Source organism: Bos grunniens, chromosome 5, assembly GCF_055505025.1.
Source record: "Bos grunniens cultivar Pamir isolate PY7600 chromosome 5, Bosgru_T2T1.0, whole genome shotgun sequence".
Classification (NCBI taxonomy): Eukaryota; Metazoa; Chordata; class Mammalia; order Artiodactyla; family Bovidae; genus Bos; species Bos grunniens.
The window spans coordinates 46,128,423-46,267,207 of record NC_141169.1 but is presented as its reverse complement, the minus strand read 5'-3'; the positions used below and the strand labels follow the sequence as shown (position 1 = coordinate 46,267,207).

General features: G+C 40.3%; 1 protein-coding gene and 1 long non-coding RNA gene across 4 annotated transcripts; one reads left to right on the top strand and one right to left on the bottom strand.

Moving 5' to 3' along the window:
* Positions 1 to 35,635: 35,635 nt before the first annotated feature.
* Positions 35,636 to 64,316, bottom strand: SAXO6 (stabilizer of axonemal microtubules 6). 3 transcript variants are annotated; one of them, XM_086400093.1, is made up of 15 exons: positions 63,903 to 64,316; positions 62,742 to 62,856; positions 59,428 to 59,798; positions 58,233 to 58,367; positions 54,283 to 54,450; positions 52,907 to 53,010; positions 52,708 to 52,807; positions 47,720 to 47,749; positions 47,209 to 47,384; positions 45,887 to 46,195; positions 44,970 to 45,082; positions 44,763 to 44,872; positions 39,656 to 39,908; positions 37,705 to 37,764; positions 35,636 to 36,474 (listed from the first exon to the last, which is right to left on the bottom strand). In XM_086400093.1, the coding sequence occupies exons 1-15, from the start codon at positions 63,918 to 63,920 to the stop codon at positions 36,362 to 36,364; spliced, it is 2,175 nt and encodes a 724-aa protein (XP_086256219.1). In that variant the 5' UTR covers positions 63,921 to 64,316; the 3' UTR covers positions 35,636 to 36,361. The 3 variants fall into 3 exon arrangements, with proteins under 3 accessions (XP_086256219.1, XP_086256220.1, XP_086256221.1); XM_086400094.1 differs by lacking the exon at positions 47,720 to 47,749; XM_086400095.1 differs by lacking the exons at positions 47,720 to 47,749; positions 52,907 to 53,010; positions 54,283 to 54,450; ... (2 more) ...; positions 62,742 to 62,856; positions 63,903 to 64,316 and adding an exon at positions 48,753 to 48,808 and having other exon boundaries at positions 52,708 to 52,799.
* Positions 63,935 to 90,903, top strand: LOC147371870 (uncharacterized). Its single transcript, XR_015163809.1, has 3 exons — positions 63,935 to 64,405; positions 71,705 to 71,773; positions 90,810 to 90,903. It is a non-coding gene; the product is annotated as an uncharacterized LOC147371870 (long non-coding RNA).
* Positions 90,904 to 138,785: the final 47,882 nt, after the last annotated feature.

Genomic DNA, 138,785 nt, shown 5'->3' with positions numbered 1-138,785 from the left:
GTCTCTTTTCAAACATACTCTCTCCAAGCATGATAATTCCTACTTCTTTATCTTCAGAACTCAGTGTAATAATGACAGCTGAATATCTGCCATGTGCCTAGTACTGTCTTGGGCTTTGGGGGATGCAAAATGACTAAGACATGGCCCTGACCTCAAGAAGCCTATTAACACAATTGATTTTATAACATTTTTAATTCAAGTGCTATGTCCCAGGCACTGGACGGACACTAGGGGTGCACAAATGAATAAGGTGAATTTATTGCTTTCAGAGCACTCAGAGTATAATGCAGATGGTGATTACTCAAAGAGAAAAATAATATTCTATGTAGTATTAACCTACAAGTTAACGTTAAAGGAATAAAACATGTTATAATGGAATTATAATCATTCCAGTAGAGGTGTCTGATTAGAAACTGATACTGGAAACTCATTCAAGACTGCAAGATGTTGAATCTGAGTAAAACGGTTAATATTATTAATTTTGCAATCAGTTTAAAGAATGGAAGAGGGTTTCCTAAGGAGGGGAAATGAGAGGGAAAACAAACCCTGGAGATGGGGCTGATAGAACTGAAATGACCAGTTAGATTAGAATGGAATGGTTTGAGAAATGGTGGCAAAGGTGAGGTGGGGGTATGTAGAGTAACAGCAGCTTTGAATACCAGCCAGAACAGTCTGAACCTGAGACAGTGGGCAATAGAGAGGCATTACGGATCCCTGGGTGGGAAGATCTCCTAAAGGAAGGCACAGCAACCCACTCCAGTATTCTCGCCTGGCGAATCCCACGGACTGAGGAGCCTGACAGGCTACAGTCCATGGCATCTCAAAGAGTTGTACATGATTGAAGTGACTTAGCATGTACAGACAGTTGTGCATGGAAGGGACTTGTATAAAGCAATAACCTAAAAAGATAGCCTGAGAGTTATCGGAGCATGAATCCAAGAGGCAGAAACTGGCATCAAGGAGACGAGCTAGGAGACTGTGACAGCAACAGCTGGGGTACTGGTGCCATAAGAAACCGTGAAGACAGGGACTCCCTGGCAGACCAGTGGTTAGGACTGCAGGGGGTGTGGGTTCTACCCCTGGTCAGGGAACTAAGATCCCACATATCCTGTGGCATACCCCAAAAATATATAAATAAAATTGTTAAATGTTAAATAAATAAAATTTAAAAACTTTTCAAAAACACAAAATAAGCAAACAATGAAGAGAATGGTCAGAATCCAAATATACTTGAGAGTTAATGCTAGTTTGAGTTTGTGACAAAAAAAACTATTTAATATTTTCAGACAATTCGGTATAAAGAAAAAAAATGTCAGCTACTTAAAGTGTTTTAGGAACGAGTGATCTGTGAGGCATAGTCCCATAGAGTGCTGGTGATCAGCCTGAATGGTCTGCCTAACAGCTGGCATATCCAGAGTGTAGAGGTGCCATATGTCGGGGGAGGGGGGCCCTGAGAAGCTGCAGCCACTTAGGAGAAAGAGATCAGTGAAATAGGAAACGGTGACTCTGAGGGAAACTTAGGCCAAATTTAGAAGCTTTGGAAGGAATCATTAGACTGCTGCCATTGATTGTATCTCAGCAGCCCAAAGGCTTCTAACCAACTTTCTCCTTTTAGTTGTTCCATGAGCCCAACAGATTCCATTCTATTCTCAGGGATTACTCCTCCTCTACTCCAGCTGAAATGACTGGGGTAGGGGGGCAGAAATGGATGGGGTGATGGGATGGGTAACTAATTGGAATAGAGATGAAACATGGCTTCCCCTGTGGAATGGAGTGCAGTCGGGGGAAAGGATAAGAATGGCATGCTGGGGGCACAGAGCTTATATGTTTTGGAGAGAGGGGTAAAAGGGAATTGTTGGCTCCTGGATTTTGTCCTCATAGAATTGACCTTCTCACCTAAGACAGAGATCTGCTAAGTGAAAACTACTAGAAAACAAACATTCTAGTTGCTTTGACAGCTTGTCAACCGAGCCCGGGAAGGAGCGTGAACTGAGTAAGACCAAAACACTTCTACTCAGACACTCAGACATCTGGAGGCAACTGAGTAATGAAACCAGACATCTTCAGCTTCAGTGTAGACTGTCCTCATCTCCACACATTCTCAACAGAGGGAAGCCTGGAGGAGAGTTGTTTATGCTGAATTTGACCCCAAGGCAGGACTTTATCCAAAAGCATCAAGGTTGGGACAAGAGACGTTCTTGCTTGAGGAAGATCTTTGACATGACCTTTTAAACTCTCTTTCATACAAACACCCCTCGCAGTTCACTGTTGGGCTCTTCTCCCCATACCCAATCCTCCAGCCCCACCCAAAAGCTCTCTTTTGGGGCTCCCTAAGAATTGAATTAAAATCCTTTAACCTGGCTTCATCTTGGTCTCTGAATCTGATTTTTTCAGCTAACCACTTAGACATTTTCAGGCTGTTCTCAGCCAACCATGAAAATATGCCCCTGTTGGGCTTTCAGAAACTCTGCCAGATCCTGAGACTGAGAAAAAAAGAAAGGACATTTGATGATGTCAGTATAGTTTCTGTTGGAAGGAAAAGAGGCGGTTTATCTGTGGACAGCATGACTGAGTCACACGTTCTAGTCTTTCTTTCCTTTTCCTCATTAATAACGGGGTCAATTGTTTGCATTTCTCAAAAACTACTATCTTCAGTTAGAATTGATTTGAAGCAAAAGTGTGGAATAAAACAAGGGTGCTTTGGGACCTTCAACTCTTCCTTTCCACATCATTTCATTCACCATCTCTCTAGCTCCAACTTCTTCCCCAGACTCTTTTATATCACACTAAGTCATAAATCATAAAACTAGTATCAACCATAATTTTCAGCTGCTGCCTATGTTTTATCTCATTTGCTTTTCATAATAACCTCTCAAATTATGTTATTCCAAATTCTGCAGAGAAGAAATACGAGGATCAGAAAGCGAAATAACTTTCTCCGAGTCACACAGCTACACAATGACAACTTTGGGGCTAATGAAGGGTTTTTTCCCTCCTCATGCTATCTCAGAGTGAGGTGTCAAGCTAAATGCATCTCCAATGATAGGATTTCAGGTATTAGTGATCCAGGCAAAGCAAAGATTTGGTTAGCAAAGAAAGTTTCCTGGAATCCATGAATCTATACCACTTTCTTTTCCACTAAGTCACACGGTACCTTGTGTTCATTCCTATCATGGCACATGTGAATTTGAATGTAAACTGCCTGACTATTTCTCTATCTCCCCAACTACATGGTTGATTCCACCAGAGCAGGGAGCATGGACAGGTCAGTTTTTATTTGCTTCTCCCTGTAATTCCATTAAATACTGTGGTCTGTCTGAGTCCGTCTGTCTGTCTCTCTCTCACATACATGCACATATTCTCCAACACTTTATAGGGATGGCCTGGAGTAAAATGAAAAGAACAAGAAGTGAGGTGATGGCTATTCTACATAACATCCAACAAATGACGTGATTACTCAAACTGAACCAAGAGAGTATTTTTAATAGGAGGTCTCCCTCTACATTAGGTGCAGAGATTGAGAGAGAATGATAAGGAAATAAGAGTGCGATGGATATAGAAAGGAGATAAGGAACAAACCACCCCCTTCCTTATTTTGTGAAGGATAAAGTCTGCACCTATGTGATCCCAGCCTCGCTGTGGTTCATTCTCTGAGCTAAGATCAGACCTGGAATTTCACTCAAAGAAGTCTTCTCAAAAAGGATGCTGTCTTCATGTATCACAAAAGTTATCCAGTTCTTACCACCATGTGCAGACACATATGCCCCCAGAGTGACCCAACTCCAAAGACTGCCCGGGTTCACAGCTTTCCCACTCTCTGCACAGTTATCAGGCCATCCTGAGGGCACTCTAGATGAAAAACTGAAGCTGTGAGTAGTTGTTCGTCAAATCCATTTCACCTGCCTTTACTATTCAAGCTCATTTTAAGACTTGCATGTCCTCCAAGTGTCTTGTAGCCTAAACAATATTTGCCCAAGTGGTTTTCCAGGAACGTGGAATCAGCTGTGTCTAGTCGGAACTGAACTGGTTGAGACTAGTTAGGACCACGAGCTCTCCAACTGGACATGCGTGAGGATCAACTCATGATCATTTGACCTTAGAGAGGCCAAAAACTCCACCCTCAGATGGTGCTAAGCACCTCTACATTTAAGCCTGGAGCTTAATTACACCTGCCCAGAACTACAACCACTGCACCTTTTTTCAATCACCTTTCCCCAGGCTTCCCATGCCTCAGACCGCTCTGCAGCTTCATTCCTCATCCCATAAATACCCTGAGCCCCTCGCTTTCAGGGAGGGGGATCTGATACTTGTTCTCCCATCTCCTCTCTTGACTGCCTTGGGAATAAACCCTGCTTTTGCTCCAAACCCTGGCACCTCAGGATTTTGTCTTGCTGCGCTCAGGCAAACAAACCTGGCTGGGTAACAAACCCACAAAGGCAGCCACAGCTCACCTTCTTCACTAGACCTGTTCTCTTCCACCTTATGTTGAACCCAGACTGTGCAGGGTGCCCAGCGTTTCAGCCGTGGAGGCACAGCCTCAGCAGAAACATGCCGTGCCCTGGACCTTACCTCCTGTCCCAAACCTTATCAAAAATTGTTTCCACTACCCATTGTAGCAGCAGGTAATTATTTGAAACAATTTGTTGTTACTGTTGTTGTTGTTGTTTTTTAGTCACTAAGTTGTGTCTGAGTCTTCTTGACTCTGTGGACTGTAGCCCACCGGATTCCTCTGTCCATGGGATCTCCCAAGCAAGAATATTGGAGTGGATTGCCATTTCCCTCACCAGGGGATCTTCCCAAACCATAGATCGAACCTGCCTCTCCTGCATGGACAGGCGAATTCTTTACTACTGAACCACAAGGGAAGCAACTGAGACAGTAATGGCTAACTAATCTAAGCACTAATAGCTAAGAAATTCTAACTGCCAATAAGCATTTTTGCATAAGTCTTTAACATTTTAGCTCAAAGGAATGACTGGTGGGAAGCTGATACAAAAAGACCGGCTTGTAGAGGAAAGAGTTTGGATACGTGTCTCTGGGGCAACTTTCTTTGCCTCTTATGAATGTGTTGATCTAGGCCTTATCCTGACCCTCTGACTTTCTTAAAACATTAAAATTTCTGTGACTTCTTTGGAAATATTTGTGGTTGGCTGCATTCACTGTAGTTGAGATAGAGTAGAGGATTTTTCTTATATTCTCACATAAGATCCCAGAATGTACGACTGCATTATTTGGCACCAGATTGACTTGGGGGACTTTATAGCATGCACACTACTTTATAGTACCCATACTACTATGGGTCACTCTGGTGGCTCAGATGGTTAAGAATCTCCCTGCAAGGTGGGAGACCTGGGTTCGATCCCTGGATTGGAAAGATCCCCTGGAGAAGGGAATGGCTGCCCGCTCTAGTATTCTGGCCTAGAGAACTCCATGGACTGTATAGTCCATGGGGTCGCAAAGAGTCAGACACAACTGAGCAACTTTCACACACTACTGGGTAGCCAGGATGTCCAGAAAATCTCTTCCAGAGACCCTTCTGAGAACCTGTTCTAATATCATGTTTGCCTATGGGATTCCCCTGCATCACCCTGGTGGTTTAGTATTCTCGACAATGACATACACGATGAAGGGGATTGAAGGAAAGAACTGGAAGCCAGCATCACTTAACCTCAAGAGCCACAAATGCTTCCTTCTTTCATTTTTTCACACCCACAACCAAAACTCTACCTTGATCGTTTGAGATAATCCACTTTCCTAGATGTCTATATTTGTCACACGAAGTTGCTAGGTGCTGGCAAAAGCATCATTCATCATAACGATTTAAATTAATTGAATTAATTTGAAATAAATTAAAAGTTCTGACATTCGGATAGAGGTTCTGTCCTGAAATCCTGATATGGGCACCTAAAACCTTTCCATGAATTTACTACAAGTCACTTCTTTCCACGAGTCAGTCTCTCACAAGAGCATTTATTGAATGACTTCCGTGTGCCTGACGCTGGTCTAGTCCTCATTACGCAGGAGGAAAGAAAGATAAGGAACAACTCCCCATCTTATATTTGAGTCAATGAGACAAACAGAAAGAAGTAGCAAATTGGAAACATTAAAATAACAGATGGTGCTGACATTAAATATAATAGAAATTTAGAGCAAGGTGAGTGTTGGGCTGTACCCTGTAGGTCTACAAGCCCTGTGCTTGACCAGCCTCAAGACCAAAGAAAGAGCCCTGAGTCATCGACGGACATAGATGGTTGAATGGACGGGAATCTTACTTGTCTGAAGCAAGGTCCTGGAGCAACACCCCACCATGTTATGAAGGCTTCGCTATGGGGAGCAAGCCAGTTATAGGGGTAGGTTGCCAGTTATAGAATGATGTCAGGTTGACACACTGGTTACCAGGGAAACCAGGAGAAGAGCAGACCTTTCACTGCCCCTTTGATAAGCTATCATAGTGGAACCTTTCTGATCTAAAGTTTAGAACAATCATAAACTGATGCCGGGGGAAAGTACATAGGCATTTACTGATTCAGCTCTATGATTAAGACAGAAATGTAGTCAGGTAAGTAGGGTGTAAGTGAAGTGGCACTGATTGAGCAGGGGGTGTGCAAAGAGCAAGAGAACACCCATCTTAAATGGCAGGATCATAGTGAGAAACATGTACAAATTTCTTGTTAAAAATCTCTCCTGTTATAAATCTTGCTATCTTCCTTTTTCTATTTCTATTAGAGAAGAGAAAGGAATTTGACCTTCAGGACCCCAAGTGAAGCTAAAGAGTTATCCTTGACCATTCACAGTCTTCTGCTCTGAGACATACACAAAGGAATCCAAATGCAGGGTAACATGACTTTGGAATATCAACCTTTTAGACTAGCAGAGACTCAGCCCAAAACACAGGCACCCCTTTGGATGTCATGCCCCAAACACTGAGAGAATAAGGCAGAATCATTTGAAATTAGGGAATCCCATTTTAGCAGAAGTGGAAGCATCACAAGCACTGTACACTGCTTTGAATTGTCATCAACAGATAATTAATAGAAAGTTGAAATCTCTTGACTAGGGTGTGGGGGAGGTAGTAAGAATGCATGCATTTGTCAAAATTCATAGAACAGTGCTTTGAAAAAGGATGCAATTTACTAAATGTAAATTATATCTCAATAAACCTGATAAAAGAAGAGAAAGAAGGAAGGAGGGAAGGAACAGAGGGAGGGAGGCAGAAAAGAAGAATTTGGCTAATGTTTGACTCTTGTACTCTAAAATCTAATTGGGATTGAAAAATTAAAATGGGGCTTACCCAAAGAAGGTATTAATGCCCAGTTTTAAGGCAACAGTTTTCTCCTGAATAAAACTTCTTGATAATAGAATAGAATGAACTGTCTCGTAAAAGAACAAATTCTTATCACTAGACTGTGACCCATACTATATAGAACTTACTCTGCTAGGTGGTTTGCATGGCCCATTTGTGACCCTTACCAATCTTGGAGGATTTTCCAAGAGAGGCATTTTATAGATGAGGAAACAGAGACTCAGAGGACTGATGTGATGGCTGTTTGGTGATGGAGCAGAATCTCTTCATGAGTTGGGTAGATATGCATTGATTCCAAAGAAGTGTCCATTGCTCTGTTGGACATGTTTATCACTGTCATGGATCTGGCCCTATCTTTACAGGGTACAATATACCTAATGAACAACAATCATCTTAAAAGGCCATCATCTTACGTGTGTCAAGCACTTACAGTGTATCAAGTATGTTGGGGTGGGGGTGAGGGGATGAGGGACACAGGAAGCACAAGGCAGGTGTACTTACCCCCAGACTAGGGAAATATGAAGAAGTGGCATCTAAGCTAAGATCTGATGGCTAAACGAGGTCTCAATGGGAGTGGGGTGGCCTGGGGTGCCAGGGAGGGGGTGAGGGCTTAGTTTTGCGTGAAGGAAATAACATGTGGGAAGACCAGGAGTTAAAAAGGAAAATAGTACATTCAAATAACTGAAGTAAGTTCCGTATGACTTCAGTGCTATAGAAAGATTAACAAGAAATCTTCCCCAGATATGCACATGACTCACTCTGTCACCTCCTTCAGGGTTTCTTTCTCTCTCCCCATCTTTAGGATCAATTTTTCATTCCCAGGGATTTTCCATATACCTTCCAACCCCATGCTTAGGTTCCCCATTATCAACATCCCACACCGGAATGGCTCATTTGTTACCACTGATGAACCTCCACTGACGCACTGAAAATGAAAGTCACTCAGTCACGTTCGACTCTTTGTGACCCCATGGACTGTACAGTCCCTGGAATTCTCCAGGCCAGAACACTGGAGTAGGTAGCCATTCCCTTCTCCAGGGGATCTTCCCAACCCAGGGATCAAACCCAGGTCTCCTGCATTGCAGGTAGATTCTTTACTGTTTGGGCCATCAGGGAAACCCCCATTGACACATTATTATCACCCCAAATCCCTCAGATGTTTGCTATAAAACTCCTTCTCATAGAAGCCCCCCCCAGTCCACCCTGGCAACTGCAGACACCACCTACCATATAAATTCACTATTTTCTTTGTTTATTAGCCACCTCTTGCTATGCAACAAGGGCTACCCTGGTAGTTCAGATGGTAAAGAATCCACCTGCAATGCGGGAGACCTGGGTTAGATGTAACAAATTGTCCCCAAACTTGGAAGCTTAAAGCAACAAACATATGTTATCTCATATCATTTCTAAAATTCTGGCTCTAAAACTCATGAGGATTTTGTCATCGAGATGACCAGGGCTGCAGTCATCTGAAGGTTCTTTTCCATGACTCCTGTTGAGAGTCCTTGAGTTAAAGAATCTGACACATCATGGATGTCACAGAGGGATTCTTATATCAGTTGCTGAATTTGAACCCCAGTCCTCTAATGAACTTTCTGACTCAGAGTGTGGTCCGTATCACCATGGCACAAGCCTCATCAGCTCCACTGCTGGAGGCACGGTCCAGAGTTCCACTTTCTGATGATGTAGTCTTACAATTTGGAAATTATTTGCTGTAAACAACTGACAAATTTTAGCTGTGGGGGAAATTATGATTCACTGACTCATGAAAGTCTCAGACTTTTCATCATATCATTGAAGAACAAATGTCCCAGGACTTCTCCGATGGTCCAGTGGTTGGAAATCGGCCTGCCAATGCATGGGACACAGGCTGAATCCCTGGTCCAGGAAAGTTCCACCGGGCAAGGAAGCCCATGTGCCACAACCACTGAGACTGCGCTCTAGAGCCTGTGCTCTGCAGCAAGAGAAGTCACCACAATGGGCAGCCTGTGCAGCGCAGCTAGAGAGCAGCCCCTACTTGCTACAAGCAGAGAAAGCCCCCACACAGTAACAAAGACCCACTGCAGCCCCAAAATAAATATTTTTTTAAAAACTTAAAAAAAATAATAACATGTTCCAAAATACGTAAACAAAAGAGACATATTAGGCCGAGCTATGATCTCAGGATGATATCCCATTCCGTTTTTAAAAATTGGGAACAACTGCTTAGAGAAGAGACTAAGCAAAAAAACATTTCCCCCAGCATCGTGCGAAATCAGAATAATGGCAGCAACAACAATGATGAGCCAAAACTTTAAATGATGTTTTAGGCAGCACTTCCATTCTGAGGATGAAGAAAAGCAAAACAGCCCCCAGAATAAAGCTATGAATAAAAATATTCCTAGGATTTTCTGCACATTTTTGCATAGCAAAAACAGAAATCTGTAATCTGAAAAATGAAGCTCTCTTGTGATCCTGCCCCCCAGAAAAATCCTCTTTAACAGCCTGGTGCATAGTCCTCCATATTTTTGCTCTAAGTATGCTAACTCAATCATTTTACAAAAGTGAGGTCATGGCACACACAGTTTTGTATTTTTATTTTTGTGTTTCATTTTTTAAGGTTCTGCTTAAGTCAATATATATTTTTCTTAAAAAGTCCTGCTTAAACCTGTTTATAACCATGTCTAAAAAATTATACCACAGGAAAGAATATTTTCTTTCCTTGGTGGCTATAGATTATCATCCAACAAATGGGGTATTTGAGTCCCTCAGCTCTGTGGCAATCTTCATCAGGAGGAAAGACGGGTATGTCAATATGATACAACTATTCTAGCTGTAAGCCCATCATTTTTCCACAAAAATAATCAATGACATAGAAACATTGCATTGTGCAAACATTATGCAAAAGGTAATCTGTTGCCTACTTTAAAGCTGGAATTTTCTTCAGTGCTGGAAATGGTTGTTGTTGCTGAAACTCAAGGAATGAGAGGAAGCAGAGCCAAGCTGAGACGTGTTTCTGAAGGCATAAGAAAGGTAGAATGTTAAAAGATTCCAGAAACGTGGGATGAGGGGGTTGACTTTCTTTTCCCCCCAAAAATGGCACTCTCTGATGTCAGGGGAACTATTTACTCACATGAAGGAGTGAACTTTCAATTTTAAAGGATACGATGAATTGGTCAATTAAATATATACCAAGTTATCATACACTTCCAAATTGAAAGTTCACTCCTTCACTCAGCAAACAGCTGTACCTTACTTCCTCCACGCTGGCATCTGGGCTATGTTCTGAGGATGATACACAGTTCTTTTCTTCAATGGGTTTAAAGTGTACAAAGTCAGAGGCAGAGTTTTCTGAACATAGAGAAAACACTCCAAACTAGAAATCCTCTGAGCTGACTTGTGAAGGGAAATACAACTTACGCAGCCCAAGAGGCATGTGCAAAATCACCTTTGAGTAACTGTGTGCAAATATGTGAGGATGAAAGGCTTTCGTGAAAGGGAGAACTAGAGAGAAATGAGGCTGGAGAGAAACGCAAGGGATATTAAAAGATCCTAATTCTTGCAAGTGTGTACTTTATCCTGAAGGCAACTGTACCTGAGCAGGACCCTGTGGGGCCCTCCTGGGACAGACCTTCCCCCCACCCACCCACTGATGTCCCCTACCCCCTCTTGTTTGTAGAAAACTTTTAGCTTCCTAGGCCTTCTCCAAGTTTCAAAGAATAAATTTAATCAGAGAAGTGAGAAAATGTAGGAAAAAAGGGAGAACAGTCAAGCCAGACAAAATAATGATAGTTTAACCATTAAACAAAGTCAAGGACCTTTAGTTCTTTTTTTAAAAATTAATTTATTTTAATTTAATATTGTGATGGTTTTTTGCCATATATTGACATGAATCAGCCACGGGTGCACATATGTTCTCCCATCCTGAGCACCCCCTTCCACCTCCCTCCCCACCCCATCCCTCTGGGTTGTCTCAGAGCACTGGCTTTGAGTGCCCTGCTTCATGCATTGAACTTGCACTGGTCATCAATTTTATATATGATAATGTACATGTTTCAATGCTATTCTCTCAAATCATCCCACCCTCTCCTTCTCCCACAGAGCCCAAAAGTCTATTCTTTACATCCATATCTCTTTTGCTACCTTGCATATAGGATCATTGTTACCATCTTCCTAAATTCCATATATATGCATTAATATACAGTATTTGTGTTTCTCTTTCTGACTTACTTCACTCTGTATAATAGGCTCCATACACATCATTAGAACTGACTCAAAGGACTATAGGTAATATTCTGAGCCACATCTTTTGAGGTGTTTTGCAAATATTGAAACTCCCACCAGTGGAAGGAGTTACCTGTATGCTGCTCATAGGCACGTAGAGCCCAGACTGGCTGGAACCAGAAGACTGATGAAGCTGACTCCCGATTACCTCACCATCAACCAATCAGAAGGATGCCCACAAGCTAATAATTCACACTACAACCCTTTCCTTCACCCTGCCTTTAGAAACATTTTCCTGAAAGTCACTGGAGAGTTCAAGCCTTTCGAGCAGTAGCCATTCACATTCCTCGTTGGGCACCCTGTAGTAAATGCTGCACTTTCCTTCACCAAACCCGGTGTCACAGATGGGTTTTACTGCGCTCAGGTGAATGGACCCAAGTTAGGCTTAGTAATGCATTGTCAAGGTACAGACAGCTTACAGTGCCAGAAACCAATGAGCTCCTACTTGTTCTTTAGAAACAGCATTCTGATGAGACTGAAAAGAATAGTATTGGCAAGATTGGAGATAGAGAAGCGAGTTAGGAGGTTGATGCAGAAATGGGAAGATAGTGGGATACAGTGGCTGATTTGGGTGGAGAGAAAAGTGATGGGTGCAAAACACATGAATAAGACAGATCTAAGACAACTAGAATTTACAGATGGATGGCACATTAAGACAGAGGGAGAAGAAAAAAGTTGACTACTCTGAGTTTTCTACCCTGAATAGCAAACAAATGGGGTCTCATTCACGGGGCAGCTAAAAGAAGAGCAGCTTGGAGAGAGAAAAATGATTAGTCAGTTTGGTTTGGACCACATTAGTACAGAGGTCCAAGTAAGCTACTGGATAGAAGGATAAGGATCTGAGCAGAAATACCCGATCAGCTTATTAGATTATTATTTACTAGAAACTCATCATCTTATTGATAGTTACTGAAGTCATGGGCAGGGATGAACTCACCCAGAGAAAGGATGTAGAGTATGAAGAGTTTCCATAGAGAAGTAAAGACATTTAATCAGTAAATGTGCTAAAGTGATGCTGAAATTGCGATTTCTGCGGAGTACAGTGAGAACAGAAAGGGTGTGGTCAACTCTACTTGGAAAGCTTAAACTGAGTGTGGTAAGTCAAGTAATCTCTCACACATGGACAAGGAAAGAAAGATCACAGCAAGCAGAGGGCATAACTAAAGAATGGCATGAAAATGTGGAGCAGCACAAGGTGTTTGGGAAACCATGGATAGTTTGGAATTGCTAGAGGGTAGGATGCACAGAGGGGTAAGAAAAATTTGTCAAGAAAAGAAACTAATAGAAGTAAAACAGGCTAAGTCCTAGAGGGTCTTGTTCTAGTGCTCAGGAGTCAGGATATCATCACCTGTGGAACTTGGTTTCCTCTGATGGCAAATGGGTATAACTGTACACTGTGAGAAGTATGTATAATGTGCATCAGGTCTCTAGCACACTGCCTGGGACACAGAAGCAGGAAGTAAATGCTAGCTTTGCTTTGATAGAACTCTCACTCTGGCTGTAGTCTGGGAGATAGATTGAAGTCATGAGAATAGGGGTACAATACTGAAAACAGGCAGGAGAATCGAGAAACCAGTGAAACATTGTAGGTAAGCAACAAGAGCCTAGCTCAAAGGGGGAGCAAAGTGAAGGAGGATGAGCTGAGAGATATCAGATGTAGAATCAACCACCTGGGGGCTGGAGATGGGGGTATGGGATCAGAGAAGTCAAGAAGCACAGGCTCATCTCCCTGGGTGGCACTGTTTTTGAAACTGGGGACCATTTTGGGGAGAAACGGCAACGAGGTAGTGAGTACAGTTCAGGATTCTGAACTGGGGAAGCCTGTGGAGTACAGTTAAACAGTTGGATATACAGGTATAGAGTTTAGGAGAAGGTTTAGAGTCTTTTCTAGAAGAGAAAGGGATTGTTTTGGAGCATCTATAAAATGAGAGGAGCAGTGGGGTCCAAAGAAGTCCTAAATAATGCCAATGTTTAAGGAATGATAGAGAAAGAGGAGCTGGATTTAAAAATACAATTAACTCTCACTATTCAAGGTAGTTAAACTCTTTCTCCCCCAAGTTTATTGAGATGTAATTGATATAAGATATGCAAGTTTAAGGTATACACATGATCATTTGATACACACATGTATATACTGTGAAATGATTACTAAAATCAGGTTAATTGACACTTTTATCACTTTACACAATGACTATTTTTTTGTGTGTGGTGATAAGACTTAAGATCTACTCTCTTAACAACTTCCAAGTATATAACACAGTATTATTAACTATAGTCACCATGCTGTAATTAGATCTTCAAAATTTATTCATCTTATAACTGGAAGCTTGTCCCCTTGGACCAAATTTCCCACACGCCCCACTCACACCCCAGCCCCTAGCAACCACCATTCTCCTCTCGGTTTCTAGGAGTTCACTTTTTTTTTTAGATTAGATACAAGTGAGACCCATATGATATTTCCTTTTCTCTTATTTCACTTAGCATAATGCCCTCAGGTCCATTCATGTGGTCACAAAAGGCAGGATTTCATCCTTTTTGTGGCGGAATAATATCCAATGGCGTGTATTTCTATGCATGTGTAACACATGTGCTTTTGTGTTTATCTGTTGAGAAATACTTAGGTTGTTTCCATGTCTTGACTGTTGTAGATAATGCTGCGGCGAACACAGGGGTACAGATAACTTTTCAAGAGAGTGATTTCATTTCCTTCAGATATACCCAGAAGTGAGATTGCTGGATGATGTGGTAGTTCCATTTTTAATCTTTTGAGGAACCCCCATGCTTTTTCCGTAATGGTTGGTGGTTATGGTCCATAAAGTCTCCATGAACACTGAATTGGCAAATACGGAGCAATGCTCTCAGGGAAAATACAGGGTTAGGTTCCTGCAAGTCTCTGGTCACAGCATTTTTATCAACATATCAATTATAACCATTTTTTAAACATGTGTTTCTGTTTAAAAACACCTTTTTTCATATATATATATATATAGTTGATTCATTAGCATTGAACTTGGAACCAATAACACTATAGCTCATGCTTGAATGAAACTTATCTAACTCACATATTTCACATCACATGTATTTTCTCTGTAAGGCACATCACATCAACCTTTATCTGTAAGGTCTGTAACGTGTCTTGCACTTAGGATCCCTAGACAGGACTTTAGCACTATGCTGGGTGAGTAAGGGGCGTGTGGCGGGGCAGGCATTTTAAACTGCAAAGTTGTTAGTGTGAAGCATAAAAATTTAAAAAAAAAAAGTGATACTAAATAGGAAAAGGAAACAAGTATACAGTACGAGAGCTTAAACAAGAAAGCAGAGCATCCCCTTGTTCTACAGTGGCTGAGAAGAAGCAAGGGGGGCAACTCATATTTTTCACTGTTATGCACACGTTTGCAAATGACTTCAAAAGCACCATGGATTTTGGTTTAGGGGTTACAAATAACTTTTAAAGTATGTGAATTCACAGGTATGGAATCTTCGAATTATGAGGATTGACTATATATTCAGAAGAAGAAGTAGTTATTTTCAAAAGAAAGTGTGCTGTGGAAGACTGCTGATAAAAGAAGAAAATTATAACGGTGCTACCTTCCACATAGAGCTCAGGTAAAATGAAGTCTGAATAAAAATCTGTTGGATGTTGTGAACATAAGGTAATTGCTGGTGTTTGTTAGAGTTCTTTCTTGGGAGTAGTTGAAGCAAGAACATGATTGCCAAGGGTTGGAGAATAATTGGAGGGTGAAGAAATGGAGAGAGTGGAGATAAAATTGTTTGAGGAAGCTTGGGTGTGTTCTTCAGAGGCGGGGGGCGGTGGGGGGGGGGGTGGCGACATTCAACACTGAAATGGAAGCTTCTGAAGGTAGGGATTTTCTTGTGTTCATGGATGCTTCCTCAGCACCCGGGACAGAGTCTCAGGCATGGATAGGTGCTCATTGCATCTCTGATCCCAAGAGGGCTGGTCTGATAGAGCTGAGATCACATGCCCACCCCCCTAACTTTACAAAGAGGAAAACTGAGACCAAAGAGGCCTAATAATTTTTCAGTAGTCCCCCAGCAAGCTAGTGGGAGAACTATGTCTAGAAACCCAAGACTCCTCACTCTTCAGTGTACTTTTTTCCCACAGCATGCAGCCCCAGATAAGAGAAGGAGTGGGGTGAGTATTCTGTATCATCACCACAACAGAGATTTAAGCAAATGAAGAGGCTGGGAGGACTTCATAGGTGAAGAAAGCAAACTGCGAAACAGTGTGCATAACATGACTCTACTGTTTTAGATTAATAAAACAAAAACAATCTAGCCAGCATACCTTTGAAAAAAATTGGTTTCCTCTATAAAGTGGCATTACAAAGGACCTTCACTTCTCACAGTATGTATTTCTGCAGTGTTTGGATATTTCTAAGAGTACATATTACTTTAGTTAAGAGAAAACTAAAACAAAAAAAAGTTTAATGCCTGTAGAGAAAAGTCCACCACTGTTAACAACGGCTAAATGTTGTCTAAGTAGATGAGTGGATCTTTAGTCAAAACACAGAGCAAGTTTTGGGAAGATACCAACCACAGCCTGGAACAACCATTGAAGTTTTCTTTAAACACCAGAGGGATCTAGGAGAATGAGAGATGACAAAAGTATTATTGCAAAGTGGGAGAAAGAGAAGGTATGGGGAGAAATACGGAGGCATCCCCACGATGGGGTGTGGTGAAGTCACCCTGAAACAAACCACAGATAATCTAGGGATTGATAACATGGGCATCTACTGAGAAAATGACTCAGAAGTTGGCAGCATTCAGAGCAGAGGGCTTCCTGCCCACTCCCACTCCCACCTCCTCAGCCAGCTCACATTCATCCACGCACGCACAACTCTGCCAGGCTCCTGCTTGAGCACAGTTCGTAAGTTACTAAACCGCTCAGAGCTAACTTCATCAAGCTATTGGAGGATCCAATGCAGTGATGCATGCAAAGAGAAAAGCGCAGCAGCAAACCCATAATAAGCTATTTTCACAGCGGCTGAATGAGAAGCAATCTTCATATTGCGTATTACCTTGGGGAAACTCACAGGATTTGTTTTATGTTACAGGTACACTTTCTCTTAAGAAAATTCTGTTCTACAGCATTGTCTGGAAGTGGGAAGTGCTGGGTGTACACAGGTCCTACATAAAGATGGTGCTGGAGACTCCCATATGGTGGTTCTGCTTTATTTTTTTTTTTTTTAAGAACATAGTGGACAAGAAATGGTTTAGGAGTCTTATTTGTTGAAGTTCAAGGGGGCATTCCCTTTTCTTTTCCAGGCTCTAAAGTAACAGGATATTTTTGAAAGTCAATGAGCAAAAGATTTAGAACTCTGAGAGACATGCCTCAAGCATAATACTTTCAACCTAGATTCTGTCTGGTAGTAATTAGATATTTCCTGTATTAGTTTCTCAGAACTCCTCCAATGAAGTTCCATAGTTGGAATTGTTTCAAACATCTGAATAGAACAAGAGACCACTCCACTCTTACCCCTAACCCCCTCACACTTCTCATGCCCCTCTGCAAATTAGGAGCATCATCCATTATCTAGCTCATACATAACTGCCCACTGCTGCTTCCCTTGCTAGGAGGCTAGTGATGGAAGCAACTTTGGTGCTAAGGTATGCTGCTGCTAAGTTGCTTCAGTCGTGTCCGACTCTGTGCGACCCCATAGACGGCAGCCCACCAGGCTCCCCCGTCCCTGGGATTCTCCAGGCAAGAACACTGGAGTGGGTTGCCATTTCCTTCTCCAATGCATGAAAGTGAAAAGTGAAAGTGAAGTTGCTCAGTCGTGTCCAACTCTTAGTGACCCCATGGACTGCAGCCTACCAGGCTCCTCCGTCCATGGGATTTTCCAGGCAAGAGTACTGGAGTGGGTTGCCATTTCCTTCTCCAATGCATGAAAGTGAAAAGTGAAAGTGAAGTTGCTCAGTCGTGTCCGACTCTTCGCGACCCCATGGACTGCAGCCTACCAGGCTCCTCTGACCATGGGATTTTCCAGGCAAGAGTACTGGAGTGGGGTGCCACTGCCTTCGACCTGTAAAAAGGTGAGACTTTCAGACTCAATATAATTAACAGGGGTGACTTTCTCATTTGAAGCACTAAGAGAAGGTCTTTCTCTCACCCCCTAAAAGAAATATTATAAATTAATATTCATATTAATTAATATAATAGAAATATTATAAATTAATAAAATGTTGTATATAAGCATAATGGAATACTATTAAGCCATAAAAAAGAAAAATGCCATTTGAAACAACGTGGATGGATCTAAAGATTATCATACTAAGTGAAAAATATCAGAAAGAAAAAGACAAATATCATATGATACCACTTATCAGTGGAATCTAAAATATGATGCAAATGAATTTATTTATAAAACAGAAACAGATTCACAGACAGAGAAAAAAACTTACTGTTATCAAAGGGGATGGGAGAGATAAATTAGGAGTTTGGGATTAGCCTATACACACTGATATATATAAAACAGGCGAACAAGGACCTACTATATAGCACAGGGAACTATACTCAATAATTTGTAATAATTTATGGTAATAATATACCAAGAGCAAAGTCAAAAGATAAGTGAAACAGGGAAAGATACTTGTAACTCATTTCAGGCAATGTAATCCCTCACTCCCTTTTCAAAGAAAAGGAATATAAATGTCTTTAAACATATGAAAAGATTCTCAATTTCAGTCATAAAAATACAACTGTAAATCAAAACTGTAGTAGGAAATTATTTCTTGCTTTTCAGATTGGCAAAAATCCAAGAGTGTGACAACACATTCTACTGTCAGGGCAGAGGAGAGAGAGGCTCTTATCTAATGCTGGTGGGAGAATCCTTTGAAGGATAATTTGACAATAACCATCAAAAGGGCATTTACCCATCAACCTAGTGATCCTACTTCTGGAAATTTATTCTACAGACACAGATGTGTAAGAGAAAAGGTCATTCATGCAGGTTTATTCTTGCAAGGTTGTTTATAATTACAAGATTTCAAACAATCTGAATATCCATTAAGTTTACCTTAATGCCCAGTTCAGTTCAGTTCAGTCACTCAGTCATGTCCAACTCTTTGCGACCCCATGAATCGCAGCACACCAGGCCTCCCTGTCCATCACCAATTCCCAGAGTTCACTCAGACTTACATCCATCGAGTCAGTGATGCCATCCAGCCATCTCATCCTCTGTCGTCCCCTTCTCCTCCTGCCCCCAATCCCTCCCAGCATCAGAGTCTTTTCCAATGAGTCATCTCTTCACATGAGGTGCCCAAAGTACTGGAGTTTCAGCTTCAGCATCATTCCCTCCAAAGAAATCCCAGGGCTGATCTACTACTGCAGGCAGGAATCCCTTAGAAGACATGGAGTAGCCATCATGGTCAACAAAAGAGTCCAAAATGCAGTACTTGGATGCAGTCTCAAAAATGACAGAATGATCTCTGTTCATTTCCAAGGCAAACCATTCAATATCACAGTAATCCAAGTCTATGCCCCAACCAGTAATGCTGAAGAAGCTGAAGTTGAACAGTGTACAACTTCTATGAAGACCTACAAGACCTTTTAGAACTAACACCCCACCCCCCCAAAAAAAAGATGTCCTTAATGCCCTACACGCAAATTAATGGGGACTGGTTAAATAAACTATGGTATAGCCACACAGTAGAATACTGTGCTGTGCTTAGTTACTCAGTCGTGTCCAACTCTTTGTGACCCTATGGACTGTAGCCCACCAGGCTCCTCTGTCCATGGATTTCTCCAGGCAACAATACTGGAATGGGTAGCCATTCCCTTCTCCAAGGGATCTCTCTGACCTAGGGATCGAACCCAGGTCTCCCATACTGCAGGCTGATTATTCACCGTCTAAGCCACCAGGGAAGCTACACAGATGTAAATAGTAAAAAGTGAATGACTTCTACGTGTTAATATGGAAAGATCATCAATTCTGATATTGTTACATAAAAATAAATGTGTTTCGTTCCTGCTTCCTTGTACAGAGCTCCTAAAACCCTTATAATTTCCTGGGTAGTGAGGGTGACAGGAACACCTTTTGTTATATTATTTGTTTTTTTCTGTCCCAGGTTCTTAACACAAGGGCTTTTAAGATCCTTGAGATCTCAGACTGACACGTTATTTTTATAAGCTGATGAAATGCCTCTTGGCTTCCCTGGTGGCTCAGTGGCAAAGAATCCACCAGCCAATGCAGGAGGGTTCTACCTCGAGTTCTACCTCAGGTTCAAACCTTTAAGATGGACTGGTTGGATCTCCTTATAGTCTGAGGGACTCTTAAGAGTCTTCTCCAACACCGCAATTCAAAATCAATTCTCCAGCACTCAGCTTTCTTTCTAGTCCAACTCTCACATCCATACATGACTACTGAAAAAACCATTTGACTACACTTGTTGGCAAGGTGAAGTCTCTGCTTTTTAATAGGCTCTCTAGGTTGGTCATAACTTTCCTTCTAAGGAGTGTCTTTTAATTTCATGGCTCCAGTCACCATCTGCAGTGATTTTGGAGACCCCCAAAATAAAGTCAGCCACTGTTTCCACTGTTTCCCCATCTATTTGGCATGAAGTGGTGGGACCAGATGCCATGATCTTAGTTTTCTGAATGTTGAGGTTTAAGCCAACTTTTTCACTCTCCTCTTTCACTTTCATCAAGAGGCTCTTTAGTTCTTTGCCTTCTGCCAGAAGGGTGGTATCGTCTGCATATCTGAGGTTATTGATATTTCTCCCAGCAATCTTGATTCCAGCTTGTGCTTCATCCAGCCCAGAGTTTCTCATAGTGTACTCTGCATAAATAAGCAGGGTGACAATATACAGCCTTGACATACTCCTATCCCTATTTGGAGCCAGTCTGTTGTTGCATGTCCAGTTCTGACTGTTGCTTTCTGACCTGCATTCAGATTTCTCAAGAGTCAGGTCAGGTGGTCTGGTATACCCATCTCTTTAAGAATTTTCCACAGTTTATTGTGATCCACACAATCAATGGCTTTGGCATAGTCAATAAAGCATAAATATATGCTTTTCTGGAACTCTCTTTTTTTTCTATGATCCAGCAGATGTTGGCAATTTGATCTCTGGTTCCTCTGCCTTTTCTAAAACCAGCTTGAACATCTGGAAGTTCACGGTTCATGTATTGCTAAAGCCTGGCTTGGAGAATTTTGAGCATTACTTTACTAGCATGTGAGATGAGTGCAATTGTGCAGTAATTGGAGCATTTTTTGGCATTGCCTTTCTTTGGGATTGGAATGAAAACGTACATTTTCCAATCCTGTGGCCACTGCTGAGTTTTCCAAATTTGCTGGCACATTGAGTGCAGCATTTTCACAGCATCATCTTTCAGGATTTGAAATAGCTCAACTGGAATTCCATCACGTCCACTAGCTTTGTTTGTAGTGATACTTCCCTAACCCTAACCTCCTTTCCCTCATGTAACCACCTTTTTTGTGTGTGATGAGGACATTTAAGATCTATTCTCTTAATAGCTTTCAAATCTCCTTTCTCCATTTTCCCCATGCCTCAGACCACCCTGCTGCTTTTACTCCTCATCTTATAAATACCCCTAGCTCCTCACCTCGAGGGTGTTGAGTGGAGGGCTTGTTCTCCTGTCTTCTCTCAACTCTCTCTTTGCTGCAGACCTCAGTTTCTTAGCAATTTTTTACTTGCCATGCTTCAGGACAAGACAAACCTGATTTGTTATCTCCTGCTGTACATTATATTGTGCAGATCTTATTCATCTTATAGCTAGAAGTGTGGCCCCTTCAATCAACATCTCCCCATTTCTCCTACTCCCCCCTGCCCTTGGTAACCACCACTCTACTTTCTATTCCTATAATTTCAGCTTTTTAAAATTCCACATACAATTCAGATCATATGGCATGTATTTTTCTGATTTCACTTAAAATGGATGGACTTTGAGGGCATTATGCTATCACAAAAGGCAAAATTTTCTTTTCATGGCTAAATAAGATTCAATCAACAATGGAATCAAACTGGAATCAAGATTGCCAGGGGAAATATGAATCACCTCAGATATGCAGATGACACTACCCTCATGGCAGAAAGTGAAGAAGAACTAAAGAGCCTCTTGACGAAAGTGAAAGAGGAGAGTGGAAAAGCTGGCTTAAAACTCAGCATTCAGAAAACTAAGATCATGGCATCTGGTCCCATCACTTCATGGGAAATAGATGGGGAAACAATGGAAACAGTGACAGACTTTATTTCTGGGGACTCCAAAATCACTGCAGATGGTGACTGAAGCCATGAAATTAAAAGACACTTGTTCCTTGGAAGAAAAGCTATGACCAACCTAGACAGCATATGAAAAAGCAGAGACTTCACTTTGCCAACAAAGGTCTGTGTAGTCAAAGCTATGGTTTTTCCAGTAGTCATGTATGAATATGAGAGTTGAACTATAAAGAAAGCTGAGCACCAAAGAACTGATGCTTTTAAACTGTGGTGTTAGAGAAGACTCTTAAGAGTCCCTCAGACTGCAAGGAGATCATACCGGTCAATCCTAAAGGAAATCAGTCCTGAATATTCATTGGAAGGACCTATGCTGAAGCTAAAACTCCAATACTTTGACCACCTAATGAGAAGAACTGACTCATTGGAAAAGTCCCTGACGCGGGGAAAGATTGAAGGCGGGGAGAGAAGGGGTTGACAGAGGATGAGATGGTTGGATGGTATCACCGATTCAATGGACATGAGTTTGAGTAAGCTCCGATGGTGATGGACAGGGAAGCCTGGCATGCCGCAGTCCATGAGGTCGCAAAGAGTCAGACACAACTGAGCGACTGAACTGAACCGAATATTCCACTGTGTCTATATACCACATTTTCTTTATGCATTATTCCTCCATGGACACTTAGCTTGCTTGCCTGTCTTGGCTATTGTGAGTGATGTCACTATGTACATGGGAATGCAGATACCTCTTCAAGACAGTGCTTTTGTTTCAATCAGATAAATACCCAGAAGTAGCATTACTAGGTTTTTTCCAGAATTTTGACAGCAATACCATAGACATGAATACCGCTTCTACAAGACTCTTAGGCAAGCAAAGCTTTTTATTAAAAGAGGTTGTGCACGAGGGAGAAGGAAGGAAAATGCCAGCTCCCTGAGTGGGAAGGGGTGAGTCACTTTTCTAACAAAAGGTAGAGTTTGTCTCAAGACCACTGATTTCCAGAAATCAAACATCTTTGATCAGCAGCAGGTGGCTATCAGAAACAAGTAGTACTTTTGTGAAGAAAAAGGAATGCATGAAAATTCTATTCAGGAATGCACCAGAACAGATAAGGTTAAAATAACTGAGCTTGTTGTCTTGTGGTAACTAGATACACTTGTTAGTGAAATAAAGTTAATCTTTTATTCCTGCGGGCTTTTTTGTTTCCCCCTCTGGGACTCAGGCCCCCAGGGCCTGTTTTAGCTTGTGAGACCTGTTTTGTCCAAGGCTGTTCCACAGCCCTTTTCCAAGAGGGCTGTACTCTTGTCTTCTGGTCTAAGACTGCTGCATCGTCCTCTGTGTGTGTGCTCAGCTGTGTCTGATTCTGCAATTCTCTACTGCTGAGCCACCAGGAAAGTCCTGCAGGCCATATGGTAGTTCTATTTTTAACTTTTTGAGGAACCTCCTTGCTTTTTTTCCATAACAACTGCACCAATTTGCATTCCCACCAACAGAGCAGGGGGATTCCCTGTTCTCCACGCCCTTGCCAACACTTGATAAGTGCTCTTTGACAGGTGTAAGCAGTTTGGTTCCGCTGCTGCTGCTAAGTCACTTCAGTTGTGTCCGACTCTGTGTGACCCCATAGATGGAAGCCCACCAGGCTCCCCCGTCCCTGGGATTCTCCAGGCAAGAACACTGGAGTGGGTTGCCATTTCCTTCTCCAATAGTTTGGCTCTAGCTGCTGTATAATCCTCTTGGTTGCATTCTCTCATTCCCTTGTTCACAGTAACAGTAATATCTGTACCCTAGAGGAGACACAGTAAATGCTGTACTTGGTGACTAAGAACTGAGCCACTGCCCAGAGAAATCACTGCCTTGGCACCTTGGTGCAGGGGCATTTATCTGTTACCCGCTGAGACATCTCAAGTTCTAAGAGCCTGGTGCTTATCTTGGAATCTCGTTTAGAGAAATCCAGCCTACTTAATTCCAATGGTATTTTTATGACAATTTTGCAATTTTTCAAAGGGGAATCAAATTTAGTAAGACCTTTATTGGAATCAATGCACTTGACTGGCCTACTTTTGAAAGCAGTTTGGCAATGATGCCTTTCCAAAAAAAAATAAGCATTTGCAATCAATGTGCATACAAGGATGTTTAACAAGTCCTTAATGAGACTGAAGTATCAGAAGAGGGGGAGGCTGCTTTGATCTGGAGAGGCAGAACAGAAAAAGCAATGGAGTTGAAAGAGTAACTTCGTGGTTTCACACTGAAGCCCAGAACTGGATCAACCTCACTTTAAATTCCTCCTCTACCCCTGACTAGTTCTGAGGACCTCAGAAATCTACTGCAGTCGGTTAACTCTCAGCTTGAGGGAAGGCTGTAGGTACCCTTTCCATTGCTCCATGGCAGTGGAGAGGAACATATAGGTTTTAGAGTTAAGAGCTGGGTTCAGATTCCAATTTAACCTCCATTTTCTTAAAGGCAGATGGGAGCTAAAGTCATAAGATCATTCTGAATATTTAATTAAATAATATAAACAAAGAACAAGTCACATAAAACCCATTGATTATGTTGCAGAGAAGCCAATTCTGACTCCATGTTAGAAACTGTTTCTTTGACTAGAACAATTGCTTTGTTGCTATGCTGCTGCTGCTGCGTCGCTTCAGTCGTGTCCGACTCTGTGCAACCCCATAGACGGCAGCCCGCCAGGCTCCCTTGTCCCTGGGATTCTCCAGGCAAGAACACTGGAGTGGGTTGCCATTTCCTTCTCCAATGCATGAAAGTGAAAAGTGAAAGTGAAGTCGCTCAGTCGTGTCCGACTCTTAGCGACCCCATGGACTGTAGCCTACCAGGCTCCTCCATCCATGGGATTTTCCAAGCAAGAGTACTGGGGGTGCCATTGCCTTCTCCAATACATAATAACCTGCCTCAGAGGACCCAGACCCTCTGTTTTTGTTCAGTGGCTCAGTCATGTCCGACTCTTTGCGACCCCATGGACTGCAGCATGCCAGGCTTTCCTGTTCTTCACCATCTCCTGGAGCTTACTCAAACCCATGTCCACTGAGTCAGTGATGTCATCCAACTATCTTATCCTCTGTCATCCCCTTCTCCTCCTGCCTTCAATCTTTCCCAACATCAGGGTCTTTTCTAATGATCCGTTTGTTCGTATCAGGGGGCCAAGGTATTGGAGATTGAGCTTCAGCATCCTCTACCTGATTGTAAACGAAAGTGCTTTTGTTCCACTCATAGAGAGATAATCTGACCCTGCCTACCTGTGAATAACTACAACAAAAACAGATAAACACACCTCTTTCAAAGGCTGGCCGTTCCCAGAGAGGTTTTGCAAGACTGAAGACCCTTTCCCTTTCCTTCCCCACTGCCTCTCCCTCTCTGTGCTGCCTTTAGACATTAGTTCCTCATTGCTCTCTGACTCTATAAAAGAATCTGGCATCCAGACCTTGCAAGATGGTTCCTCTGAGACATTAGTCTGCCGTCTTCTCAGTCAACCAGCTTTCCAAATAAAGTGATATTTCTTGCCTCAACACCTTGTCTCTCAGATTCACTGGCCTGTCATGTGGCAAGCAGAGCAAGCTTGAGTTGGTCACAAATTTGGCTTAGCCAGCCAGGAGCCTTGCTGCTTGTGACTAGCCGGCCCCAGTCAGAGAATATTGGAGCAAGGCCCTAGCAGCTGCTGGGACCATTTGTCCTGAGGATCTTTCCTTCAAGATTCCCTGAAGCAGCACCGACTGTCCCCAGCACTTGGCAATTGAGACAAGGAACTGACAAACTTTGAGTCAATGGATTTTTTTTTAATGTATTTATTTCTTTTTATTGAAGGATAATTACAGAATTTTGTTGCTTTCTGTCAAACTTCAGTGTGAATCAGCCATAGGTATACATATATCCCCTCCCTTTTGAACCTCCCTCCCATCTTCCTCCTGAGTCAACGGATTTGATAAGGATAGGATAAGTCTAGCCAGTTCAGCCAGTTCGTTTGTTTGTTTTTGTGTCACCTTTTCTGTTATGGGTTGATGGGCTTGATTTTGGAGAGTAAGTTGCTCCAGTGTATACACCAGGAATATATTTCCCCCTTAATTTGGGCTTTTCCTTTACAAAACAAGCCAATTTGGTTGGGGTACCCTGCTGGAGAGAGGAAGTGTTGTTGGACTCTACCTTGAGCTGGTTCACTGGGGAATTGGTTACTGTGGGGCAAGCCTACCCTAGTTGGAATCAGTTTTTTTGTTTTGTAGGGTAAATTTATTTACTGATTTGAGAATCAGTTCATTTATGCATCTATGCTGGAATTTATGTCATTTGTGTTAGAATTTGCCTATTTCTTTTATGTTTTGGTGTTATCAAACTTATAAAATGGGAAATATTTCATCTATCATAAAGGAAAGCTCTTTGGGGCATATATTAGATATGTTAAGATAAGAAGAGCAATGGCCCCTGAATGGCTCACAATTAAATAAGCTGGCAGTTAGAATCACTTTGCAAAGGAGAGGAACACTCTGATAATGAAGAAGCCTGGTGACTCCCTTGAACTTGAGGCATCTGATTCTAAATTTTCCTGCAAGAGCCCTGGGTAACTTTGATAGTGGGAAGCTTCAGCTCCAGTTTGGGAAGCTTCCCATAGAAGAAAAACTCCAACCTTTTGGAGAAAGGCTGCAGGTTAATGGGACTAGGAAGTCACGTTAATGTGACTTACACGATGGCTAGGTTTTGGTTTATTCTGGTTACTTTGGTAACAGGCAGACATCTGGTACTCTTTCCTCTAAGGCTGCCTCTATGTTTTCTTGCTTCTTTCTTCTCTGTGAACAGGCAAGAGGTTGTGGAAGCAACTGAGGAACTCTGACCAGGGTTGCTCTCTGGTCGCTCCACGTCAACACCGTGTCTCTTGGATCCATTGGCCTCTCATGCGGTGAGCACCTGAGTTTGGACTTGGTGACAAATTCTGTCATTCCCCTTCTAGTAATGGCTAGCGTTTGCTGTCTGTTTGCTGTGTACACAGTGCTATGTAGGAATCCTCTGTGGATCTGAAACAGAGCAGGACCCTCTGTGGTCCCGATCCGCCCCACCATGTTCTCAGCCTGCCTTTTGTCTGCGGAAAACTTTAGGCAAAGAGTAAGTTTAATCCGAGAAGTGGGAAAATGTAGAAACAAAGGAAAAGAATCAAAGGAGACAGAATAATAATCATATAGTCGTTAAGCATAGCCAAGGACCTTTAGTTCCTTCTCAAGGGCCATAGATAATATCCTGAGCCATACTCTGTGAGCCGTCTTGCTGCTGCTGCTGCTAAGCCGTTTCAGTCATGTCCGACTCTGTGTGACCCCATAGACGGCAGCCCACCAAGCTCCCCTGTCCCTGGGATTTTCCAGGCAAGAGTACTGGAGTGGGGTGCCATTGCCTTCTCCAGTGAGCCGTCTTACAGATATTGAAAACCCAGGTAAAGTTAACAACATGATAACCAGACTATAGCCATGACATAAGCTGCCACAATTCTGAGAACTGGCCTCAAGAAATGAAAACAAACTGACTTTGGAACTGAAGATGAACTGTACCTAAAACAATCAAGATGTTGCTGATCAGACCACCGGTGACCGATTTTAAAGACAACCGTCAGAGCTGACTGTGCTGCTTTTGCATATAGCTCTGTCCCTCTGTCTATAAAAGCTCTTACCCTCTGCTCGTCAGCTGGGAAACTTGGCCTTTGGACAGACATCTGCCCTCTCCCTCGGTTGCCAACATCCAAAATAAAGCAACCTTTCCTTTCGGCCAACATACTGTCTTTAAAGTCTTCTGAGCAGCGAGCAGCCAGACCCCGGTTTTGGTAACAGACCTACTCAATTAATCTTTTACTTTTAATGACTACATATTGAAATTAAGTCAAATAATCTTATATAAAAAACTGAAAATGTGTGTAACCAGTGGTTTCTTTTGTTAACAAAGCCTTCAAATCTAAAACAAAAATAAAACTTTTGGCAAACAAGCGAACAGAAGAACACAGCGTTGCAGCAAACACAGGCGCTCCTGTGTACCTGCCTCTCCATCTCTTTGCTGTACACCGGCTGCCTTCCAACTGCAGCACCTGCTCTCCTTGGCCTGAGGGCTTTCTTGTCTATGCAGGAGTCACAAGAATGTTGATGCTACTGATGCTTATTCACTTTCTCTCCATCCTGCATCCTTAAGTCAGTGACTGATGGGAGCTCCCTCAACCCTCAGTGCTCAGATATGAGCTCCCAGAGTTTTCCCAGCTGTGCCAAGCTCCAGTTATCTAGCCCGGTAACTGGTTTAGCAATACATTCATTTACTGGATGTTTCTCTGAATCTCCAGGGTAGGTGCATTGCTGTAGTGGCAGGCTTCAATGTGAACAGCACCCTATCTCTTCTCTTAAACTTCTCTTTCTAGTTCCATTTGGGTGGGTGGTAGAAAAGAGTCAGAGAAGAGACAGTATTCAGGGTTGAGACAAAAAAGAGGCCCATAAGTGTACTGTGCCTCTTAGGACTGACCCTCATTGGTCCTTAGGCCACTGCTCTAACTTCCGGTCTCACTTGCTAATTAGAAATGTTTTAAATGCTAAATTGAAATAACTTTCATTCCACCCAACTTCCCTCATTTCCAATAAAATTGAGCAATTTTATGAAATAAAATAGAAAATAGTTAACATTTTTGAATTCTAACTATGTGGCAGCATTAGTGCTTCAGGTGCATGGAATTCTTTAATTCTCACAATAACCATTAAAAACTACTTATGCTTCTTACCCTACTTAATATACTCATTGACTGGAGCTCAGAAGATAGGTCACTTGTCAGGATCACACAACAAACAAGAGGCAGAACCAATATTTAAACATCCTTTTATCTGGCCCAAGAGCATAGGTCTGCTTAAAATGAATATTCAAGGGTGTTTGTTTTTTTCCAGCTTCATTGTATTCTTAATATTGTTAAAGAAAATCTATTGTAGGAAGACTTATGGAGATTGTACCATTCACCCAGAGGAAAATATGGTAATATACTCTAACACATCTGACCTTGAATCCTTGTCAAGTCTCGATTTGAGATGGCCTCAGAGGCCAAAGGAAATGTGAGTTCTAGAGAAACTGGCATCTTGGAGCCCAGGAAAACCAGAAGGCAGAGACAGGGCAAATGTTCTTTAAAGCAGCTTGATTTGGTAGAGAAAAAGCGTGCAAGACTTGTTTATATTTCTTACTTATTTAGTGCCCATCAAGGAACAGTAGTGTTCTAGTATCATCAGTAACACACATGCAAACATCCACGCACACACACACAACCATGTAGACCTGAACTTGTTATTAGTGACTAGGAAACAGAGTTTAACAAAGGGAACGTGATGCAGAAAAAAGGAAGACTAGCTGGCTGGCTTGGAGAAGGCAACGGCACCCCACTCCAGCGCTCTTGCTTGGAAAATCCAAGCAAGAGCTTGGATTTGTGCTAAGAGTCGGATACGACTGAAGCGACTTAGCAGCAGCAGCAGCAGCAGCTGGCTGGCTACAATGCCTTTCAAAGAGAAGGCAATGGAAATTAGTTGTTTCAGAAAATTTGAAAATCCATAAATCATGAGTGGAAAGTGATTTTTCTCCAACTATGGAATTAAGAAAAAAACTAAATGAATAGCAAATTATTTTGTAATTTGCAACAGTGACTTATTTAATCCTAAAGAGACACCAGGATTAATATTGTGCATGGCAGAAAATTTCTGTGGAATTTTTGCATGCTGTTTAATGAATAAATAAATGAACATAATCACTAAACTTATAGGGATTGTCAGATTTTTAGGAGCTTCTCTAATCAAAAGTGTTCTGCTTCTAAGTTGTTTTTTTTAACATATTATTTAAGTAATTAAAGAACTGTACATGTTGCTATATTAATCTTTACTAATTTTTTAACTATTCAAACTATAAACACAAATCCAAATTTAAAAAATTACAAAATTTTTTCTTGGTCCCCACAGCTTCATTCTGAATGATGAAAAAAACTGATATGTTCTTAAGGCCTTGACCTGTGATGCTTTTAAAGTCTTGGCAGCTACAATTCACTGTAATTAAGTGATCAAGCTGCAGTGTTTAATGCTGGGTTATACTCTCCAATTAGTACAGTACTTTGGATGTTTCATCTTTGCAAAATTACAAGTTAAAATTATTACTGGTTCTTTACGGAACAAAAGTGTGAGCACCGTCATACAAACCTATTTTCAATTTTCTTTGTTTTTTTCCAGAACCTTAGATGTTTTGACCTGAATACAGTAATTTTTAACGGGAACCTTAACTGCTAAGGTACTCACTATGGGCAAAATTTTCCTGGATGATATGTTCAGCCTCTGACTGCAATTGAATTTATGAGTGTGGTGCTTCTACATTTTCCCATAGTGTGTGGCATTTAGGTTAGTTTATATTTCCTTCTAAAAGTTAACAAAACTGAGTTTTTAGTTAATTCATCTCTTAAAAAAAAAGCTTGTAGCAAATGTAGAAAATCCTTATTGACTGTGCGTTCATTCAGGGACCAAGTTCACCTATCTTTCCTTTCATCAGTAATTATCATGAGTCCTCTATCTCTGCATTGTCTGACTCATACCTGATAACATCTCCAATTCATGGTTCCTCTAATACAGTTTGCATGTATCAGGTAATTGATTCCACCTTCTAGAATCGCTGAGTCACAACACTAGAGTCACAGTCTTCTTTGCTTTACCACATAACGGAAACAGACAAATCATTTCAGCACCCCTGCCCCAAACTGCCGCTGTGTGAGCTGAATGTAGGTCATGGCAGACAGTGCTGCTATAGGAGATGCCACGAAGTCAGAATACATTGTCTCCGGTTTTAAATTTAAATTCAGCTTCTCCCTTTGCATTGTTTTATATCTATATATATTATGTATATTAAGTATATATATAATACATATATATACATATTGCTGTGCAGGCTTTTCTCTAGTTGAGGCTAGCAGGGGCTGCTCTCTAATTGTCTTGTGCAGGCCTCTCACTGTGGTGGCTTCTCTTGTTGCTGAGCACAGGCTCTGGAGTGTTTGGGCTTCAGTAGCTACTGCGGATGGGCTCAGTCGTTGTGCCTCTCAGGCTCCATCGCACAGGCTCAATAGTTGTGGAGCATGGGCTTCAGTTGCTCTGAGACATGTGGGATCCTCCCCGATTAGGGGTCAAACCCGTGTCTCCTGCATTGGCAAGTGGATTCCTTACCACTGAGCCACCAGAGACGCCCCCATTCTCCCATTGTTTTAATAAAAATTGCCTTCAAAATAACAGAAGTAACATTTTCAATTGAATTGTAACTGAACCCAGGTTTGGCTGCTCGGTGCTCATAAACCAGTAATTCGAGAGGCAAGTGTAGTAGAAAGGAAAGTCACTTTAAACAGAAAAGCCAGCAGTCTGGGGAGAAGGTAGACTCATGTCCTGAGACCAACTCCAAAGATTCTGCTCAGCCATGACAGTTTTTAAAGGAAAAAATGGTAGATGGGGGGTGGGGAGAGAATCTCAGGGAATCACTGAGGCAGGAGGTTGAGTTCTGCCTCCTTCTTTGTTGAGTACAGACTGGCTGACTCTATCTTCAGATGTCTTGCCTGGATGATCTGCCTGCAGAATAGCTTAGGGGGCTGCTGTGGGTACACTCTATTGTCCTAATCATTAACTGCTTGGTTCTGTACTTGGGGGAGAGGGGCTTTTGCTTGGTTGCAGAATGACATTTGGGCAACATACATAAAATATCCTTACAGACTTTAAGTCATTTAATTGTTAAGTCTTATAGGTGAGAAGCAGACTCAAAGGAGTTTAACCAGCTTGTTCAAGGTTGAGTTAGGACTCCACTGTAACCCCAAAACCAGTGGTTCCCAAACTACCTGAATATCAAAATCACCCAAGGAAGACATATACAGATTCCCAGGCCCCATCTCTGGGTAGTCTTATGGGTGGATCATGGATAGTGTCCCTTTACATTCTAGTATCTGCGATTTGTGGCTTATTTTTATTTTCTAGGTAGACTTCAGCCAAGAAAGGAAACTAAACCACTTTATTTTTATAAGCCAAGGAAGATGTGAAAGGTTTAGTAAATCTTATAGCAGCTTATCTTGAGCTGCTCTTTTCTCCTTCCTGAAGTAGATTGTTTTCTCTATCAGGCAAATTATATGAAAAACAAAACAAAACAAAACAAAACAACACAGAGATTTGTGTAGTGGCTGCCATGGTAAGTTTATAAACTGCCTTTGGGGGTAATGGGGAGGAAACCCTAGCCCACCATTTTCAAATGGTCAATTTCAAGCTACTGATGGTTTAACAACCTGCTCACGAAAGTTCTGAATATTTAGCAATTGACCCAAAAGTCAGCTTCACTATACTACTTGGTGTAAAATATATAGTCAGAAACTGAAAATTTTCCCAAGATTATCGAAATTGTCCATTATGTGGCTCGAATTGGTTGTGTGGTTCGAATTCCCCAAACATCATTATGTCTGTTAGCTTCCTGCTCTGACTTCCAGAGGGACCCAGGTGACCCCACGCCTCTCTCAATTGCCAAGAACACACTTCAATATGGTCCTGAGGAGTAATGGGTAAGGAGCATTTAGTGGAAGAGAAGCAGATTCCATTTTTATATATAGTCATTTTTAAAAAGAATTCTTATTTAGTTAATTTAGAACTGTGCCGGGTCTTCGTTGTTTGTGTGGGCTTTCTCTAGTTGCCGTGAGAAGGGCCCACTTTTGGTTGAGGTGCTCAGGCTTCTCATTGCGATGGCTTCTCTTGTTGTGGAGCACAGGCTCTGGGCACTCAGGTTTCCGTAGTTACAGCTCGTGGGCTCAGTAGTTGTGGAGCTTAGGTGCTTCCCAGCATGTGGACCAGGTCCACATCCCTGGACTAGGGATGGAAACTGTGACCCCTGCATTGACAGGCAGATTCTTATCTACTGCACCACCAGGGAATGGATGCCAGGTTTAGGATGACTACTCTTTCTTCTTACCTGTATCATAGCAGGTGTAGTATAGCAGGAGAGCTGTCCTCTGTTTGAGAGAGGCTGCTACCCTTAGCAGGACTTGTAGGATCAGGTGGAAATGAAATATGAAACAGAGTTTAAGACAGTTTGAATCTGGAAGGAACAAAAAAGGCTGGAGCTTTCTATGCCTCCATTCACCATAGGAGAAAGATGCATAAGGTCAACTCAGATTACAGGATCACCATTAGTGAAGATACCACTGGCTTGCTTTTAATTCGATTGGCTAGACTGCAGGCTCTTTTCTCAGGCAGGGCACAACCCTAGCTCATCCAATGACAGGGACTGTTCTGCCTGTGGTAGCCTTTGCACCACTGACTCATTTTGAAAGAGCGATGATGGCAGCGATGACAAAGACTGTGCCCTGAGCACGCCATCATGACTAATGCCACCACATGTAAAGGTCCTAAAACATATTCCAAAACCAAACATAAATGATTCTGGGATCATTCACCATTTTAGAGTATTTGTTCCCTTGGTAAACTTCTAGAAGTTGTGATAAATATTTTGGGGGTGTCTGCAACTGCAACAGAGGTACATAATCCATCCTGAGCTCCCTGAGTAACCAGCTGCAACACTACTTATATGAGAACAAGTTTGTTTTGAATGTTAACTCGCTTTTATTCTGATTGATTCTACCAGTACAATAACTTGTTTCCCATATACTTTTTTATCTGACTAGAAAGAAAAGTGTTTATCTTCTAAGATGATGAAGTAAAAAAAAAAAAAAAATTAACTTCCAAATGAATCAACCAGGGAAAACTGAATCACAGTAGGACTCACAATTTTAGTATAAACACTCCAGAGTAGGCAGTGTGGATAGATCGAATAAGAAGACCTAGATCGAACCCACCAGCTATCAGGTTTTAGTCCAGCCACTTAAGTGGGTTTTCCCATCTGTAAAATGATAATATATATACTTAAATCTCGAGGTAATACATTCCAAGTACTAAGCAAGTTTTGTTGTTGTTATTTATTCACTAAGTCATGTCCAACTTTTTGTGACCCCATGGACTGTAGCTCACCGGGCTCCTCTGTTCATGGGATTTCTCAGGCAAGAATACTGGAGTGGATTGCCATCTCCTCCTCCACGGGATCTTCTCAACCCAGGGATCAAACCCAGGTCTCCTGCTTGGCAGGCAGATTCTTTACCACTGAGCCACCTGGGAAGCCCCACTAAGCGTGTTTATCATGTTTTACCCTTAATCCTCAAAAATCATCCTTGAGGAGTTCTTAACTTGGGAGTTCAGACTCCCACAAGATTGAGATGAGATTCAACATGAATATCCATTCCCATACATATATACAAAATTTGAATTATATGTATGTGCACTTTTGTCTGAGCTCTCAACCAGGGACATATGAGCATCTCAGCATCTGGGGTGAAGATAGGGACAAAGAACAGAGGCAATTGGTGTGCTACTTCCGTTGTGATCCTGATGTTTGTTCCCCTGTCTAGTTTGAGATACCAATTTCAACAAAAAAACCAAATCACCAATTTATAATAGGGTGTACCATATACTTGAAGTTAAAGATAAAAAAAAATTGAATTACCTAGGATTTTCCAGAGAAATGAAAAATCTTATTTCTATACAAAGATTTGCACAGTAGACTTGATTCATTATAGTCCCAAGCTGCAAATAACCCAAAAGTCCACCATAAGTGAGTGGATTAAAAGGGAACATAGAAAAATAAATAAATAAAAAGGAACATAGGTGCCCAACACATAGATGACCCAAAAACATGCTGAATGAAAGTCAGATAAAAAAGATGGTTCCATGTATATAAAATTATTATAAACTGACAGAAAGCAGATTAGTGATCTCCTTTGAGGACTGGGGTGGGAGGGATGGATTGAACTGCAAAGCGAAATGGGGAAACTTTTGATGATGGAAATGCAGTGTGTCTTGGTTGTGGTGTTGGTTTCGCAGATGTATACATTCTTTCCAAACTCAATGAGCTGTAAAATTTTTATATACTTTTGTAAAGATTGTTTTATGTGGATCATTTTTAAAGTCTGTTTTGAATTTTTTACAGTATCATTTATGTTTTTGGTTTTTTGGCCACAAGGCATGTAGGAGCTCAGCTCCCCAACCAAGGATCGAACCTGCACCTCCCGCATTGGTAGACAAAGTCTTAACCACTGGACCACCACGGAAGTCCCTGAACTGTAAAATTTTTAATAACTGCAGTTTATTATACATAATTGTGCATGAGTCTTTTTGAATTCTGATTTTCTCAGGGTATATGCCCAGTAGTGAGATTGCTGGGGCTTAGTAACTTTTTAAATCAACAGTTTTAAAAGGTCTGTGGAATGTAAGCAAATAGTTTGTATGCCTACAGTTCTTTATAATCTCATGATAACATAAGACCTTTAAGGCCCTTACTGTGAACCAGTGATTTGCAAAACCACTCTTGACCAAATTAAGCACTTTAGAACACAGACTATACATTTGTTTTCTAACCAGCAGGCATCAATATTCTGTGTATTATCTTCAGTAACTTCTGTCTATTGTAAATATTTATGTAAATATTTTATGCATTATATTTTATGAAATCCGTATTTTTTAGAAAATTAAGCAAATGATAAACAAGCAAGATAAAGAGTAAGACCACAGAACACGTCCTAAGAGTTAAAGAAGTATAATCAAAAAGTTTATGTCAAATTTTAAAAAAATGAGTCTGCCTTGGAAATTCTATGTTTTTTCCTATATTTGTGCAAAAACATTGTGGACTCAGTTTTGCTGCATTTGGATAAATGCAAAACAAGTATGAAGTGCTTAAGCTGTTGTGAGTAAAATGTTTTTAAAAGATAATCATCTGTTCCATGTAATAACTCTCTAGAGAAGCCAAACCCTTGAAACACTTGAAACAAACAGAACTGAAACAGTTGATCGTTTTATTTCAAAATATCTACAAAGTTTTAATTTTCCATTATACAAATTTTTCAAAATTCAGACATTATTCAAATGTAAGCCAAAGTCCTTATACAAACAGAATACACACAAAGATAAAAAATATATTCTCTCAGCAAACTCTGTTACATAAATAAGAAAAGTATATACAAAAGCTAGTATTTTCAATATGAAGTACAATTATTTTAACACTGCAACCACAAACAGAAGGTACTAAAATAAACACCACAGCAAAAGGTAAAGGAACAACAAATTCATTTTATGACATCTACAATTGTAAAGATACATAAAGCCACTCTTCAGGTAATCTATATTCACATTTAGATTTTAACTTTTACTTTACTTTATTCATATTTATGAATATTCTCTGGATAGGGGAAATTCACAATTCTACCAGCTAGCCTTGACACATTATACAAATTAGAACATGTGAAGAACTACATAATCTATGTCTTTATACTTTGGGAACAGATGCAAAAAGAATCCTTCAAAAGTTAAAATTTCATGAACCTGTGTTAAAAATTTTCCAGTAGACTGAATTGAGTATTGCAAAAAAAAAAAAAACCAATTCTTTTTAAGTGGGAAATGTTAGCAAAAAATCCAAATACTTGAAGTCTTAACATAGTAAAGCAATAATGAAAAAAGTATGCCAATGGTTCCCCCAGATAAAAGCAACTCAACTAGGTGTCTGCCTAGTTATGTTTTGCCCCAGAAATTCTCCTTCCTTTTTTGAGCTCGTGCCAGAGTTTGAAAAGCCTGAAGACTAGAAGCTGCAGAGCGAGCAGAAATTTCAGATAATCTGTCCTCATCTGCAATGAAAGAATTATATTCAGTGCAAAAAATCTCTTATAAAAATACTATGTTTCAAAACATCAAAAGAAAATTAAAAGCATCAAGCTCTGTAATGTCAATACTGACTATCAGAAACACATAATCTATTAAAATATAAGATTAGTATTTTTAGGATCATTCACAGTAATTTTCCAAGTTTATCATATTTAGAAATCAAACATTTCAATATTAAATGAGCATTCTGTTTTTTTTCTGAACTCCCGCTATGTCATTAACACAAACACATGGACTGTGATTTTGGTATTACTTGGAAACAATTCATCATCATACTATCTTGTCCTACTTTAAAAAGCACAGCTGTTTGAGCAAAAGAAACCCTCACATTTTAAAAACGAAATGTCATACCTTCACATGGTACCCACATCACATTTCTAAAGTAATTTCACTTAATATAGAAATGATGTGACTTTAATATGCTACCCTTCATTATTACTGAAATTTCTCATTCTGAGTAAGCAAATCAATTATCAAGTTATTTGTAAACACTGTTTTTCCATTAAAAAGAAAACAAGATAGGATTCAGTGTCCAGATATTGGCATTTCAAAACATAACAACTTGATTTCTAGCTCACTGAATTCTGAAAGGAGTGTCAAACTTGCTAAGAGGAAAGAACCATCAATGTGTGTGAAGCCATAATACATAAAGTATTCAAATTTACTTTCAAATTCAAAACTTATAAACAGTAATTTTATACTTCTTAGGTTGCATTAAAATAGTAATTTCAATTGTTCAACATCAAGAATTCAAAATTCCTCCTGCCACCAATATCAGTAACCAAATTTTTCAGAATAAAAACTACACAAGAGAAAAACACTCATTTTCCCTAATCATGTATTTTTTGAGAATATACAGACATTTGAAGAAAATGATGGATGTAATGCTAAGCCGATTCCTGAGCCACCAGTCAACCAGGGTGGAAAACAGAGTACTGATGGTGGGTGTGATGCATCTCTTGCCATCCATTTGCTTTAAAACAGATTCTTCAAGGCTTAGTGCCTAGTTTACTCATGTATAAAATGGGGATAGTTTACCCCCTTCACAGAGTTTTAAGGATCTAATGAAAAGACATCTATGGAAGTACTCTGTAAACTATAAAGTGCTAACTGAATGTCAAATCATTATACTATTATAAACTACTATCTAATAAAATATACTGTTATCTTGTGTTATTTGACTACTGAAATACCTTCATCATTAAAGGCTTCATGCTGATGTAACTGGAAATTGTTCATCCTTGATTTTCCCACTTTAAAAAAAAACAAAAGCCATAAGAAATTATCCTTCAAAGCCACCCAACAATGTATCTTACAGTCAACTTGAAGAGAAGGTAGACTGTCAAAAAGTTTAATTTTATACCTTTAATAGAAATTCCTGCCAAAGGGTCATTCATTAATTTATAATATGCTTAGCAAATATGTAAACAAACAGGGGATAACCTCCTGGGATTCTTCTCAATGACAATACTAATCTAACTTGAAGGAAATATAATAAGCTTCTCTTTAAAGATTATAGTTGGACTATACACATGTACAAAAGCAATATAAACCTAGGAAAAAGAAAATGGGAAACAAGAAAACAGAAACAAAAGTTTGAAAAGTGGAAAGCAAATGGAAGGCAGTGAGTGTGTGGTTATCATAGCCAATGGAGCTGAATCCTAAGGCAGCAGAGAAGGGAAACCAAGAAGCAATCAATTTGCTCCCCTGATGGCTGGGTGGTTGGGAGTACTGAGTACCACTGAAAGTTGAAGGGAAGGGAAAACTGAATCAGGAATCTAATTGTCTTTCTACAAAATAGTCTACCAGATCCATCTTTAATTTTGCACAGCAGGGTAACAGCGCATCTTCCAAAAGAGGAATTGAGGTCTTATTGCTAAAGAAGGTTTATCACAGCTACTTTATGACTGAAAGACACCAGATTCAATTAGGGGAAAGGAGAAACCATATTCCAAATAGGGGCATTATATATATGTATCATTTATCTCCTCAATCAGGTAAAACATGCTATCCATGAAATAATAAGAGAATGCTTATATAAAAGGAGTATGCAATGTTTTTAAAAAAAACTTAGAAATTTAAAATGTAGCAACATATTTTAAAACTCAAGTAGAAGATAAAAAATAGTAACCCTTTCAAATTAAAACAAAAAGACAGAGATGGAAAATATGACAGCTAAGATAAGAAAATAGCATCTTCAACATGTCCAACATCTGAAAAATAACAGTGCCAGAAGGGAGCAAGAGAGACTGCAGGGGAAGAAATTACTGACTAAATAATTTAAGAAAATTTCCCAGAACTGAGGAACATGACTTTTCAGATTGAAGAGCTTTACTGAGTACTAGCAAAATGAATGAAAAGGGACCCACCATAAAATTTCAGAGCACTAGGAATAAAGAGAAGATGCTAAGAGCTGTCAGGGAAAAAAAAAGTCATCCACAAAAATCAAAAATAAAAAGTGCATCAGATTTCTCAACAATAATAATGGACATAAAAAAAGAGCAAAGCAATAGCTAATAAAACCAAAGGAAAATATTTTATGACTTGATTCTATATCCAGGTAACATTTGGTAATGTCTGAAGACATCTTTGGTTGTCATACCTGGGGAAGAGGTGCTCTGGCATCTAATGGGTTGCCTATACATTTTTGGAAAAGAACGTCAGAGACATCTCACACTTAGACCAAAGTGAACTTGGGTATAGCACAACTTAGTGTGTCAAAGATGAGGGTTTTTTCTGTTTAAAGAGATCTACTATGTTGCTGCTACTGCTGCTAAGTCGCTTCAGTCGTGTCCAACTCTGTGTGACCCCATAGATGGAAGCCCACCAGGCTCCCCCATCCTTGGGATTCTCCAGGCAAGAACACTGGAGTGGGTTGCCATTTCCTTCTCCAATGCATGAAAGTGAAAAGTGAAAGTGAAAAGCTCAATCATGTCTGACTCCTAGCGACCCCATGGACTGCAGCCCACCAGCTCCTCCATCCATGGGATTTTCCAGGCAAGAGTACTGGAGTGGGGTGCCATTGCCTTCTCCGGATCTACTATGTTAACTAAAACTAAATAAAATGGTATACTTACAGCCTTTGTATCTATCAATATAGCACTTTCCTTTTAATAGACAGAAAATTAAAACCTAAATAATTACCATTATGCTGGAATTCTGGATCTCTCAGGGAGCCCTGAATTCGACGAGAAGGATGCCAGTAGGATGTGGCGCAGGGTGGAGAAGCAGATTTCCCAGGTGTGTTAGGTGGGTATTCTGGCATTTTTGAAACGGGAAGAGTTGTCTCAACAAATTTGGGGATATTGGGTTCAGAATCTTCCCTCAAAGGCAAGGGATCAACTGTTTTAATACCAGCAGCTGGAGAAGTCAGGAGGGATATAGCACGACTTTCTTTCTAAACGACAAAAAAAAAAAGCATATATGTGGGTACACATATATAAATAAAACAAACATTTAAATACACAAATAACCATAAATGAAATAGGGAAAAATATGGGGAAAATTTATGAAACCTTCATGTGGGGAAGATTTTATAGGACTAACAACCAATATAATGATATTTAGCTAAATAAAAACAATATGTAAATACTTTAAAAAAGAAAAAGAAAAATGACAAACTTGGGGAAAATACACAACTTACTGGATTGACAATGAATCACCATTGTTACATAAATATTTCTTTAAAAGTAGCAAGATAAACCTAATTTAAAGGTAAAATAAGGACATATATCAACAATTCATATACAAACTACAAAGAGCAAACACATTCTACACCTCACTCATCAAATAATTTCAAAATACAAGTATTAATATAAGTACTAATTTTTTACTTAACAAATTATAAAAATAAATTTTAAGAAACAAACTATAATACCCTGAGTTGACAAAGATGTAGTAAAACTGGCACTCTCATCAGTGCTACCGGTAGCACAACCTCACAGGGGAGCTGGTAAATCACAGCAAAAGCCTTAATACTGTGGTTCTCTGACCCCAAAATTAATACTTAAGGAATATTTACATAAAAAGAGGTAACAACAATAAGAACAAAAATGTAGGTAAAGGACGGATGATTTCTTTACAGCATTTTTCAAAACAGGAAAATTAAGATATAACAATAGGCATCTAGTTTTAAAAAATGTTACAGCAATAAGCATGTAGCCTTTAAAAAAACCACAGTATAACTACAGATATCATATTCACAATTAAAAATCAAATTATAAATTAATGACATGGAAGTACATTTATAATACACTGCTAGGTGAGGGAAAATATATTATGAAAACTTATCTACAGCATAATAAACAAATACACTACAATGGCTGTTTCTACAGTAGGTATGACTTTAACTTTTTTGGTTTGGTCAGTATCTTCTGTTTTTCCACAATGATTATGTATCATGAGGGTCAAAATCCCTGTATAACTTCACTTTTAGAATAATGTAAACCACTAAAATCAAATATAGCTCCAAATTTTCCTGATTACTCCTTATAATTGTTGCCTTTAGTTATTAACTTCGAGTTTATCAATGCGATGTTCAAAACACTACTTTCTGATCTTAAGCATCATTTTCTACAATTAGAAAGCTTGGCTTATTGCTTCAAAGGGGAGATAGCCTGAGGTCTCACCAAAAAAACACAAATTTTTAAAAATCAAGATCTATTAATAAGATAAAAAACACAAATCTTCCACTTGCTTCCCTTTTTAATCATGAAGATGTCTTATGAAAACTGATTTTTTTTCTTTTTGTACATATTTATAGAGAATTTGGAATTTCTGTCAAATTGGTTTTATTATTGTTAAAACCTGAATTAAATCCATAGAATACTTGTAGTACATGGGGTCTCCAGGTTTAATTTAACTGACTTCATGATCTGTTCTTGAACCTAAAAACCTCCTTACTGGCCTCACTGCTTCTACTCTCCCCCAGTATAACGTGCTCTCCACTAAGTAGCCAGTAATTTTATTTATCAAGTGTATCAGACATTTATATTTAACAGCTTGAAATCCTCCAAGAGCTTCCCACTGACATTAGAATAACATCCGCACTCCTTACCCAGCCTCCCTTCCCACCTTCATTCCCCACCTCTCCTCTGCCTCCTTCCTCCAGGCTCCACAGGCCTTCTCACGCTATGAACCTGTCACTGTTGTACACATGCCCCTGCTGTCCTTTCTATCTAGAAAACAATCTCTGGCCCACGTCTCCGCACTGGGCACCTCCCTCATTAGCCAGGTCTTGTTAAAATGTCACCTCCTCAGAGGTGCCTGTTCTGATGACTTAAAAACAGTCTCACCCACCCCTTGGAGGTTGTCTGCAGTTTTATTTAATTCACAGCACTCACTACTATCTGAAATTCTTTAAAAAAAAAATCATTTGTCTATTCTGCCAATGAAAATATAAGTTTCATGACAGCAGAGATTTTATCTTGATTATCAATGAATCTCCAGATCCTAACAGTGCTTGGCACATTGTAAGAGCACAGTAAATTGTGGACTGAATGAATGAAAATGAAACTCCTGATATTCCCCTCCAAAGATGGCTGTGGTGCAGAGTTCTCTTACTCAGTGCATAGCACTCTCCATCAATCCTGCTGGGTAAGTCAGAAACCTAGGAGTCATTATCCAACCCAGAACCAGGCCTTGATGTTGTTCCCCTCACACAATTCTTTAATTTCACTCATGTCTGTGCCCACCTTCCTAGTCCAAGCTATCATAGCTCCTACCTGGACTATTGCAATGGGCCTTCAGAGGTATCCATAGTCTCTTCTTGCCTTCCATGGCAGCCAGAACTTGCAAAACATGAATCAATCACAACATTCCCATATTTAAAATATTTCAATGGCTTTCTACTTTACTTGAGGTGAAAGAAATTCTTACTATTGCTCTCTTTTCCAACCTCATCTTGCATCTGCTTCCTGCCACACACAGGACTGGCTTTTGTTTCTTAAAACCCTATGTCCTTTCTCTCCACAGATCCTGGCATATGCTATGCTTCTCCCCACTCTTTTTACCTAGTTAGCTCTTCTTCCTCTGTATCTCAACTCAATTATGACTTCTTCAAAGAAGCATCCTTGACTTTCAAGAAGCTTCCTGATCTCCATTACTGGGTCAATTTCTTCCAGAATAGCAGTATATACTTCTTTGAAACAATTACTAGTTTTAATTTTACTTTTTGGGGGGTGTAGGTTCAGTAAAATCAGGTACCATGTCTGAAAGTGAAAGTCACTCAGTCATGTCGACTCTTTGCAACCCCATGAACTATAGTCCATAAAATTCTCCAGGCCAGAACACTGGAGTGGGTAGCCTTTTCCTTCTCCAGGGGATCTTCCCACCCCAGAGATCGAACCCAGGTCTCCTGCATTGCAGGCAGATTCCTTAGCAGCTGAGCCACCAGCGAAGCCCAAGAATACTGGAGTGGGTAGCCTATCCCTAGCGGATCTTCCCAACCCAGGAATCGAACCTGGGTCTCCTGCATTGCAGGTGGATTCTTTACCAGCTGAGCTACATGGAAAGTCCAATGCACCATGTCTACTTTCGCTTATTAGCACAAGCACAGAATCTAGCATGTAAGTAAATGGATAAGAAACATCTGCTGAATAAAGTGAGCTAACAAACACTTGGGTTTTTAATATTATTTACAAAATGTACAGATGGTACTTGACAAACCAATACCACGAAAATTCTACTCTCAAGTCTTACGAGACAGTGCTGTTTAAGAGTTAAAAATGTGGGCTCTGAGAAGAGACTGCCTGGGGACAAATTCTGCTTCACTGTTTGGCAGCTGTATCACCTCAGTTTCACCTCAATGGGAGTATTAACAATATTTACTTCACAGATTCATTATGAAGACTGAACAAATTAATACATGTAGAGTACTTAGCACAGAGCCTAGAACATAGTAAGTGTTCAGTAAATGCTAGCTATTATGATCATCTGCACGTAAGTTTCCCAAATTGCTGCTGCCCCATATTCAAGGTTATGTCATTAAAAGTTACCAGCAAAAAATATTTCTGGATATTATGATAGTAATTCTTGTTAACTCCTATGGTAAAAAAGATAGAATGATATTAAACAATGGCAACTGAATGACAGGGATAATTTATTGCTAACTGAATATACTGCTAATTCAATTGCTAAATGAATTATCGATATCAATTTATTGATAATTTAATGACTTATGGATTTAATGTTATGATAGTAGCTTTTTTAAGGGAAAAAAGGGGGGGAAATCATTGTGTATAGCAGGTTTAATGACTCCTCTACCTACCAGCAACCAAAGCGTAAACAATGGGGGAAAAAAAACAAATCTAGCTCCTGGTATGGCTACCTAATATTATGATTCAAATGATTGTCACCTCTTTCCTGGATACTGTAATTGACTAGTTTCAATTACATGCTCTTGCACCTCTATTGTCCATTCCCAATACAGTAGCCAGAGTGACGCTTGGAAAAACCTACGTCAAATCATATCATTCCTCTGCTCCTCCAAAGACTTTGCATTTTATTCAGAATAAAATGCAAAGTGTTTGCTATGACCGCTAAGGCCCTACACAATTTAATCCCTCATTACGCCTCTGACCTCACTGCCCATTCTACTCTCTCTCTTGCTCTCATCTCCAGCCATGCTGACTCCCTGCCTGTTCATCAAGGAATCAGGCACCTTCTCAACTGGAGGACTTTGCACCTGCTGCTCTTTTTGTAAAATGCCTTCCTAGATATGCATATAGGTCAGTCCCTTACCTGCTTCAGATTCTGCTCAAATGCCACCCTCTCAGTGAGAACTTCCCTGGCCAAGTCCCACTCACTTCCCCTGCTTTATTCTTCTCCTTAGCCCCTATCACTATCTAAAATACTGTGTATTTTACCTAATTATCCTGTTTACTGTCTCCCTCCTCCTCTAGAATGTGAATTCAGTGAAGGTCAGGATTTCTACCTTCATCTTTCACTGCTACATCTCCAGTTAAATCAGTGCCTGGACAAAACTGTCAGAGTAGATGCACAATCAACAGTATAGTTTTTCTTCTCTCTCTCTCTGTTGTCACTACTGACAATATTTGAAAGTATGCAGTCAAAATACAATGGCACTACCCTCAAGAACAATTCAATGCCTTTGCCTTCTCAAAGTAAGTTAATAACCTCCACATATGACGAACAGAATTTTCTAAAATCTGAACCTCTCATGTATTTATTGCATGTGACTAAAATAATCACTTCCTAAAGAGATGTTTTTCTCCAAAGTGTAAATATTTACCTTCCTAAAGTCATTCTTCAAAGTTTCTAAGCCATCCTGAGAGGATATTCTTTTCCTCTGTTCTATGACTGGAGGCTTCACTTTAGATGGAGACACTAAAACAGCACCACCTGGAAAAATACAGAAGATGCCACTGTTTCAATTTAAACTAAATTATCACGTAGAGGAAGCAGGTGAAGTAAGAACTGTACAGTGTCCGCCTATTACCAACAGCTGGAGTGGTAAGATCATGATGAGTCCTCTGGATTCCACCCAGTTCTCTCAGCTTTGGAGTAGGAAGCCTGCCTCCTTTCCCTGAAGACATAGAAGACGACTCCGACCTACAAATTAAGACAATTATGAAGCATGTCCTCTAGAAAATATTAAAAAAAAAATACTGTGCCATCATTATGCAATTAAAGCATAAACCTGTAAGAGAAGGCCATTTTGCTTCTGAAAAAATAAGAAACAAATCCACATGCAGTTAAGAGAAACTGACTACTGGAAAAGAAGGGAGATCACTGCAAGTAAGCAACATACTGGAGAATTCTTCCCCTGAGTCAGAGCCTAGCTTCCATTAGCTGCAAAAGTCGTGAATGAATAATAAGGGGGTTGGACTATGGACAAAAAACACCATAACCAATGGTAGAGAACCATTCCCCAAAACAACTGGCATATAAATCAAGAGAAATTAGCTATTCGCAGAAATCATTTATTTTAACATCACAAAAATTCTTTCTTTTTCCGTATAACCATCTGATAGTAAAGAATATTAGTTATTTTTCCTTAAGTCATAAAGGAAGTCATTCTTTCAGAGATATCTAGTTAATCATATCTTGAAAATCATAATTAGTAGGATATAAATAAAAAGAATACTAACTACTTCCTCCCCAAGTAATTCAGTGTTCAAGTGTTCAATTCCCAATTAGTGCAGTGGGACTAATGATTTTGAGTGACTCAAATCCCTGAGTGAATCAAATTATATAAACCATGTAGAAATGTCTATTTCATGACATTAAAATAAAATCTGCTTTTTATTAGTCATGAAACCAAAAATGTAAACCACTATCATTAGTGACAAAATGAAATACTTATTATCTGTGAACAATAATGCGTCTAAATACTGATTAATTTTAAACACTTACTCTTCTTTGATCTTGTCTGCTTTAGACTTTTCCTGTACTTCCAGCTTCTCCAGCTCTTCCACGTTAACCTGCTTGTCCCCCTCCTCCTTCTCCTCCTCCTCCTTCTCCTCCTCCCCGCTTGGTTGTTTCTGTACGTCTTCAGTGGTGTCCTCAGCATCCCACGCCAGACGCCTTCTAACAGGTATGGGAGCATTTGACACACCCAATTTCTCTGTGGTAGTTTTCTGGGGCTGTTCTTCCAAAACAGTTCTTTTTTCTTCTAGCTGTGTAGAAGGACATTTCTGCAAAGTCTTATGGCTTGTAGGATCTCTGTGTAACAAAATAAGTTTTATTTTAAATTTAGTAGTTTTGAGGTTTCTAGTTGATACTCATTAAGTCCGTCATTTCCTTCCATGGTTCACAACTATGTTTCCCACTGATATTGCTTTGCCCAGATATTGAAGGAAAAAATCAAACTAAGAGTTCATTTTATAGAAGTTACAATATTCCAAAATAAATTTATGTCCTTTTACTCCTACCATCACACATATATGCCTGTACTCCTGCTGACAAAACTCCTATGTATCTTTCAACTGATAAATGCATACATAAACTAGGACCCCCGAGATGGTTTAACTTGTTCAGTTACTCAATTAGGGTTTGTGCACAAACTCGTGTGTACTTATACACCAAATAAGCTAATTCAAATTTTGTATTTTAGATTAGGTTAATCTTTTTGAGTCACCGTTAAAGAACAAATTTTGTGGACTTTTAAAATCAGATGTCACATAGTTAGAATTTACAGTTCAATTTGGTATGTATGATCATACTAATACTCTATGAAAACAGAAAACTATTTTATTTGATGCAAATCAATGTGCTATTCCTGTTAATAGTTTGTGTTCACTTTAAAACCTAAAATAGAAGTGTTTCACAGAATCAGGGCCAGAATTCCATATTAATCACAAAAATCCATTAATGAATGATAATGGATATGTACTAATAGCTAATATTCTCTAAGTTTTAATTATTGTTGTCTTTTTGTTTTACTTTTAAAGTTTTATGTCTACTGCTAGTCATCCCCATTTTACTCTTAATTGCTAACAAGGAATATGATAAAATCTAAACTTCCAGATTTAAATTACGCATTATTTTTACACAGGTGTGTAAAGCAAGTATGTATAGCTTTACTTTTCACAAAAAATAAACTAAAAGTAGTTAGTGGCTGATATATTTCCATTTGACTATACAAAATTTGAGTCTTCATATCATGTTCCTATGTAATTCTATGATCCACATTACTCTAAAACATACTTTTCCACTGTCCACTAAGAACATCTCACCCAGCAAGATCTAGTGCTCTGAGGTTGCTGCTAATGGTTCCTTCTGAGCTCGTGGTTGAGGAGACATCCCAACAGCGGTTGTTTTCAGACAGAATCTGATTTAGATGGTCCCGAGAAAAATGGGTTCCCTGAACTCGTTTCCTATAAAACTCAGCCTTCTCTCGGAGTTCTTTAACCTATGCAGGAGAATTGAGATACCATGTATTATTTTAAACGCTCCTTGCAAATACCACCAAGTAGCATATCCAAGACACTGCACAAATACAGCCAGAAACCAAGGAGAAAGAAAGGCAAAAATAGCCACATACATTCATAAGGCTATGTGCATTTTTAAGCAGAAATTAAAATAGTCAAGCTTAAGCACAATGCAATTATTTTATTTCAGGCCAGCAGGCAGGGAGAAATTTTGCAGCAGCTAAGAAAAACACTGACACCTACTTCTTTCTTCAACTGAAATTACACAAGTACTCTATGCATTATTACAATTTTTAAAAACATGAAAGCAACCAACCTCCGCATACCACATGGCATTTAGAGAAGCCTAGGGGAGGAATACAGAAACATACTTAATGACAGGTTAATGCCATAATTGAATATTAATGGGAATCAGTGAAATATCTTATTATTCTTCCTTCTAAATATATACCAAAACTTGTCAATCAATATTTTTTATATATTTTTAACATTTAATTTGGTAACCAAGATACCTTAACATTGCCTTGAAAACCAATGACATTCTTGCATGAGTGGAATGCTGTCCACCACAAGGTAACCTAATGACTATTTCCCCACCTCTGGAATAGTACTGACATGCCAGAAAGCCCTAGCCTCAGTCATTACTTCTTGGCTTACATACAGCTGCTACTACCACAGAAGCACCACTGAGACAGTCTCATGACTTCCCCCTCCAAATTCCTCAACATTCCCTTGTAATCAGCCAAACCAGTATTAAATACATAATTTAAAAGACTATCACAATAATAGATGTAATAAATTTGACAAAGTAACAGGATACTCCCCCAAAATATTCTGATGAACTATATATGAGGTGACTCACATATTAATTCCCTCATATGCAAATAATATATTTTCACATGAAAAGGAGTCTCTTATACTCACTGAAACTCTTTCATTTTATACATTATACTGCCACCTTCTGACTTTCTTAAATACAATTCCACAATGTAAAAAAACTAAGTTGCAGCTTAAAATTATTTTCAATAATCTATTTGATTTATTCTCAAAAAACTGTGTAATTTCTTCCTAACATAAAGACAGAGTATTAGCCTGAAAAGGCTATCTGGATGCTGTCTGCTAAAGCTGCTCTTCTCTCACTTGAAGACAAAAAAGCATATAATGAAATTAGCACTGTGAAAGCAACTGGAGAAACATATCCTCAGCTCCTTAAGGATACTACTGATGCAGAGGGAGGCAAGCGCTACGTCTAATGAATCAGCCAAAGCAAAGGACAGCACCTGCCAGGGCAAAAAAAAAAAAAACCCCACGAAATCCCAATAGAATCCTATTGCTCTAATGAACCAAACCTGAAACATTCCCAAAGGATAATTCAAAACATTGTTTTCTTCAAATGTTTTCTTCACTGTCAAAAAAAATTGAGCCAGATTCATTTACCATTTTTTTTTAACTTACAGAAAATTACTAGTTAACGTTTTTTTCATTTAACAGGTAGAATTGAGACACATGGATTGAGTCTGAACTCATAATCAGGGTATTCTGAATGCACAGGAACCTTGTAATAAAGTGCCTTGATAGAATCCAGATTTTATTTCTAATAAGTCCCTGCATGCTTCAAATGTATCATGGTCACCCTGATTTATCATCACCTGCATGATAAAATCTTCACGTCTTAGGATCACTTCCTCCTCTGCACTCTCAAAGCTCTTCATGAATACCCTCATTAGTACTTATTTCATTTTTCTGGAATTATTGCTTGTGTCATTCTCCCCTACGAACCTACAAATCCCTTGAGGTAAGGGATAATGTAGCCTTTCAACATTGATTCCACAACCTGTTCCTGAGTGTGGACTAAGTGCTAGGCCTGAGCTACACAGCTGGTAGCAAACAAAGCTAAGCAAGAAAGGGCCTGCACTCAGTGAACTCACAATCTGGTAGAGGAGGCAGACTTCCTCCTATATGATAAGTCATTATCATAACACTGGTATGATCTATGCCATAATAAACAAATGAGATATACACTGAAGGAAGGTTTCAAAGGGGGTCCTACCAGTCCTGAGTTGAGTGAGGGTCGAGCAAGAAGGAGCCACGGAGAAGGCTGCGTTCTGTCCATGGGGGAGGACATCACTGATTGATGAATGAGAGGATGGACAAACATCCCCTCCATGTACACAATGACCCAGTTTTATTTGACACTGATTCTTTTTTAAAAAGGGAATGGAGATACAGAAATTCTGTAAAAACTTTATTCAGCTTTGTCTGTTACTGACATTTAAAACTCAGTGCTTTAAATTGACTTTATCAGCAATCTTTGTTAATAATCTTCATGCTAATGTTGCAATATTTTGCAAATACATAATTTTAAACTTCTGCAATCCTAAACTAATATGAAAAAATAGGAGGCTGATATTTTCAAAGTAAGGTGTTTGTTCCGCTAGAAAGTGTAAAAAAATCAGTGGCTTGAACTCAGTGTTAAAAACAATCCTCACAGTCAAAAACCAGAGTCACTAAAAAAGATATGAATAAGCCATGCCAAACAATTAAAGCAATACATACACCCCTTCCCAGGTCAAGTAATACAATCAGATTACATGACATAAATGCTATAAATGTCTTCCTTTCTGAATTTCTCTTTGTAAATTAAGAACACAACTAAATTTGTTTAAAATTTAAATGTAAAAATTCAAACTCAGAAAATTGGGGAATAAAATACTTCTTTTTTCCAAAATTCATCCCCTGAAAATGAAGAGTCATCTTATACCTAAAAGTGCTTAAAAGTCTGTCAAATTATAGAACGTCTCTCAAAAGTGGCACTTCATCTTGAAACAAAGTCCAATTTCTGGAAGCACATCAGAAAAAAATGATGTCAACCAATGTAGTTGGGATGATAAGAAGACTACCTAAAAATCAAGGGAAAAAGGGATTTAACACAGATCCAGCAGTTAATCTGAGGATGGGACTTAATGGCAATTGTTGGTTATTATTAAAAAAACAACCCTTGAAGTGAGCATTTTAAAGAGGAATAGTGCCACTGGTTATAGTTTGGAGGCAACAAACAATTACTGGACCAAAAAGTCAACTACCTTAATGTTGTGTGAATATGAACTTGGGACTTGGTTTAAAATACCTAGTGACTAGACTATTTATAGATTCAAAAAGTACAGTATCTCAAAGAAGAAAGAGGGAAATGAAGATGACACATGGACTAGAAAACTGTAACATGACTTCAATTGAGTTAATACTCAAATAATAAAGTTACCAATGTCCAAGTGCATTTGAAGAGTGTGAATAATATTCCATGAAATGTTAGGAGTAGGATAATGTGGGTATACCTAATTGTTGGTACACAAAAAGCAGCCACATAAAGTATCTTCCAGGGAAAAAAATGTATATAAGATTTAAGTAAAATATTTAATGTCTATGACCTGGTCAACTAAAACTGTTATCACCATCAGTGATCACTAATCTCATAACTAAAAATTCTTATTCTTTTCTAACCCCAATTTGCTTTTTGAATGATTTTGACCATGAAGTTAAGGCAAATTATTCCACTAATTTAAACACTTTAAACCACCAGTAGTAGTTAATAAAACAAACACCCCAGAAAAGTCACATTACCATAGGAATCTTAAAGAGAGAAATCTTAAATAGGAAATCTTAAAGAAAGATCTTAATTTAACAACAAAAACAAAAATGTCCTCTTCCATGAGGGCAAGAATAAGGATTGTTACCTTATCATAACTTCAGATGTAACAATCCTCGGAGTCCATTAAATGTTTAGATCTAAATCTTAACTACGTTAAAGCCTTTGACTATGTGGATCACAACAAACTGTGGAAAATTCTTAAAGAAATGGGAATACCAGACACCCTTACCTGCCTCCTGAGAAATCTGTATGCAAGTCAAGAAGCAACAGTTACAACCAGACATGGAACAACAGACTGGTTCCATATTGGGAAAGGAGTACGTCAAGGCTGTATATTGTCACCCTGCTCATTAACTTATATGCAGAGTACATCATGAGAAATGCTGGACTGGATGAAGCACAAGCTGGAATCAAGACTACCAGGAGAAATATTAATAACCTCTGATATGCAGATGACACCATTCTTATGGCAGAAAGCGAAGAACTACAGAGCCTCTTGATGAAAGTGAAAGAGGAGACTGAAAAAGCTGGCTTAAAGCTCAACATTCAGAAAACTAAGATCATGGCATCTGGTCCCATCACTTCATGGGAAATAGATGGGGAAACAGTGGAAACAGTGACAGGCTCCAAAATCATTGCAGATGGTGACTGCAGCCATGAAATTAAAAGATGCTTGCTCCTTGGAAGAAAAGTTATGACCAACCTAGACAGCACATTAATAAGCAGAGACGTTACTTTGCCAACAAAGGTCCATCTAGTCAAAGCTGTGGCTTTTCCAGTAGTCATGTATGGATGTGAGAGTTGGACCATAAAGAAATCTGAGCACAAAAGAATTGATGCTTTTGAACTGTGGTGTTGGAGAAGACTCTTGAGAGTTCCTCAGACCACAAGGAGATCCAACCAGTCAATCCTAAAGGAAATCAGTCCTGAATATTCACTGGAAGGACTGAATGTCAAGCTGAAACTGCAATACTTTGGCTATCTAATGTGAAGAACTGACTTACTGGAAAAGACCCTGATGCTGAGGAAGATTGAAGGCAGGAGGTGTAGCCAACAACAGAGGATGAGATGGTTGGATGGTATCACCGATTTAATGGACATGAGTTTGAATAAGCTCCGGGAGTTGGTGATGGACAGGGAAGCCTGGCGTGCTGCAGTCCATAGGGTTGCAAAGAGCTGGACACTACTGAGCTACGGACACTACTGAACTGACTGAAACCCTAACTACCAACTCATCTTAATTTTAAAAAGTCTCAGGCCAAGAGATAATCTTTCCAAAACAATTGAGCTAACAGTGGTGCAGTCAGACAAACCAATCTTGAAAAATTAATCAGTCTTCACTTGAGAGTGGAGGTCTGCAGATTATAAAATAATCAAGTCTATAATGCTACAATTCTATAAACTGACTTCATTAACATAAACAGTTGATTTGAAAAACATTTTTAACTTTAAAGACCTTGTAATTAATCTCTGAGGAGCTAGTTGGTATTTAAAAAAAAAAAGTAAATACACTGATAAATAATATCCAACTGATACTTCTGGTGCTATCACCGCATCATATATCTTCAAATTGTAGTCTCTACTACTAGGTAAAACTATTGAAATTTAACTGAAGTAGTATCAGAGAAAATGTGGGTTTACTGAGCTTATATACTCACCTGATTTGGTATGTTTTCCTTCACACGTGTCCAAGCCCCAGCTTTATATAAATACTGGGCTGGGCTTAGAAATTTTGCTCTATATTCTGAATTCACCTTCCTAACAGAAATGAAATGAGAGTAAATATTTTAATGAAATGAGAGTAAATATTATGCTGATCAGCTAAATACTATGATATTTTTCTTACAAAATACATACCCAAGCCTTTGATGTCTCCAAGGAGTAAGTTTCTTTTTAGGCTGGTTTGAGTCTTTTGATTCCATCTCTGCTTCTGATTTTAAAGGATCATCTGTTTTATTACACTAAAATGAAAATAATTTGAACTTTTCATGCTCCATTTATGTTATACATTAATGTGACAATACAGATGTCATAAAGTATACTTGGATACTGAATTATAATTGCTTTTAAAACTAAGATTTTACTACTAAGATAATGCAGAAATCACAAGTCAACAAGCAAGTTCTGAAACTAGTATATCTGGTTAGTTTCTTTAAGTATATAGCTCAGGATATGGTTTCATTTTCTAACAGTAAAAATTTTACATACTTGGCTAGGAAAAATGTTTTAATCACATCAAGTTTACTTATTTAGATGTTCAACTACCTTTTGAACATTGGTCTTACATTTCCCCTTGATATTCTAAATCTACACTTGTTACAATAATTAAATGGAAGGTCCCAAAAAGTAAGTTAGCACATTGCTTTAGTGAGTAACTTAACAATTCTTTTTCTCTTTAAGAATATCGTAAGTCCAAATAAAAAAGTATTATACATTATTATACACATACATTATATATAATATATAGGTATGATTTTTATAATACATATATAACTATAATATGTTTATTATATATATATAAATCATTTTACTTTTAGTCATATAGTTTTCACTCTTAGAATCCATAAAATAGGTATGACATTCCAGGAGATTCAAAAATAGGACCTATCCCTGATCTACCTATAATTTACAATAGTTTTAACCTGATGATGCAATTCAAACAGCTGTAAATTTTTTACAGAAGTAGGTGTTTGTACGTACTGAGTTAAGTCGTGTGAATTATACTGGCTATAATTTGGTATACTAAAGCTCTAGTTTAAAATAACATGTGTGTATGTGTATTTCTGTCTTAATTTCCATTATTTAGTTTAAAGTATGTGTTTCTATCACCACTGTAACCCCTGAAGTTCACAATACTGTAAGGCCAATCATTTGATATTAGGCATAGCAGACTTACATGCTATATTATTAAGCATTCGTTGCACTGTATTATACTTAATTATTTACATCTCTGTCTACCCCAGGCAATAAGAGCTCATGGCCCAAGAGCTGCTTAAGGCTTAGTGTGGTTATAATTGTATTCTCAGTACCTACCAGTGCCTGGCTTCTACCAAGGGCTCAATGAACACTTGACATTAAGTGAACAAACAAATTAATGAACTAGCTAAAAACAAAAATCTCAAATGGAAACTTATAAAGTTGCAAATGGTGGTAAGTAAAAGAAAATGTGATATTGTAAAGTAACTAGCCTCCAACTAAAATAAATAAATTAAAAAAAAAGAATTGACAAATACCTTCTTTTCAGGAGATATTGTTTCAAAATTTCCGTTTTCCTTCAAATGACTTCTTAATTTTGGTTCTTTTACTGGGGATAAGCCCTTAAAATTTCTTTTGTATTCAGTTTCATGGATGAATGAGTTACCTTTGAATTGTGGAATAAATTTGCTTTTATTGTGGAAAACCTTAAAACAAAAATTACTTTAGTTTAGTTTTCTTTGTTAAATATGTAGAACTTAGAACTTCAATTGCTTAAAGCATTCCACATATAAAGTTGAATCATCAGGATACAAAAAAGGGAAAATTATATACGACTATAATTTGATTTCACATGGCTAATTAATAGCCATTGCAACAAAAGCAAAAATAGGCAAATGGGATTGTGTCAAACTTAAAAAAAAACTTCTCTACAGAAAACAATCAACAGAGTGAAGAGACAAACTACTGAGTACAAGAAAATACCTGCATACATCTTTTAAGGGGTCAATTTCTAAAATATTTAAAGAAATCAAGGAACTCAACTCAATAGCAAAAAACAACCTGATTAAAAAACGGGCAAAGAGGCATAAAAACAGACACATAGACCAATGGAACAGAATGAGTCCAGAAACAAGCCCATGCATATATGGTCCATTAATTTATGACAAGGCAGTGAAGAGTCAAGAATGTAAAATGGGGAAAGGGTTTCATCAATAAATGCTGCTAAGAAAACTGGATAGCCACATGTAAAAGAATGAATCTAGACCACTATCTTATGCCATATATAAAAATTAAATCAAAATGGATTACAGATTTGAATGTAAGCCCTGAAACCATAAAACTCCTAAAAGAAAACATAGGCTAAGCTCCTTGACATGAATCTTAATGATTTTTTGGATTTGACACCAAAAACAAAGGCAACAAAAGCAATCATAAACAACTGGGACTACATCAAACTAAAACATTTCACACAAGAAGGGAAAACATCAACAAAATTAAAACATAACCTATGGAATGGATGGCATCACCAACTCGATGGACAAGAGTTTGGGTGAACTCCAGGAGTTGGTGATGGACAGGGAGACCTGGCATGCTGCAATTCATGGGGTCGCAAAGAGTTGGACACAACTGAGTGACTGAACTGAACTGAACTGATAGAATGGGAAATTTTGCAAATCATATGTGATAAAGAGTTAATATTCAAAGTAGAACTCATAAAACTGAATAGAAAAAAAACAAGCTGATTAAAAATAAGCAAAAGAACTTTTTTCCAAAGAAGACATAAATGGTCAACAGGTACACGAAGGCATCACTAATCATCAAGGAGTAAATCAACATCAATGAGACTTTACCTCACATATGTTAGAACGGGCATTAACAAAATACAAAAGATAACAAATATTGGTGAGGATGTAGAGAAAAGGGAACCCCTGTCCACTATTTGTGGGAATGTAAATTCATATGGAAAGCAGTAATGAGGGGTCCTCAAAAAATTTAAAATATAATTATCATATGATCCAGCAACCCTATTCCAGGTATATATCCAAGCGATATGAAATCAGTATCTCTAGATAATCTACACTGCCATGCTCATTATAGTATTCACAATAGCCAAGATACAGAATCAATCTAAGTGTCCATGGACAGATGCATGGATAAAGAAAATGGAATATTATTTGGCATTTAAAAAGCAAATCCTTTCATTTGCTACAACATGGATGAACCTGGAGAACATGTTAAGTGAAATAAGCCAGGCACAGAAAGACAAAAATACTACATGGTTTGATCCCACTTATATGTGGAATCTAAAAGAATTCATAGAATAGTGGTTGCCAGGGACTGGGAGATGGGGTAAATGGAGATATGTTGGTCAAACGGTACAAAGTTTCATCTGTGCAGGATAAATAAGTTACGGAGAGCTGAAGTATAGCATGACTACAGTTAAAATACTGTGCATAAAAATTACATTAATTTTTCTCAATTATACCTCAATAAAACTGGAAGGAAAATCCAAAGGTCAACTTTTGATGCTCATTACTATGTTCTGAGTAATAGTTATTACAATCAAAATAATACTTAAGTCAAGAGAAATAATAAATCATATCTTTTCTCCCCAAAGTTCCCTACCACTCTGTTAGTTTGGCAATAGGATAAGTAAAATGGGAAAATTTTAATCACATGAAAATACACATTAGCTTTACAAGGCAACTTTGTCAGCAGTTTTTTCCTCCTTGACAGCAACTTTTTTATTCCTGCAACAATAAAATATTCTTAATATTTTCAATATCTGACATGCATTTGTTCATTTTTTCTTCCTTTGCTTACTTACTTTTAGCCTGAAGCAAGGAAAAAAATCAGGTAATTATCATGTTTCTATTTATAAATGTTTCCTTTTATCCTTATTATTCCATGATATGGTTTCCATTTTATGGTATATTGCCACTGATTACAAAGAAAGTAACGGAAAAGATATGGAGTTCAAATAAGGTGTTTAATTGCTTCATAATGCTGAATAATACACCTACACTTCAAAACCAAACAGTATATCTTTTTAAGTACAGTATAATCTCAAGAACTTTTCTGTCATAAATTGTTCTTACTCCTTTATATATAAGACATCCTTTCAGAAAACAAGTGTCTGATAAAACAGAAATGAATAGCTCCTTTAGGAATTTCCCCATCAACAAGCATGGAAAAAATTTCTATCACACAACTCTCCAATCCACAGACCTGAAACTGATTATACGTTTTAACTAACAGAGCATTTCTTTACAAAAAATTATCTGAAGTCTTCACTAATGAAAGCAATAAAGCTAACAGTAAAGGTATTTGCTAGTGACTTATACTTCTTGATACTATAAAAAGAACATTTCTACACGATGCTTTTCACTGAAATATGTAAAAGTTGTCAATAGGGCTTTGATTTGAATTACCTCTAGCTTATATTCCATAAAAAGTAAACAATCACAATTTTCAGGCTGTATTTTGTGGTACATTTTCTATCTAAGAACACTTGTGAGCCAGCAAAAGAAGTATTGATTCTATTCACTAGGTTTATAAAGGAAATGTATTGCTTTAGGTTATTTCTTGTGTTCCTAAAATGTTATATATATTTCAGGTTTTTCAAAACTGAATAACAAGTAAGCCTAAATCTGCTACAATTTATAACAGTGGAAATATTATCTTAGTATAAGATGACATGTTATTGTCTTTCTGAATCTAATTATCCTCTCAGTTTCTGGGGATGTACAAAGTACACAGGTGAGTGAGAAAGAAAAAACTAAGCTGCCATGAACCTTTGGGGATATTCTGAATGGAAGTATTTCCTACTTAAACCTAGGAATATGGTTAAGAACATAAATGAGAGTTAAGAGCTAAGAACTTTCTAGAGAATTATAGTAGTAAAAAAAAAGTATATTTTAGTAATGGTAGCCCAATACTAAAACTGTGTGAGAATACAATGAAACTTAATATCACTTCTAGTTACCATTTTAGCTTTTGAATTTTATAAACATAAATTGACAATTCCTATCACTGTTCATTTGATATAAAGACAAAATTATACATCTTGTATCACCTCAACCTATTTTTTACTTATTAAATATCCAAAGCAGTTGTGCCTTTCTTAGACAGAAAACATGCAATATATTAGTCAATGAAACACAACAGTTCAGAATAAAACCAATTTAATAATTTTTTAATAAGTAAAAAAAATTCACAGCATGCAAAAACTTACCAGTCCTCAAGTTTTCATTACCCTGTCTCATATTTAGTATATGTGATGGATCTGGCAACAATGATCATCAGTAGCCTAGGACAGTATAATATTACTGCTATAAATCAGAAGTAATAGGATGATTTTAGCAAAACTCTCATTTTCACTTTTCTAGAACCTACCTCCAGATCTACTATCTAATTTCTTTCTATGTAAACTGCAACACTAGATTAGATAATGGCACTCAAAAATGTATTGTATCCATTAAACTACCTGATTGGCTGCAAAAGCTGGAGCAGGTTGTTTAGGGGTCTTCCAAACAAACTGCCTTTGATATTCAGAATTCCTCAAGACATTATGTGAAGGAACAACCGTCAATCCAGCTTTCTTCTGCAGAAGTCTATTCAACTGTTGGGGGAGAAAAAAAAAACAGAACATTGAAAGTTATTAAAAATTTCTATTCAAACTTATTTTTTAACTGTGATTTTAAAAAAACATCCAATATAAAAATCTACACTAACAAATTTAAGTGTATAGTATAGTATTGTTAACCACATGTACATTGTTATAGAGCAAACTTCCAATCGATAATGTTCCTTTTAAATTGTGACTCTTTAAAATTCCTTTCTTAATACTGTCAAGGAATTATTGTGCATCCCAGCAAAAGGTAACATTTCTCAGTTCCTTCCTACCAATTATGCATAAATGGATCTACTAGTAAGAAACAACAGCACATCACCTCATCCACACCTTGCTTTTTGGGACACCTCTTCCTCTGCCCATCAGACTTACATGTTACCTCCCTTGATTCCCTTGTGTCCCCTGGTTTTCCAACACTTCTAAATGCCTCTCCGTGGCTCCAGTCAGTGGTGGACATGAAATGGGAGGAAGCAGTAGAGTGGAGAAAACTGTGGAAGGCAGTGAGGTGTCTGCACAGGGCCCCGCAGCCTCTGCTTATGTGCTTGCAGGGGCCTTCCACAGGCCAGCTGTGACATAAGAGAGCAAACTGCAAGATCTTTTGAGATCCAGCCAGACCCCTCCTTTCTTTTGCATTTTGCCAACTGAGGCTCTGTTTTTTTTCCTCTGGTATACAATAAGAAATTGAAAAGGGCCTAAGTATAAGTCAGCTCACCATCCCTGCCAGAAGTAATAGCCTACTCCCCTTCTCTGTCTCAACTTGATCTCTCCCTTAGGACTCAGGTGCTGATATATGATAAATGAAATCCAGAGGCAGACTGTCTTCCCAATGAAGGGATATCTGAAAATAACCAGTACAAAATGGCAACTGTTAAGAATAGAACTAATTCATAATAACTAAAGTCAACTATCACCTTATAGTCTATTCTACAGACTTTGAACAAGGAAACAGCAGAAAAAAATTAAGCACAAAATGTAATATTACTGAAATGATGATAAAATTTATAGAGAATTCTATGCTTCTGAAAAGAAATACAGTGAATACACATACCCTATCATCTACATTTTCTGAAAGAGGCTTGGTAGAATGTTTCAGCTCCACATTTTCATTAGCTGGTACGTCGTTTGCTTTTATATCCTCCTTATTTTCTACAATATCTGAAGCCCCCTCACTTCTAGAGTCTGCAGAGTGAGATCTGGTTCTCTTGGGACCCCTGGAGGCTTCTACTGCAAGAAGTCTTTCTTGGTTAACATCTGTTTGTTCTGCCTCCTGTGATTCTGGTGTTCTAGGAGCTTCAGTTTCTGGTGATAGGACCACATCATTCTCTGAGGTAGCTGCATTCCACTCAAGAGATTTTGAAATCTGTGGGTCATGATGAGGGACTCTTCTTTTCGAAATAAAACTTGGCTCTCTTGTGATTCCTACAAAATATAATATGCAAAATTAGCAGAAACCAAAGCATAAAGCCACAAAGACAACTCTGAATCACATGTATGAGAGAAGAAATGGAATTTAAAATTCACTTGAGATACACAATATCCTTCCAGTTACAGGATTAAAAAAAAAGTACAGTTTTCCAATGTAAAATCTCTAATTTTGCTTTAAAGAAATAGTAAAAGTTTGACCATAAATTTAAATTGGGGTCATGATGTTCAAGTTATCCTAACACAAGTCACTAGAATTGCAACGTGATGGACCTGGCAAGCCAGGCGGAATGTGTTGCCTCCGTTTCTAATTACTCTCCTGTGCTACTTAGCAGAACAATGGGCCCTGGTACTGTCAAAATTTGGAACTTTTCACAAAGCTTCTCTTATGCAGTGCAGACCAAGATGAGAAGGGATGAGATGTCATTATGCTGGATCTTGGCTCTATATCTGCCTTGAGTTCCTGAGAAGTTAAAGAGAATGAACCCTTTGAACCAGAGCTAAGATACTATTTCTCTATATTTCTCTCTGGAAAGCAAATGCCCAAAAAACTTAACCTTCTACCCAGGTAAGAGGAGCTCTGCAGAATGACAGCCACTGAGATACTGCCCTAGTTTGGAGCTATTCTTTAAATAGAAGATGGTGTAGGATGGAGAAGAAAGATTAAGACTAGAAGAGAAGGGAAGGTGAAGAGACAATCTGGCATTAGCTAAAATCAGAGCTCTTTGGCTTCTATCATGGATGTTTTGGCCATTGGACCCAAAGTCTCCACTGGTGCAAGTCTCCCCTAGACCACGGTCTTCACACTGGATGCATATATGTCTGGAGGCATATAAAGACATCCGGGTGTGGGGTGCAGAAACGGCAGCTTGAGGGAATCACTTTCCAGATCCTCACTTCCATATGTGCCACTTCCTGACACTGATCTGCCTAAGGGCTTCATCTGCCATCTGTAGTTTCCTTTCTCACCGCTCCTTTCATAATCACCCTTTGCCCACTTTACAAAAGAAAGACACGCCTCTCAACCACCCTATGGAACTAAAAAAAAAAAAATTGTCATAGGTGGGGAGGACAAACAAAGGAACAATTCAAGAAAGCACAACTCCTGACACGGAATATTTGACAGCAAAGCAAAGAAGGCAGAGATTAGAAATAACAAAGGAACAGTACCTTATTTTATCTAGCTCCATGCCTTTTCCATCTACCTATCTTAAACTAAAATTCAAGTGTAAGAGAGTCATTATGTGAAATGCATATATGCATATTAATGTACTTATGTGAACCAAAAAATAAAGTTAGACTTTCTTCTCATGGAAAATAATTCAAATTTTATCTGATTAGTTTTCCAATGAGGACTGACTTTACCAATTAAATGATGAACATTTACCATAAACTGAGCTAAACTAGCAGCTCCAAAGTTAACAAAATACATGTAAAACGTGTATGATATTTGTGTATACACAATAAGCCAGAAAGATATCCTTTGATTGTACTGTTCATTACACTTTTTATTAAAAAAATTAAATATTAACTTTAAAATGTGAAGAGAAAGAGACTAAATTCTTTTAGCAGGTATGAAACCAAAAATACTTGAAGACCACTGCCCTAGACGTCCCTCTTTAACAGAGCAGGGCTGGTGGAAGAAGAGCAAAATGAAAAGGGAAGCTTCTCAAGTGGTCCACCCTTGTCTCTCAGCACACACTAGCAGGAAAAAGACACAGAGAATGTCTAGCCAGTTTCAGGTAACACTGCTGCTGTTCCTTGCTAGCTTTCCACCTCCTTTTTGAACAACCTGGAGTTCCCACTCTGCCCCTCCCCCTAGACATTCCTTTCTCATTAAGGTATCATACTGCAAAGTGGCTCTTTTCCCATAGTCTCATTTCATCATTACCCTTTCAAATGTAGCTGATCTAAGCTAAAATGTTATGTGGTTAACCAATTGGCCAGCGTCATAATATCCCTTAAGGCCCTCGATGGGCTTAGCTAGCTACATTTCAGAGATTTATGTTGGGATATTTAATCTAATAGAGTCGCAAATTTGTGGAATTCTGGTCATCTGGAGAGGTCTCTGAGAACAGAGCTCTGTCTTCACCACCGTGTTCCTGCCCAGGACCTAAGATAGGGCCTTGGCACATTTTAAAGCTTATTAAAACTCTCTTTTTTAAAAAATGAATGCATAAACCTGGGTTTGAATCCACATTTGATGGACAAATTGGGCCTGTTTCACCAAGGTGTTTCTTAAAGCACCACCCTGCCTAAGATGCAGGGACACTAGGGCTTTGAAGCCAGGCTCTGGGCAAAGGAGCCTGACAATTCAGAGGAATATTAAAAGAACCACCCACTCTAGTCTACTCTTCCCTTTGTTCTCCAAACCTAATCCTGGAAATATGCTCTTCTTACTAGTTTCCAGACTTGGCACCCCACTCTTTAAGTCTTTTACTGGCTTCAAACATCTAAGATTGGAGGAAATTATATCCTACACATCTGCACTCTCACAGGGGTCACAGGAGGAGCTCCTAGCACAATCTGTGTAGAAGTACCTAGCCCTTAACAGGAACATCTCATTCATCACTCCCAACAATCCTGGGCAAGGGGCTTCCCAAGTCCCACTTGGGGAAACAGGCCCAATTTGTCCAAAGTCACACATCAAATGTGGATTCAAACCCAGGTTTATGCATTCAATTTTTAAAAAAGAGAGTTCTAATAAGCTTTACAATGTGCCAAGGCCCTATGTTAGGTACTGGGCAGGAACACGGTGGTGAAGACAGAGCTCTGATCTAAGAGATCTTATATGCTACTGAGGGAGAATTAAGCAAGCAGGTTGAATCAAGTCAGTCTCTCTCTCTCTCTCCTTCCTTCACACTCTGGGAAACCACATATTTTTAATCATTTTGCCCAAGGTTTATTCAAGTTATAATGACAACTAATTGTTCAACTCACCTAATTGATCTGATCTAAGTCCAGCCCATGGGTGTCTTCTCCCCATTGATGAATTACAGGACTCTGACAAATAAGACTTTTTCCACAGAAAATTTCTCTGATACTCACTCAATCCCTGTAATGCAAAGTACAATTTAAGTTCAATGTAATTAATGAAAGTTGTTTTAAAGTATGTATCAGTAAAAATCATTTCTGAACCTCTAAAAAGTGGAAATACTTAAGACTAATTAAACACAGAAGAGCTCCTTAATAATAGCTCCTAATATTTACGCAACCCTGTGCTAAGCAGTTCAGTGTTATAACCTTAATCCCCACAACCACTTAAGGCAGATGCTACTAGGAATCTGAGGCTCAGAGTGGCTACCCTTTTGCTGGATGTTGGAATCAAAAGCTTGAGCTTTGGTCTGAAAATCGGTGGCAATTTAAATCCTCATCACTATAATTATCCTAACTAATGAAGTTCTCACTGAGTACACAATATTATATTGCAATATTATGCCTAGTTCCTTGTGAAGTTTTGTAAAGTCAACCAAGAAAAGAAAAATTCCCCTCCCATTCTGAATACAAACCCTCAAGATAAAAGAAGACTGCAGGGCTTGTGGAGCACTGTGGTCAACTGTTATGTTGCAGGGTGCTTGACCTTGACAGCTACCAATTACCTGGAACTATTAACAAACCTTAAAGAAATGCATGATTATGAATAATGTGTTTCATATAACCTGTCTTTAATCTTGTCAGGGTCCCATTTCTCAAGCCTTTAAAAGACATAAAACACTCTGAAGTTTTAAAGGGAAAGGGTGTTAAGTGCTAAGCTGTGATGTGGTCCACAGGTGCCCCAATCTGAAGCCGCCACAGTTCCCATTAGAAAGCGCCCACTATGTACACGCCTCTGAGCACCTCTCCCCCCGTCCCGCCCCAAATAAATCCATCTCAAACCATCTAACTCTTCCACTCGACAACTCAGAACTGAGTGTGAGCTGAGAGGGGGCTAGGTAAGAGGAGATGAGCATCCTCCGGGATAGTGACAGGTAGGCTCGGGAGCTGACAGCTTCTACGGGGCCGAGGGGCGCGGCCCAGAAAGCCAGTGAGGCTCCGGCACGCCGCACCCGCCCCGCCTTAACTCCCCCCATCAGGCTTCGGGCCCGGGGACCCTGTCCTCACCTTGAAGCGCACCGGCATGTCGGCCTGAGCTGGAGCCCCCGCCACCCCGACAGTTAACGGGACAAAAAGCTCCGAGGGGGCGGGGCGACAACAGTACGTTCCCTAGCAAAAGCTTCGGCCCAGCGTCCTCGACTACGCGCCGGCGCACTCCGCGATTCCCTCCTTGAGCCCAGACGCTCTGCCTTTCCCCGCCCATTCTGAAGACTAAGAACCAATTGAGACTCGAAAATCCCATGCCGTCATTAAGATTCGACCAATTAGTGTCGGAAAGGAAAACGCCCGCCTCCCGAGCCAAATCCCGCGGGCTGGTAGAAGTGGCGGGCGGAAGGCAGGCCAATGAGGCTCCCGGCCCCGGAGTGGGCGGGGCCCCGCGGGAGCTTCGTCCTGAGGAGATCTTGATGGCGTCTGGTTTGTGAGCCCCTATGCAACAATGGTCTAACTGCTGGGATTCGTTGAGTCACCGACCTCGCTGGGCCCTGATTCTTGACGTCATAAACAGCACGGTGTGTTTTTAATTCCAACGTGTATGACAGAACCGAATGTTTCTTTTTATGAAGTGAAAATATTCAGGTCTGTTCTTTGGAATATCAGTTCCTGCCATGGACAACCATTCTACACTGTTTACTATCACATCAAAAGGAAGAGGCCAGAAAATAAATATAGCTTGCTGCTGCTGCTACTGCTAGCTGCTAACTCGCGTCAGACTTGTCCGACTCGGTGCGACCCCATAGACAGCAGCCCTACAGGCTCCTCTGCGCTTAGGCAGGCCAAAGCCCATTTTTTTATTGCGTCTCGAAAGGCAAACTGCTGACTTCCAGGGATGTTCTTGCCTCTCACAGCCCCTTCCCCTAGAAGATGTACATATAGCTCCTAGATTAGGATGTGTTTATTAATGGTGGTTGTGAGTCTCAACTCTCAGAGCCTCAGCTTTGTTTCTCCTCTCATCCTTTTAAAAAATGAAATTTCGTTTGATTTTTATGAATTATTGCTATCATCATCAATAGAATCTCAAAGATTCTACCTTTGAGAGAATGCCATGCTGACCCTAACAACGGAAAAGAACTAAATTGTCCAGATAGTTCTCTAATATGCTTAGGGAGAGTGAACATATATTTAGTCAGTAATAGTACAATGTATCGGGAGAAGGCAATGGCACCCCACTCCAGTACTCTTGCCTGGAAAATCCCATGGGTGGAGGAGCCTGGTAGGCTGCAGTCCATGGGGTTGCTACGAGTCAGACACAACTGAGCGACTTCACTTTCATTTTTCACTTTCATGCATTGGAGAAGGAAATGGCAACCCACTCCAATGTTCTTGCCTGGAGAATCCCAGGGTCGGGGGAGCCTGGTGGGCTGCTGTCTATGGGGTCGCACAGAGTTGGACACGACTGAAGCGACTTAGCAGCAGTACAATGTATCATGTGCTAAATTGCCAAATAAGTGGTATTAACAACATAGGAATTGGAGGAAGGAGTCATCCCTAAAAGTGATGGATAGAAAACAGTTCAGGAAGAAAGATTCAGACTCTGCCTTAAAGATTAGAAGAACTAAAATGAGTAAAGAAAATGGAACAGTTAAAGGGTAGATGTCTGGATGGAATGCTGCCAGGCTTCTTCCAGGAACAACAAATGCAGTCTCATTTTACTTTCGTCACTTGTTAACTGAAGAAAAGGATACCCTCTTGTAAACTTTCAAATATTAATATTAATCCTTGATGCCCTCCTTTAAGCATTTTCTGCAGAGGCTTGTCTTCTGAATCCTAATTGATATCTCTATTCTTCTTCATCATCTGAGATACTTAAATATTCATTTGAAGGAGCCACCTGATATCTGAAACAAAGAGAATATTAAATTAGTCCCTGTACAGCCATGCATCCAAGGGGCCCTTGATAAATGTTAATTGGTGATGACAGCATCTCTGTCGTGTAAATTAAGAATGGCACAAACAAGATGCAATGAAACATAAAATCCTCTGCAGGAAGGCAGACCAGATCTTATAGGATAGGAAAGATACAGCTCTGATTGTACACAAAGCTCTGTTACTACTTAATGCTAAGGTGAAATAAGTATGTATGTAGAATGTAGCCTATCTGCCAAACAAGGACAATAACTAATCTGGCTCTGCTGAGCAGAAAACAAATGACAAGAAAACCAAACAGCAGACGGTAAAAAAAAATTACTTCATCACAACCTGAGTTTGCTGAGATGTGTTATTAAGGACCCAGGGAAGAAGAATGTTTTACTCTGTTATTTTTAAGAAAATCCTACTTCACTTTGGGGTTTCCCTGGTAGTTCAGCTGGTAAAGAATCCACCTGCAATGCAGGAGACCCTGGTTTGATTCATGGGTCAGAAAGATCCCCTGGAGAAGGGAAGAGTCGCTAAGCGACTAAGCACAGCACACACAGCACAGCTACTTCAGTTTATGAGCCAAAGATATAGACGTGAAAAAAAGGACAACCTTAGTAAATGAGAGTTTTGTAACCAGTTTTTTGTTTTACCAGCTTTTAACACTTCACTGCTGCAGGCAGCAGACCCAGTTCCCTACAAAGTTCCACCCATATGTTCTGGGGAGTCCCTAGGAAGTGTCTCACATGTGCTTACAGCTACCACATGTAATTTGCCCAGCAGCACTGTCACTTCTTACAATAGTCACACATCTCTAGGTGTCACTCTTCTTGTAGACACTAACATTTACTGGGGACTGAGTCACTACTGGGCAGACAGCTTGGAGTTTCCTTGGCCTGCTCAGCCCTGCTGTCAATCTGTGGCAAAGCACCTCCCTACACTTTGTGTTACCCCTCTTATTGAAGGAATACCAAAGTGTCTTACAGAATTCTTCCACTTATGTTTTAGCCTTCCTCCTCTCCAAAGGGCTCAAAGTTAAGTCCATAATTCAAATCTAGGCCAGAAAGTAATTATTTTAACGGATGGGTAGCATTCAGTAAGATAAGGGTGTCACAGCTGGCTCCCTCTTCCCTTTCTTGATTTCTCTGTTTCTCCTGCAGATAGATTCTGTTTTTGCATATGAGCAACTAAACCAATCAGATCAGATCAGTCGCTGAGTCATGTCCGACTCCTTGCGACCCCATGAATCGCAGCACTCGAGGCCTCCCTGTCCATCACCAACTCCCAGAGTTCACTCAGACTCACGTCCATCGAGGCAGTGATGCCATCCAGCCATCTCATCCTCTGTCATCCCCTTCTCCTCCTGCCCCCAATCCCTCCCAGCATCAAAATCTTTTCCAATGAGTCAACTCTTCGCATGAGGTGGCCAAAGTACTGGAGTTTCAGCTTTAGCATCATTCCTTCCAAAGAAATCCCAGGGCTGATCTCCTTCAGAATGGACTGGTTGGATCTCCTTGCAGTCCAAGGGACTCTCAAGAGTCTTCTCCAACACCACAGTTCAAAAGCATCAATTCTTCGGCACTCAGCCTTCTTCACAGTCCAACTCTCACATCCATACATGACCACAGGAAAAACCATAGCCTTGACTAGACGAACCCTTGTTGGCAAAGTAATGTCTCTGCTTTTGAATATGCTATCTAGGTTGGTCATAACTTTCCTTCCAAGGAGTAAGCGTCTTTTAATTTCATGGCTGCAGTCACCATCTGTAGTGATTTTGGAGCCCAGAAAAATAAAGTCTGACACTGTTTCCACTGTTTCCCCATCTGTTTCCCATGAAGTGATGGGACCAGATGCCATGATCTTCGTTTTCTGAATGTTGAGCTTTAAGCCAACTTTTTCACTCTCCACTTTCACTTTCATCAAGAGGCTTTTGAGTTCCTCTTCACTTTCTGCCATAAGGGTGGTGTCATCTGCATATCTGAGGTGATTGATATTTCTCCGGGCAATCTTGATTCCAGTTTGTGTTTCTTCCAGTCCAGCGTTTCTCATGATGTACTCTGCATATAAGTTAAATAAACAGGGTGACAACATACAGCCTTGACGAACTCCTTTTCCTATTTGGAACCAGTCTGTTGTTCCATGTCCAGTTCTAACTGTTGCTTCCTGACCTGCATACAAATTTCTCAAGAGGCAGATCAGGTGGTCTGGTATTCCCATCTCTTTCAGAATTTTTCACAGTTTATTGTGATCCACACAGTCAAAGGCTTTGGCATAGTCAAGAAAACAGAAATAGATGTTTTTCTGGAACTCTCTTGCTTTTTCCATGATCCAGCGGATATTGGCGATTTGATATCTGGTTCCTCTGCCTTTTCTAAAACCAGCTTGAACATCAGGAATTTAAAAGGCAACTTGGTGATGCTTTTCACCCAGCAATTCCACTTTTATAAATTATCTTACAGATATACTTACCCATATGTGAAAAACCAATTCATTTAATGTTGTTTACTGCATTGTTTATAGTAACAAAAGTTGGAAGCAACTTATATGTCCATCTGCAGGGTACTAGTTACATACATTATGGGTCCTCCAGGGCCAGAGCAGGAACTGGTCATGTAACAGGTCTGCACAGCAGTTCAGGCTGCTGTGTTCCTTCTGGCTTTCTGACTCAGCAGATGTCAAGTAGATATTATGTGTATCTGTCAGGGTCTGGTAGGGAAAATAGAAACTACCAGGAGCATTTCAACAGAGAAAATATAAGCTATGGGTTATTGGAAAACTTAAAAAATCTAAAAAGAGAATGAGAGCATGGTAATTCCAGGAAGTGCCTCACATCCTGAAGCTGGAAGAACAGAGGGAAAATTTTGAGGTTACTGGAGCATAGGGTTTTCCTGGTGGCTCAGACAGTAAAGAATCTGCCGGGAATGTGGGAGAAATGGGTTGGATCCCTGGGTCAGGAAGATCCCCTGGAGAAGGGAATGGTAACCCACTCCAGAATTCTTGCCTGGAGAATCCCATAAACAGAGGAGTCTGGTGAGCTACAGTCCATGGGGTCACAAAATCAGACGTGACTGAACGACTTACACACACACACACACACACACACACAATGGGGCACAGCTCCAGGTTGGCTGGAGAAATTTCATGGGAGTTGGTCAGACTGCTGAAAAACAGTCATTGCCTAGCTGGTGCTGGTGCCTCTGAGGGGACAAAATGAGGCTGCCAAAAAAAAGAGGGAAGGAAACAAAGAGACTGTACCAACTGCCACCACAGAGGTAAAGGTCATTGTTAAGGAGCCGCAGAGAGGAAAAGGTAGCAAAAGAGAATTTTCCTATTTCTCTAGTGTCCTCTCTTAGCAGACCTAACAGGGAACTAGCAGAATCCAAAGGGTCTATAGGTTCCAAAGGGTGAGACTAGAATTGAGACAAAAGTTATTAACTTACACACTCCCATACAACTCTTAAAAAGAAATAAGCATTGTTTTGAGCTGACTTGGAATGATTCTCCCTCATCCCCTCACCAAAAAAAGGCAAGTTGTAGAAGAGTGTGTGTGGTATACCTGTTAACTGGGATAAAAGAAGGACAAAAAAAGAAAGATGGTATCATTCATAAACACTTTTTTCTTCACAAATCTAACTCCATTAGTAGCAGCTATGAAGATGAATGTTTTATTCATAGTTTTCAATATACGGAAGTTTTATGGTAGTGATAGATATCGTTAGGGCTATCCTTCTACTTAAAATGACTCTTTCCATTGAGCCTTTCTAGAGTCACTTTGATTTATATCTATCCCAATACGGCTCTTGATTCTTTTGGAGACAAAAACATATCAAAATCGTTTAAAGCAATTATTTGTACTTGAAGTGTAAATATGCTACTCATTTTACTAAGAACAGGAAGTCAATCATCTTCACAAAGCTAGCAACATCCCATCATTTTCTTGGTAACAATTGAAACATTAGAGAATTTGTATTTGCCTCTAACTATTATTTTCATTTAACCAACAAATGTATTATCTACAAGCAAAACGAAAGACAAAACAAAAAACAGAAGTTGAAGAAAAATGATACAAAGATGAGTAAGACACAGTAGGACAGACATGTATACAAAGACCACAGGAAATGATAGAGAAGGAAGCTAGGAAGGGGCTAATGTGAGCACCCTGGTATTCTGAAGATGCTTTATAAATCTAGAGCCAGAAACTTTTATCTAAGACTGGGAACTAAAGAGCAGACAGGCTAAGGAAGCTGCTTTTATAAGTGGTGCTGCAAAAACTGGTCAACCACTTGTAAAAGAATGAAACTAGAACACTTTCTAAAACCATACACAAAAATAAACTCAACATGGATTAAAGATCTAAACGTAGGACGGGAAACTATAAAACTCCTAGAGGAAAACATAGGCAAAACACTCTCCGACATAAATCACAGCAGGATCCTCTGTGACCCACTTCCCAGAGTAATGAGAATAAAAGCAAAAATAAACAAATGGGACCTAATTAAACTTAAAAGCTTTTGCACAATGAAGGAAACTATAAGCAAGGTGAAAAGATAGCCTTCAGAATGGGAGAAAATAATAGCAAACGAAGCAACGGACAAAGAATTAATCTCAAAAATATACAAGCAACTCCTACAGCTCAATACCAGAAAAATAAATGACCCAATCAAAAAATGGGCCAAAGAACTAAACAGACATTTCTCCAAAGAAGACATAGAGATGGCTAACAAACACATGAAAAGATGCTCATCATGCTCAACACATGAAAAGAAACATCACTCATTATTAGAAAAATGAAAATCAAAACCACAACGAGGTACCATCTCATGCCCATCAGAATGGCTGCTATCCAAAAATCTACAAACAATAAATGCTGGAAAGGGTGTGGAGAAAAGGGAACCCTCTTACACTGTTGGTGGGAATGCAAACTAGTACAGCCACTATGGAGAACAGTGTGGAGAGTCCTTAAAAAACTGAAATAGAACTGCCATACGACCCAGCAATCCCACTGCTGGGCATACACACCAAAGAAACCAGAATTAAAAGAGACACGTGTACCCCAGTGTTCATCGCAGCACTGTTTATAATAGCCAGGACATGGAAACAACCTATACATCCATCAGCAGACAAATGGATAAGAAAGCTGTGGTACATATACACAATGGAATATTACTCAGCTATTAAAAAGAATACATTTGAATAAGTTCTAATGAGGTGAATGAAACTGGAGCCTATTATACAGAGTGAAGTAAGTCAGAAGGAAAAACACCAATGCGGTATTCTAACGCATATATATGGAATTTAGAAAGATGGTAAAATTAACCCTATATGTGAGACAGCAAAAGAGACATAGATGTATAGAACAGTCTATTGGACTCTGTGGGAGAAGGTGAGGGTGGGATGATCTGAGAGAATAACATTGAAATATGTATATTATCATATGTGAAACAGATCGCCAGTCCAGGTTTGAGGTATGAGACGGGGTGCTCAGGGCCGGTGCACTGGGATGACCCAGAGGGATGGGATGGGGAGGGAGGTTCAGGATGGGGAATACATGTACACCCATGGCTGATTCATGTCAATGTATGGCAAAAACCACTACAATATTGTAAAGTAGGTAGCCTCCAATTAAAATAAATAAATTTTTAAAAAAAGAAACCAAAAAAAAAAAATTCCCTGAATGAGTCACAGTTGAAATATATTAAAACAATGTTTTTTTCAACTGACCAGAATTTTAAAAATTTATAAATCCTTGTGTTATAAAATATCTGAAATTATAACTTAACAAGCCGCCATAGAATGTTTGCTCTTAAAACAAGTAGGTCTTGCCCAGGAAAATAAGGATTTTATTAAACAAATGAATAAATCTGTGAACTTAATACTCATAAATAAATAAATAAATTCCATCATGGGCAACACCTGATCTAAAGGATGTTTCGCTTTCTCTTTTGTTATGCCCTCAGGGAGCTGAATCCAGGCCAGAGATCAGGAATATTTTAACTAACTTTCGCTCAAGATTCTTGCCGCAAAAGGTAAATTACTTGCTGTCTGTTGTCTCTCTTTTATTCTCTTACTGCTTCAGAAATGAGAGTAAACTGGTTTAGAAATCATCATTTTAGCAACATGGTGAGACATCATCCTCACATATGTATGTGTGTAATTTTCTCTGAAATACCTTACAAGGTAGCTGAAATTCCAGTTTCCAGGCTCAGCAATGCTCTGGCACTTGTAACTTCCCCTCAGGTCACACTTACAAGGGCTTCCCTTGGTAAATCTTGAGCTCAGTTCAGTTCAGTTCAGTCGCTCAGTCGTGTCCGACTCTTTGAGACCCCATGAATCGCAGCACGCCAGGCCTCCCTATCCATCACCAACTCCCGGAGTTCACCCAAATTCATGTTCATCGAGTCGGTGATGCCATCCAGCCATCTCATCCTCTGTCGTCCCCTTCTCCTCCTGCCCCCAATCCCTCCCAGCATCAGGGTCTTTTCCAATGAGTCAACTCTTTGCATGAAGTGGCCAAAGTATTGGAGTTTCAGCCTCAGCATCAGCTCAGCCTTTGCCAAAAAGCAATCAGTCTGACTACTGCTTTCTTTGGCATTTTCCCATAGGTATTAACTGCCTTTTCCTCATATGAATGAATTTCTGATTGCACAACTGAAAAAAAGTAAAAAATATTAAGTCAATGGATTCTGCCTTAGAAGCAAAATTGCTGATGCTTCACGATTTTTGTCAGCAAGAACCAAATAAACAGTCTGTGATTAAGGCTTACGACTGAGCCAAATGCAATATGCCCTTCAGACTTTTAGCCCCGTATGCCTTTGTTGACAAAGAAGTGTCTAGCTTTTGAATCAGTGGGGCACCTTTTGGAGGGACTCCAGTTTCTTCTAACAACACAGACTTTTGTGTGTGAAAGCCTGAGGGACTCCTTGCCATACAAGGCTGTGGCTGAGTACAGTAATTCTCAGTAAGGCATAAACCACTGCAAGCCTTACATACCATAATAACATTGTGCCTCCACTGAACAAGGTGCAGAGAACAAAATGGGGGGGGGGATGAAATTCCTTCCATTTTAAAGCCTTCACAGTTTAAGATCCTGTTATCTAAGAATTACCTTCTCTTATCTTCACTGATTACTCATCGTCTTGTCACCATCCCTACAGATTTTTCTAGAGTTGCTAATTCAGCAGATTTGGAAGCTTTAATTTTCTGACCACTTAAACCAGATGTCATATCTTAAAGATCAGATCGAAGGATGCTACCCACTTGCCTTCCTTAGAATCTTGTAAATTTCTAGTCTATGCCCACATAAACTTTGAAATGGTCTTTTATCACATAGTTGTGTATATACCTTGATAATTACAGATCAAGACCAAATATTGTTTCTGAAATCACTGTTCTTTCTATTAGCATTGCTATATCAAGTATCAATAAGGGATCAAGAATTTCTCAGCACATAAATCAGTTTTCCTCTCCTTAGTGACTGATAGTTGTTGGTTCCCTTAAGAAATTGTGTTTGAATTTTGCTGAAGCAATGAGTTCACAAATTCTTGGTACTGTGTTGTTCATCCTTTACTCTTAACTTCTGTTTATTGAATTAATGGTGATTGACAGTGTAGTGAGTGATATGCCCAATTGTGAAATACACTGAATTTAAAGAAGTTGTTTTAGTATTATTGAGAACTACCTGAATTTAAAGAAGTTGTTTCAGTATTATTGAACTACCTGAGAAATAAGTTGTATAATCCTCACTTTAGTTAGTCATAGCTGTGGCAGACACTCAGGAGGACTTACTCAAAGTCCATTCCAGCCTCCCTCTCATGTCCTGCAGAACTAGAAAGCTAAAACTCCCTTTGACCTTAGATGGCTTGTCTGAAATTCAGGGAACCCAGATTCAATCCCTGAGTTGAGAAGATCCACTGGAGAAGGGAATGTCTACCCATTCCAGTATTCTTGCCTGGAAAATCCCATGGGAAGAGGAGCCTGGCGGGCTACAGTTCATGGAGTCACAAAGAGTCAGACACGACTGAATGACTAACACTTTAGAGGGCTTTGCAGCTGAAGTCCAGTTAAAATTTACATTCTGCTCATAAAAAGCATTTCATCATTCCTTCCAAAGAAATCCCAGGGTTGGATCTCCTTGCAGTCCAAGGGACTCTCAAGAGTCTTCTCCAACACCACAGTTCAAAAGCATCAATTCTTTGGCACTCAGCCTTCTTCACAGTCCAACTCTCACATCCATACATGACCACAGGAAAAACCATAGCCTTGACTAGACGAACCTTTGTTGGCAAAGTAATGTCTCTGCTTTTGAATATGCTATCTAGGTTGGTCATAACTTTCCTTCCAAGGAGTAAGCATCTTTTAATTTCATGGCTGCAGTCACCATCTGTAGTGATTTTGGAGCCCAGAAAAATAAAGTCTGACACTGTTTCCACTGTTTCCCCATCTATTTCCCATGAAGTGATGGGACCGGATGCCATGCTCTTCGTTTTCTGAATGTTGAGCTTTAAGCCAACTTTTTCACTCTCCACTTTCACTTTCATCAAGAGGTTTTTGAGTTCCTCTTCACTTTCTGCCATAAGGGTGGTGTCATCTGCATATCTGGGGTTATTGATATTTCTCCCGGCAATCTTGATTCCAGTTTGTGTTTCTTCCAGTCCAGTGTTTCTCATGATGTACTCTGCATATAAGTTAAATAAACAGGGTGACAGTATACAGCCTTGACGAACTCCTTTTCCTATTTGGAACCAGTCTGTTGTTCCATGTCCAGTTCTAACTGTTGCTTCCTGACCTGCATACAAATTTCTCAAGAGGCAGATCAGGTGGTCTGGTATGCCCATCTTTTTCAGAATTTTCCACAGTTTATTGTGATCCACACAGTCAAAGGCTTTGGCATAGTCAAGAAAGCAGAAATAGATGTTTTTCTGGAACTCTCTTGCTTTTTCCATGATCCAGCAGATGTTGGAAATTTGATCTCTGGTTCCTCTGCCTTTTCTAAAACCAGCTTGAACATCAGGAAGTTCACGGTTCACATACTGCTGAAGCCTGGCTTGGAGAACTTTGAGCATTACTTTACTAGCGTGTGAGATGAGTGCAATTGTGCGGTAGTTTGAGCATTCTTTGGCATTGCCTTTCTTTGGGATTGGAATGAAAACGGACCATTTCCAGTCCTGTGGCCACTGCTGAGTTTTCCAAATTTGCTGGCATATTGAGTGCAGCACTTTCATAGCATCATCTTTCAGGATTTGGAACAGCTCAACTGGAATTCCATCACCTCCACTAGCTTTGTTCGTAGTGATGCTTTCTAAGGCCCACTTGACTTCACATTCTAGAATGTCTGGCTCTAGGCCAGTGATCACACCATCGTGATTATCTGGGTCATGAAGATCTTTTTTGTACAGGTCTTCTGTGTATTCTTGCCATCTCTTCTTAATATCTTCTGCTTCTGTTAGGTCCATACCATTTCTGTCCTTTATCGAGCTCATCTTTGCATGAAATGTTCCTATGGTATCTCTGATTTTCTTGAAGAGATCTCTAGTCTTTCCCATTCTGTTGTATTCCTCTATTTCTTTGCATTGATCGCTGAAGAAGGCTTTCTTATCTCTTCTTGCTATTCTTTGGAACTCTGCATTCAGATGTTTATATCTTTCCTTTTCTCCTTTGCTTTTCACTTCTCTTCTTTTCACAGCTATTTGTAAGGCCTCCCCAGACAGCCATTTTGCTTTTTTGCATTTCTTTTCTATGGGAATGGTCTTGATCCCTGTCTCCTGTACAATGTCACGAACCTCATTCCATAGTTCATCAGGCACTCCATCTATCAGATCTAGGCCCTTAAATCTATTTCTCACTTCCACTGTATAATCATAAGGGATTTGATTTAGGTCATACCTGAATGGTCTAGTGGTTTTCCCTACTTTCTTCAATTTAAGTCTGAAACTCCAGTACTTTGGCCACCTCATGTGAAGAGTTGACTCATTGGAAAAGACTCTGATGTTGGGAGGGATTGGGGGCAGGAGGAGAAGGGGACGACAGAGGATGAGATGGCTGGATGGCATCACTGACTCAATGGACGTGAGTCTCAGTGAACTCCGGGAGTTGCTGATGGACAGGGAGGCCTGGCGTGCTGTGATTCATGGGGTCGCAAAGAGTTGGACACGACTGAGCAACTGATCTGATCTGAATGAATTCGATGGAAGAAGATGAATTAAGCAGAAGAAAGGGAAAACATAGGCATCTGCTATCATGACATAAATCACGGCAGTAACAGCAGCGGTATGATTCTGAGTTAACAGCTTCCTGATTACAGGAGAGGTGACAGGGCTCTGGAAACAGGGTTTGTAGCAGGGGCTTGTTAATTTAGCAGGGAGTCTCCTGCTTCTACAACTTCATGACTTTAGTGAATCTGTCATGTGGCATGGATCCAGAGTCTACTTCTTCAGATGTCCCAGTGAATCTTTAAGCCACTTGTATCTGTCACCATAATAATGTTGTATAGCAATTATTTCTAAATGCAGCAACTTAAAACAATAACCGTTATTATTGCATGAATCTATCAGTCAGCTAGCCAGTTCTACTGGTTCAGGTTGAGCTTGGCTGATCTTACTGAGCTTGCTCACGTGTTTGTGGTCAGCTGATGGGCTAGCCAGAAGCTGACTGGTCTCAGATGGCCTCAGCTGGGACAACTCATCACTGCCCCATGTGGGCACCCATCTTCTAGCAGCCTAGACTGGATTGTTCTCATGGAGTTTCAAGAGAAAGAACAAGGTGTACAAGGCTCTTAAGGATTCGGCTTAGAAACAGCACACCATTACTACCACATTCCATAGGCCAAAGCAAAGTTCAATGAGAAGGAAACAGACTCAATCCTTTGATGTGAGGAGTCACAAAATCACATTGTAAAGGAGGAATGAAATAATTGGGGCCATCATTGCAATAAATCTGCCTCAACACTGAATGCACTAAAAATACTTTTTCTGTTTTGAATTGCTAGAATAAATTATGTTCTCTGCAATTTAACTCCGAATTGCACAGTGGTGGATTCGACACTTTCATTTATCTCCTGCTGCTGCTGCTGCTAAGTCGCCTCAGTCATGTCTGACTGTGCGACCCCATAGACGGCAGCCCACCAGGCTCCCCCATCCCTGGGATTCTCCAGGCAAGAACACTGGAGTGGGTTGCCATTTCCTTCTCCAGTGCATGAAAGTGAAAAGTGAAATTAAAGCCGCTTAGTCATGTCTGACTCGCAGCGACCCCATGGACTGCAGCCTACCAGGCTCCTCTGTCCATGGGAGTTTCCAGGCAAGAGTACTGGAGTGGGGTGCCATTGCCTTATCCTCATTTATCTCCAGTCCCTCTTAAAACTCTAAAAAATGACAGTAAATGAGGAAAACAGGTATAAACTGAAAAGGTCAAAGAGAAAGGCAGAGGCAACAATGGCGAAATAGAGATATCAACAATACTGGTGATATGAAGAGCAGTCTGTGGCAGACTGGGTTCTCTGGGAAGCAGACTCTGAGATGTAGTTACGTGTGTCAAATGTTTATTAATGAGGGCCCTGGGGTTCCACACCTGTGGAGGGAGATCAAGGGAGCAGGAGTGAGCAGAAGTCCAGCTGCAAGACCAGCCTCACCACAGCCTCAGCCAACTCCATAGGGAGTCCAAAACTAGCATGGCCCATCAGAGTTGTCCTGCATTGGACCCTATCGGCCTCCCTAGGAAGTGTATGGCCTTGGACACAGTGGCTGTCTGCAGTGAAGGTAATCCTTAATGGGGCTGAAAGCAGGATATAGCCTGCTGAGCTATATTATTGTATTATTTTATTATTATATTATTAATACTTTATAATTTAATTTAAAATATAATTTTATAAATTATATTTCAAATAAATTTTATTTTAATTTAAAATATAATTATTTGATTGGGGGCAAGAGGAGAAGGGGACGACAGAGGATGAGATGGCTGGATGGCATCACTGACTCGATGGACATGAGTCTGAGTGAACTCCGGGAGTTGGTGATGGACAGGGAGGCCTGGTGTGCAGCGATTCATGGGGTCGCAAAGAGTCAGACATGACTGAGCGACTGATCTGATCTGATCTGATCTGATACTTTATACATTATTATATTTTTTATATTTATTGAGCCAAGCTCAACACAGCCAATAGCAGCAGGATATGGACAGTGCATCACTGTAAGCATCTTCCCACTACATAGTCAGTGTTCTAACAAGTAGCATATATTTGAAGCCATAGGCCAAAAAATGTCTGTTCCCACTGACAACTAGTCTCAGTGCAGCTATTAGAGTCTTAGACCCCAAACCTTCAGGAGTGAAGAAGGGTACCTGCCAACACTTGGCTCCCTTCGTTCAGGCACTAGGCCTGGATTTTGCTGTGCACTTTTCATTCCCTATGCTGATCTCCCCTGCCTTACCATGTGGCATGGTATTATACTTGACCTCCACAGAATATCACCCATAGCCTTGTATTTCCAGAGATTCAAGCAGAGTTGGTGCAAGGCAATTAGGAAAGCCAGATCCAGGGGCCAGCAGGACATTCTGATGTGGGGAATTGGACAAAAGACAGAAGAAGGATGGGAATTAGACATGAGAAGAGCACAGGAACCCCTACTCTATAGGGGAGCAAGGAAAACAGAAATAATCTGAAGATCTGGGCCCAGAACTCATCTTTCTACCTATAGGTATGTAAACCACAGCATTAAGGAAAATTATCAATATTAGTGAGCCCAAAAGAGAAAAAATATTGGCTCTCTAAAATTAATTACAACTATAGTCATTTATAAACTTGTACTACCATTTATGCCTAATTCCCCAGTGACTCAGCGGTAAAGAATCCACCTGCAATGCAGGAGCCACAGGAGATGCGGGTTTGATCCCTGGGTCAGGAAGATCCCCTGGAGGAGGACATGACAACCCACAGCAGTGTTCTTGCCTGGAGAATCCCATAGACAGAAGAGCTGGCGGGCTGTAGTCCATAGCATTGCAAAGAGTTGAACATGACTGAAGCAACTGAGTACCATGAAGTACAATAGCACATATACATGTCATAACGTGTGTGTTCAATATATTAATTGGAAAGCTAAACTCTGCAACTCTGTAGACAGTTGTTAGTATTTGTTACTACTTCCTTGTGATCCAAGGCTCACACCCTAGCACTAGGGAACACATGAGCCAGAGGGCAGCTTCATTCTCTTCTGATGAGAGAGAACTCTGTGGAACACATTCATGTTTTAAATAAGTGTTCTTTTTCCAATATAAATCACTCTGTCATTGTAGTTGTACTATTCTCTTGATCATGAGCTTTTACTGTTAAGAAAGTAAGTGTTTCAAATATATGCTTTATCTTAGACAAATGCAGTAAGGTATGTGTAAACACGTCGTGAATTGAAAAGTGTTATAGAAATGAGCAGTTTTTGTTATTAGGTATTAAGAATGGTCTCCTTTTATACAACTGCTCATGTTTGCTGTTCCTAAACAGTAGAACTCACATGGTTTAACAATTTTTCTTTTTTCTTATTGATATGTAATTGCCATATAACATTACATTAGTTTTAGGTGTACAACATGATGATGTGATAACTGTATGTACTGCAAGACAATCACCACAATAAGTTAACATCCATCCCCATACATAATTGCAAAATTTTTTATCTTATGATGAGATCTTTTAAGAACTACTCTTTTATCAGCTTTGAAATTGCAATGTAGTGTTATTAATTATAGTTGCCATATGGTGCATCACATCCCCATGACTTATTTTATAACTAGAAGATTGTAACTTTTGACCCCCTTCACCCATTTCTAACATCATTAATCTGTTCATCTCAAATTTATTGTAAACAATACCCTTTATGATTAGTGTTACTATTATTGTCTAATATTTAGAGTGCTTGATACATGTCTTAGGACTATATATACTGTATCAGAATGGTTCTGTCAGGGAAACAGAGCCACTATAAGTGGTATAGGAATAAGGAACTTCATATAGAAATGACAGCTTACATAAATAGAGAGGAGCTGGGGAAGTAAAGGTCTAGAAGGTGGCAGCTGTAGGAATGGAGAGTCACTGGTGACTTCAGCCTGAAGCCCTGGAGTGTGGGTAGAGAATTTTAGCTCATGGGAGAGCTCTGAGAATGCTGCCAAAACCAGAGTGCGAGCTCATGAAGAGGGCTGTGAGCCCCTGTGTCTGGTGAAGCCCTGATGAACCTCGGCAACTATTATCCCCAAAACAATGGACTCCCTTCATATACCTTCCAAGTCTTGCATAAGTCACAAACTCAAAGTCTCACAAACTCTAACCTGGAACCACTAGGAAGGGGGATTCTGGGAAAGGTAGTTCCCAGCCTTAGATAAAAATGATGTCCGTGGTGCCAACTTACCAATAGGCAATGCAGCACACAGACTACTGGATTATCTACAAAGCACACATTGCTGCTAACATCTAGGGGCAGTTAAAATTGGGGTCACAAAGAATCAAACACAACTTAGCAACTGAACAACAACAGCAAACAATTATGAGATGCTCAGTAATTTGCTTGAGGTCACATACTAATAGGTGGCAGAGCTAAAACTCAAATGGAAGTTTGTTCTGATAACTATTCTCTAATGGCCCCTCAAAAAATCAATAGAAATACTGATTATCTGTCATAATATTTCTTTTTGTATTATTTCCTGTCTGTATGAGTACCGGAGGCATATGTTATGCCTAGTCTAAAACATTGTGGGTAAGAGATACAGATCTCAGAACTAAAGTGATGTGTCAGGGCTGCCTGTCTCCTTGCGGCTAATGGGACATTTCTCCTGGCTGCAGTATCAAGTGAACTGCTAGGCAGCTTCCAGAACTACGTTGTCAGAAATTTTCTTTTCTTCTTCTGATTGGAGAAAAAATAATATCTACGTTACTCAATTCTCCAGTTTTCTCCACATGCTATGCTCTAAACAATGTACCTTGAACCTGCTTTTGGAGAGAGGCAATGCTTTCCATTACCTCAAGATGAGTGAGAAGAGCTTCAAGGGAACATTTGGAGAGCTTGACGTGGAGAGCCTCTTTGGACTCTATGACACAGAAAGGCTATTGTCTCATTCCTGCCTGGGACACACAAAATAGTGAAAGATTACAGTTAAGTTTTCTGGTTTAATGGCAGAATGATGAGAGGCGGCTGCGTCAGGAACAGACTACATTTCTGCCCACAGTACGGCAAGACTGTTTGAGTTTCATAGTGAGCCAAGTTGAACAGATGAGAGGGAGCCAATTGACAGTCGTCATGTTCACTCCTACCTAAGATTGGAGGGGAAATGTGACCCAACAGTGGATGGCCAGAAGTCCAGGCGCTGAGGGTGGTATTGCGGTGGCTACTGCTGTACAGCCCCACCTGCACCAAGAAAGCTGTGGTCAGACGTGGGCACACCTCCAGTACATCCCTTGAGGGACAGAGCCTGCAATTGGGCACCTGCTCCATCAGAGGAAATCATCAGGTTACAAACTGCACAAGCTACAAAAGGTTTTTTTTTTTCATTTAATCCTCTCTCCTTTTGGGCCTGGCCCTGAAAAGGTCAGAAACAGCATCTAGAACATAAGGAAGGGAAAGAAGGTACAACATTGAAGGAGAGAAATCAGTTATGCATCTCTCCTCAGTCAGGCACATGTCTGGGTGGAGAGAGGCAGGAGGAAGGGAAAAGGGAAGTGAATAAGAGTTTTGTATTTCGTGAGAACTTTAAAATCACTCATTGGAGGCTGGTTTGTGACTAAAAGCAAACAAGGGATTTTTTTTCTGAGTGACTGAAAAAGTTTGGGACCTAGATGAGATTCTGTCCAGAAAGAGGATTTAACAGGAAGAAATGGGAAAGAATATTCTGTCCAGAAAGAGGATTTAACAGGAAGAAATGGGAAAGAATAAACCTGATTTATGCTTTATCCTATTCAGTCCAGCTTGTAAGTAAAATGATTATACCAATACAATGGGAGAACATAAAGAACTCATAGAAACTCAAGACATTATAGCAGAATCATAAAATGCCATATAAAGAGCTAGAAAATAAAATTGAGGACACCTCCTGGAAGTTGGATCAAAAAGAAAAATCCATGAAATGATATAAAAGACATAAAAATCTACAGTCATCAAAGAAGTCCAAAATCTGACATAATATAGGAGTTGAAAAGAAGAAATAAAGGAGAAGAAATGTAGAGGAAAAAAAATGTTAGAAATATTTTCAGAAATGAAAATACGGGTTTATAAATTAAAAGTGCATATATTAATTATTTAGCAAATATTTGAAAATATCTTATGAGCTTAGTCATATTCTAGAACTACAGCAAAGACTAAAACAAGCAAAGTTCTTGCCAAGGGGCTTGCATCCTACTGGGAGGAGATAGGTAATAAACAATGAAATAATAACATGATATATCAGAAGGGTATAGGTGTTATTAAGTAAAATGCGGACAGAGGAATATGGAACAATGGGGTGGTGGGAAGGGATTGCTGTTTTAGATCAGGTGGTCAGCAAAGCTGTGCCAAAGGAGTGATAAGTGCAGACATGTTGGAAATGTAAGCAGAGCAAGGGCAAGATTCTTTTTCCATTTGTTTATGATAAGTCCCAGTTACCTTGAATAGAATAATAGGAACCCAAACAATTGAATGAATGAATCAAGGCATAGGAGCAGCATATGCAAAGGCCCTGAGATGAGAACATCCTTGGTTTTTTTCGGAAATGCCCGTGTAGCTGGAGTAGAGGAAGCCTGTGGGGAAATGATAGGTGTGACCTTGTAGGCACGGCAAGGACTTTGCATTTATTCTGAGACAGACAAGAAACCATTGTAGGATTCTAGACATCAGAGTATCATTATGCAGTTGACATTGTTAAAGAACTACCCTTGTTACTGTGAGGAAAACAGACTGTCCAAGGTCTAGGGTGGGTGGAAGCCAGGAGACCACGCAAGTCCAGGCAAACATTATCGGTAGCTTAGAGTAGGATAGTATCAGTGGAGATAGTGAGACATGAGCCGATTATTGATAAATCTTAAATATATATTGGACAAGACTCGCTGATATATTGGAGGCCATATGTGAGAGGAACAGAAACACTAAAGTGAGGCCAAAGGTTTTAGCCTAAACAACTAAAAGAATGGAGGAGGAAATTCTTAGATGCAAGGTGCACATGCAGGGACTAGATGCAAGGGTGAGAAATTGGTGGTCATTTGGATTTATTAATATTAAGATGCCTGCTGCTGCTGCTGCTAAGTCATTTCAGTCGTGTCCGACTCTGTGCGACCCCATAGACGGCAGCCCACCAGGCTCCCTTGTCCCTGGGATTCTCCAGGCAAGAACACTGGAGTGGGTTGCCATTTCCTTCTCCAATGCATGAAAGTGAAAAGTGAAAGGGAAGTTGCTCAGTCCTGCCTAACTCTTCGTGACCCCATGGACTGCAGCCCACCAGGCTCCTCTGTCCATGGGATTTTCCAGGCAAGAGTACTGGAGTGGAGTGCCATTGCCTTCTCTGATTAAGATGCCTACTGCTACTGCTAAGTCACTTCAGTCCTGTCCGACTCTGTGTGAGCCCATAGACGGAAGCCCACCAGGCTCCCCCGTCCCTGGGATTCTCCAGGCAAGAACACTGGAGTGGGTTGCCATGGCCTACTCCATTGTGTGAAAGTGAAAAGTGAAAGGGAAGTTGCTCAGTCGTGTCCAACTCTTAGCGACCCCATGGACTGCAGCCCACCAGGCTCCTCCATCCGTGGGATTTTCCAGGCAAGAGTACTAGAGTGGGGTGCCACTTAGAGACATATATGTCTCTCTAAGAAGAGACATATAAGTGGAGATAGCACATATATTTCTCTGTTAAATAAATAAATTTGGGGAGGGGTGTGGCATGTTCAAGTTTATCTTCCTCAATACCCTGCATCTATCTCAAGGACTAGACAAGTGACCAGATTTTAAGGACCATTTCCAGTCCTGAGACTTGACAATCCAATAGTCCTCTCCTCACACTTAAGTAAAAGCCATTGATTCTCTTCTTTTAAAACTCCTGTAGGATCTTTTCTTCCCTATGTGTATGCCCTTCCTTTTCCACATTACATTCTTCTTATTGCCTCTGGCTTCTTGAAGTATGAAAATGAAAGTCGCTCAGTCGTGTCCTACTCTTTGTAACCCCATGGACTACATAGTCCATGGAATTCTCCAGGCCAGAATACTGGGGTGGGTAGCCTTTCCCTTCTCCAGGGGATCTTCCCAACCCAGGGATCAAACCCAGGTCTCCCACATTGCAGGCAGATTCTGTACCAGCTGAGCCACCAGGGAAGCCCAAGAGTACTGGAGAGAGTAGCCTATCTTCCCCAGGGGATCTTCCCAATCCAGGAATCAAACTGGGGTCTCCTGCATGGCAGGTGGATTCTTTACCAGCTGGGCTGCCAGGGAAACCCTCTTGAAGTATAAGTCTCTCTTATTAGTCTCTCTTATTTTGGAAAAAAAGAAAAGAAATCCTTTCACTTGACCATCCTGCCCTTTCTTCTTCATTTCCCTGACAAAACTATCATTTCTCCATTTAGTCTCTGAGGAGCCTTTTTCTCCTTAGCCCTGATTTCTATCCCTAGACCCATCCCTGAACCAGTCCTTTCAAGGCTAAGCCAGCAGCCTGTTCTCTGGTCTGTTCACCCTCACGGAGGCTCTGCACGCTCTGCATGTTCCAGTGCTCGACTTCTCAGTGTGGGCCTCCCCCAGGATGCATTCTTGGCCATCTGCTCTCCTGTCTGCCTGCTTTCTGCTTCAGAAAGCTAATCCACTCTCATAACTGCAATTAACACCTCTATGCTGACAATCCCAACTGTTGTTTTCAGTCTTCACTTCCTGTCAGAGTTTGGACTTCCTGAGAGAACTAAGCACAGTGGTGGTCTAGCGCAAGCACTAGAATCAGATGGCTTGGGTTTAAATCCCAGTCCAACTGCATAAACTGTATTAACTATTCATCCTCTTGTCCTTCATAAAAGGGGGATAATAAAAGTACCTATCGCAAACAGTTTCCATGAGGATTAAATGAATTTACAGTGTAAAACACATAGTGTCTAGTACACAGTAAATGACAAGTATCAGCTATCATTATTGGAGGTCATATTGTCATTGCCAACTATATTTATACAACACCAGGCTCCTCATTTGCTTCTCTCCTCTTTTAATCAATTCTCCTCCAGTTTTCTGTGGGATCTCTAATTCCCAGATCTCGAGATTTGAATGTTTGTAATAACCTTTGACTTACCTCTACTTCATTTCCTCAGTCCAGTCAGTTAACAGATAGGCCTTGCTAACTTGCCTAATTTTTCCTCAAAATGCCACTTCAGTCTTTTTCTTTCCTCTTCTTCCCTCTGCCATGCCCCATACTGGCCCCCATCTCCTCACACCACTACAGCCAGAGCAACCACCTCCTCAGTGGTCTTCACAGACTTAGCCTCCAACCTCTGAACTATGAAAATCTTCTCAAAGTCTTTGTCTGTTGTTCTGTTCTTCACTCAGAAATTTGCTGTTCTCCTCTGTTTCCACTCCATAAGGTAGAGAATCCTCTAAGTACAGAGGACTTTCTGGAACTACCATAATGAAGCTCCATTCTGTTCCACTCACCTGCCTTGCCAGCTCTGTCTCCCACTGCCCCAAGACCAACTCACACTCTTTCTGGTCTCTCTGCTTTCTTGCATATTGTTCTCACCTGGAATGCCCTCCTCACTTTGCTTTGTCCAACTCATTCTACCTGTTCTTCCACTCAGCTCAAACTCAACCTTCTCCCTGAAGAGCATAAACCCATTTAATCTCATTCTTTACTGCTGCTACTGAAACCAGCATTTGATTCTGATTACTTATTGTAGCATGTTACTCCATGTAGTTTTAAATATGTCATTTCTTGTGTGTATTAGATTATAAGATCCTGGAAGGTTGCAATGTTTCCTAAACTGCAGTGTTCCTGCCCCATCTATCCCCTACTGCACTCCTAGGGAAGTCATAAGTAAATTGTAAAGATTCAGAAAACTCTGATAATATAAAATAATAGTAATAATAATAATGCACACTATACTATATGCCAAGTACTCATCTAAGGAGTTTTACATTTATTAACTTTTTTAATCCTCACGATAACTTTATAAAGTAGAAATATTATTACCATTTTATTGCCAAGAAAACTGAGGCACAGAGGGATTAAGAACATGCTCATGATTGATTGCTGACCCAGAGTAATCTTCACATATGGAGATATGTGAAAGAATGCAGAATATAATCTAGGAAGATTATATTATAGAAAATATATTGAGTACCCAAGAAAAGAAATTCTAAGATTCAGCCATTCATCCTCACTTCAGTTATGCAAAAACTTCATTTCTGGGATGTGAAGGGAAAGGGATAAATAAGGGATCACTTAAATAAAAAGAAGCAATTTGTCTTCCCTTTATTTCTTCAATTCTAAATGAATCACAGAAGAGACCTAAAAAACATCTCATCCCACCTTCCACCTCCCCACTCCCATTTTATAAGTGAGGTCACTAGGATTGCTTTGAGAGTTCACCCAACCATAACCATCAGTCATTATGAAATAAGCATCTGTGTAAATTGGCAACTGCCTTGCCCTAGAAGGAGATCCATGTTCCATGATGTGCTGTGAAAGTTACTTACTCTCTTCTTTATCTTGCCAAGAGGAACAGTTTGGACATATCCAAATAATGAAGTGCTGTATTAACTTTGTCTGTTTGAAAATCAGTTAAGTATTCCCCGTGAATAACATCTCATCCACACCTACCTGGACTCCAGGTCTTCACTCCAGAAGAACACAACAGGGCTGAGTGGTTCCTTTATGACTGGCCGAACAGCCCTTACTCTTAACACTGAAAGCACCATTTCCTGAAGCTAGGCTCTCCCCTTCCCCCAACCCTCATCACCTCCTGTGTGAAGCAAAGACTGCAGATTGTTTCCAGCACACAACTAAGGTGGTGAGTTGAAAAGTTGAACAGATCAGTCATTTTCTGTGGCCTAAGTAGGAATCTGTACCTCCTGGCTTTTTGTTAGAGGAGGGAAAAGCAGTGGCCTGTTACCTCAGAAAACTCTGCCCCGTAAGAGGCTGGCCATTCAGAGGATCTGGCCTGGTAATCACACAGGTTTTGCAGACCTGGTTAAAAAGTTCTTGAAATGGTTATCTTTGCTTACAGTACTAAGTTAAAAAATGAAATGAAAATTAAGAAAGCTTGTAATATAATCAATATTTCATGCCACTTCATTAGTATTTGAAAATGTTTTTGCTAAGCTCAGATGATTTCCATATGGGTGGGAAATTTCAAATTTCATTTTATTGAAGACAATTAACATCACTTTGAAACAGTAGTTATCTAGATGTCATTCTACCTCTGGAAAAATATTTGTGCTTGAGGAGGTTTGAGCTGCCATACGCATTCTTGACTGGCGTTCAAATGGATTATTCACTGTCTTGTCTCTAGCATCAGTTCGGCTTTAATGGCTTCTATTCTCCAACAGTGCTGAAAGTGACTTGAGGCACTACAGATTCCAAAAGCAGCCTGCTGGATGATGCAGAGAAGCTGCAGGGAGCATACATTGTGAGAGAAAGGTGAATGCAGTTTCCCTGAGACAGGTGTGCATTAATGTAACCATGGTTTTTAATCTCCTCAGATACTCTCCCTGCAACTATACACGCTTTGTATAGTATGTTCAAAGGAAACATGATAATAGCTAACAGCTGGACACTTTCTAGTACTTTCTTATCAAGTCGTTCTAGTTTGTAGCTTTCCAGAACAAAGAGTATCCCTAATGCGTAAGCCTGGAAGCTTGGTTTATAAACTTAGTGTAATGAACCCTCTCAAAATTTTATTACCAACTGGTTTGTATCATGATATATGTATGGAGCAGCTCTTGTACACAAGGATGAGTTATTGTAATACACTAGAATTTTCCATTTGTAAGCTTTCTCTTAACTCAGATATTGTAATGTCTCCTTCATTTTTATTTAGGTAGCTGCCATTTAGCCAGCTGCCATAAAGATAGCTATCTCCATATGATTTCTTTTGGAGCTGCAATTCACATACTAAAGTAGAATCCATCTTTCATCTCCTTGGTTGATGAACAGAAAAGATCTGTCCACAACTAGCCTAACACCTGTGTGTTCTCTCTCAGAAAACTCAATCCCACATTAAATCTTGGACTGTGTGTAATCATTCCGGTCTTTCTGGAACCCACATATGCCACGGCATTAGCTCCACAAGACAGCCTGGAACCAAGGTGTAATCAAGCCTTTCACTGGTCCCACTGGATTGGCTATGAATCATCTTCCTTTCTTACCCAGCTGGCACAGATAAATAGCAACTGAATAGCATGTTATCTCCTAAAGAGTATAATTTCCTTAAATTACCATAAGGTAGCAGTTGCTGTATTCATTTGCTGCTTTTATAAGGCCAGACCAATCTCAGGAAGGCCAAGCTAATCTCAGGAAGCAACTCACATGTGGAGAAAACCCATTGCAGAGTGCAAAATCTCTTAGGAGACGGATTATGCAGAATCATCCTCACAGTCACCTACCTGCCTGGAAAACTTAAGCTGATTGGACCTGAACAGCATCACGGCTCCAAGCAATGACACCACCTTTTGTTCTCGGTTTCATTTCACTGCCTAAATCCTTCTGTCACCTGCCTCTTCCCTAGGGGCTAAGCTACTAGGAGATTGTTACACCTATCAGCAAGTCCATCTGGTTCACTGAAATTTATCTCACAAATTGTAGCTAGTTAAAAGACAGGAAGAGTGGCACAAAGTAGTCTAACTTCTGAAAATCCTGCCTCACCATCCAACTTTGTAAAAAAGAAGCAATAGCTTACCCTTCATTGAAGCAGCAACCTGTAAGGTCCATTGACCCTTTCAGAGCATTCATACATGACCTGAATTGGGGCTGATATTTATTTGTCTTGTTCCTGGTATTTTATTCAGGTTAAATTTGTAATGCTTCCATCTTCCACTGATAGTGACTTTCTTTCTTAATCTTAATAACCTGGGGGGACTGCAGATTGTCTAGGTATATACAAAAGGAAATAATGTATTCACAGTATCAATAAGGAGCAAGGAAATCTTTCTTTTCTCCTTGTAGATTCCTGCTGAATATTTTAAGAGTCAGTAGGAGTTGTGGTACTTAATCATTTTTTAACCATGGGTCAGATTGGCAGCACTCTTCTCTTCCAGTCTGTGGCTAGGACAGTTTCCCCTACTGTATACTGTGGTAGTAAAATACTCCGGAGAAGGTGATGGCACCCCACTCCAGTACTCTTGCCTGGAAAAATCCCATGGACGGAGGAGCCTGGTGGACTGCAGTCCACTGGGTCGCAAAGAGTCGGACACGACTGAGCGACTGACTTCCCTTTCACTTTTCACTTTCATGCATTGGAGAAGAAAATGGCAACCCACTCCAGTGTTCTTGCCTGGAGAATCCCAGGGAGCCTGGTGGGCTGCCGTCTATGGGGTCGCACAGAGTCAGACAGGACTGAAGCGACTTAGCAGCAGCAGCAGTAAAATACTCACACACTGGGCACCTGTCCGTGTTTGAATCGTGGCTCTGCTACACTGGCTGTGTAATTTAAGGCAAGTTTCTCAGTCTCCCCATGCCTTGCTTTCCTCTATTTGCAACATAGAGATAATAGTTCCTGCCTCATGAGATGATAGTGAGGATTCATTTTGTTAATGTAGGTGAAGTATTTAAATAGTGACTGGCCAATCATAAGTGGTAGATATTATTAGAATTATAGTTCACAGAACACGAGTTCCAAGAGATGTTCCTGAGGAAACAAGAATCTGTGGTTGAATAAGATTGGAAATGTTTCATATTAACATATTTCATCAAACCTATAAAGGATTGCTTATGTACCACTAAAAAAGAAAAAGCAGTGCCAATTAAACCAGGCCATTCTGCTCTTCCAGGGATTTGGCAGTTTTCCTGAATTTTGTTGCATTGCTCTCCAGCAAGTGGCGGGCAATCATTTTACCCCTACCTCAATCCCTGGTAGCTAAATGGTAAAGAATTTGCCTGCAATACAGGAGACACGGGTTCAATCCCTGGGTCAGGAAGATCCCCTGGAGAAGGAAATGGCAACCCACTCCAGTATTCCTTCCTGGAAAATACTGTAGATGGAAGAGCCTGGTGGGCTACAGTCCGGGGGATTGCAAAAGAGTCAGATACAACTTAGTGACTCAACAGAAAGGACAACACAGTAACAAAATATATCCTCCGCCACTTGGTATTTTCCTTTAAGTTTTATCAAGCACATGATTATTGTTTTGCAAGAAAATGTGGCATTACTTTTAACCCTGTATGATGAATTTTGGCTGCTGTAACATCGTACGTATACCCCTACCGCTCTGTTTTCAAACCTCCTGGCATATACAGTAACATTTCATTCCATTGCCAAATCATGATGTGATCTTTATAAAGACATTTTAAAGAGCAATTAAACGTACATATGTTGTTCTAAGAATGTTCCTAACTCAACTGACATACGACAACAACAGCTGTGACAAGTTCACATGTGCCCACACAGTGACCTCCACCAACAACTGCTGCTTGACCAACAGCCACTGGAAGATGCCTCTGTCCATGAGAAGCATCCTAGCTTTGGAGACCATAAAATGTGGGAGGAAAGTGCTGCTTAGAATCGATGAAATATTTATGTCCCCCTTAAGGAGATTTTCAATGCATGTTAGCATATTAAAGGTGGGAGGACACCCCACAGTGAAGAAACCATCTTTCCTGATTGAAGCCAATGTATTGGGCCACACAGATATCTTTACAAGCTGCACCTGTGAACACGTTGGGATATGCTGAAATAGAACCTAACAAATCTGAGCATTATAAAGTAATTGGAAGGGATTTTTCCAGACACCCTATAATCAGGTAGCAGCAAAAAGAAGGCTGATTGACCCTGATGAGGTTCAGGACTTGCTAACCCAATATATGGCACCTTGGTATATTGAACATTTTCAGCTGAAGGGAGTTTGAGAAAACAAACAAGAAAGTCACTCTGACGTTCTCTCTCCATAGCCTTCTCCCTGGAAAAGTCATAAAACCCTATGTGAGAAGTACCTTCCCTATACCCAGGGGAAAGAAGCATGATTATCTCTGAAGACAAATGGACCCTTAAAGAATCCCAACAAATACACTTTGCTAAGTCTGCTGCAGTTTACTATACATGCTTCTTCATACTCCCTAACCTATCATATTTCTACACTGACCACACTTCATCAAACCCAGCATAAAACTACATAGGTCTGTTTCTTCAGATCTTCTTTTCATTATCACAGGCTCCCATGTCACATGAAACTTACATTCAATAAATTTGTAATGCTTTTATTTTTTTGGTATGTTCATCTGTCTTAGTTTAATTTTCAGACCTAGCCAAGGACTCTAAAAGGATCAAGAAAAAGTACCCCCTCACCAAAACTCCTAGAGACTAGTGATGAGTCAATATCTCCATACTCTCTTTTTTTAAATAATTTTTTAAAATTTTTTCACACTGCACACCATGTGGGATCTTAGTTTCCCACTAGACCCCTGCAGTGAAAACTGCCAAGTCCTAACCACTGAACCACCAAGCCAGGGAATTTCCACTATTTCGACAGTCTTAAAAAAACACTTGCTTTCATCCCAGTCAAGGATTTCCACCATGATGGGACTAACTCCTTAGAATTGGTCAAATTTCAGTTAAATAAACATTCTTGAGCCCTCAATATGTATCAAGCTCTGAGCTACAAAATGGTTAGTGAACCTCAGTTTCACCTGTAAAAATGAAATAATAACAACACATAATAATAGTGCTTAATAACAGTAATTATTGTAGGTATGCCATTGAGATGTACGTAAAGCACTTAATACAGTGCCTGGCATGGAGTGTCACAGGGTTCATTCCAGTAAAGGAGACGGAAGGGAAACACAGAAAATGCTGAAGAACTTGGGGCCACTGTGAGCCATGAGAGCCACTTCCACTCATTTGTTCCTTATTCTAACAGGGCAGGTTACCATAGAGACCACGAAGCAAATGTCTTTCTGTACTCTAGTTTAATTTAACTTTAGGTTCAACTCATTCTGGTTCGTTTGTGCCCTCAAAACCAGAAGAACTAAATGAGGCTTCAGCCAGGCTAGCCTCTGGTTACCTGCCCCCTGAAAATCCTGGGATATGGTAGCACAAAGCAGTGACCTATTCTACCTTCAGCTTAGCATTTGAGATGAGAACCAGCAGTGAGAGGGAGGTCACCTGGCAGAGAGAGAGAGGAAGTACGATGGGCACAGGGGGTTAAGCCAGACATAAATATCAACTCAAGGCTTTCACTTCCAGTCCCAGATTGGCAAGCTAAGAGAAGGTTAGCACCTCAAATCCTGCCTGACAATCCCCGCTGGCCCCCTGAACCGGGGGCTGCCTGGAACTTCATGAAACTTACAGGCCTGCTCTTTACCGGGGCCTGCTGGAATGAGAACCACACCAGGCACAGAGTTTAAAGACAGGGAAACTTGTCCTCCGGGCACACACTTCACAGCCCAGTGCCCAGTCCTTCCTTCCTGTCAAAGAGGCTTAGCCAGAGGCTCCTACAGTTTTGTAGTGCTTTTCACATCCTCAAAGCTACTCCATAGCAAGACATCAGCCGCTTAGCTGCTAGCCGCCTGCTGGGAAGGAGAAACTAAAGTGAAAGAGAATGGTTGAAAGAGGATTATCTGAAGGATGGGAAAAATATTAAATCAGCGTACCTTCTTTTCCTGTTTTTCATCTTAAGTGACTCAAAAGGAGGGAAGGGAAAAGGGGCGGGGGTTCAATTTAACACTGAAAAAATGACTACTGGCAGCAAGTTTCAATAGAAGTGGTTCAGGATGTTCTCTCCAAAGCAAGATACCATTTTCTGTTACTGTAGGGTCAGGTTTCACTGTATTAGTTTGATAACTGAAAAATACTTGGTAGTATGGAAAAACATTTGAAATATTCACTAGGGAATTCATATGTTTCATTGCTCCAGATTAAATGTTGTAATAAGAATACTTTAATGTGCCAAATAATCTCTCAAGAAACAAAGAATATCAGATTTTCAAAAATCTAATTGAACTCATTTATAAAATGTTAATAGAGACAACCTAATAACCATCAAGGTGGATATCCCCATAGGTGAAGTAACTACTATTAATTTGATTGTACTCATCTTCAAGAATTTAAGCCATTTATTTATGGTAGTTTCTTAATAACTGAAGCAAAACACCACACAGACATTGAAATCTCAGTAACTAGCCACAATAACAAAGTTCATAACTTTAAGTTGGCTTGGCTTCTCCATGCAAACATTAATAGGGATAAAGGACAACTTGGTGAATCATTAAAGGTTGTTCCCACCTACAAGGAGGAAAGGAAGACTAAAATAGAAGAGAACAAAGGAATAGAAAAGCATGCTGCCCAGAATTACCCTCACGGAAATGAGTGGGGGCTAATCTAGAATAGAAAGATGGTGGTGGAAGTATAGGGAAGCATTGAAGGAAAAGTTTAGTAGAGATGGCATTTGTAAACCGGTGAAAGAACTTAAAAACAGTAAGAAGAGGGAGTTAATCTTATTTTTGCAGCAGTCTCTGCAACTGCCTGGAGGATGGAAAGAGGCCCCAGAGCAAAAGATAGCATATATCATTGGTTTCCATGGTGATGACTATCAGTGTCACCGTCAGAGCATTATGACTTCAGAATAGGAATGAGGGTATAATAATAGCATATACTGACATACTCCTTTAATTCCTCCCCAAGTTCTTAGTATTTATTCATTAATTTTCACAATGCCTGTGAAGTAGAGAGTATTATCTATTTTATTTCAGTGATTAAGAAACCAAGACAGAAGCAGTCTAAATGGACACAGTCCCTGAAAATTAATATTTCTACTCATCTTACATAAATATGTGAAATAATTAGTGTGAAAGACTATTCACTTGGTTTTATGATAAATAATACAAGTATTTTGAGTTAATCATGTTTGGAAAATGTACTAGCATTGTATGGAGGAAAAGCTATTTCAGCAATTACTGAAAAATGAGTGAAAAAGTTGGCTTAAAGCTCAATATTCAGAAAACTAAGATCATAGCATCCGGTCCCATCACTTCATGGCAAATAGATGGGGAAACAGTGGCTGACTTTGTTTTTCTGGTTTCCAAAATCACTGCAGATGGTGATTGCAGCCATGAGATTAAAAAACGCTTACTCCTTGGAAGGAAAGTTATCACCAACCTAGACAGCATATTAAAAAGCAGAGACATTACTTTGTCATCAAAGGTCCGTCTAGTCAAGGCTATGGTTTTTCCAGTGGTCATATATGGTTGTGAGAGTTGGACTACAAACAAAGCTGAGCGCCGAAGAATTGATGCTTTTGAACTGTGGTGTTGAAGAAGGTTCTTGAGAGTCCCTTCAACTGCAAGGAGATCCAACCAGTCCATCCTAAAGAAGATCAGTCCTGGGTGTTCATTGGTAAGACTGATGTTGAAGCTGAAACTCCAATACTTTGGCCACCTGATGCAAAGAACTGACTCATTTGAAAAGACCCTGATGCTGGGAAAGATTGAAGGCAGGAAGAGAAGGGGACAACAGAGGATGAGATGGTTGGATGGCATCACCGACTCAATGGACATGGGTTTGGGTAGACTCCGGGAGTTGGTGATGGACAGGGAGGCCTGGAGTTCTGCGGGTCATGGGGTCTCAAAGAGTCGGACACGACTGAGCGACAGAACTGACCTGAACATAAATTCATATATTTATCCTTTGCTAACAAAACAAGAAAACCCCAAATTTTAACCTTTTCAATGTATCAACATTTCCTTCAAAACTTTTTGCATTGAAGATTATCAGTCCATCTTTCCCAGAGGTTACTTTCATTGCAACTGGCATTTTTTCAGGCTTCCTGCCCCTCCCCGAGCTTTGTTTCACTTTAGTCTTCTATTCTGTCCCATTCTCTCCCTCTTCATTCATCTGTCCCATGGTTCCCTGCAGACATACCTTCAAAACCAGGGGTAAGACCTGTGACCATATCACTATCAAATTCTTAGATCTAGTTGACATGGAAAGGAAGTTTGTACAGCAGTTGAGAAGACTCTGGAGTCAGACAAACTGGATTCTAATTCTTCCCCAGCTTCCTACCAGCAGGATGACCTTGGACCAACTACTGCTCTAGCCTTAAAATAAGATGATATCAGTATATACTTCACAGAATTTTATGAGAATAAAATGGAGAATGTATACAGGCTCAGATGGTAAAGAATCTACCTGCAAGGCAGGAGACCTGGGTCCGACCCCTGGGTCGGGAAAATCCCTCAGTATTCTTGCCTGGAGAATTCCATGGACAGAGGAGCCTAGAGGGCTACAATCTATGGGGTTTCAAAGAGTTGGATACAACTGAGTGACTTTCACTTTCACATACAGAGCAGTTAGCAATTATTATTCTTGGGGCTATGAAAATCCAAGAGTCCCTCCCTAGCTAGTTCTCTTTCCACTTTCTCATACCCTATTTCAAATTTCTCACCTTGGCTCTCAGGCTTACACTAGCCTCCTTGTGGAGGGTTCTCTTTATTCATATCTTGAAGACAAAAGTGCTAAGAGAAGCTATGTTCATGCTTGGGATCTATGAAGACATCAGGACATGGCCACAAGGCTGTAGATCCAAGGATCAAAGTTTTCTTTCTCTGTGTCCCCCTTACAGATTGTGTATTCTTGGACAAACTGCTTAACTTCTCAGACCTCAATTCCTTCTTCTGCAAAATAACATCATAGGGCTTCATAGGTGGTCAAGGGACCCCATGAAAGTTAAATGTAATTATGAATATGAAAACTGCCTTATGCAGGAACACAGAACATAACAGATATGTAATAAAGGGAGAAAAAGTAAACATGCAATTTAAAAAGGAAATTATGGCAAGTTTTTAAAAGTATTATATGGTGATTCTTAGGGCTATAAACCATGACCAAAGGAGAAAAGCAGTAAACACAGAAGGGAATGTGGAGCAAGCCAAGGTGGGTAAGGGGAGGGAGGAAAGAAAAGAGGTCAGAGAGAGGACAGGAAGTAAGTTGAGGTTAAGACTCAGAGAGAGACTTGTCGTCTCCCTAGCATTTGTTGCTGGGACTGCCAAAAAACCTGTGAGGATATAAGTGTCCCCAGGCAGGCGGGCTGCCAAAGTTTAAATCTCACCAGGGAATTGGGAGTCGGTGGGTTTCTGAGCCCCAGCAGCTTTGATCTGCCTGTCTTTTATGTCTCGGGTCCATAGAAAAGGTGATGTACTTGCCTGCTTACATAAAAGCTAAAGGATGACCCAGATGGTCTCTATGTGGCTTTAGGCCCAGGAGACTAACTGACTAAGGTTTGGTTTCCTTTCTTCCATTGAGCAATCAACCAAAAGCTATCACCACTAGGTGGCATGCCCCAAATACTATTTCACTTTGAAACTGGCAGAAAAGTTGGTGTGTCAGGGAACCACAGACATCCAGTAAGTCAAAAGCATTGTTAGAAGCAACAAAGTAAAGACGATTTAAGGTTGTCAGTTCCTCCCTATTAAAAACCAGAACAAACAATCATGACCACCACAACAAACAGTCTTGTACAGAATAATAAAGTCAGTGTGTTTCTCATGGACTCATCTGAAGGTCTCCTTGGAAGACTTGCATCCCCTCACCTCTCCATCTGTGTCCTTTGCCAACCCAAGTAAGTGTCTTCACAAGACTCCAAAAGTGGAAGCAAGTAGCTAGGGTCGTCTTAGACTAGGCTAATGTCCAGCCAAAAATGTAAGATAAGCTTTAGTTGAGGTAGGACAAGAAAGGTCCCCATGTAGGATCTGTTATAGTTGAGGAAGGACAAGAATGGTATTTAACCCAGAATGAATATACTCCTCTTGGCCTAATAGATTTCTCTTTCTGAATGCCAGTACTACTATCACGACGTCCATATTTAGCTGTCAGTCATTCACCCTTTGCTGTGGATTAGTTTTTCTCTGCTGTCTTTTCTTCTAAAATTACTATTAGTGATCCTGTAAGAATAGAATTTTGGTCCGATAACTAAAAAGATGGATAACTTTGCAGCACATGAAAGGAGCACCCAGAAAGGACAGGACAGAGTGGGACCTTGAACTTGCTCTACATGTGATTGCTGATGCTCACTGAACATTTTTGAGTGAGGAGAGGAGAGAGTAGATGGAGAAATAATTAAAAGGAAGTGCTGAAAGAAAGGGATGTGGCAAGATACATTTTGCATAATTCACAGATTTGCCTAGGACTGTCTGGATTATAAAGCCCCAGTGATGAAATGTGAAGAAATACAAGCAATTTGGTGTTTTCTAATTATAAAACTCTAAAGGGAAACTCCGCAAGTTCCCTGTTATTTAAGTGAATACATGAGACATGACCATAAATGTAAAGATGGATTAAAAAAAAAAAACATGCATGTATACACACATAAATGGGTATTACCCATTTCAAAATAGAAAACTTAGGAAGCTGATCACTAATTTTAATGATGCAAACCATTTTGGGAGTTCCTCTCTTTACATTTACTTTAGCAACTGACACAATATCTTTTGAAAAGCCACCGTGCTAACAAAGCATTATTCTTTTTGAAGATGGATTTCATTTGTTGATAGAATCAAACATCATTTGGAACTAAATCTGGCAAAGAGGAAGGTTAATCAATAAGAATGCTCCATTTCTAGTCAAAAATGAGATGTGACTTTGAAGTATTGATCAGATGTATGTGCTTTGAAATCAAGCTGGGCCCCAGTGCCCCCCCATTCCACTATTGCATGAGCTTTGTGGATATAAGCAAGTTATGAAATCATTTTGTGTCTCAGTTTCCTCATCTATAAAAGCAGATGGTGATGATACCTACTTGATAATGTTGCTATGAGATGAGATAACGTGCATAAAATACTTCCATGGTGCTGATACATACTATTTACTAAATAAACAGTAATATTGGTAGTAGTGGCAATAGTAATAATAAATGTAGCAGCAGCCATAGTAATAGGTGGTTTATAAACCCAGAGACAATTAAAGTATACAGTCTCCCAGAGTAGCAGCTTTCAATAAGCACACTTATTTGCATGTGTGTTCTGACATATTTTTTAATATTTTTTTTCACTAATTAGCCAATCCTTATTTAAACTCAAGTGGTACATATTTTCCAAAGAGCTCCCCTAGTCATTAGAGAACATTCAAACAGGCAGTTTCTGCATCAGTGGTTTTAAACTATTGTACTAATACATTAAAATTAATTAAGATACTCTATTCTCCAGGGCTTCCCTTGTGGCTCAGCTGGTAAAGAATCTGCCCACAATGCAGGAGACCTGGGTTCGATCCCTGGGTTGGGAAGATCTCCTGGATAAGGGAAAGGCTATCCACTCCAGTATTCTGGGCTGGAGAATTCCATGGACTGTATAGTCCATGGGGTCGCAAAGAGTCAGACACGACTGAGTCATTTTCACTCACTCGTTATTCTCTGGACATGTCAAATTGTATGACTTTTGTTAGTTCACAATAAATATGTACCAAGATATTGCAAATCACTTTAAAAAACTGCTAAAATATATCTAGTTAGTCATTAATTAAAATAGATCTCACGAGTCATAGATTAAAACAGATCTAGTCAGTCAATGAACAGATAATCATTGACAATGAATTTTGGACAATACCAGCTGGCCTCTATGTTAGCCACGAGAGATACAGGGATGAACCAAAAAGACATAGCAGACCTCCAGGAAGTTCTTGGGTTCTTGAAAATCTAGCTAAGACACATAGACACACATATACACACACACACACACACATACAGACACACACACACACAAACACACGCACACAGAGGGCATCATTTCTGGAAGAACACCCAAGACACTAGCAATAGCGGTTGCTTCTAGGGAGTAACCATTCTGTACCATTTTGTACTGACACACCACGTGCTTTGGTCTTCCCAGTGGTCATGTACAGTTGTGAGAGGTGAACTGTAAAGAAGGTGGAGCGTCAAAGAATTGATGCCTTTGAACTGTGGTGCTGGAGAAGACATCTTAGAGTCCCTTGGACAGTAAGGAGATCAAACCAGTAAATCTTAAGGGAAATCAACTCAGAATACTCATTGGAAGGACTGATGCTGAAGCTGAAACTCCAGTATTTTGGTCATCTGATGTGAACAGCTGGCTCATTGGAAAAGTCCCTGATGCTGGGAAAGATTGAGAGTAGATGGAGAAGAGGGCATCAGAGGATGAGATGGTTGGATGGCATCACCGAAGCAATGGACATGAACTTGGGCAAACTTCGGGAGATGGTGGGGGACAGGGAGGCCTGGTGAGCTGCAGTCCATGGGGTCGCAAAGAGTCAGACACACCGGGCAACTGAACAACCACCACCATGTGCTTGTGTTCATCACCCTTTCAAAAAGTAAATAGAAACTGGAAGCTGAAAGTTAAAATTTTTATATAAGCTGAGAAATTCAGCGGCTGATATCTATGACTTGGATCCATGTGTTCTAAACTATGTGAAATCTTTGCATTTCCCTCTTAATGTAGAAAGAAAATTAAATTGTTCCCTACAAGATAGTACTGCTATTGATCCCCAGCCCATTAATTACTCCTAATTTCCCTTGTAAGCATACAATAACAGCTGTACAATCCATCAATCCATGAGCCACAGTGACAGCCTGTTGAAATGCTTGGCTAAATGAATTTGGTCATGGTGGGGTGATCAAGAATCCCTCGTATGACTGCATAACTGTTCTGTAATGACAACAGGATCTGCAATCCACACAGCAGAGCTGGTCCAGCGTCCTGCTCCTCCATCAGCACCATGTCTCCCCGAGGTGCTAGGCAATGGCCTTCCTCCAAGAACTGAGGCTCGTTTTCTTCTTTGAAGCTCATTGCTATGTGCCTGACTCCAGAGAGCAGTACGTCCTTCAGCTTTAACCTTGTCAAGAAACCGTCAATCAGTCTAACAGCAAACATTTATTCATCATCTCCCACATTCGGGGCACCGTGATGGATGCTTTTGGGTTTGTCAAGCAATATAAGATGTGGCTTCTAACCTATAAGAGTTTATTGTCTAATTCAAGAGATAGAACATTTAACAGTTCAAAAGGTGGAATTGTAAAAGGCGGAATGTTGAAAGTGACAAATTAAGAGGTGATAGGGGAAAGGGAGCTAACATTTATCAAATGCCTATACATTGTGCTCAATGCTTCACATACGCTTTTCACTTAATCATCCTGCCTTGCTTTTAACTTCATCTTACAGACTTAGAGATGAAGAAAGTTGCCTAAAATCACCCAGATAGATAAAGGCAGCATCTACATTAAAACTTCAGTAAATGTGATTTCAGAGCTCTGCTCTTCTGAATCCAAAACTTTGCTCTTCCCACTGTGTAGACTACCTCTCCAAAGAAAATAAACACTCTAAGAATTCACTGGAATATGTTATCAGTTTGATGGTGCCTGAAGTATAGTTGGCAGGCAACAAGTAGTTGAATGAATGAATCTGGTAGTCTTTGGCACACAAAGGTTTTGTTTTTATAAAGCATGGATTAAAGTAAACTACCTATGAAGATGCAGAGAGAAAGTGGGTTTAAAATTTTAAACAAGTTGCAGAATTTGTATAGTATAATCTCATTTTCAAAATTATATATTTGGGTATATATTATGGAGCACTATATGTTGGCAGTTTGATAAACATATTCTTCTACATCAGCCATATAATATACTCTTATAGAAATGTTTGCAATTGCATGAACAAATCTCTGAGAAATACACACCAAACTATTGGAGACTAGAAATGACATCTGAGGGAGCAAGGGAAGACAAGCTTTACATTATACATTTCTCCATGAGTTGATTTATAATGAGATGTGTTATTTTATAATTTCAAAAGGAAAACATCTGAAGAAACTTGAGTATCAGTCTTATTTCCTTTTAAAACTTTCTATTTTCATTTTTAACTTCTCAAAGAATGTTTCCTTTGGACTTGGAGTGTGTGCTAACTTCCATGGTAGTTCTGTCTCAGGAATTCTTTCTTGGCTACTATAGAAGACATTATATGTGTCAGTGCCATCCAGAAAGCACAGGACAGCGACGCTTTCTTTTTATCTTTAGGGTTGCATTTTTTTTTAATATTTCCTGTTTTTATTGGCATGGTTATGAAATGTGAGATAGCACACACAGGATTGCCACAATTCCCATTTTCGACCTATCTTTGTGTCCCACACATTCTTCAGATTCCTATCACCTCAGTATCTGTAGTTTCCACATGGAGAGCATAATAGTGTGGTGCAATTGTCCTTTGCGATGCAGCAGACCAACAGAAAGATGCCGAGCCCTGCTGCAGTTTCACAACACAGAGGGTCTTTCCACTTCAGCTGGACAGATGCCCAGAAAGGCTGAGCGGAGGATACTTAAGGCCAGGCCTGTCAGAACTGAAATGGCTCCACCCAGTCAGCAAGGGACGCTGCATGTGGGGCAATCTGCCTTGCATCCCTCTGTTTATTGTTTAGTTGGGCAATTTGGGCAGTTGTTCACGGGGCAACAGGGATTCCACCACCTACCACAACTGGGCTCTTACTGCTGGGCTTCTGAGAGTTACTTCTGCCTACTGGTGACCACGCCCTTTCCCAGACTGGGCCGCAGGAAGTCAGGCCGGGAGGGGAGGAGGCCCTGCAAGTGAGCTGTGGGAACCACACAATCTCCGTGCTGCTGACCAAGATCTACTCCACCCCTCGCCAGAGAAACTGGCCCGAAACCAGCTTTCCTCCTCCTCCCCAGCCCTCCTACCCTGAATGGCTGACTTGGGTGAGGTTTACATTCATTTTCTTCATATTTAAAATGTTTGGGTACAGGATCAACTTGTTCACCACTCAGACTGCACACAAGAAGCCTTACCTTGAAGTATGCTCAACCTCCATTAATCAAGTCACACATATGGGAAAAACTAGATAGCATTGTATATTTTTTCTTTTTTTACTGATGGTAACAGTTGTTGCCAGTTACTTGGTTTCAGTTATTTGCGGCTGGAATGTACAGCCTTGGTACAACCTTTCTGAAGGGTAATTTGACAGCATGGATCAAAAGCCTTACAGATGTTTATATCCACCAGTAATTCCACTTCAGGGAATTGAATCTAAAGGAACGCAAGATGTACACACAGGATTTTTTTCTTTTTAAAGTTACAACCATAGGAATCAGTTCAGTTCAGTTCAGTTCAGTCGCTCAGTCGTGTCCGACTCTTTGCGACCCCATGAATTGCAGCATGCGAGTCCTCCCTGTCCATCACCAACTCCGGGAGTTCACCCAAACTCATGTCCATCGAGTTGGTGATGCCATCCAGCCATCTCATCCTCTGTCGTCCCCTTCTCCTCCTGCCCCCAATCCCTCCCAGCATCAGAGTCTTTTCCAATGAGTCAACTCTTCGCATGAGGTGGCCAAAGTATTGGGAGTTTCAGCTTTAGCGTCAGTCCTTCCAAAGAACACCCAGGACTGATCTCCTTTAGAATGGACTGGTTGGATCTCCTTGCAGTCCAAGAGACTCTCAAGAGTCTTCAACACTACAGTTCAAAAGCATCAATTCTTCGGCACTCAGCTTTCTTCACAGTCCAACTTTCGCATCCATACATGACCACTGGAAAAACCATAGCCTTGACTAGACAGACTTTTGTTGGCAAAGTAATGTCTCTGCTTTTGAATATGCTATCTAGGTTGGTCATAACTTTCCTTCCAAGGAGTAAGCGTCTTTTAATTTCATGGTTGCAATCACCATCTGCAGTGATTTTGGAGCCCAAACCATAGGGATATAATACTTTAAATAATATTTTAGAGCATTTTTTAAAAGAATGAGGAAATGCTCATGATAAATGAAAAAACCTATATTTATGTAAAAAGAAACAGTCTGTGAAAAATATGCATATGTACATACGTGTAACATATGGATGTGTTGTATGTGCAAAGAGAGAGGGAGCACTTTCTTTCTCTTAAACTGCCTTCTGTCCTTGGCACCACCCACTGCACCCTCTTCTAGACTTCCTGCTAGTCACTGGCTGATCTCCTATGCTGCATCCTCCCCTACTTTCCAATAGATACATTTTGGACACCCTCAGGTCTCCATGCTCAGTCTTCCTCTCCATCTGAATTTAACTTCCCTAGACTAGTCATCTCTACTCCATCCTCTCTAGGCTGATGATCCTCAAGTTAAAGTCTCCAGTCCCATCTTCTTCCCCAGAGTTCTCACCATATATCCAATTGCCTACATGAAATCTCCAAGTATGAAATTTCCATTCAGGCTTCTTATATCCAAAATTAAACTCATGGTTTCCACCACCACGCCTCCCCCACACACTTCTCTCCCATTGTTCTCCACCTCTGTACCTGGATCATCATTGCACCAGAAATGGGACTAGAAATCTGAGCACCATCCTTTTCATGCCTTCCTTCCTTCCTTGCATCCAATCCATCAGCAAGTCCCCTGCCTCTGTGTTCAAACCATATGTGCTCAGTCCAATGACCTTTCACTATCTCCATGCTCAGCTCTCAGCCCAGGACACCAGCATCTATTTCCTAGACTTTTGTAGGAGGCTCCCAACTGGTCTCCCCACATCCACATTGCCTGTCTAAAATCCATTTCCGTACAGCACCCAATGGTTATTTAAAAATATTAATAAATCAAATCAAAGGCGAGAAATCTGTAACCAAAATATTAAGTTGCCCAGGAATGATGAGATTATGAGCTGTTCTTATTGTCTCTGTCTGCTACTCTGTTATTTGTCAATTTTCCAGTGATAAACACATTTCACTTTTACTGGCAAGAAATCAAAATGTTGTTTGGGAAAACGAAAATCATTACAGATTTCAGCCTGAACTACTAGTATTTCTCTCCCATGAATCAGTCTGGCAGACCAGCACCAAACAAGCTGCAGAGCAGTAATGAATGCTCAACTTCCAGATGCAGCCCAAGGAGCAATGGAGGAATGTCCTAAACCAAGGTAGCAAATACACAGCACTTGTGATGCCACATCTCCCTCCTGCACGCATAGCAGACGTCACTAAATGATTGCCGCTATTGCCAGCTGAGCTTAGCTGCAGCCTTGAAATTCTTAACACAGAGGCAGCCCCTATCACTCAGTTAGGATTGACACTTAAGAGCAAACATTAGTCATCTGTAATTAGCATTCTATGTGAAGACTGAAATGTTAAAATATTACGCTCCTTTTAAGTGAATATAATCCGCTAAATATTTTCAAATTATCTTTACATCTAAACCTTTATATATTTTCAAAGAATCCTATAAGGTCAGTAGGTTAGGTATTTTTATTTCCTTTATAAATAGAACTGAGGGGCCCCAGGGTTTAAAGTCACACAGCAGAACTCTGGTCTCCTTATGCTTGTGCGTGGTTTCCATAAACCTCTGCAGGCTACGAGAGAGGTCAGAACCACACACCAGACACTGACCACAGCAGCTAGGGAGGTGGGGGCCTGGGTTAGCACCAAACCCGAGCAAAGATGAACTGCAGGTAATGAGTAATTCGTTACTATTAACAACTTTGAAAATAAATAGTGGAGAAACAGATGAAGCAGAGTTCACAAATATCATAACAAAAGCCATCATCCTTTTCAAGGTCAGGGCCTCTGGATGCCAAATATGTTTGTTGGTTACCGTAGCAACCATGACTGGCCAGCTATCCATTTGACCTATTCTGAAGTACTAGCTTTTTATTCGGGACTCCCAAGCTTGCAAAGAACAGAGTGCTCAACTGGCTTTCATATCTTTTCACACTTCCTTGTCACCTTCTCTGCAGTTGTACACAGGTTCAGTGACCAAGAAAAATAAAGCATTCACGTGACCGCCACAAAGTAGAGTACAAATTCCCACTGCTGTTCCATCCATTAGAAGTAAGCAGCTTATTCCATTGGCTATGGAGCAATTCTGATTGCCATCAGAGATAATGTGACCCCTGTCCTTGGCAAGCCAATTAATGGAAGTTCCATGGTAGGAAATAAGTGGAGAAAACTCATATTCCCAAAAGACTAGGCATGGCACTTGAAAATAGAGAAGACTATCAAGGAGATTAATCTTTCTGTAATGTTAAGGACCATGTTACAACATCAGTGAATGGGAAATTCACCTTCTCTTCATTCTCCCTCCCCACCACACACCACTAACTGCTCCACGTGCCCGCCACCCTCCTAAGGCATTCCCCTACAATCACATACCTAGAGGTTTATGTACCCATCTCTCTACCTTTTTACTCTAGTTTTGGAATAAAATGCTGTCTCACTGAACAATAAGCAAGTAAGCTGGCACGGGGGGAGCCATTCTCTGGCCAGAGAATTTCTTCTTCCTGATGTAGCACAAGAATGACCCTGGTAATAGATCTGTTCTACAATTTCTAGGTGCAGGGATGGAGTGGGAGTAGGGAAAATATAGAACACTGGGGTTGTGTTGTCAATCCCACCTCATTTAAACCTTACATTATCCTTCCCACCCTCCTACCCTAACATCACCAGATCCTGGAATCCAAAGCTCTGTTTCAATTAAGGGCAAGAATGTCCTTACTTTGCCTGGATCACTCCTCCTACTGCTGACAGATGAGATCCTAAGACCTTCAGATACACTAGGAGAGAGTAATTATGCAATAGCACACAATAATGTTGAAAGAGCATGGGCTGAAGTCAGAACACCAGGATCAGAACACGGTACTGGCCCCTTCCACTTGTTAATTATGTGTATGGACTCTGTGTCTAATTTCCTCTGCAGGATAATAATGGCTATCAAGTGTGATGTGCTCATGTGAAATTAACATAGCACCATGGTGGAATACCATCACTGCCAATTATAGATGCTAAAGAAGTAAAATGAGATGAGAAAAATAAAGGAAGTCTAGCCAAATAAAAGAAATAATACAGCAGCAAACTGCTTGTAGGGTGTGCCTAAGTACCACAAAACCCAGTAACAATTAGGTATCCTATTAAATATGTGCCAGACTGAGTCTGTTGCAAATTTAACTCAATTACAATAATCAGATTTATGCAGGGCCCTTTGCTCACAATCAAAAGAGAAAAAGAATCCCCTCCATCTCCATGCCCACTCCAGGAAGTGAGGGAAATGGCATCTCTAATGTGCCTTGTGTTACAGTCTCCTGAGTCTGCCAGTTGCCCAATGTCCACTCACACCATCTGTTTTATTCTGTGCTACTTACACACCTTCCAACTCTGTCAATTCCATGGATTCCCAGGTTTGGGCAAAGGGAAATAGGGATCCCTGTCCCTGTCTCTCAGGGACAGCTGACAACATGGCTTCCCTGAGGAGAACTGACTAATGCTGCACGGGAATGGCGGGCCTTCCCTAATGGGAAGGGCAAGGCAAATGGAATCCAAGCACGTAAGTGGGTGAGGAGGTAGTTTGCCCCGAAACGATCAGTGACAGGCAGAGTTACCCGTGGAAGAAGCCAAAAGCTGTGTCAGGTGTTGGGATTGCTGAAGGGAGAGAGTACCAAAGTCACAGGATTCAGAGGCCAGAAGGAAAGTGCCCCCAAAGGAGGTCATTCGATGACAAGGGCTGGGAGGCAGCAGGCCTTTCCATTAGCAGAGCTCTCGAAAGCTCTCCTTGTGGGGAGCCTCTCCTGCGCTTACAGGGCCTGACTCCTCACAGCAAGACTCAACTAGACCCCAAACAAGTCTAGTAGAAATGAACCAAGCTGGGCAAAATTTCCATTCCATCAGACCAAATGGCAGAGTTCAAGGGAAAGCCATGATTCCACATTCATGTTAAGACCACAGAAATATAAAGGATGTTCCCTCAGATTACCAAATCTGTATGGGATCTACTGTCATCTTAAAAATGGCAGCCAGCTCTGGACTCCACTTCAGGAGTGAGGTTTCCCCTCTCACTAGAGGAAATATGGACATCCAAACATAAGGACATATGTTAATGAGGGGAGTGTAGTCTTACGTTTGTTGCCTGGTAATGACTGGGTCCCAAAACATTAGGCTTGGAAGGAGTCTAGTCCTCCACACCCAACAGGGAGAATATGGGTCACAGGGTGAGGAGAGATCTGTGCAAGAACTCACCACGTGAATTATCCCCATCCTACCCTCCCCACCACACACAAATATTTTAATTATACGGGCCGGAGGAAGCACAAACTGGAATCAAGATTGCCGGGAGAAATATCAATAACTCAGATATGCAGATGACACCACCGTTATGGCAGAAAGCAAAGAAGAACTAAAGAGCCTCTTGATGAAAGTGAAAGAGGAGAGTGAAAAAGTTGGCTTAAAGCTCAACATTCAGAAAACTAAGATCATGGCATCTGGTCCCATCACTTCATGGCAAATAGATGGGGAAACAGTGGAAACAGTGGCTGACTTTTATTTTGGGGGGCTCCAAAATCACTGTGGGTAGTGATTGCAGCCATGAAATTAAAAGATGCTTGCTCTTTGGAAGGAAAGTTATGACCAACCTAGACAGCATATTAAAGAGCAGAGACATTACTTTGCCAACAAAGATGTGTCTAGTCAAGGCTATGGTTTTTCCAGTGGTCATGTATGGATGTGAGAGTTGGACTATAAAGAAAGCTGAGCACAGAAGAATTGATGCTTTTAAACTGTGATGTTGGAGAAGACTCTTGAGAGTCCCTTGGACTGCAAGGAGATCCAACCAGTCCATCTTAAAGGAGATCAATCCTGGGTGTTCATTGGAAGGACTGATGTTGAAGCTGAAACTCCAATACTTTGGCCATCTGATGCGGAAAGCTGACTCATTTGAAAAGACCCTGATGCTGGGAAAGATTGAGAGCTGGAGGAAAAGGGGACAATGGAGGATGAGATGGTTGGATGGCATCACTGACTCAATGGACATGGGTTTGGGTAGACTCCGGGAGTTGGTGATGGACAGGGAGGCCTGGTGTGTTGCGGTTCATGGAGTCACAAAGAGTTGGACGTGACTGAGTGACTGAACTGAACAGAACTGTGCTAATGCAGGGAGGCATATCTCAGTATCGTGTCAAAGCAAAGCTTTTAGTGGCTTCCCGTTGCCCTTGGAATGATATCCAAACTCCTGACCACAGCCTACAAGGCCTGGCATGATAGGGGCCCTGCCTGCCAGCCAAATGTCATTGTTTGGTGTCACTGGCCCCTTTGCTCACCCTGACCCAGCCCCTCTAGGCTGCTGTCTGTCCCTTTTCCCTGCCTCAGAGCCCTCTGCACCTACTGTTTCCTCCACCTGGAGCCTCTGACACCACCTGCCTTCACCAAGGGCTCTTTCACATCCTCAGGCCCCAGTTTAACATATGCTAAGAAGTTATCCAGGAAATACTTATTGAGAACCTGCAGTGGGCCAGGCTCAGCAGTGAACTGCAGAATCCTTGCCCTCCTGGAGCTTACATTTGAGACCAATAGTAAATAAATAAACCAGACACTGAAGAAAAGAAAGCACAGATACAGATAGGGGCTAAGTAAGAAGGAAGGTGATTATTCTACCTAGAGATTTTTTCCAATATTCTCTGACTCGTTCTTTGCTTCGTTTACAGCGTCCATCACACTGTGTAACTTTCAATATATAGGTTTGCTTGTTGTTTTTAATCTCTTCCCTAATAGAATACAATTCTGTGAAGGCAAGAACTACTACTGCCTTATTTTCTATGTATCCCAGCACTTATGGTTGGTGTAGTAGGTGCTTGATAAATTTGTTGAATAACTGGGTAACAAAGGAAGGAAACGGGAGGAAAGGAGGAAATGAGGTGAAAAGTAGGAACTAGAGGGAGGACAAAGGAATCAGAGAGCCAGGAAAAAGACAGAGAGTGGAAGGGGGTCTCAGTGGATATTGCCCTCAGGTGGACCATAAGTTATTCATGAGTGAGCGTGTACTATGTGTGTGTGAGAGAGAGAGTGTGTGTTGGTGGAAGTGTGGGAAATGAGGGTAGAGGTTGCCTTGAGTCCATCTAAAGGATTTATAATAGAATAAACAGAAATTTTAAAACTCTCTCACTTCCCTGAGAGGAGTAAACAGATGCTCAGAGTGATTATAGAGCCTAGTGGGGTCAGAATTAGGCAAGTCTGCATTCCAAAAATAAAACTGAGACACTGCCCGGGGAAGAGAGTGAGAAGAGGGACAAATGTTGTCCCTGTGTCCTTAGGGCTGCCTTTGGGAGGTACACGTTCTTGGAAAGCTTTTAATGGTTGAAAAGGAAGTGACTTTGGTGAGGATGAATGAAATGACTGCTCACATAAATTGCTGGTGGGAATATGAAGTGAAAAATAACACTTTGCCAAAGCAGTTAAGCAACATGTATTAAGAACTTTAAATGCCTATTGACCTTAACATTTTACATTGGATGTTTTAAGGAAATAATTCAAAATACAAAAAGGCTTTAAGCCCAAAGATAAACAAAGATACTTATAACAAAATTATTAACAAATTGTGGCAGGAAAAACAATCTCAAATGTCCAAAAATAGAAATTAATCAGGGTACATGCACCTGATGAAATAGTATGTGGTCATTAAAAATAAAGTTTACAAAGCTGGAGTAAAACTGAATATAATTTCTAAAATGTTAAAAAGTAAGATTAGAATCTGTATATGATATGGCCTCTAACAAAATTTACATGATTATGGAAAATGGAAAGCACAATATGATTAAAGCAAAGGTTAAGGGGAAATATTTCTAAGAATGTAAATAATAGTTCCATTTAAATTCACTTCAACAAATACTTCTTGAGCTGTGTGACATGAACAAGGTGCTGGGCTGTGCTTGAGAATAAAGAGATGCCCTCACAGAGAAAGGCTAAATACCACGTGGAGCCTCAGGATGGGAAAGATTCTAGGGAGGACCACCAAACTCAGATTTAGTAGGAAAATTGGGGAGGATGTTTCAGGGTATTTGTTGTTGTTCAGTCACTCAATCCTGTCCGACTCTTTGCGACCCATGGACTGCAGCACACCAGGCTTCCCTGTCCATCACCATCTCCTGGAGCTTCCTCAAACTCATGTCCATTGAGTCAGTGATGCCATCTAACCATCTTGTCCTCTGTCGTCCCCTTCTCCTCCTGCTCTCAATCTTTCCCAGCATTAGGGTCTTTTCTAATGAGTCAGTTCTTTGCACCACATGGCTGAAGTATTGGAGCTTCAGCTTCAGCATCAGTCCTTCCAGTGAATATTCAGGACTGATTTCCTTTAGGATGGACTGGTTGGATCTCCTTGCAGTCCAAGGGACTCTCAAGAGTCTTCTCTAACACCACGGTTCAAAAGCATCAATTCTTAGTTGCTCAGCTTCTTTATGGTCCAACTCTCACATACATACATGACTACTGGAAAAACCATAGCTTTGACTAGATGGACCTTTGTTGGCAAAGTAATGTCTCTGCTTTTTGATATGCTGTCTAGGGTTGTCATTGCTTTTCTTCCAAGGAGCAAGCGTCTTTTAATTTCATGGCTGCAGTCACCATGTGCAGTGATTTTGGAGCCCAAAAAAATAAAGCCTGTCACTGTTTCCCCTGTTTCCCCATCTATTTGCCATGAAGTGATGGGACCAGATGACATGATCTTGGTTTTTTGAATGGTGAGAGTTAAGCCAACTTTTTCACATTCCTTTTTCACCTTCATCAAGAGGCTTTTTAGTTCCTCTTCACTTTCTGCCATAGGGGTGGCATCATCTGCATGGCTGAGTTTATTGATATTTCTTCCTGCAATCTTGATTCCGGCTTGTGCTTCATCCAGTCCAGCATTTCGCATGGTGTGCTCAGCATATAAGTTAAATAAGCAGGGTGACAATATACAGCCTTGACGTATTCCTTTCCCTGTTTGGAACCACCCCATTGTTCCATGTCTGGTTCTAACAGTTGCTTCTTGGCCTGCATACAAGTTTCAGGAGGCAGGTCAGGTGGTCTATATTCCCATCTCTTTAAGAATTTTCCACAGTTTGTTGTGATCCACACAGTCAAAGGCTTTAGCATAGTCAATGAAGCAGAAGGTTTTTTTTATACTTTATGTAGTTTTATATAGCAGAAGTATTTTTATACTTTATGTAGTTTTATATAGCAGAAGTATTTTTATACTTTATGTAGTTTTATAGAGCAGAAGTATTTTTATAATTTATATAGTTTTAGGGGATAGTAGTATCTAAATTCTGCACCAGAGAGAGAAAAGATGAGAAAGATAAATACAGACAAGTGAACAGAGGAAAAGACCCAAGAAAGGTGGAGAGGATCCCAAGCAGAGTGAACAGCTTGTGAAAAAGACCAGAGGCAGCAAGAGAAGATGTGGCTTGTTTAAAGAATTAAAGGAAATTCCATTTGGCACTAGTATAACGTGATAGGGCTCAGAGGATAGGAAGCTGAAGAGACAAGCAGAGCCGATGCTGCTGAGGAGTTTGGACACTGAGGGCAACAGGAAGCCTTTGAAGTGTTTTAAGGTCTGTGTTTTAGAACGGTTTCTCCCTGGCCCTATGACTAGATTGGAGGGAAAAGTGCAGGTTTCAAAGCTGTTTCCCTAATCTAGGAGAAAAATAAGGATGGTTTTGTATTGAGGTAGAGGGATTATGGATAATTTTTCCACTTTTGTATTTTTCTGCCATTTTCAAACTGTATTTAACAAGCATGTGTTATTTTCATTAATGGGAAAAATAAGATGTTTAAAGGAAGATGAACTTTATGGTATTCTGCCTGAAAGTTCCTCCGAGCCTTTGGGACTGTCTGCTAAGCCCAGAGCCTGTGTCCATACAAGAATCCACACCCACATGCTGACCCAATGCCCTGGGAACCACCTAGTATCTCTACACAGAGAGGGTGGAATAGTCCATCTTCCAGGGACTCAAGGTATTTTGGGCAGAAATTGTAACAACATAGAAAAGAGAGCAATGGCTTGCGTTTCATACATAAAACCCAAGTGTTCATTTATTCACAAATGCACCTACAATGTGTTAGGCATGGTTTGAGGCACTGAACAAAATTACAAAGTCCTGGCTATAATACATTCTAGCAAGCAAGACTGGAGAAGGCAATGGCACCCCACTCCAGTACTCTTGCCTGGAGAATCCCATGGACCAAGGAGCCTGGTGGGCTGCCGTCTATGGGGTCGCACAGAGTCAGACACGACTGAAGCAACTTAGCAGCAGCAGCAAGCAAGACAGATCACCTACAAATACAAATCCAGCTAACTGTGTTCCCTATGTGATAAGGGAAGAGCCCTGTGCCCTCTTGCTACTTATTGGCAAGAATGGTTTAGGAAACAGAAATAACTGCAGGTTTGCTGATTCACACCCATGCCAAATGGGGCACCTGTTCACAGAGACCTATGCTGCTGCAGTTTTTTGTGACTAAGTTGAGTAACAGACCTTTCAGTATCAATTTCATATGTATGTATGTACATTTACAGATGTAACTCATTCCTCCAGTCTTCCCAGACAGTGGACACAAATGAGGTTACAATAACAACTCACATTTTATTAATGTGCTCTCCTGACCACTAAGGAGGCATCTTGGCAGTGTTTTCTTCCATGCTTCTATTGGGGGCATCCAAGGGCACCTCATGTGTGTTCACAAACAGGCTTTTTATATTCTTGTACCCCAGCCTCATCAGGGTTGTATGCTACACAAGCATCCGTTTGGAGCAGTATCTCATTGCAGCCCTCCATAAGAATTTGCTTCCCTGCCCAGGGAGCAGTTTTCAGAGATCCCCAAACAGCAACTGTTGAGGTAGAAAAATTCTCTTCAGAAGAGGAAAATAGGTAAAATGTCCCTTTCCCTTCACACTATGAAAAGACCCAACCTGAGCCCATGTTAAGTGTTCAGGACTCTGGAAGCCAGAACTCAGGAAGTGATTAACAATGTCTGGGTGCACTCTGAGGAGCATTTTCTCACCTGGTCCTGGCAGGTGAGATTGTTGATCGCCATTTGTCTCAAAGTTCAGTTCAGTCGCTCAGTCGTGTCTGACTCCTTGCGACCCTGTGAACCACAGCACACCAGGCCTCCCTGTCCATCACCACTCCCGGAGTCCACCCAAACCCATGTCCATTGTGTCGGTAATGCCATCCAACTATCTCATTCTCCACTGTCCCCTTTTCCTCCTGCCCTCAATCTTTCCCAGCATCAGGGTCTTTTCAAATGAGTCAGCTTTCCACATCAGATGGCCAAAGTATTGGAGTTTTAGCTTCAACATCAGTCCTTCCAATGAACACCTAGGACTGATCTCCTTTAAGATGGACTGGTTGGATCTCCTTGCAGTCCAAGGGACTCTCAGGAGTCTTCTCCAACACCACAGTTCAAAAGCATCAATTCTTCTGTGCTCAGCTTTCTTTATAGCCCAACTCTCACATCCATACATGACCACTGGAAAAACCATAGCCTTGACTAGACACATCTTTGTTGGCAAAGTAATGTCTCTGCTTTTTAATATGCTGTCTAGGTTGGTCATAACTTTCCTTCCAAGGAGCAAGCGTCTTTGAATTTCATGGTTGCAGTGACAATGTGCAGTGATTTTGGAGCCCAGAAAAATAAAGTCAGCCACTGTTTCCACTGTTTCCCCATCTATTTGCCATGAAGTGATGGGACCAGATGCCATGATCTTAGTCTTCTGAATGTTGAGATTTAAGCCAACTTTTTCACTCTCCTCTTTCACTTTCATCAAGAGGCTCTTTAGTTCTTTTTCACTTTCTGCCATAAGGGTGGTGTCATCTGGATATCTGAGGTTATTGATATTTCTCCTGATTCCAGCTCACTCAAAGAATTCCTTGTAAAACAAACAAACAAAAAAAACACCTTTATCTTCTGCTTGTAGACCCCTCTCCACTGACCACAAACCTAGTCCACAGGCTGGTCTGGGAAGCCCTGTGGTGGCCTCCTCAGTGCCTCTTACCAGCTCCAAGCCCCATGCACAAATCCCCACTCCAGCCAAGCAACTCAGCTGGGGCCATTCAGGGTCACCAAGTAGGCCCAGATGTGGCTAAATCTCAATTCAAGACAGGTAAGATGTAGAAAAATCCATTCAAAAAGATCAACATGGTTTGGGAAAGGATTAGGATAGAAAGTCCATCCTGTACCACTGAGAAAGAAGGGATAAACAGAGAGGAGAGCAGGCTGGGATCAGTAGTCTGCCCCTTAGGACAATGAGCAGCAGGATGCAAATGGCCAGCCCAGGGGAAATACCCTCCCTCCTTCCATCCTGCCTTGCTATGGGGCCTGCTACTTCTCACACATGACCTTCTGGTTTAGAAGCCTGCTATGGAGAACAGAAGGTCTCAGGGAATCAGTAAGTGAAGACAGAAGAGATATTGCCAAGAACCATCTCTAAATTTTAATTCTGGGCTGTCATCCAAATTTTCTTTGACTGCAAGTTTTGCTTTGTAGAGGTTCAATGTCCTTTCAGATGGCAGCTTTGGGGCCCTACCACCATCAGTTCTGATGCCACTGACTGAAGTTAGTTATTTACACAGGTAGACCTCAGTCCCCTCCCTACCTGCAACAAGCCAGAGATTCTGAAGGAAACTCCCAAAGACAGAAACATTAGTCTCAAAGCCAGTTCAAGTGCTGCTGCCTCCACGAAGCACACCTGGAGCTCCCACTCCATATCCAAATTCCTTATAAACTTTCTTCTTCCTATAAAGTTCTATAAGGCTGTTTTCTCCCTTTGCCCTGTGGTGCAGTGACTTCTATGCTTTTATTTCCCAAACTGACTTCTATGACAGTTTAGCACTAGGGGCTAAACTCTCTGTGACAGATGCCAGACTGTATAGCAGTAGCCCTCACAGCACCACACAGAGTCCGTTCTGTAACAGACAGCAGATAATTAGCCAAGTACATTCCCAGGAGACTACTTACAAAGGCCATTTTCCTTGGCCCTAAAATGGTAGGACCAAAGTTGTAGGGAAATTTTATCCAGTCTATTGTAGTCCTTATGGACAAGCCACAGAGGCTGTGATTCCTTGACTCAGCATGAGGGCTCCTCAGTCTTTCTGTGACTCCAGCAAAAGTGGTCAAGGATTTTCTGACACTGTCTTTTCTTCAAGTCCCTGCTGTCATGTATTATGGTAATATTTGGATGTTTTCCACAAAGGGATGATGACCTACCCAGAACTGATAACCCAGCCAGTCCAAGCATCTATGACATAAAGGCCTACATCTGTTCTGGTTGGTCAGGGCTGTCTCCCTGGCCTTCCCCACACATCCCTAGGGGCCAGTTTCCCTAAACTCCCTCTGAATGCTCCATTGCCTTTGTTTATCCTCTTCCCTCAGGCAGACCCATATTCATACCTTGAAGTCCAGCTGAAGAGTCACCTCCTGTGTGGAATCCCTCTGACCTCTCCTTATAGCAGGGAAAACATTCTTTCCTCTCCCTTCACCAAGCCCTCTGTATCCATTCTCCTACAGCACTTATTTTAGGCTGAAATTGCTTTCTGTTTCCATCTCCCCCACTTATGTAAGCTTACATTTCACTCATCTTTAGCAGATCCAGTAAGCACAATGCCTGGCAGGAGAAGGAGCCCCTCAGCAAACATTTCTTGAATGAAAGAATGGGCATGACCCTTGCAAATGTTTTCCAAAAACAGAAAGCAAGGAAATCCCCCAAAGCACTAAGATTAAAGTTATTATTTTGTTATCTAAATCATGTCTTGCTTTTTAAAGTTAAAAATAATAATGGCTAATATTTATCAAGAACTTGCTAGCACATGTTAAAATTCAAAGCAACCATCTGAAGTAGAGATTATCATTACCTTGTTTTACAGAAATGGAAACTGAGAAAGATTAAGAAGTGTGTCCAGATTCACATAGCTGGTAAGTGGGAGTCTGTTTGGTTTGAAAGCCTGCTTTCTCAGCTACCACACTTTCCACACAGCCCTTCCAATACGAATTACAGTATGAGCATTTTCCTATATCTTTAAACTGTATTTAATGTCTTTATAAAGAACAAGTTTCTACACATGATTGTAGTACCTTGCTACTCAAAGGGTGGTGTGCTCACCTGGTCACTTGTTAGAAATGCATATCTCAGGTTCCACCCCCAATCTACTGAATCAGAGTCTGTATTTAACATGACCCCCTAGTGAGGGTGTATCAGGGCTTCCCTGATCACTCAGTTGGTAAAGAATCTGCCTGCAATGCAGGAGACCCCAGTTCGATTGCTGGGTTGGGAAGATCCCCTGGAGAAGGGAAAGTCTACTCACTCCAGTATTCTGGCCTAGAGAATTCCATGGACTGTATAGTCCATGGGGTTGCAAACAGTCGGACTTTCTACTGAGATGTATGTGTGTTAAAGTTTGAGACGCACTGGTTTAGATCAGGAGTCAACAAACAACAATCCATAGGCCAAACCCAGCCCCTCCCCTGTTTCTGCACAGCCCATGAGCTAAGAATGGCTTTTATATCTTTAAATGGTTGAAATTTTTTTCAAAATGATAATACTACTTTATGACATGAAAATTACATGAAATTCACATTTCAATGTCCATAAATAAAGCTTAATTGAAACATTTTTTTTCCTATTACTTACTGCCCATGATTGCTTTGGCACTAATATGGCTAGTAAACTTGAGTAGTTATAACAGACTGTATGGGCCACAAAAATATTTGCTATCTGGTCCTTTACAGACGAAGTTTGCCAATCCCTTCCCAGCTCTATCCCGCATTCACTGCCACCAGCTCATAATGGGAGTAGGAAAGAGGGCAGCCAGCATTCGGGAAGACCAGAGAGGAAAGAGCATCATTAGGGAGAACCAGAGTTCAGTTGAGGCCAGAGGCTGCAGAAACTGCTGGAAGGGGATTTACCACTGAGTAGAAGTCCAGAGAAAGGGGTAATTGGGCTGAGTGTGTGGTGCGGTAAGACAGCGGTGGTTAGGGAGAAGAGGCACAGAGCAGTGAGAAGACCAGAGTACAGAACACAGCCGCTGTGAGGAGGGAGCTCCTCAAAGGTGCATGGGAAGGCTGGCCAAGGCCCAGGATGAAAGGTCAGGTGGAGCTCTCAGCTTCAAGGTTCCCCATGGAGTACAAGTGCAGTTGTTTTGAGACTGCTGCAAGTTGAAGGGTTGGGTGTGTCCTGGTTGTTGAAACTGGCAGACTTTTCTTGAGGTTTCCAAACTGTGAGGGTGAAAAGGCATTCTCATCCTTAAAAAGAAATTGTAATCTTGATGTGTATAGAGATGAAATTATCTCTCTGCACCTTTATCTTGAGATGGAATTTGGCTACCTAAGTAAGGAGCTTGTTACACATGCAGACTCCTTACCCCACCAGAAAGAGCTTCATTCAGTGGGAATCTGATTTTAGGATGACTAATACTTTGAGAACTACTGCTTCAGTGAATGAAAGAACTCAGGCCTCTGGAAGGAGTTGGCTTGAATAGGTCATGCTTCTGAAAGTGAACATTTATATGAATGAGAGATTGTTTCCTAATTTCTGATGGCATACAGGACATCAGGAAGAGGTAAGAGCATTAGAGAGGAATTGATGGGCTCTCTGTGCTAAACCAAGAAGCAGGAGAAATGGGGGTAAGTTTCAGGCACCTGGGAAACTCTAGGAAAGGCATTAGCTAGGAGAAGGCCTTGAAGGAGCTCAGGGACTAAAGCTAAGGGTTCTGATGCAGAGGATACCACCAAGTGAGATTCAGAGCACACAATGCCGTAGAGCAGAAATACCTGCCTCTCCTATGACATGGGGCTTCCCAGGTAGTGAAGTGGTAACGGATCCACCTTCCAATGCAAGAGACGCAAGATACCTGGGTTTGATCCTTGGGTCGGGAAGATCCCCTGAAGGAGGAATGGCAACCCACACCAGGGTTCTAGCCTGGGAAATTCCATGGACAGAGGAGCCTGGTGGACAGTCCACGAGGTTGCAAAGAGTCAGACATGACTGAGCGACTGAGCGCGCATACACACATGACTTGAGGATCTCAAGTAATTGACAGATGAGGATGCTCAGGGCTGAGTTACCAAAGGCAAATGGCAGATCTAATATGTATTTAGGTTATTTTCTGAACTTTCAAAACTTTCACCCCTATTCCACTGCTCCCAGTGTCTTTCACAACCGTCCCCTATATATTTATTTTCTCAGATGCTAGATGCAAATTAAATTATGGCACCGGCCCCTACAGAATCTCTGACACCAGGGTATATATGCAGGAGCAACTTATTTTTCACAAGTCACGAAATTAAAAATATCAGAGAGTGTGAATACAAGGCATTGTCTCATACATCAATAATTCAGTTTCCGAAAAAAGATGGATAGGGAGAAGAAGGTTAGGATAGGAAATTAGTGCTTTTTAAAATCTGCTTTAGACCTGTCGTGCAAAAGCAGTCATCTTTTCTGTTTTTCTGTGTTTCCATTCATTGAAGGAAACATGCTGGAAACAACCACATTTGAGGCACAGCATGAAACATCTGTCCAAACTGTTTTGGCTTTTCATTGAGACATTGGTTTGGTTTTTGCAGGCAGCACCTTGCTGTCATGAGACAAAAAAACATTCCCAGGCTCTTTAAGGTATTGTGTAGGGTTGCTATTGGGAACTGAGTGCACTTAAACGGATTCTCAGCCCACCCAGGAATATAGGTCTGACCCTTAAGGATAATAAGTCAGGGAGTCAGATCCAAGAAAGGCCGACACTCCCTGCCCAGTTATTTTTAAACCCCAGAGGCTGCTTCTGCATATGATATCACTTATGTAACTTCTTTTTGCAAGGACCCCTCTGCTTCCCCAACCCAGCTTCCACACCCATCCCACCCCATAGCATCAGCACAATGACACATGTGCTGCTCCACCCCACTGTGAATTTGGCAACAGACTAAGGATGTGGACATTGAGTAAATAAACACACAACAGCGAAATTGGCTTTTGTGCAACCAGCTTTCAGGAGTTACATTTTGTTCCTTTAGGTTTAAAATTTCAGTGCAATGGGATAAGAAAATTGCTCAAACTATATTGCAAAGCTGATTAGGAATTTCCATCATTAGAAGTACCATTATGTTATTTTGGGATAAAAGACTTTTTAATTTATACTGCAGCTTCCATGTATGAATATTAATCTAGAACAATCCTACTGGTTTCTATATGCTGGATTTATACATGAGTTTGATAAAAATCATATATTAAAACTTTTAAATAAATTCTAATAGTAATTAGTGACCATCCACTCTAAAAAGTGAGCACTAACTAATGGGATTTTGCTTCAAAGAATCTGGTCTATTAAACATGACATTAAATATTCATCTATTTAAAAAGCTGCAAATGTCAATGAAAGAACAAAGCTGTCAAATGCTAGGAGTGTTTCATTAAGAAACACTGATGGGATTTTGATGAAGTTGGGGACTCAGACAAGCTTTATCTGCCAGTGAGACAGCTATTCATATTTTTTTGTTGTTGTTAGCAAAATACCAGAAGAGCATAAAATAGCAATATGCTAACCTGAATTGAAATTTTTCCTTTTCTATATTTCTACAAGCCCAATCCTATAAAACCTTTATATAACTAAATTAGCATCTATTTTGATGGAAAGCTGTTGACATCGGTACTATAATTAATTTGATACCCATGGCCAGGCTAAGAGAGGACTAGAATGGATAATTGGAACATCTAGTCATTTAAAGGGTCATTTTAGCTGTTTCTTTTCATCTTCTATACAATTAAGTGTTTCAGATGTGTATGCTTTTGGCTGCAGGTAACAGAACATCCAAATAACAATGATATAAAAAATAGAGTGTTCCAGTTGTTTGACCCCGCCCCAAATTTAGTGGCTTAACATCTATTTACTCATGAATCTGCAATTTGAGGAGAGCTTTGGCTGCGTGGAAGTTGGGGGGGAAGGGCTTGTTTGCTCTCCTTGGCATCAGCTAGGGAAGCTTGAAGACTAAGGGCTAAAATCCTCTGAAGGCTGATTCACTCGTGTATTTGTCAGTTCTTGATGAAAAGAGAGTTCAGGCTGGGACAGCTGGGGCTCCCTGGGTATCTCAATCTCTGTGTGGTCTTCTGAAGTGGTTTCTCTAGCATGGCAGCTTCAGTGTAGACTGCTTTTTTTGTTGTTGTTGTACCAGGTTTTAGTTGTGCCATGTAGGATCTAGTTCCCTGACCAGGAGTTGAATTTAGGCCCCCTGCATTGGAAATATGGAGTCTTAGCCACAGGACCACCAGGGAAGTCCCTAGACTGACTTCTGACTTGTCAGCCTGAGGTTCTCAACTGCACAAGAGAGAGAGGGACTGATAACAAAACAGAAACTGTATCACCTTTTATGACTTGTGGAGTCATTCATTATCACTCCTACTGCATTCTATTTATTGGAAGCAAGTCATTAACGCTGCCCTGTATTCAAGAGAAGAGGAATCAGGCTACATCTTTGATAGGAGGAGTGTCAAGGAATTTGTAGCTACGTCTTAAAATCACCATGAAAGGATTTATTTTCTCCATATAATATCTATAGGGAAGCAGTTCTGTATAGGGTGGGGCTCCATGATGTAATAAAAATCAAGTTTTTTTCCTGTAATTCTGCTCTACCATTTTCAGTACACTGCCTCATTGTCTCAAAGTCACAAGATGACTGTTACAGATCCAAACATCATAACCATGTTTAAGACCAAAAAATAAAGAAGTAAAAAAAGTGGAAGAAGTAAAAAAAAAAAAAAAATCAGCTTCTAGCTCCCTTTTTCAGGAAATAAAAGACCCTTCCCAAAACCCTTCTCAGCAGAATTCCACTTACACTGCACTGGCTGGAACTCTGTTCGAAGGCCACCCCTTGCTTCAGGGGAGGTAAAAACAGTGACTATTCAGCTTCTCCAATCTCTATTGCAGAGGTAGGCAAGGGTGGAGAGATCTGAAAATCAGCCAAGCCGTGCTTTTGCCCTCTGTATCAGACCTATAAAACTCCTCCCATGACGAGAAGGAGTTTCAAAGAGCTGTTTCTCTTCCCTTAACCAAAATTAACAGTGAAATGACTCGAAAATGGTTAGCAGAGGGAAAATGCATCAGCTAATGAATGGAATCACTTTCAACTATATATTTCCAAATAGGATCAAAAGCTAAATGTTGAATTAAATGAATCATTTGTACAGTTTAACAGGAAGCAGAACTGGGTCATTACAGAAATATTTGCCAATAAGATAGGGAGGACAAAGAAGAGGCGAGACTACTAACTTCTGACAAAATGTTAAAGCTGCCTCACAGATTACCTTGGGTTCAGAGGCCCACGGCTAAAAATAATTTGGGAGCAGGGCAAAAAGGAACAATTACCTGATAACCCTAACCCAAATCTTATATCTTACTTTATGGAGCTTCTTTTTTTAGGCTTCTGTTGCCACTAGTGAATAAAAATAGGAAAATTACTGTGAGTTGATGGATTTTAGTTAAGCCAACAATTATTTGAATTTTAGCTTTAAAGATTTTATAACATTTAACTAAAGAAAAAAAAATTAAAACCCCTCTCTTTCCTCCTTGAAAGCATAGAGCTCCCTAAGTCTATTGACTTGTGCTATGGTGTCACACAAGAATAGAGAAATCGCACTACACAGGTATTTTCTGGTTACATACAAGCATTAACACATGACCCTAACAATAGCTAAGATTGAAGAATGAGACGACCAGATTTACTGACTCTGGTGGTGTCGTGAGGTCTTTTCTGGGTAAACTAGCAGACATTCATGAAAATACATGTATGAAAGGGCAAGAGCTGAACATGAAGAAAGAACATGCCCACAGTGAGAACATGCCCACAGTATCCCCTGGCATTAACTCCTAGTGAGTTTAGGGGAATAGTGAGTGGTTAATCCTAAAAAAAAAAAAAAAAAAGGAATGGAGAATAAGAAACCTTCCCCTTCATAATGAAAAAATTCTGACATAAAGAAATTAAATAATTTATCCAAAGTGATAGGCCACATATGAAACAGAAAAAAAAAAAGCCCAAGCATTTACAAGCATTTACATTTATAGTTTAATTTGGAATAGAAAGTCATGCAGGTCTTTATTCTAAACAGTGACCAACTTGATCTAACACAAAATACATACCTCAAACAAAATCATATATTATGGGAGTTACCAATCCCTTTTATTATTTATAAGCTATTACTTTGTTTTCAATGTTTCTATCATCTGCAAAATTTAATTAAGAAGCAAAGAATCAGCTTATAGCAATCACCATTCCATATATTTATTACTCATATTCAAATTATAATCATATTATGATGACTCTTGATCCTCATAGAGTACAACAAAATAATAATTTGAACTTTTCCTTATTAAAAAAAAAGTTTAAAGACAGACTATAAGATACTTCTGATACTCCCAAGCATATAGCAAAATTCTAAAGTGCAGAAACTATCATAAACTTGTAACTCTCCAAAGCAACTGTCAAGTTCCAGGCTCAGGATAAGTGACTCATACTCTCAAAATTACTTTAGATAGTCAACATCTCTCACAAACTCATACATATTTTTCACGTATGAAAATATTTTGAGATAAAATATTTCCCACACTCATTTCTAACTAGAAATACCCACTGGTTTTGATTGAAAGGATTCATTAGATATTACTCAATTAGGTGACAACATTATTAGTCCCCATTAAACACTAATTTGCTTTTTATCCTGCAAAAACTAACACATATGTAAAATAGGCATTGGCCACTCCTGAAACGTACATCTGATGATAAGACAATAAGCAAGTTGATGGTAATTTGATACATGAGCTGTTGTTCGTTCCATGCCTCCTTTTCCACTGCCACTTTTGCCAGAAATGAAAATTAACAGCAAATGCATCTGTTTTCTACATTGTGTCCAACATCCTTATGTGTGGGACACACACACACTAGTTTAGATCAACAAACACTTATCAAGTATCTACTGCCAGGTACCAAGCTGGTATTGTAGACACAGTGCCAAAAGGGGCAGCCTCTGGCTGTCTTAATTCTCACTTGAGGTCATCATTTGCTAACTATATAGCCTCAGGCAAGTTCCTCAGTCTTTCTAAAACCTAACTTATTTATCTGAAAAATGAGAATACTAATAATACCTACTTCATGGGAGTTTTGTGAATATTAAATAAGATAATTCATATACAGAGCCTGGTATCTAGTGAGTGAAAAGAATTTTGCTATCATCACCACCATCATCATTATCACAGCATGATCTCTTAATCTTTATTTCCCAACTAGGGGAAAAGACACATAAACAGTTTTCTTTTTATGTTGTGCTGATCTCAGAGGACAGGTACTTCGAGGAATGTCTCTGAACTGAGAGCTGAAGGATTAGTAGAGTTAGCCAGATGAAGGAGAAAGGTATTCCAGAGGGAAGAGCTTGAGCAAAGTCACGGGAGCATATTGTGCACAAGAACTGGATGTGGTTTTCTATTATTAGACAGAAAGTTCAAAATGGGGAGTGGTCAAAAATGAGCTTCATAAGGAAGGTGAGAACCAAGTTATGGGAAGTCTTACACACCACTTTAAGACAAGTAGATTTCTTTCTGTAAACAAAGTTTCCTAAGCCAAGTTATATAAAACACTGGTGTTCACAGAGGTAATTCACGAGGTGTTCTTCAAAATAATAGCTTTACTGAAACTTGTGTCTGGAAATATTCTCAATGTTACCTCTGCTGAGGGATTCATAATGCATATATGAATTCAGGCTTACATATACATCAGCATACTGAAGGCTCTGAAAAGCCCTGCAATAAAAGGGCCTCATCATCTCAGGTTAACCTGATATTTTTAATTTATTTTACTGCAAGTCATCATTTTTACAGAATGCTGAGCTTTTTCTGGGTTTTAATCAGAATAGTGAATTAGACACTGTAGCTAAGTAAAATCACTCTAGCTACAGAGATGGATTTCCCCTGACTATAGAGTGTGAGTGAGATGATGATGATCCAAGGTGGAGGACATGTAAAGATTCAAGATATATTTAAAGGTAAAACTATCAGAAGTTTTACTGATAGAGTGCAGTGAGGGAAATGGCTGTACCTAGAGTTCTGGCTCAAGCCAAAAGAAGAGTAGCGCCACTCGCTTCAAAAGAACTATAGAAAAATGTGACATAGAGGAAGGAATGAGAGAGAGGTAAGATAAAGAACTCAGTTTGGGACATGATAAGTTTGAAACACGCATGACATTTCCAAATGAAATTATAGGTGGCAATTAAGTCAACAAATGCTTGTTTAGCCCCAGTCTAAACCAGGGTCATCTGACAAATAATTCCCTGATCATCCTAGTCTAAACTTCAAAATTAATTTCAGATTCCATAATGCATTATATTAATTTTAACATCAGCATATTTACTTAGCATAATTTACTAAGATTAGCATTTGGTCATATTAAATAATTCAAAGTTTTCTTAATGCATTTCTAAATTAAAATATGCAGATGGACATATAAGATGAATCTCAAATCACTCAAGATAAATTAAATTCTTACTTAAAATATGGATCTGCAGTAGAACTACTGTCATAATTCAGATTGGTGTTACCAACCTATATAAATGAATTTATTTTTCATGTATGTTGTCATATATCATTTATTAAAACTGATACGTTTTCTTCCTATTCTAACCCTAAGCTGTATGAAAGCTTCACCTTTGTGCCCTGAGAGTCTGAAACAGTTGTTGACACACAGAAAATGTACATTAAAATTTGTTGAATAAAATTAATTAGAGCAGGTCACACTAGTAAATACAAAATAACAAATTTCCAACTCTACTCTCTCCCTAGTTGATCTCATCTACCTTGTTAACTTTCAATATGGTCTACAGGCTAATGACTTCCAAACTGTTATCAGCTCTACCCTCCCTTGAAAATCAGACTTTACTTTCCAGTCTTATTTGACTTTCCCATTTGAACATTCAACAAGGACCTTAAACATAATTTATCCCTGGTGACACTGCTAGTTGTCTGCTTCCATAATATCCATTCACCCCTTACTCCTTATTAAAATACCTTGTTTTATTTAGAGAAACAATGTGTCCAGCTAAAGAGCTCAGCTTCCCTTGCAGCTAGAGGTGGTCACCTGACATAACTTTGATCAATGAGATAAAAGTAGGGGTCTACTGAGGATCTCTGCAAAATTTTTTGCTTTCCTGACATAGACACCACCCTCTTCCTACTTTCAGCTTCCTCCTTCTCCCATCCAGAGTTCTGACACTATGCTTGGAGCTGCAGCACACCTGTTACATCAGTGGAAATGAAAGACATGATAAAGAAAGGCTTTCAGACCTTTCCCTTTCATACACATCTCAATTTCTAATGGCACCATCCATCTAGTAACTCAAGCCAAATAAAATAAAATCTAGGTATCCTTGATGCCTCCTTCTGGTTCTACCTCTAAACTATATCTTCAAACTCATCTTCTCTCCATTTCTGCCAAACAGCCAACCCATTGCCATAGCCGCCCACTGCACTCCCTCCTACAATCCATCTTCTACACCACACCCAGGGTGGTCTTTTGAAAACACATAGGTTACGTCACTCCCTATTTTAAAACCTTCCAATTGCTTCCTGTTTTGCTTATAATATCCACATGCCTGCCCATGGCTTACAGGGCTCTGCATGACCTGACCTCATCTTGTACCCATGCCCTTCTTACTATATTCAAGTTGTACCACCTTCACTTTACTCCTCAAAAGCATCAAATGTATTCCCACCTTAGGGCCTCTGTACCTGATGTTACCTCTGCTTCAAATACTTTTAGACCTGGCTCTTCCCATGATTGGCTTCTCATCATTCAGGTCTCAGCTCAAATGTCACCTCCCTAGGGAGGCCTTCTCTGACTACCTTATTTCCCCTGTGATTCATTATCCATACACCCTGTGTTATTTCCTTCATATGCTCATCATTTTCTGAAATTATCTTGCTTATTTAGTTGTCATCTTTTGTCTCCTTCTAGATTATAGTCTTCATGAGTACAGAAACTGTGTCTCTTATTCTCTGCTTCATCCCCACAGCTAGAACAATGTTTGGCACACAGTAGGCACTTGATAAATACTGTTTTTAATAAATGGATGAATTTTTTAAAAAACCAACATACAGTCTTGGACTCTTAGAAAACTGCCAGATTTTATGGTTTCAAAACATATGAATTTTCTTGTTTAAACACTTGAATAGCAAAAGAGAATTTTATATTTAAATAAAAGTTTATTCTAGCATATGAGTTAGAAATAACTGAATGTACTTAATCCTATTAACTATCCTCTATCATGTTTAAATATTTTTGCTTACCACATATAGTCTTGAACCTAGTTGTAGTAACATAATATGAGGTTAGATCCCTCATACAAGTTGCCAAGAGTCATGTTTTTATATGAAACAAGCCATTAGGAGTTTGGAAGGGGCCCAACACTCAAGTTCAAAGCTTCCAGATCCATTTACATGTGGTGGCGAGAGGGAAAGGCTGTCCTTCAGACCATTCCTATGGACAGCATAGAAAGCCAGGGATTTTTTTTTTCCAAACTCTTCGATTTCAATCCAGTGAAAATAAAGCATGTAGGAAAAATGTTCGAGGTTAATCAATATGGCCTCTGTAAGGGACAAATGCTTTCAAAACCACAAGGAGTAGGATATACATTTCTGATCACTTTTATTTCTAGATTTTTTTTTCAATAATTTTGAAGTTTTGGGGGATTTTACCAGTATTTTCATTAGTAGATTCTTAGTGTTGGAAGGAAAGGGAAAATAAAAGAGTTTTACACCACCACCCTTCCCGGCACCGCTACAGAGGCTGGAAACAGAGCAAGTTAAAAGGCTCAATGCCTGGAGTTCCCAAAGATGTTGTCATGTTACATCATGGACAACCCAGAACAGAAGAGGAGGGGAGCAGGTGCCAGGACAGGTCAGGGCACATACAGAACACCAGGTCCTAGGCGGCAATAAGGAACACTCACAAAGCAAGAACGTGCTCTTCCCTTGACTTCTTTCATTTCCTTTGTGTCTCAAAGTGTGATCCGTGAAGTCCTGGGGAACTCTGCAGGGGAATCCAAGAGATCAAAACTACTTTCATAATAATGTTTGAAGAATGATTTGCCTTTTACACTATGTGGACATTTATATTGATGATGCAAAAGTAATACTGGCTCAAACTGACAGTCCCTTAATAAATGTTGAAGAAGGAGCACCAAACTGTACCCAACAGACACCGTTTTCTTCACCAGCACAAACTCACAAATCAAAAGGTAAGAAAGCTAGTTTTACTTAAGACTGTCCTTGATGAAACATTAAAAGTCACTAATTTCATTAAACCACAACACTTCAGGATGGGTCTTAGTAATACTCTGACAAACTAGGACAGACACAGAGGAACATCTGCTCCATATTAAGGTGGAACCGGTATCGCCAAGATAAATGCTTGTTGTTATTATCGTTTGAGTTACAAGCTGAACTAACCATTTTTTTCATGAAACATCATTTTTACTTGAAAAAGCAACTTATTCAGATTTAGGAATTTGGCAGACATTTTCTTGAAAATGAACAAAATGAGCCTGTTATTTCAAAGAAAACATCTGGCAATATTTATTGACAAGTAACATTTAAGAAACTACCTCTTGCTGAGATTTGGGATCGTATCTATAATTATCCAAAAAAAGCTACTAAAATATTCCTCCCTTTCCAAATGCATACCTCCGTAACACCAGATTTTCTTCATATACTTCAATAGAAACATCTACCAGATTGAATGCAGATGCCAATATAAAAATCCAGTGTCTTTTATCAAGTCAGACATTAAAAATATTTGCAAAAAATATAAAATAATGCTGTGCTACTCACTGATTTTTTGTTTTGGAAAATAAATACATATTTTATAAAAATATGTTAATTTACCTATAATGGGTTTATTGTTTTCAAATGAATTAATAATATGTGTTTTTTAATGTCTTAGTTTTGATTTCTAGTATAGTTTATATTCATAGCTATAATCCCAAAAAACAAAAACTCTTTGGAATCCTCAATTTTTAAGAATATAAAGGAATCCTGAGACCAAAACTCGGTATTTAGACAGTTAAAATAGAAATTTCTGTCAGTAATATATAATAGAACTATGTCATAGAAATAGAAAAATGTGTAATAGAAATATATAGCAGAAATCCTACATTTCTAATAGCATAGATCATTTTCATTCTACTGCAAAAAAGAGGTAGCTTTTTTATACTGTTAAAGGAAAAATTCACACAGCAGAATCAAGGTTGCCACCTATCTTGTCCTCACAGTAACCAGTGGCTTGTGAGGGTCAAAGAGCTGTTAGTATGCAGTGGCAGATGGGCTAGTGGCACAGGAAAGAGCCAGCAATGCCTGGATTGGGAAATAAGAAAAGGTATGATGGGATAAAATGCTCCATTGCTTAATGGGCCTTTCTAATGAGGAGATCTGAACAATGAGAAATGTACTCTGATACAAGATTACTTTTTTAGATAAATTTGTGTTTTCTCTTCTGTTTTTCCCCTTTGAGGCCCTGATTCGTGTGAGTACAGATTCTCTGCTCTCTTGCCTCAGGGAAAGTTTGAGGTTGCAATATCTAAATTTCATTTTAAGAGGCATTAAGGAGAATATAGTTAAATCTAGGGAGGAATATCCCCTGTCTAAAATGAGAGTTTCTCTGGCTTGGTGGGGGAGACTAAGTCTAGGGCCGTCTGTTTCCTGCCTTACTTCCTGCCAGTACCCCCAAGAACCCAGCAGGACCTCAGAGAGACAATCAGTGTACCAAGAGGCAGACCACTGCCCAGGCTTCTCCAACCACAACAATGGCCTCCATGCACTAAAGATGGCACAAAGATGGCAGAAGGGAGGCCCTTAAAGGCTGCAGTGGCATCTTGCCAGTAACCTATGTGGCCAGATGGCTGATGCCTTTCTGGGCCCTAGGGTGTGTCAACTCTGCTTGAGAGCCTGGAACCTTGACACAGCCTCCAATGGAAACCCGAAGAACAAGGAGTTGAATTCCTCACTAGCCCTTCGGAATGTGAGGAGAGGGTCAAAGTTAACTACTGAATTAAAAGTAGAGAAGTATGAATATTATTTGGCAATAAAAAGGAATGACACAGTGACACATGCTACAATAAGGATGAACCTTAAAAACATGCTAAATGAAGTCAGTCACAAAAGGTCACATATTTTACAATCCCACTTATACAAAAGGTCCAGAATAGGCAACTCTACAGACAGAAAGTTGGTTAGTGGTTACCTGGAGCTGGGGAACTAAAGGGTAAATACTGAAGAGTGTGTGCGTGCAAGTCGTTTCAGTCATGTCCAACTCTTTGCAACCCTATGGACCATAGCCCGCTGGGCTCATCCATGGGATTCTCCAGGCAAGAACACTGGAGTGAGTTGCCATACTGTCCTCCAGGGAATCTTCCTGACCCAGCAATCCAATCAGAGTCTCTTACATCTCCTGCATTGGCAGGCAAGTTATTCACCACTAGCGCCATCTACGAAGCCCAAATACTGAAGAATAGGTGATTTTTTTTTTTTTTTGGAGAGGAGAGGGGTGATGAAAATATCATAAAATCTATTGTGATAATAGATGTACAATTCTGTGCCTATATCCAAGAATTGAATTTCATTCTTGAACAGGGTGAATTACATGGTATATGAGTTATATCTCAATAAAGCTGTTACCAAAAAAAAGTACAGAAGTCTGATCTCATGCCTATTTTACATACACCATGCTTTACAGTCATTTTATGAGGCTGCATCAAGGTGAAGTGGTAACTTCTGAACACACATATTGTACTGGCTTGGGCCCTAGTCGAAATGCCCACAGCACCAGCATTGCAGAAAGGTGTGGCACAGGGCAGATCGGGCTCCAGGGAACAGGGGAGGGGGCAACAAGTGGTCTTGGCAAGTGGTCTGTGTCCCAAGGGACCACACATGCCGCCAGAGCACCATCTTGGGGAACACTAGAGCAAGTGATATTCAGAGATGTGAGAGAACAACCAACATTAAGGATATCCCCAGCAGATTGCAACACCCCACCTCAGACAAGGGGTCCAGTTGCAGAATCTTGCCCCAGCACATGATTGTGATGAGGGCTGCAGCCCTGGAGAGACTGGGCAAGTTATCCAGGAAAGACCCAGCAGGGATTTAATTAGTAAATAATAATGTTAATAATATAAATATATAATTGATGCCATTTGTGTATGATAGTATGAACTATAAATCACATAAGCTCTAATAATAATGACAATAGCAAACACTAATTGTCAGGTACTGCTATATGTACTTTACATTTTTTAATTTACTAAATCTTCACAACCTCTGAAATCACTACTATTATCCTCCCCATTTTACAGATAGAAAATTGAGTCACAAAAAGATGAGGAAATTTGACCAAGCTCATTAGTAAGGGCAGAGCTGAAATTAAAACACAAGCAATATGGTCCCAGGACCTATCCTGACAACTCTACCATGTTGCGTTTAGGGTCGAGGCCCACTTACCACAACTGATTAACCAGGCCCGCAGGAACCAGGCTTGGTATTGAATCCCCTTCAGCATTGAACAAGAAATCTTTAAAGCCCTTCCCATAGAGGAAGGGTCAGTCCCAGAGCCCGGGCTGGGGCCGAGACTGCAGGGAGCCAGACAGGGAAGCAGGCAACCGCAGACACATCCTGTATTCTTCTTTTACAGTTGAGGAATCTGAGACTCGAAGAAGTTCCACAGTTTGCCTGAAGACTCAGTAAACAATGGAATCAGGAAAGGATCTCAGAACTCCTGATTCCAAGATGGAAGCTGTGAACTGGCTTTTAGAAATGGACTGGCAATGTCAAATAGTAAGTGAACTGGGCAGTGGGGTAGCAAAATGGTTAAAAACATGTGCTTAGTGGCCAGACTCCAGCTATGCCAAACACCTTATGATCTTGAAAGAGCTACTAACCTTTCCTATAAAACAGGTTTAGTAATAGTAGTAACAATATCTGCCTCTTGGAGTTGCTCTGGAAATTCTATGAAAAAGTTTGTGTGTAAAAATCTGATTGCCCAACATACAGTGAGTGACGTCACTCAGTCGTGTCCGAGTCTTTGCGACCCCATGGACTGTAGCCTACCACGCTCCTCCGTCCATGGGATTTTCCAGGCAAGAGAACTGGAGTGGGCTGCCATTTCCTTCTCCAGAGGATCTTCCTGACCCAGGGATTGAACCCCAGTCTTCCGCATTGTAGGCAGACGCTTTACTGTCTGAGCCACCAGGGAAGTCCAACATACAGTACCAACATACAGTAGGTTCTCAATAAGTGGGAGCTGTTTGAACAGCTGTTCCTCTTATCCTGCTCAGTGATGACAAGCTCTGAGGCAGCCCAGATCTTTCCCCTAAGCCATTTTACCTCCTTACACTTAATAGACTACAAGATGGCATAAACATAACTTTTATATGCACTGAGCATATATTCTGGCTCAGAATATCAGTGCTAAAAGGCACATTAGAATGTTGTTACTTTTCAGTCATGTCTGACTCTCTGCAACCCCATGGACTGCAGCACACCAAGCTTCCCTGTCCTTCACCATCTCCTGGAGCTTGCTCAAACTCATGTCCATTGAGTCGGTGATGCCTTGCAATCATCTCATCCTCTTTCATCCCCTTCTCCTGTCTTCTATCTTTCCCAGCATCAGGGTCTTTTCCAATGAGTCAGCGTTTTGCATCAGGTGGCCAAAGTATCAAAGCTTCACCTTCAGAACATCAGTCCTTCTAATGAATATTCAGGATTGATTTCCTTTAGGATTGACTGGTTTGATCTCCTTACAGTTCAAGGGATTCAACAGATGAGAAAATTGAGGGTCAGAGCAGTCACATATGTTGCACAAGGTTTTATAGCTAGTTACCAGGAAAGCAAAGCCAGATCTTTAATTTGCAATTTAAATTTTTTCAAAGCTGTTAGGAGAAGGTAGAAAAGAAGAAAACTTAAGAAGTGAAATTGTGATAGCTTCATGTAGCCCTTCAATCCTGAATGTAAGGCACAGGAAAAGACCTGCCACCCCTGAGAAAACCTTGACCACTAATGATGCTCTGGCCAAGCCTGTCCCCACTGTCAGCATGCACAGGTGAAGTGATGCTTCCCAGCCAGCAGGAAGTATTGCTTTCAGATATTCATCCCATATCAGCCCACCCTTAGTTGATGGTATAGTCTGTACTGAACAAAGGAAACTCGACCTTGGGTGATACACAAGAGAAGTTAACAAAGGGGTGGGAACCAGTATCTTGGAAAGCATATGGTAGGTATGGGATTAGTGTTAGTAAAAGGATCAAAGGAAAAAAAAAAAGTCCTTTTATAATTCTTGAGTGGATTGCCTTAACTTGCTAAAAGACTAGCTGAAAAGTGAATGAAATTAACAAGCAGGTGTTAGATGGGGATGCAGGGCATTAGAGACGGTATATTGAACTGAACAAGTAATAAAGAGCCTCAAGAATGAGGCTTGAGGAAAACAAATGTGTGTGCTTGCACATGTGCACACATATATATTTAGCTGAGAGTGCCTGTCTTCCCCCCTTTGCAGTTAATTTAAGAGCTGCCCTCAAAGGCAAATTAAATTGTGTCCACTGTGCTATTTACAAGCATTGAGGGAGGTCTGGGGGCATGATGGGAGAAGTGGTGGGAGTATGACAGGGCAAGGCAGTTAAGGATGAAGGAGCAGAGATTCCAAACTGAAATTGCTGGGTCCACCTGCTACACATTAATTATGCAACAATTACTGTCTATTTAGTGTCATTGCTGCATCTTTTAAGAAAAAGAAGTACATTTGGGAAACACTTGACAAATCTACTCACCAAAGAAAGAAAAGGTTAGAATTCAGTATATTTTTTAGCTACATATATTATGAAGAGAAACTAACTTGACCCCATTTGATAAAAACACAGTGAGTGACTACTGAGCAAAGAAATCAGCCCAAACATCAAAGTTTTCCATTGACTACAACCAGTGTTCTAGTCTTGTCTAATAGTTTTAAGTACCCAAATGATGTTAACTTGTGCACTGTTTTGCATTTTCAGTTAAAAAAGCACTTGGTACAAATATGTAAAGGAAAAATGCAATTAATATTGCAGACTACCCACTAGCATTATCCACTCTGACATTATACATTAACAAGATGGATCTCAAAGATCACAGGTCTTCCTGGAGATATTGCCTCAATAGGAGAACCACAAGGGTTATGCAAAAAAGAACTGTCCCCAAATTGAGGAACGTTGACACCAAATATATCTGTGTACTCCTTCTGATGAGTGATGCACACATGTTCACTTGTAACTACCACTCCAGAGCTACTATTCATTGCCTGCATGCCGGGGCCACCAGTTTTTCTATACATGAGGCTGAAGTTAGGTGCTCTGCTCAACTGGCAGTTTTCTTTTTTTGTGGAGACATCCTTGGGGAATCCCAGTTTTTGTCCATACTCTTATATCTCCTGGTCTTGAAATTTTGATGGTGCTTGTCCTTTTGTCTTCATGGAGCATTTGCAAGCTCACCTGCAATCTTCTCTAGCCTTCCTCTCCCTCAACTTTTTTCACAGATAATATTTTAGCTTGGTGGGAAACTATTGTTTGCCTAGGAGCTGCTGGGTTAACACAGTTTTGTTGGGATCTTCTGTGTTATGTTTATTTACATGTTTGTTTTTTTTCTGTTTACATCATGGTTTTGACCCACTTCAGTCATTTGGGGAACTTGTATTTAAATACAGACCCATGACTAGAGTTATGAGCACCACTTTCAAGATGTTTTTCTTTAGTCTCTTCCATATTTTAAACTGCCTTGGCCACATAAATACACATAGAAGTAACTGGAATGCAATTTCTGTATACCTCTACTAGCTATGTTGGTCTACCTCTAAGAAAAATGTTGTCAACTGTCTCTTGCTTAAGTAAACTAGGTAGGAGATCAGTAGCGGCTCTCACAAAAGGGGAGATGGAATTGGAGCCATCAACAGGATTAGATTTCACCACATTCTATTCCCTCTGGATCCAAAATGCCAACTCAATTGGCATCAAGTATCTTGGGTTTACAAGGTATGAGAAAGAACCAAAGGGTAATAACGTCTCTTACGAGAAGAGTGGAGATTACAGAGGGAGGGGACATGGGCACAAGTCTGTAGGCCTTGGAAGGGGGTTGTAATAAAAAGAGGGACTGAGGAGAGAAGGACCGACAATTTAGAACACCCTCTTCCCCAAACCTAAATCTTTTGAGCCCTTTCTTCTGTGTAGTACACGGGGAGAAAACTTCGGTTTAAATTGGCACTGCCTCTTTTCCTCTTCGGAGAAGGCGATGGCACCGGACTCCAGTACTCTTGCCTGGAAAATCCCATGGACGGAGGAGCCTGGTAGGCTACAGTCCATGGGGTTTCGAAGAGTCGGACACGACTGAGCGACTTCACTTTCACTTTTCACTTTCATGCATTGGAGAAGGAAATGGCAACCCACTTGTGTTTTTGCCTGGAGAAGCCCAGGGATGGAGGAGTCTGGTGGGCTGCCGTCTATGGGGTCACACAGAGTCGGACATGACTGAAGCAACTTAGCAGCAGCAGCAGCTTTTCCTCTTACACTGCATGGTTCTTTTTGAAACATATCTGATCCTAGGACCAAACTGTTATCAGGGCAAAAAAGAACAACCTCCAGATACTGCTGAACAGTGCAGTCTTTGCTGTAGTGATAAGGCAGCCCAGGGGCCCCCAGCCTTCCCCAAAGACCTGACTACAAAGTTCTTCCATCCTTCTCAGTGGAGAGGCTCAGTAAATTAAGCACTTCAGTGATCCACAAAATACTGAATCTTCCTGAATCTGCATGAATTTTGTCTTTCTGTTTCTAGAGCCCTTGGGAAACTAACATGTTGATTTGGAGGATTTCAGAATTCATGAGTTTCCTAAGAACCAATATGGAAGGGAGATTTATTTATCTACTGCTATTCTGTGAGATTGTAGAATTTCTGTGCCCAGGTTTTCTTAAAAAAAAAAAAAAAAAAAACTTCAGAAAAATAAAAACCCTAAAGGGAAATATAGGAAAGCCTCCCGGACAAATGGCCATCCATAGGAATGCCTCCAGGACAAACAACCATTTAGGTTATACAAATGGAACATACTTACAGTATCTTAAATCTGATAGCGACTTAATCAGATGTAGGGAAAAGTGCACAGAACGTTATCACCAGCGGGATTTGCTAAAAGTGAAGATCCGAGGGGGCCATCCACTGAGATTCTGCAGTGGGGACCCCAAATCTATATGTTTCATAAGAACCACTGGAGCTTGTTGCAGGTGGTTCAGTGAACAAATTGTTAAAAGACATCAGCTGGCCCCAGGAGCCTCAGTTCCCACCTTCTCCTCTTGCGCTCCTTCCCTTTTCCTGCTCCCCTAAAACAGCTCTCATCAAGGCCACCATAACTCCCAGGTTCCCAAGTCTGTGATCAGTTCTCATCCACTCCTGCATGACCTAAAGGCAATAGTTGACCCAGCCGAGCACTCTCTCTCCTCTGAAGCATGTTCTCCACTTGGCTTAAAGGGCACTCCTCTCTCTTGGTGTCCCTTTCCCTTTCTATTTACTCTTTCTCAGTTTCCTTTGCTGACCTTACCTTTCTATTTCTAGATTTTGGAGTGCCCCAGGGTTTCAATGTATAGAACTTTCCCCTTCTCAACCTACACTCATTTCTTCAGTATGTTCACCCAGTGCATTGGTTTAAATGCTCTATTAATGCTGGGAATTTCCAAACGTGTGTTTATAGTCCATTCTGCTCTCCTGAGCAGTTATAGATCCAGTTGCCAACTCAGCATCTCCAGTTGGATGTCTAAGCAGTATGTGATAATATGTACGAACACTCTGACTGATCCTTTCTCTCTCAAAACCTGCTTGTTCATCAATGTTTTCCAGCTTAGTAATGGGTAACTCATTTCTTTCAGTTGCTAAGTCCAAAAACCTTCAGTCACCATTGACTCCTCAGTTTCTTCATATTCCACATCTAAACCATCAGCAAATCCTGTCAGCTCTACCAGGAAAAACATCCAAATCCAACCACTTCTTGCCATTTCCAGTACTCTCAACCTGGTCTAAGCCATGATCACCACTGGGTTACTGCAGTAGGCTCCTAATTAGTCCCAGTCCCTGCTCCTCCCACACTCGGCAACTAGAGTGTGATCCTCCTCAAACAAAAGTCAGGTCACATCATGTCACTCCTCTGCTCAAAACCTTCCAAAGCCTTCTTGTCTCAAAGTAAAATCCAAGTTCCCCACAATGATCCACATGAAACTACATTGTCTAATCCAGTGCTACTTTCCCAACCTCATCTTGCCGCCTTAGCCTTTGCACTAGCTACTCCTCTGCCTAAAAGGCTCTTCTCCCAGGTACCCATGCTTGCTCACTCACCTCCTTTGGGTTTCTGTTCAAATGTCCTCTCTTTAGAAAGGTTACCTAAATATGGTAGGCAGTGTCTAAGATGATCTCCACCTCCTGGTATTCATCAGTTCAGTTCAGTTTAGTTGCTCAGTCATGTCTGACTCTTTGTGACCCCATGAATTGCAGCACGCCAGGCTTCCCTGTCCATCACCAACTCCCGGAGTTCACTCAGACTCACGTCCATTGAGTCGGTGATGCCATCCAGCCATCTCATCCTCTGTCGTCCCCTTCTCCTTCTGCCCCCAATCCCTCCCAGCATCAGAGTCTTTTCCAATGAGTCAACTCTTCGCATGAGGTGGCCAAAGTACTGGAGTTTCATATTTAGCGTCATTCCTTCCAAAGAACACCCAGGACTGATTTCCTTTACAATGCACTGGTTGGATCTCCTTGCAGTCCAAGGGATACTCAAGAGTCTTCTCCAATACCACAGTTCAAAAGCATCAATTCTTCATCGCTCAGCTTTCTTCACAGTCCAACTCTCACATCCATACATGACTACTGGAAAAACCATAGCCTTGACTAGATGGACCTTTGTTGGCAAGGTAATGTCTCTGCTTTTGAATATGCTATCTAGGTTGGTCATAACTTTCCTTCCAAGGAGTAAGCGTCTTTTAATTTCATGGCTGCAATCACCATCTGGAGTGATTTTGAGCCCCCCAAAATAAAGTCTAGACACTGTTTCCACTGTTTCCCCGTCTATTTCCCAAGAAGTGATGGGACCAGATGCCATGATCTTCATTTTCTGAATGTTGAGCTTTAAGCCAACGTTTTCAATCTCCTCTTTCACTTTCATCAAGAGGCTCTTTAGTTCCTCTTCACTTTCTGCCATAAGGGTGGTGTCATCTGCATATCTGAGGTTATTGATATTTCTCCCAGAAATCTTGATACCAGCTTGTGCTTCTTCCAGCCCAGCGTTTCTCATGATGTCATCTGCATAGAAGTTAAATAAGCAGAGTGACAATATATAGCCTTGACATACTCCTTTTCCTATCTGGAACCAGTCTGTTGTTCCATGTCCAGTTCTAACTGTTGCTTCCTGACCTGCATATAGGTTTCTCAAGAGGCAGGTCAGGTGGTCTGGTATTCCCATCTCTTTCAGAATTTTCCACAGTTTATTGGGATCCACACAGTCAAAGGCTGGTATTCATACCCTTATACAATTCCCAACACTTGCATGTGGGATGAATTTAGTGTCATGCCTCTAGCAAATAGAACTAGACAGTGGCAATGGATGTCACCTGCGAGAGTATGTCAGAAGAAGACTGTGGTCTGCATCTTGGGCACACTCATCTCTCCTTTGCCTGCTACTCTGTGGGAGGCCAACCACCATATAGACAGGCCCAGGTGGCAGGGACTAAGGGAGGCTTCCAGCCAATAGCCCGCAAAGAACAGAGACCCTCAATCCAACAGCCTGAAATGAACTGAATCCTGCCAACTCTTCCAGCTGACACACTGAATGGAATCTCTTGAGAGACTTGAAGCAGAGACACTAGCTAAGCCTTTCCCAGTTCCTAATACCCAGACACTATAAGTTAGTAAGTTTATGTGTGTGTGTGTGAAGCCATATGGATTGGGGTAGTTTCTTACTTGGCAATATACAATTAACATTTTGATCATCCTATATATTCACAAAATCCTGCTACCCTTGCCACCTAGTATTCCTATTCCTCTTACCCCCAGAACTTTCTACATAACCCTGAGCTCTCAAAACTTTGCACATTATCAGTTTGTTTAGTTCTGTCTCTACCCACTAAAATAAAAGCTCCATGAGGCAGGGATATTGGTAGGCTTTTTTCACTGTTATATTCCCAGCACCTAAAACATACCTGGAACATAGTAGGCACTCAATAAAAATGCGTTGGGTGAACCAATGAACCTGAGTTAAGGGAAAGAGCTTCGTAAAATGGTGAAAATACAACTCACAAAGTTGTAGTGAGTGTTCAATAAGCAAAATACATAACACCTCTGGTTCTTAGTAGGTGATTAACAAAGTAAGGTTCTCCCTCCAAAAGAAACTTTCATCCAATGACATTAGTACAGACAGATAAAATTGTAGTATTTTTTCAGACTGGGATGCTTATTTGCATAATTCTTGGCAAAGAAGATGGGACAGCTCATTTAAACTAAGATACAAAGCATTATTAGTTCAGTGGCTGTTTTAATTGTGGGCATTACCCAACTTGTCTCCATTCTTCAGGATCTCTGAAAGCAAACAGCACTGCACTAAAATGTGAGCCACACCTTCAGTTTTCTATATTGTTCTATAACTCAGTTTCCTTTCAGCATTAAGGACTTCGAATTCATCAGAGAAGTTCTTTCAGACCTCTATAGGCTCTGAATTAGATTCTCACTTTGAGAGTCATTCAGGGAAAAATAAAAAATAGTTCCTTCTGTCACTCTTATTGAATAGCCTCTTAAAACCCCACTGTCTTCATAACCATTGCCAGACAATAAGATAATCCCCTGAGCAGTAGGCAATTATTACCATTTCAAGACCATTGTGCAGTTGCCTCTGAAACGAAATCACTGAGTTATATGATCTTCAGTTATTATGAACTTAGCCATTCTCCAGCAGGAAGCAGTGTAAGCAGACCATTTCTACAGAACAATAATGTTTAAAACTTTAATATCGGCCAAGCAATAGGAGCAATTTTCCTAACAGGATTGAACTAAGGATAAATATATGTCTGACAAGCTATTCAACTGCACCGATGTTT

Excerpts from the sequence above, each read along its gene's own strand:
- SAXO6 (XM_086400093.1), bottom strand. Across the intron at positions 47,385-47,719 it reads ATGCCATGTGGTATGCGGAG|GTTAAAGAACTCCGAGAGAA; the intron begins GTTGGTTGCTTT and ends TCTCCTGCATAG. Across the intron at positions 45,083-45,886 it reads GCAGACAAGATCAAAGAAGA|GTCGGAGTCGTCTTCTATGT; the intron begins GTAAGTGTTTAA and ends CTTAATTTGTAG.